The sequence below is a fragment of the Oncorhynchus gorbuscha genome, linkage group LG16 (genome assembly GCF_021184085.1).
Source record: "Oncorhynchus gorbuscha isolate QuinsamMale2020 ecotype Even-year linkage group LG16, OgorEven_v1.0, whole genome shotgun sequence".
NCBI classification, from domain to species: domain Eukaryota; kingdom Metazoa; phylum Chordata; class Actinopteri; order Salmoniformes; family Salmonidae; genus Oncorhynchus; species Oncorhynchus gorbuscha.
The window spans coordinates 59,007,201-59,151,379 of NC_060188.1; the positions used below are offsets into that span (position 1 = coordinate 59,007,201).

The following is a 144,179-nucleotide window of genomic DNA, read 5'->3' on the forward strand; positions in this document are numbered from 1 at the left end:
ATTTTGTGCATAAAGGCTTTCCAACCCTGTTTGTTTGATTCATTAACACTTTCCTAACCCTAAATAGTCTAAAAGATATGAGTATTTTTAGATCTACCAATTATAGCTGAAAAGGAGACTGTAATTAGATGGCTTTCTTTAATTGATCCCTATTCTGAGCTCTTTCTCAACGTATATTCTAGTGAATCTGTCGCGAAAATTCAAATTAAAGGTACATTGTATTTTAATGGATGGCTTTAGATAAATGTCCTGAAAACCCCTTTTGAATGGAAACTTAACAAAGAAATCTGTGGGCTAGCAAGTGGGAGAGTTTTCAGCGGTTGAATAAAATTTTAATCAGTGGGGTCCACTCCTGCAAAGCCTATTGCGCACCTGCATAAGGTAAGTCTGAATACCGACTACTGAAGCGCTTAAATCAAAACAAATAGGGCAAAGCCCAAATAGCCCTGCAAAGCCCATTGCACCTCAAGGAATGGATGTGCTTATAATTAAGAATTAGAACTCTGGAATAGGCATAGGTGCGATTGGGGGGGGTGTTGTTATTTCATTAAAATCTGCAGTGAAGATCAATGGTTTTATTAATTCAGGCAGAGTCCAACTGAGAAATAATCTTACTCTGCAGGAGAGGGAATGACGAGAAATCTATCAAAGCAAGTCAAACTTTTGTCCCCACCAGACAGCTTCCATTTCTCATTAGGAGGAGGATCTACCTAAACTTCCAAAAATGGACAGTTATTTGTATTTAAATGTTATCTCTTTCATACCTTGTGAATCTGTTTTGTGTTACGTGCCTATTGAACTCAACCCCGATTATTTTTTTTCCCCCATTCCATTTTGACAAAACATTTGATTGATCCCAAGTCCTGAAACCCTATCAGGACTCAGTTGGTAGAGCATGGCGCTTGTAACGCCAGGGTAGCGGGTTCGATCCCCGGGACCACCCATACGTAGAATGTATGCACACATGACTGTAAGTCGCTTTGGATAAAAGCGTCTGCTAAATGGCATTTATTATTATTCTCTGCTGTCCACTTTGAGTAGTGAAATGTTGCTTTTAGGGTTTCAGTGTTTTGGTTAAAGCCTCACAGAAGGCACTATGAGTCTCAACTATTTCATCATGCACCTTTCGGGAGGCAACAGTTTTGTGGCTGAAGTCTTCGACAGATGTGATTGATTATTTCACTCATTTTGTTTACCATATCATATGGAGACAGAAACAGAAAAATATTTTACCTAAACATAAGTAGACATAGATGCAAATTGTTAAATCCTTCCAATAGAAATAAAAAAGCTATTTCGTTATGAATTGAACTTTAATTAAATGGGTTGACTCTTCACATGGGATGATTTCACTGAACAACAAAATAAAGGGAATATTGAATGATCCCCAATGATCCATCGCATCTCCCACAACATTTTCAACATACATTGGGACAAAAAAGTATTTAGTCAGCCACCAATTGTGCAAGTTCTCCCACTTAAAAAGATGAGAGGCCTGTTATTTTCATCATAGGTACACTTCAACTATGACAGACAAAATGAGAAGAAAAAAATCCAGAAAATCACATTGTAGGATTTGTAATGAATTTATTTGCTAATTATGGTGGAAAATAAGTATTTGGTCACCTACAAACAAACAAGCAAGGTTTCTGGCTCTCACAGACCTGTAACTTCTTCTTTAAGAGGCTCCTCTGTCCTTCACTTGTTACCTGTATTAATGGCACCTGTTTGAACTTGTTATCAGTATAAAAGACACCTGTCCACAACCTCAAACAGTCAAACTCCACTATGGCCAAGACCAAAGAGCTGTCAAAGGAAACCAGAAACAAAATTGTAGACCTGCACCAGGCTGGGAAGACTGAATCTGCAATAGGTAAGCAGCTTGGTTTGAAGAAATCAACTGTGGGAGCAATTATTAGGAAATGGAAGACATACAAGACTACTAATCTCCCTCGATCTGGGGCTCCACGTAAGATCTCACCCCGTGGGGTCAAAATGATCACAAGAACGGTGAGCAAAAATCCCAGAAGCACACGGGGGTACCTAGTGAATCACCTGCAGAGAGCTGGGACCAAAGTAACAAAGCCTACTATCAGGAACACTCTATGCCTCCAGGGACTCAAATCCTGCAGTGCCAGACGTGTCCCCCTGCGTAAGCCAGTACATGTCCAGGCCCGTCTGAAGTTTGCTAGAGAGCATTTGGATGATCCAGAAGAAGATTGGGAGAATGTTATATGGTCAGATGAAACCAAAATATTACTTTTTGGTAAAAACTCAAATTGTCGTGTTTGGAGGACAAAGAATACTGAGTTGCATCCAAAGAACACCATGGCTTTTGGCCCAAAAATATTATGAAAAGCCGATTTTTAAATAAAAATTACCGGGAGAAAGGAAAATGCATTGCGAAATAATGCTTTTTAATTGATGGAAATACCAATCGATGGAAATGGATTTGACTGTCATGCTTTTAGGTTCAATTGCATAATTTTGTGTCATTTAAATTGGCCTGTGTGTGTATCTGTTAGTCATCGTTTATCTTATTTATCCTACGCGCACAGCATACAGAGCCTATTTTGAGCGGGATTTCTCCTGCTGCTCCACAGGTTGTTGCTGGAGTAAAACATGCTTTATAAACACACAAGTCCCTTTTCACCCTTCAATGACCCCAACATATAAACTCAGCAAAAAAAGAAATGTCCTCTCACAGTTACGACACTTTGCAACCATAGTTCATAGTATTGACAGATCTGCACATGCAATGATTTTCCGTGTGTAATAATGATTGTGTCAGGCTTGTAGTACACTAAACCAACTGTCCTTTCAGTTCCAGAAGGCAGAGGCTGACATGGAGTACATGGAGAAGCGGCTACGGCTGGATTTCCTGACTAATGTTCCAGAGAACAGTGCAGCAGAGGTGAATACACCACAGTACTGAGTTACAAACATGTCCTCAGAACAGACCAACAGACAAGTCACCCAACCCCTTTCCACTCTATCCACAAAAGGCAATGCTACAGTGTATATAATATATCTACATTTACATTTAAGTCATTTAGCAGACGCTCTTATCCAGAGCGACTTACAAATTGGTGCATTCACCTTATGACATCCAGTGGAACAGTCACTTTACAATAGTGCATCTAAATCTTAAAGGGGGGGGGGTGAGAGGGATTACTTATCCTATCCTAGGTATTCCTTAAAGAGGTGGGGTTTCAGGTGTCTCCGGAAGGTGGTGATTGACTCCGCTGTCCTGGCGTCGTGAGGGAGTTTGTTCCACCATTCTGCCATGCAGAGAGTGTAGCCAACATTCTGTTAAATCAATATGACGCACGTTCTCGTGACCACAGGAAAATCCTGTGAAGCTGCTGGAGAACCTGTCAGCCATCAAGACGAGGCATGCTGCCCTGTGCACACAAGTGCAGGAGATCGCAGCTGAGCAGAAGCAATCAATGGACTCTATACGAGTGCACCTCGACACCACTGTGCAGCTGGTGCAACAGTTACAGCAGGCTGCTGACGTTGAGGTAGACTATTCCCTCTACGTCCATCCGACAATGTCAACCAACTCTTTTCAATGTTAAAGGGTGGTTTAAATCATGTGCAATTCAGAATTAATATTTGCACTTGTACTTTTTTGTAGCTTCCAACACTGACTGAGACGGAGCAGGTGTCTGCAGAGTTCCTTGGTTTATCAGTCAATCAAAACACAGCAGAGGTAAGTCCATTTGCTGGAGCTTAGGTGTCATTGCGTACAGGAGCAGAGTGTGTGGAGGAACGATATTTCACAGACGTCATTCTGTGTAACACTGACTTTGTATGGGCACTACTTTTGATTGTCCAATTTTACAGCCCATGCTATTCAGAGAAATATATAGCTTTTCTGCTCAGGATTTCTCAACTCTTTCCTTCAGTGAAATGTTATGGTCGTCTTGTAATATCCCAGTATTACAATATATTGTAATATAACTGTAATATGCCAATGTTTGTCTGTTAACAGGTACCGATGTCTATGGAGCTTCAAGCCCAAGAGCTGCCTCGGTGTAAGTAATGGTTAACCCCAAGTCTCCCTTCTGCATATGTCTTAGACACAAACCCCTATTGAAGTCATTTGTAACCAACATATTATGTACATAGCTAAATAGGAAATGTTCAATTTGGAGAATTTATATTGATACTATAACAGCCAAAAATGACACAACATCCCTCCTCAAGGAATCCAAGTGAAACCCAAAAAAAGGGCTCCGTACTCTACAGACAGGAATATGGCGACTGAAGCGAACGTGAGTGTGTTCTGTCCACAGCCTCGAGGGAGGGCGAGTTTGAGGAGCTGAGTGAAGCCACACTGGAGGCAGTGCCGTGCAGCATGCGTGCCAACGTCAAGCTGGTCAACCTCAATGCCTTCTATAAGCAGCTGCACGAGTACTTCTCCTTCAGAAAAAACAGGTCAGACGAGTCATGTTCGTGCTGAGATGCATATACCTTTACACAGAAACCCCCAGTTGTCAAGGCAATGTCCGAATTGTTTTAAATCTGAACAGTTAACTGCTGGACCAGAGTCATATGAATTTTTAGTAAGTTGTATGCATTTTGTGGATGTTCTTCCAACTTTGCCACTCTTTCTCCAGTGGTGCCCTCAGTTTGCAGAAGATGAAGCAGATGAACATGAAGGTTAGCGACGCCAAGCTGAAGACGTTGCAGCACCTCTCTCTCATTGAGCTAGACAAGAAAGGGCATGTTCGTCTGCTAATGTGAGACTGAGGAACCTGCATAGCCGAGAGGCTAAAATATAAGACCCCACCACACTATGTGATGAAAAGTGACTGATTCTGCCCATCTCTCCTTGTCCATTTGCTAGGCATATAGCCTAATTGAAGGGTTTTCAGTTGAATCCTCATGCCTACATATGCTGTGGTTCGATTTTAATTTGCTAGATATTTTTCTTAAATGACACCCCAGAATCTTCTTTCAAAAGGAATTGACATCAGAAGCAAGAATTCCAGATGGGATCAAGTCATCACATGTTTCTAGGGTGCTGTAAGTAGAAGGCTGTAGGGCCATATTGTAAATTAAGGTGCACTATTTTTGTAAAGAGTTTAATGTTGGATAAGTATGTAGTGTTTTCTGGCTAATGTATCAGCCAAATACATTTCACCTGTAAATATGTGATGAACGATTTAATGCCACTGACTTTCCAACTGGACTGTACGTCTTGTGTCGAGTGTCAATGAATTTTATGAGCATTCATTAAATTGAAATATTCCCTCTGCCCAGGTATACACCCAATCAAAAATTAATTTAACAAGGCGTGCAAACATGTATTAGCATCTCAATGTACAGTTTAAAGTCTTTTTCTCCCAAGTATGTAAAACAATTACTTAAAATTAACAGGAACTTTAAATAAATCCATAAAAGTTTAAAAATGCAGATGCAAACAAACCATTACATTGGTTGATTTAAGTTTGCTTTTGTGTTGATAAAATCTGATCAATTGGTAATGCACTAGGGCAGAGTGAAATTACAATAGGTAACACATAAATTTATTAACAGTAGTGATGGTAAATTAATTAAAAACAGTTGTGATGAGTTATCAGAATTGCAGAATAATAATAATAATAATAATATATGCCATTTAGCAGACGCTTTTATCCAAAGCGACTTACAGTCATGTGTGCATACATTCTACATGTATTGTCATGCCACATGTTTGTGCTTAAAAAAGGCAATAGTTTTTACCACCAAAAGGATCCATTTTCAAACAGATGAGTGAATTGTAGTGGAGAATGTTCGAACATAATCAACAGAATGGTCGAATTGTAGTACAGTGCATTTGGAAAATATCCTTAGATATTGTGCACCAGATGTTATTTACAAAAATACATAGTCAGCCACCCCTTGTCTTACCAGGCGCCTCTGTTCTATCCTGCCGGTGCAGCGTATAACCAGCCAGCTGTATGTTGATAGTGTCGTTCAGCAACATCTCCATGAAGCATAAGATATTACTGTTTGGAATGTCCCGTTGGTAGTTTAATCTTCCGTGTACGTCATCAATTATTTTGTCCAAAGATTGTACGTTTGCTAGCAGAATGGAAGGAAGTGGGGGTTTATTCGATTGCCTATGAATTCTCAGAAGGCAGCCCGCCCTCCGGCCCCTTTTTCTCTGCCTCCTCTTCTTGCATATCATGGGAATATGGGCCTGTTCCCAAGAAAGCATTATATCGTTCGCGTCGGACTCATTAAAGGAAAAAAAGGATTCTGCCACTCCGTGGTGAGTAATCGCAATCCCGATGTCAAGAAGTTATTTTCAGTCATAAGAGACGGTAGAGGCAACATTATGTACAAAATAAGTTACAAAACAACTTAAATAAACTAACAAAAAACAATTGGTTGGGGGCATGTAAAATGTCTTCCTTCTTCGGCGCCATCTTACTAGTTGACTGGTACTGTATGTTCTGGAACATTTCACCAAGTGACTACTCCTAAGCCTAATTTCACAGTGCAACTGGGGGTTTTTTACAATTAAAGCTCCAGTAAAGCCCTGGTAGCTAGGTGTTGTTGGTTGGTACCTCGGCTGTGTGGGGGGCTTTTGAAGGGCTGGGGTGCATGGGGCTGGGGTGCAGTCTCTCCTGGCAACCCACTCCTGGTGCAGGCGGGTCACCATGTGATGCTGAAGACATCAGTCATGTTAGGTACACCGGTGTATAAACACACGTAGGCGTGCACACACACATAAATTGATGATGACCATGACACATTGTACGATGGGATGTCTAAAAGTCTACAGCCTGTGTAGATCTTTGTCTCAGAGAGTGCAAAGATATGTGCCTGAAACACTCTGGAAATTATATTGTTGGTGGACGTACTCCCAAAGGAAAAGTTGTTGCTAGATGATTACATCAAACCGCAGAATACCTCAATCTACTCTTGACAGCCTCACCTTTCCCAGAGCTCCTAAACAACATTCCCATCAGGTCTCAACATGGGGGGGGGTTACAAAGCTTAAGCATTCATCTGCACTGAAACTTCTATTTGCAACACACATAATACATTACATAATCATATATTGTACAGTTGATTTTACCATAGAACCTTGTGTTGGTCCTGCTCCTAACCTTTATTTAACTAAAGGGGGTGTGCTACTCCTATGTTATACCATATAACTATTACGTGAACTAAGAACTACTAGACCTGGCTGTCTCTGGATGGGGCTGTGAGGCAGGGACGGGGGAGGGGGGAGGGGGCTGGAGAGGACCTGTAGCCATTATCACTATGCCCCAGGGGGTCCAACTGCTGACCGCTGTCCCAATCTGTCCTCCTCCTCCTTACTGTCACTGCTGCCAGGGGGCCAAACAGCCACCCCTGGTTCACCCTGGCCAACAACTCTGACACCTCACCTAAGGGAGGTCGATGTGTTATGTGAACTGTAACTTACTTTGGTTTAATGTATGTATAATATGTCCAGTATAGTGAGTTCTCGGTAACACTACTTGACACCCAAGATATGTCATAACAGCTGACATAACTTGTCATAATATAGTCATAACACTGTCATGACCCATATATTTATATCTGTAGTGGCATACACTACCAGTCAAACGGTTTGGAACACTGCAATTTGTCCAGTTTTTATTGAAATTTAAGCAGTTCATGTCCAGTGAATAACGTGAAACCGTACAAAGGTAAGCGGTAAACTGCCAGAGGTGTCACGCCTTGGTCTTAGTATTTTGTGTTTTCTTTCTTTATTTGGTCAGGCCAGGGTGTGACATGGGTTATTGTGGTGTGTTTTTTGTCTTGGGGTTTTGTGGGGTGATTAATTAGTCTATGGCTGCCTGAGGCGGTTCTCAATCAGAGTCAGGTGATTTATCGTTGTCTCTGATTGGGAAACATATTTAGGCAGCCATATTCTGTGAGTGTTTTCGTGGGTGATTGTTCCTGTCTGTGTAGTTGTTAACCAGACAGGCTGTATAGGTTTTCTCGTTCCGTTTGTTGTTTTGTATTTATATAGTTATTTAATGTATCGTCTATTCTTTATTAAAGAACATGAGTAACCACCACGCTGCATTTTGGTCCGCTTCTCCTTCAACAGACGAACGCCGTTATAAGAGGTACATTTTTGTTTTTACGTTTAGGTTACCTGCTTGGCCGGTGGCCAGCTCTAGGAAGAGTCTTGGTTGTTCCACACTTCTTCTAATTAAGAATGATAGAGGCTGTGTTCTTGGGGACCTTCAATGCTGCAGAAATGTTTTTGTATCCTTCCCCAGATCTGTGCCTCGACACAATCCTGTCTCGGAGCTCTACGGACAATTCCTTCAACCTCGTGGATCGTTTTTCTCTTTTCTCTGACATGCACTTTTAACTATGGAACCTTATAGACAGGTGTGTGCCTTTCCAAATCATATCCAATCAATTTACTTTACCACAGGTGGACTCTTATGTCAGTAAGGTATTTGTTTTTTAATTTTTAATAAATGTGCAGTAATTTCTAAACCTATTTTTGCTTTGTTATTATGTGGCATTGTGTGTACATTGCTGAGGAGTATTATTGTTTTAAATCCATTTAAGGCTGTAACGTAACAAAATGTGGAAGTCAAGGGGTTTGAATACTTTCCAAAGGCACTGTATGTAGGTGTCATAACCAGACATAAAATAACACATGTCACAATGAGTCTAAATGTGTCATGACAGTGTTATTATCATATTAGAGGTTATGACATGTTATGTCATCAATTATGACATGGTTATGATGCTGGGTGTCAAGTAAAGGGTTTCCGAGTTCTCACCGGTCCATTTGGCCTTGGCTGGGGGCTGAGGCAGTCTGGGCTGTGGTGGCTACAGACAACAAACAACATGGAAAGCGACAAAACACAGCTAGGGATTATGTTCACAAATCTGATTGACCTTTAGCCATGTCTTGTTTTTTTGTGAAAGTGTGATAGGTGGTGCAGTTGTGTGTCTTCTGGTAGTGCATTCCAGACATGGGATGCTCTCACAGAGAAAGCGGAGATCCTAAAGGTGCTTTTCCTTAAGGGAACTATACAGTCACCTCTCATGGCAGACCTTGTGGATCTGCTGCCATATGTTTGGGTTTTCTGTTTAACGAAAATACTGAGTGGAGAGGGAGCCAGGCCTTTTAGGATCTTGAATACAAGACCTGCGTCGGTGTATTGCAAAAGATTTTCCCAACTCAGGAGCTCATGCTTTCTGAGGATGTAACCATGATGGTGGCTATTGTGCTTTGTCGTAGCTGAATCAGAATTAGTTAGGTAACATTCATAAATAAGATGTTTTATTTACTTTCATAATATGCTTATGTGAGATACTTGTCATTAGGATGTCATTTTTTGGACTATACTGTCGGCAGTTGCATTTTCCTTTCTTCTCTAGGGAAAAGTCCCTTGGGGCCCAGAGAGGGGAGAGGTCAGGCTTGTCTTTTACATGTCTGGTAATATGCAGAACATCAGAAAGGGAGAAGTCAGAATTGAACATTGTCTTCATATGTGAATGTATCTGTTATACCATGTGATGGGGTGATGTGGAAAATTGCAAGATTATGTTATAATCTTTGTATTGCATTAGAATGGTTGTTTTATTCGACAGAATATAATCTGTCGAATATTGTGTGTGTTGTTCCACTGAGGATGGGCCTCTATGAGATCACACTGACAGAGGAGTTTTACGATGTCTTTTGTCAAGAAAGCCTAAAGAGCATTCCAGATAGGCAAGTCAGTATTGGTACTATGAAGTACCAGGAACGAGATTAGAATCTCGTTTTAGAGACTAAACTAAACGATAATTTATAGCTAATGTTATCTGGCTATGGGATACTGCTCTCTCAAGTTGATTTATTTTACCTTTATTTTACTAGGCAAGTCAGTTAAGAACAAATTCTTATTTTCAATGACAGCCTAGGAACAGTGGGTTAACTGCCTGTTCAGGGGCAGAACGACAGATTTGTACCTTGTCAGCTCGGGATTCGAACTTGCAACCTTTTGGTTACTAGTCCAACGCTCTAACCACTAGGCTACCCTGCCACCCCAGTAAAAGGCCCTTTGTGAAGTTTCTGAGATCTGTGGTTCGTCATGTGAGTTGAGAGGGGTGTATATTGGCTATAAAAGTTAAGCACTCTCAGAATTCATTTATAGACTCTGAATTGATCTGAGAGTCAAATGGCTATGGTGAAGCTCATATAATTAAAGATGAAGTTTAAGACGGGGACAAAATGGCGCCGTCAGCGAGCTCCCGTGGCATTCGTTAATTTATATTTTACATTAATCTCCTAGCTTGAAAAAGTGGTAGAATTGGCTAAATAAGTTATCCTACAATGAGTATTGACAGCTATTTCTCAAAAATCTCTGATAACAGGAGGGGCTATCTAACGTTAGCGAAGCTAACACCATTGCTGATCCAGGCACACCTGGTGATTCAAAAGATGATTGATGACATTACTAAAGTAGTCAATGTTAAGATAAGAACGGTCTTGGAAGCAATAGCAGGCCATTCAGCTGAACTACAGAGGGTTGTCAAACCTGTTGATGAGGCGGAAGGAAGAATTGCCACAGTGGAAACTACATCTATGGACACTAAGATAAAAGCACTTGAGAAACAGGTGCGCGAAATGGTGGAGCACATTGACGACTTGGATAATCGACGCAGATGAAATGTTCGTGTTGTGGGACTCCCGGAAAATTCTGAAGGGACACGTTCAGTAAAATTTTGAGGAATGGATCCCTGGCTACCTACAAATGGACACTAAGGCTGGTCGTGTGAAGCTTGGACAGAGCCCATCGCTATGGTTATAAAGTTCCACAACTTCACTGACAAGCAGCGCGTCATGGACGCGGCTAGAAACATCGGCTCTGATGGTAGTCAACGTAAAGGTCCAAAGGTCTCATTCTTCAATAATTATTCCACAGCGGTTGTACGAAGACTCAAAGCGTTTGATGAGGCGAAGGCTCGACTCAAGAGAATGAAGATGGACTACGCACTGCTGTACCCGGCCACATTGAAGATTATGATCAACTGATCGCCTAAAAAACTACACACCTGAAGAGGCTGCTGCGTTTATTGATTCTCTCGGGTAAATAACTTTAAGCTGCACCTCCGCAGCATTGGATAACTTTTAAAAATTTTAATCTGATCATGAGACAGTGGTGTGAGTTCTCACGTGCTCCGGTTCAGTAATATTCGTATCTTTATTATTTTTCTTGCTAAAGTAACTGCCGCTATATCTCAGGCTTAGGTATGTGTGAATCTATATTGGTGCCCAGGCTTGGTTTTAGTTGGAAGAGCCTCAATATTCTTCTATTGATTTTCATTTCCATATACAGTGGGGCAAAAAAGTGTCAGCCACCAATTGTGCAAGTTCTCCCACTTAAAAAGAGGAGAGGCCGGTAATTTTCATCATAGGTACACTTCAACTATGACAGACAAAATGAAGGGAAGAAAATCCAGAAAATCACATTGTGGGATTTTTAATGAATTTATTTGCTAATTATGGTGGAAAATAAGTATTTGGTCACCTACAAACAAGCAAGATTTCTGGCTCTCACAGACCTGTAACTTCTTCTTTAAGAGGCTCCTCTGTCCTCCATTCGTTACCTATATTAATGGCACCTGTTTGAACTTGTTATCAGTGTAAAAGACACCTGTCCACAACCTCAAACAGTCAAACTCCACTATGGCCAAGACCAAAGAGCTGTCAAAGGACACCAGAAACAAAATTGTAGACCTGCACCAGGCTGGGAAGACTGAATCTGCAATAGGTAAGCAGCTTGGTTTGAAGAAATCAACTGTGGGAGCAATTATTAGGAAATGGAAGATATACAAGACCACTGATAATCTCCCTCGATCTGGGGCTCCACGCAAGATCTCACCGCGTGGGGTCAAAATGATTACAAGAACGGTGACCAAAAATCCCAGAACCACACGGGGGGACCTAGTGAATGACCTGCAGAGAGCTGGGACCAAAGTAACAAAGCCTACCATCAGTAACACACTACGCCGCCAGGGACTCAAATCCTGCAGTGCCAGACGTGTCCCCCTGCTTAAGCCAGTACATGTCCAGGCCCATCTGAAGTTTGCTAGAGAGCATTTGGATGATCCAGAAGAAAATTGAGAGAATGTCATATGGTCAGATGAAACCAAAATATAACTTTTTGGTAAAAAGGTCATACGCAGACTAAATGACTTATTTGCTGAGAAGATTTGATTGTCATTTGAGCAGATGGTCGAGAAATATTGACTCCCAAAGCAGGACTTTTTCCGCTTCCTACAAGTAAGACATTATATTCTGAAGAGCACCACCTTAATTGGTAACCCTGAAATGTTTTGTTTTTTTTACCACAAAGGAAAATGTCTAAGTCTGTTTTATGATGCTTTAAGGTCCTTTTCCGCTGTCAACACACAGCTGGTGAAACAAGTGTGGGAGAAAGAATGGTATGTTACTATTGACGAAGAGATGTGGGAGGACATTTGGAATATGCAAAAACAATATATGTAATCGTACTAGAACAATCCAATTAAGAATAATACACAGATTGCATATATCCCCAAATCGCAAACATGCTTTTAGCCCATCTTCCTCTTCTCCTCAGTGTCTTAAATGCAAAACTGATACAGGCACCCTAACACATTGCTTATGGTCATGTACCAAAATACAAAGATACTGGTCTGATGTTCTGCAAGAAATTGAAAAGATCCTAGGGGTTTATGTAGAATTGGACCCAGTTTCTTTACCGCTGGGTCTCCCTAGTAGGCATGTTACTTCTGTGGGTAAGAGGAGGCTTTACAACATCCTTACCTTCGCAGCGAGGAAAACATCCTTTTACAGTGGATTATTGATAAGGTTCCTTCTATTAAAGATTGGCATATGATACTATTTGAATGGGTGTCTCTGGAATATCTGACATGTACGTTGCATTCTAAAACAGATCAGTTCTACAAAGTATGGGAACCTTATCTAAATTACCTAGAACCTGAGGTATCAGCTATTATGCTGTAAGGATTCTCTTAGAATGGTGGTGATCTATGTATTTCAGAATTACACTGTACGTTCCATGTGTGGAACCTAACTTCTTTGTTAAAACTGAGCTTTTTTGTTTAATTTCTGTTTGTAAGTTCGTTTAAAATGTATGTATTGAGAGACGCAATGATGGGGATGGGATGGGGTGAGAGAAGCGCCGACCGGGGAGAGGAAAATTGTGTGTGTGTGTGTGTGTGTGTGTGTGTGTGTGTGTGTGTGTGTAATGTACCCAGGTATGTGTAAGTGAGGGCTGTTTTTTTCTGCTTTGTCTCTGTTGTTGTATCTCTTAATACGGGTGAAAATTGTGAAATTCCAATTAAAAAACTATAACTGAATTGTGTGTGGTTTGTAAACTCTCATTTAGTAATACAGGAAATGACCACAACAGCTTCCTATCAAGCACTTTGAGAGCCTGTTTTTAAACAGACTGAATAGGTTTTAATGTTTTATTTAGTTTATTTTGCCAGGCAAGTCAGTTAAGAACAAATTCTTATTTTCAATGACTGCCTAGGAACAGTGGGTTAACTGCCTGTTCAGAGGCAGAACGACAGATTTTGTACCTTGTCAGCTCGGGGATTTGAACTTGCAACCTTTTGGTTACTAGTCCAATGCTCTAACCACTAGGCTACCCTGCCACCCCACAGAAAGCTTGGGCCCAACTATTCAAGCAGTATGTTAAGTGGGGGAGTATCATAGATTTGAAGTACAGTTTTGCTACCTCAAATCAAATTTATTTATATAGCCCTTCTTACATCAGCTAATATCTCAAAGTGCTGTACAGAAACCAGCCCAAAACCCCAAGCCGCAAGCAATGCAGGTGTAGAAGCACGGTGGCTAGGAAAAACTCCCTAGAAAGGCCAAAACCTAGGAAGAAACCGAGAGAGGAACCAGGCTATGAGGGGTGGCCAGTCCTCTTCTGGCTGTGCCGGGTGGAGATTATAACAGAACATGGCCAAGATGTTCAAATGTTCATAAATGACCAGCATGGCCAAATAATAATAATCACAGTAGTTGTCGAGGGTGCAGCAAGTCAGCACCTCAGCACCTCAGGAGTAAATGTCAGTTGGCTTTTCATAGCCGATCATTAAGAGTATCTCTACCGCTCCTGCTGTCTCTAGAGAGTTGAAAACAGCAGGTCTGGGACAGATATCACGTCCGGTGAACAGGTAAGGGTTCCATAGCTGCAGGCAGAACAGTTGAAACTGGAGCAGCAGCACGGCCAGTTGGACTGGGGACAGCAAGGAGTCATCATGCCAGGTAGTCCTGAGGTATGGTCCTAGGGCTCAGTTCCTCCGAGAGAGAGAAAAAAAGAGAGAAAGAGAGAATTAGAGCATACTTAAATTCACACAGGACACCGGATAATACAGGAGAAGTACTCCAGATATAACAAAAGGACCCTAGCCCCCCGACACGTAAACTACGGCATCATAAATACTGGAGGCTGAGACAGGAGGGGTCAGGAGACAATGTGGCCCCATCCGATGATACTCCCGGACAGGGCCAAACAGGAAGGATATAACCCCACCCACTTTGCCAAAGCACAGCCCCCACACCACTAGAGGGATATCTTCAACCACCAACTTACCATCCTGAGAAGGCTGAGTATAGCCCACAAAGATCTCTTCCATGGCACAACCCAAGGGGGGGGGGGGGGCGCCAACCCAGACAGGAAGATCATGTCAGTGACTCAACCCACTCAGGTGACGCACCCCTCCTAGGGACGGCATGAAAAAGCACAAGTAAGCCAGTGACTCAGCCCCTGTAATATGGTTAGAGGCAGAGAATCCCAGTCGAGAGAGGAGAACCGGACAGGAAGCAGCTCTGTACCTCTGTAGACAAACAATTTCATATACATCGGAAATTAGCTAGGTTGAATTTGGTTGAATGACCTTTTCACCTGCTTTTTAAAAGAGAGGTTGGAATCAAGTATGATGTAAAGGTACTTAAAATAAGATACCACCTGGAGCTTCTCCCCTGACACATAGACATCTGGCTCAGTAGCATCTGTTGCCCTCTTTGTGAAGAACATGCAGACAGTTTTTTTCACATTGAATGCAAACACGGGTCACTGAGCCACGTTGTAAACTGGACCAATACAGTAGTGAGTTATTGTGCAGCTTGTTGTTTGCTCTTTGCATGCACATATATCACTGTATCATCTGCATACATTTGAACTTCAAACCCAGTACAGACAGAGGGCAGATCATTAATGTACAGGCTGAACAGGAAGGGCCCCAGTATTTACCCTTGGGGCACACCCACACCATAGATAAGAGTGGGCGACAGCTCATTGCTCACTCTGACACACTGAGTTCTGCCATCAAGGTATTATTTCATCCATCTTAAGGCATTGGGGGAAAGTTGAACTTGGACAATTTTGTGATGATAATATCATGGTTAACAGTATCAAAAGTCTTCCTTAGGTCCAGAAACACAGCCCCAACTACGCCCCCTTTGTCCATCTTGAACTTCACATTTTCCAGAAGAAAGCAGATGGCCGTTTCTGTGGAGTGTTTCGCTCTGAAGCCAAACTGCAAGGAGTGTAATGGGAAGGGGCTGTTGTTGAGGTGGGCAATCAGAATGTGAAATGTCAGAATAATAGTAGAGAGGGAGTTATTTCAGCTTTTATTTCGTTCATCACATTCCCAGTGGGTCAGAAGTTTACATATACTCAATTAGAATTTGGTAGCATTGTCTTTAAATTGTTTAACTTGGGTCAAATGTTTTGGGTGGCCTTCCACAAGCTTCCAACAATAAGTTGGGTGAATTTTGGCCCATTCTTTCATGACAGAGCTGGTGTAACTGAGTCAGGTTTGTAGGCCTCCTTGCTTTGCACACACTTTTTTAGTTCTGCCCACAAATCCTCTATAATATTGAGGTCAGGGCTTTATGATGGCCACTCCAATACCTTGACTTTGTTGTCCTTAAGCCATTTTGCCACAACTTTGGAAGTATGCTTGGGGTCATTGTCCATTTGGAAGACCCATTTGCGACCAAGCTTTATCTTCTTGACTGATGTCTTGAGATGTTGCTTCAATATATCCACATAATTTTCCTGCCTTATGATGCCATGATGCCACCCCCTTGCTTCACGGTTGGGATGGTGTTCTTCGGCGTGCAAGCCTCCCCCTTTTTCCTCCAAACATAATGATGGTCATTATGGCCAAACAGTTCTATTTTTGTTTCATCAGACCAAAGGACTTTTCTCTAAAAAGTATGATCTTTGTCCACATGTGCAGTTGCAAACCGTAGTCTGGCTTTTTTATGGTGGGTATGGAGCAGTGGCTTCTTCCTTGCTGAGCGGCCTTACAGGTTATGTTGATATAGGACTTGTTTTTACTGTGGATATAGATACTTTTGTACCCGTTTCCTCCAGCATCTTCACAGGGTCCTTTGCTGTTGTTCTGGGATTGATTTGCACTTTTCACACCAAAGTACGTTAATCTCTAGGATACCGCTCCTTCCTGATGGGTATGACGGCTGCGTGGTCCCATGGTGTTTATACTTGCGTAATATTGTTTGTACAAATGAACGTGGTACCTTCAGGCATTTGGAAATTGCTCCCAAGGATGAACCAGACTTGTGGAGGTCTACAATTTTTTTTCTGAGGTCTTGGCTGATTAATTTTGATTTTCCCATGATGTCAAGCAAAGAGGCACTGAGTTTGAAGTTGGGCCTTGAAATACATCCACAGGTACACCTCCAATTGACTCAAATGATGTCAATTGGAGGTTTTCTGGAATTCTTTTCTGGAATTTTCCAAGCTTTTTAAAGGCACAGTCAACTTAGTGTATGTACACTTCTGACCCACTGGAATTGTGTTACAGTGAAATATAAGTGAAATAATCTGTCTGTATACAATTGTTGGAAAAATGACTTATGTCATGCAAAAAGTAGATGTCCTAACCGACTTGCCAAAACAATCATTTGTTAGCAAGAAATTTGTGGAGTTTAAAAACAAGTTTTAATGACTCCAACCTAAGTGTATTGTAAACCTCCAACTTCAGCTGTATATTGGCATGTTTTCCAGCCTTCAACTTTATCTCCGGCTGAACAACACCTGTGCCAATATATCCTCCAAACACCGGCTTCTCGGGCATTGTCACTTAATTGTACCATAGCATTGTTGAATACTAATTTCTGATGGTCTTGACGGGGAATTCTAGAGCATGCATTATTTCCCTATACACCATGTCGATATTCATGTAAAAAAAAAAAATTCCCTTCGACCACGCCCACAAATTGGGGAAAACAAACATTCTTTCCCGTTCGCCCCCATTGTAAAGGCGCCAACTTCGTTGTTGATTTTTTGTTCTACAGAAATAACAACAATTGCAGAAAGATATACCGAAACTTCTGTACTTTTTCAATACTAGAGCATGAAAAACGGTTCAGTACTAGATTCTTTGTTACTTTTAGTACTTGTGTCTCACACCGTATACTGATTGAGAGGATGGAGTCTGTCTGGATTTTGTCTGACTATTCTTGTCATGCAGGTGAAAGAGGACCCAAAAGCGACTTAACAGAAACAGAGTTTATTTAAGTCCAAACAGGGAATAACAGAAATCCTCTAGACTTGTAGAGGGGAAATAACTGGAGAAGCGGCCACAGACTGCAGGTCGCTTCGGGTAGGCGCAGGCCGTAGTCGACAGAGACACCTGCTCACACGCAGCATCTGATGAAGGCAAAAAAACACGACAGGACAGGGCGATACACAATCACAGCAAAAACACGACAGGACAGGGCGAAACGCAATCACAGCATGGTGAATACAATACAAGGAACCGACGGGACAGGAACGGATCACAAAGGAATAAATAGGGACTCTAATCAGGGGAAAGGATCGGGAACAGGTGTGGGAAGACTAAATGATGATTAGGGGAATAGGAACAGCTGGGAGCAGGAACGGAACGATAGAGAGAAGAGAGAGCGAGAGAGTGAGAGAGGGAGGGGGAGAGAGAGGGATAGAAGGAGGGAAAGAACCAAATAAGACCAGCAGAGGGAAACGAATAGCATGGGAAAGCAAAATGACAAGATGATATAAGACAAAACATGACAGTACCCCCCCACTCACCGAGCGCCTCCTGGCGCTCTCGAGGAGGAACACTGGCGGCAACGGAGGAAATCATAGATCAAACGGTCCAGCACGTCCCGAGAAAGAACCCAACTCCTCTCCTCAGGACCGTAACGAAAAACGATAAAAAGGGAAACTAGGGTACTACTCTAAAAAAAAAATGAGAACTAGGGACAGACTGAGACACAGCAAGGGCAGGGACAAGAACAGGAGAGATGCGATGGCAGGGAACAGACTGAGACCCAGCAAGACCAGGAGCAGAAGCAGAAAAAAATTACCAGACTTCTTCTGCGCGCAGTCTGAACACGCAGCCACGAAACGGCGCGTGTCACGCTCCTGAGTCGGCCACCAAAAGCGCTGGCGAATAGACGCAAGAGTGCCTCGAACACCGGGATGACCAGCTAACTTGGCAGAGTGAGCCCACTGAAGAACAGCCAGACGAGTGGAAACAGGAACGAAAAGGAGGTTACTAGGACAAGCACGCGCGGCGACGCAGTGTGCGTGAGTGCTTGCTTAACCTGTCTTTCAATTCCCCAGACTGTCAACCCGACAACACGCCCATAAGGAAGAATCCCCTCGAGATCAGTAGAAGCCACAGAAGAACTAAACAGACGGGATAAGGCATCAGGCTTGGTGTTCTTGCTACCCGGACGGTAAGAAATCACAAACTCGAAACGAGCGAAAAACAACGCCCAACGAGCTTGACGGGCATTAAGTCGTTTGGCAGAACGGATGTACTCAAGGTTCTTATGGTCTGTCCAAACGACAAAAGGAACGGTCGCCCTCCAACCACTGTCGCCATTCGCCTAGGGCTAAGCGGATGGCGAGCAGTTCACGGTTACCCACATCATAGTTGCGCTCAGATGGCGACAGGCGATGAGAAAATAAGCGCAAGGATGAACCTTATCGTCAGACTGGAAGCGCTGGGATAGAATGGCTCCCACGCCTACCTCTGAAGCGTCAACCTCGACAATGAATTGTCTAGTGACGTCAGGAGTAACGAGGATAGGAGCGGACGTAAAACGTTCTTTTAGAAGATCAAAAGCTCCCTGGGCGGAACCGGACCACTTAAAACACGTCTTGACAGAAGTAAGAGCTGTGAGAGGGGCAGCAACTTGACCGAAATTACGAATGAAACGCCGATAGAAATTAGCGAAACCTAAAAAGCGCTGCAACTCGACACGTGACCTTGGAACGGGCCAATCACTGACAGCTTGGACCTTAGCGGAATCCATCTGAATGCCTTCAGTGGAAATAACGGAACCGAGAAAAGTAACGGAGGAGACATGAAAAGAGCACTTCTCAGCCTTTACGTAGAGACAATTCTCTAAAAGGCGCTGTAGAACACGTCGAACGTGCTGAACATGAATCTCGAGTGACGGAGAAAAAATCAGGATATCGTCAAGATAGACAAAAACAAAAATGTTCAGCATGTCTCTCAGAACATCATTAACTAATGCCTGAAAAACAGCTGGCGCATTGGCGAGACCGAACGGCAGAACCCGGTACTCAAAATGCCCTAACGGAGTGTTAAACGCCGTTTTCCACTCGTCCCCCTCTCTGATGCGCACGAGATGGTAAGCGTTACGAAGGTCCAACTTAGTAAAGCACCTGGCTCCCTGCAGAATCTCGAAGGCTGATGACATAAGGGGAAGCGGATAACGATTCTTAACCGTTATGTCATTCAGCCCTCGATAATCCACGCAGGGGCGCAGAGTACCGTCCTTCTTCTTAACAAAAAGAACCCCGCCCCGGCCGGAGAAGAAGAAGGCACTATGGTACCGGCGTCAAGAGACACAGACAAATAATCCTCGAGAGCCTTACGTTCGGGAGCCGACAGAGAGTATAGTCTACCTCGAGGAGGAGTGGTCCCCGGAAGGAGATCAATACTACAATCATACGACCGGTGAGGAGGAAGGGAGTTGGCTCGGGACCGACTGAAGACCGTGCGCAGATCATGATATTCCTCCGGCACTCCTGTCAAATCGCCAGGTTCCTCCTGAGAAGTAGGGACAGAAGAAACGGGAGGGATGGCAGACATTAAACACTTCACATGACAAGAAACGTTCCAGGATAGGATAGAATTACTAGACCAATTAATAGAAGGATTATGACATACTAGCCAGGGATGACCCAAAACAACAGGTGTAAACGGTGAACGGAAAATCAAAAAAGAAATAGTCTCACTGTGGTTACCAGATACTGTGAGGGTTAAAGGTAGTGTCTCAAATTTGATACTGGGAAGATGACTACCATCTAAGGCAAACATGGGCGTAGGCTTGTCTAACGGTCTGAAAGGAATGTTATGTTTCCGAACCCATGCTTCGTCCATGAAACAACCCTCAGCCCCAGAGTCAATCAAGGCACTGCATGTAGCACCCGAACCGGTCCAGCGTAGATGGACCGACATAGTAGTACAAGATCTAGATGAAGAGACCTGAGTAGTAGCGCTCACCAGTAGCCCTCCGCTTACAGATGGGCTCTGGCCTCTTACTGGACATGAATTAACAAAATGTCCAGCAACTCCGCAATAGAGGCACAGGCGGTTGGTGATCCTCCGTTCCCTCTCCTTAGTCGAGATGCGAATCCTCCCAGCTGCATGGGCTCAGTCTCAAAGCCAGAGGAGGGAGATGGTTGTGATGCGGAGCAGGGAAACACCGTTGATGCGAGCTCTCTTCCACGAGCCCGGTGACGAAGATCTACCCGTCGTTCTATGCGGATGGCGAGAGCAATCAAAGAGTCCACATCTGAAGGAACCTCCCGGGAGAGAATCTCATCCTTAACCACTGCGTGGAGTCCCTCCAGAAAACGAGCGAGCAGCGCCGGCTCGTTCCACTCACTAGAGGCAGCAAGAGTGCGAAACTCAATAGAATAATCCGTTATGGACCGTTCACCTTGGCATAATGAAGCCAGGGCCCTAGAAGCCTCCCTACCAAAAACTGAACGGTCAAAAACCCGAATCATCTCCTCTTTAAAGTTCTGGAACTTGTTAGAGCAATCAGCCCTTGCCTCCCAGATAGCTGTGCCCCATTCTCGAGCCCGGCCAGTAAGGAGTGAAATGACGTAAGCAACCCGAGCTCTCTCTCTAGAGTATGTGTTGGGTTGGAGAGAGAACACAATCTCACACTGCGTGAGAAAGGAGCGGCACTCAGTGGGCTGCCCGGAGTAGCAAGGTGGGTTATTAACCCTAGGTTCTGGAGACTCGGCAGGCCAGGAAGTAACAGGTGGCACGAGACGTAGACTCTGGAACTGTCCAGAGAGGTCGGAAACCTGAGCGGCCAGGTTCTCCACGGCATGGCGAGCAGCAGACAATTCCTGCTCGTGTCTGCCGAGCATAGCTCCTTGGATCTTGACGGCAGTGTAACGAGCGTCTGAAGTCGCTGGGTCCATTCCTTGGTCGGTTCCTTCTGTCATGCAGGTGAAAGAGGACCCAAAAGCGACTTAACAGAAACAGAGTTTATTTAAGTCCAAACAGGGAATAACAGAAATCCTCTAGACTTGTAGAGGGGAAATAACTGGAGAAGCGGCCACAGACTGCAGGTCGCTTTAGGCGCAGGCCGTAGTCGACAGAGACACCTGCTCACACGCAGCATCTGATGAAGGCAAAAAAACACGACAGGACAGGGCGATACACAATCACAGCAAAAACACGACAGGACAGGGCGAAACGCAATCACAGCATGGTGAATACAATACAAGGAACCGACGGGACAGGAACGGATCACAAAGGAATAAATAGGGACTCTAATCAGGGGAAAGGATCGGGAACAGGTGTGGGAAGACTAAATGATGATTAGGGGAATAGGAACAGCTGGGAGCAGGAACGGAACGATAGAGAGAAGAGAGAGCGAGAGAGTGAGAGAGGGAGGGGGAGAGAGAGGGATAGAAGGAGGGAAAGAACCAAATAAGACCAGCAGAGGGAAACGAATAGCATGGGAAAGCAAAATGACAAGATGATATAAGACAAAACATGACAATTCTCAAGGGAGCAGTAGTAATCTGGCCAACCTACTTGCTTATAGAACGGAGAGTCAGCTGACATAGCGCAAGACACTTTTGAGAAGCAAGAGGATAGCCAGAGAATGCCAACAGCATGGCTTCTTCTTCTATTGATAACATCATACTGTATGACCGCAGCTTGTTGACAAAACTGACTCCAGAAGCGGACTATGGAAATACTTTGCTTATAGATCAGATGATGAGTGCCAGACCACTGAAACAACTAAGCAAAAGGTGTAACAAAGCAGTGCAGTGCAAGGGAGGTTTCATTCCGAAACGATATCTTAAACTGTTTTACACATTTGCATTGTAATGCAAATAAACTGGCAACTAAATTCAAATTATTTTTGAGTGACAATTACGTTAACATATATTTAGCATTACATTAATGTCAGCATTATAATATGATTACAACCAAAAAAAAATGACATGCACTCAGAATTTAACTATGACAGCAATATATTTAGACTACTTGTCTGGGTTTGCTAGCCAGCCAGTCAGCAGCCCTGGGCGGAGCATTGCACATTATAACCAGTAGATAGTGACAGCGCTGATGTCATCCACGATACCTATGGAAAACCCCCGATGGCGTATGAACCCGGAAGTACTTGAATTTAAATGTAAATGTAGCTGTTTTCATCCTGCCTGAGAGAGTCAACCGGGAGCCTCTTTGTAGCTTGCCGACCTTTGATTGGTCTGTGTCAGCATGTGGTCCTGTGTGATGACTAATGATGTAATAAGAATGGAACACAATTTAATAAAATATCTCAATTTGTAGCGAACTTTAAAATAATTCACGGTCGGGATTGAACTTGATTATACAAAAAAAAAAATAAGTAGGTTTTCTAGGGCAGACCAGGGCTTTAGGCTCCACTAGCTTGCTATGCAATAGCCGACCAGCAGAGCTCGTGACTTTATGCTCCAGACCGAACACTGGGTGCTTCATTGCACCCTGGGAGGTGAAATGTACTCTGGGAATAGTAGTATTTTGTGTAGACCATCAGGCTTGGGCAGTATGCCTTATATACTGTATACTGGGGTATTAGGAAAAAGCCACAGGATGGTTTCTCAATACCATCAATACCTTCAAAACTATTTATTTAATTTTTTTTCAATACATTTTAATATTTCTAGCTACTTTAAGTTAATACTTGCAGTCAACTTTTGCAATATGTTAGGATATAAAGCAGATTGCTTTCTTTATTTCACTTGTCACATTATTTTACATTATGAAGCTTACCCTAGTCCCCTAGAACAGTTGAGTCAGTCACGTGTTCATTTGTAAAAGAGCACACAAGAGAAAGCGGGAACTGGTGAGTCCATAGCATTCTATTGGCGAGTCTCTGTTGTGAAGCGCACATTAGGTGTTGAAGTTACACTTGTATGCAATTCACTACCAAAGGTTTGCCATGTTTTAGAATTCAAAGAACTCTGTTACCTGAGTTATATATACAGCTGTCATTTGAGTTTTTACCTCCTCCGTTTTTCTCCCCTCTGCTCAGTGTTCAGAAAAGCATGAATCACAACTTTGTTCATTTTGCACAAATTCTCTTGTTCACTTTCGCTTGGAAATGTCCACATTCACCCAAAATGACATTCGGTAGCTAATAGCTATGCTTGTATAACTTTATGAGCTGGATTTGCCTTTCTTTGCAATTAGTTTGTTTGTTTTTGCTTGTTAGTCTTTAGCTAACAGCGTCTGTGTGATTTCACTATGACTTGTGCTAATTGTGTTAATATTTTGGTAATGGAGGCCCAATGGGCTTTTTTTGTGGCATTTTTAGCACTCTTGTGTGCTATTCCGAAACTCTGGATACCGCCCAAGCCTATAGATAGATAGACTATTCTATTTCTATGGTGTTTAGACTAGGACAATATTGAAGCTTAAAAAAATTAGCTTCAAAGTGTTTTCAATTGTTTTGTAAATTAGCAATACATTTTTAATAAATACAATTATTTAGCTGTAATGAATAAATAATCATAGATCTAATGAATGTATTTGACCCAATATTATGGCCATAGATTAGCAGATTTACCCTTATGTGTATCCATCTATATTTTAAAACAGTTTAGATTTAATACAATTATTTTGTATGCTCTTATTTTGTATGAGTCTTAGATGTGGTTTTGCACTCATGGAAATTGGCCTATATGGGCCAAATTGAAATGTTTAGAACAGAAGAACTATAAAAAGCATATGCATGACCATGGTAGAAATTGAAAAAGAACACTTTGGAGATTATGGGAAATTATCAGACCAAAGATGAGGACACAACAGTTCACCTGACACAAGACTGAATCTAAACATTCCACTGTTGATTTTATGTGCATTTTACATTTACTGTACTTTTCACAGCATTTGTCGATAATGAAATCTGAAAATACTCTGGATACATTCATTACCATAATATGAATAGAATATTAATGTAACTTCTTGAGTAAGTGCAAGATCAGAAAAAACAATTACAAGGGTTTGAGTGAGAGGTCTAACTGGCATATCCAAGTCACCACACACCTCCAAACTAACTGTCCACAGTTCCTAAGTCATTTCAAACTCAAAGAGTCTTCAGCTATAAGGTGTTTTTTGAGCTCTCCCAGCTTTGCTTTTGAGGAACTGAAGCAAGCGCGCTTGTAGTTTTTTTGTTTGTTTGTAACACAGCCCTGCACCCTCACATCACATCACACTTACTGTTGCTTATACAATCCAGAAACCTTCCATTATTAATCCCAATCTAGGTCAGGTGGGAATCATTTGAAAGCTTATTATATTGCCAAATGGCCAACTAAGTTATAAAATAATATCTAACAGTATTAGGCTTTCAAGGCACTTCATACAAACATATTGCAATTTTGGTGTGAATAGAATGAAGTCATGAGTGCATTCAATTGCGTGTTCCACGGTAAAAGAAATCACAATAAGACAAACAGGCTCATTCTGTTCAGGACAACATGGGATATCACACATGTCTGGATCGAACATTGCAATCATAAATGTTGATACTGTAAATTACATAAGTTTTCAAATATGGAAATGTGAAGGGCATATTTGGACTCACGGGTATGTGGTTTGCTTATATGACATCAAAACGGTATTTGTTATAATCCTCAAGTCCAACAGTTCTTTTTCAATTTCAACTTATTTTAGACGAAATAGTGAATTGTGCAAAAGGGTGCCAATATATTTGACCCCAACTGTACGTTTATGTTATGTTTTAGTATTTCATTGCAGGTGCAAGGACTACAACTGAAAAACTAAATAGAGGGGAAAAAGAGGAGGGGAAAGCAAGTTTTGGGCAGCATGTGTTTTGTTTGTTCCTTCTCCCTACCTTGGCACCATGAAGTTGAGGCCGGAAGGTTTGGCCATGCCGGGGTGTGTGAGGAGGACGTTGTATCGGGAGAGAGCTCACAGCACCAGGGCCCGGCCATGCAGGTAGAGCAGAGCCTCACACACTTGCAGCACCACCAATAGCATGGTCTCAGCACTCACCACTGGGAACTCAGCATGCTGGTGTGGAGGAGCACAATTAAGGATGCATTTCATTTATCCAAATATTTAAGTAGAAAACACAGATAAATGTTGAAAGTGTGTGTGTGTGTGTGTGTGTGTGTGTGTGTGTGTGTGTGTGTGTGTGTGTGTGTGTGTGTGTGTGTGTGTGTGTGTGTGTGTGTGTGTGTGTGTGTGTGTGTGTGTGTGTGTGTGTGTGTGTGCGCCTGTGTGTGCGCCTGTGTGTGCGCCTGTGTGTGCGCCTGTGTGACTGGTGGGGATTACCCTCTGGTGCAGCAAGTTGTGCAGGGAGCTGACGTAGATCCTCTCAAACAACAGGCGGACCCTTCACTGGACATGCCCACTGTCATCAGCTGAAGCAGGTGGCGATGTAACATACAGTCACACTGTAGTTACAGGGTTAGGCCCTATATCCCTAGACGACAGCGTCAATACCACTGAAATGACAGATGTGATTTAGGTAAAAGACTATCATTTGGAGGAACACTAGTGGAAACTCAACGCAGCAGTTCTTTCATATTTTCTTTAAGGGTTTAAAAAAGTTCAAACAGATTTTGTTGATGTCTTCTCACCTGGAGAACTCTAGCTCGATGAGCAGCAGATCCAGGTAGTAAAGCCCTGCGCAGGCATGCATTTTAAGCCTGAGCCCTACCCAGGCCCATGACGTTCAGACACTACCCTACCCAGGCCCATGACGTTCAGACACTACCCTACCCAGGTCCATTTGCTTTTGCCAAATTTAAGGCCCGGCCCTGCCAAAAACCCGAAATCATAAATAACTTCCTCCATTAGTAAATCCATTAGCTGCTCCTTGATGTCTGTCACTCGCTCTGCGTGTGCTTTGCTCTTAGCGGCTCTGAGTCTGTGAGTCTCCATAGCTCCGCTTGTACTTAGCCGTTTACTACTTTTCGGGCACTCTAAACTCTGACAAAACTCATGGAACATTATTTTCTATAAAATAATCGCTCCTATCTTATATTTAACAAGGTTGAAGCACTTCTGACACCATGTTATGATCTTAGTCAGATATGACTATACTGAGAAGCAGAACACGAACAAATGGCTCAGCTCCAAATTGTTAGTGATCAATTTAGTGACTGCGGAGAGGGACTGCAGCTCCTTTAAAGTGACCATGCAGCGCTTCCAGCTGTAACATCTAGCTTAGTGGACAAAATCAAAGACTTTAGCTTCTTAATTGATGCAATCCCAAAGGAGTTATATAAGATGTTGTTCCAGGCCCCAGTGGTGTTACTTGGTCATGGTAATGAAGGAGCCACAGGTGAAGGAGAGGAGGGGCCCTAACTCACTGTCAACAATCACAGGCAAGGAGGCCAGAAGACCCAATGCATGCCCCGGCTTATCTATAGACAACTGGGTTCAGCAAGAAAACACGGGGTCACTGAGTCTCATCCAGATACACAATACTGCCATTCCAAAATATTACCACACTATATGTCATTTAGCAGACGCGTTTATCCAAATAAACTCCAACACTATCCAATATATGACAGTCTCATGATGATGATATAGAGACAAATCCTAATATGACATGTGGGCACATGATGAAACTTTTTTTTTTGTCTTAAATCAACATCACTGATTTAGGCAAAAGTTTGATCTTGAGCCAGAGTGAATACATGTTTGAACCATTACCCCCCCCCCCCCCAGCGTCCAGCAGGCCAGGTCTTACAGGAGAACATGGCAGTGTGCTCCTGTTTTCACAGCGACTACACGGAAAAATAAATGTGCTGTGCTAAAACGCTTATTAGCATATCATAATTTCTATTACACAACTTTGAAGTATTTACTTTACGTCTAAAAGAGAGGAGACTTGAGAGAGTATTCATGTGCAGTGTGTGAATGACTTGTCAGTCTTACTGGTTGGGGTCAGCTCCATATTGCAGTAGCAGCTCCGTAACACCTGCCTGGCCCAGGAGAGAGGTACAAGAACAGAGGTGTCTTTCCCAAGTGACTGACACAGTCCACATCCACGCCTATAGCACGGCATCAGAACAATTGATGAATGATAAACTTCATTAGGAAACCATTTATTCATAACTGCAAAGCTCGCTGGGTAGGTACTAGTAGGTAGGGATGACAAATGCTTACTCATCATCATCATGCATTACTTATTACTTATTACTTATTGTTATTGTTTTGTTTTACCTTTCTTGAGCAGCTTCTCCATCTTGTGCAGATTCTTCTCTGTAGTGTACTAGTGCAGCTGAGCAGGTAAACCTCCATTCTTCACAATGCCTAATCGCACTGGGCAGGGCACCGTCAAAGCAGTTATCCTGCTCCATTCAGGTCCAACTAAAGATACCACCAGGTGGGTCGCTGAGGTTAACTAAGATGTGCTGAATGTCAGTTTGCTGGCTAGCTAAAAACAGCTATTTTTTCTTCTATCCAGACAATACATTATATAAAGACCTTGTAAAAAGTACATACATTCAGTGTTTTGATAGCTTTTTTTGTTTTCAAATGTCACGACTTCCGCCGAAGTCGGTCCTTGTTCGGGCGGTGATCGGCGGTCGACGTCACCGATCTTCTAGCCATCACGGATGCATTTTTCAATTTCCATTGGTTTTGTCTTCCTTCACACCTGGTTCCAATCAAATCAATTACATGTTGTGTATTTAACCCTCTGTTTCCCATCATGTCCTTGTCGGAGATTGTTTGTTTGTATGTTCGTGTGTTATGTATTGGTGCACGATGGGTTCTTGTACCCACTTTGATTTATTTTGTCATTTTGGTTTTGGAGTTTTGTTAAGTCTATTAAACGACTCCATTTATACCAAGTTGGATTCTCCTGCGCCTGACTTCCCTGCCACCTACAAACACATTATTACATCAGAAGAAGAAATTGTGTTCATATATTGTTCAATTTAATTCTCAAAAATAATAGAGATTTTCGACTCATAAAACAGCTGTCTAGCTAGTTGTCTCGACCTCTGATGCTCAGCTATGAAAACCAAACTGACATTTACTCCTGAGGTGCTGACCTGTTGCATCCTATTTAACCTCTGTGATTATTATTTGACCCTGCAGGTCATCTATGAACCTTTTGAACACCTTGAAGAACGATCTGGCGTTAAAGGCCATGTACTCTTATAATCTCCACCGGGCACAGCCAGAAAAGGACTGGCGAGCCCTCAAAGCCTGGTTCTTCTTTAGGTTTCTTCCTAAATTCCTGCCTTTCTAGGGAGTTTTTCCTAGCCACTGGGCTTCTACATCTGCAAATTGCTTGCTTGCTCTTTGGGGTTTTAGGCTGGATTTCTGTATAAGCACTGTGACATACAGTTGAAGTCGGAAGTTTACATACACTTAGGTTGGAGTCATTAAAACTAGTTTTTCAACAACTCCACAAATTTCTTGTTAACAACCTATAGTTTTGGTATGTTGGTTAGGACATCTACTTTGTGCATGACACAAGTAATTTTTCCAACAATTGTTTACAGTCAGATTATTTCACTTATAATTCACTGTATCACAAATCAAGTGGGTCAGAAGTTTACATACACTAAGTTGACTGTGCCTTTAAACAGCTTGGAAAATTCCAGAAAATGATGTCATGGCTTGAGAAGCTTCTGATAGGCTAATTGACATCATTTGAGTCAATTGGAGATATACCTGTGGATGTATTTCAAGGCCTACCTTCAAACTCAGTGCCTCTTTGCTTGACATCATGGGAAAATCAAAGGCCTCATCCAAGGCCTTAGGATCTTTGTTTTTAGACCTCCACAAGTCTGGTTCATCCTTGGGAGCAATTTCCAAATCCCTGAAGGTGCCACGTTCATCTGTACAAACAACAGTACGCAAGTATGAACACCATGGGACCACGCAGCCATCATGCCGCTCAGGAAGAAGACTCGTTCTGTCTCCTAGAGATGAATGTACTTTGGTGCGAAAAGTGCAAATCAATCCCAGAACAACAGCAAAGGACCTTGTGAAGATGCTGGAGGAAACAGGTACAAAAGTATCAATATCCACAGTAAAACAAGTCCTATATCGATATAACCTGAAAGAGCGCTCAGCAAGGAAGAAGCCGCTGCTTCAAAACCCCCATAAAAAAGACAGATTACGGTTTTTAACTGCACATGTGGACAAAGATTGTACTTTTTGCAAAAATGTATTTTGGTCTGATGAAACAAAAATAGAACTGTTTGGCCATAATGACAATCGTTATGTTTGGAGGAAAAAGGGGGAGGCTTGTAAGCCGATGAACACCATCCCAACCGTGAAGCACAGGGGTGGCAGCATCATGTTTTGGGGGTGCTTTGCTGCAGGAGGGACTGGTGCACTTCACAAAATAGATGCATCATGAGGCAGGAAAATTATGTGGATATATTCAAGTAATATCTCAAGACATCAGGAAGTTAAAGCTTGGTCACAAATGGGTCTTCCAAATGGACAATGACCACAAGCATACTTCCAAAGTTGTGACAAAATGGCTTAAGGACAACAATGTCAAGGTATTGGAGTGGCCAACATGAAGCCCTGACTTCAATCCTATAGAGGATTTGTGGGCAGAACTGAAAAAGTGTGTGTGAGCAGAGAGGCCTACAAACCTGACTCAGTTACACCAGCTCTGTCAGGAGGAATGGGCCACAATTCACCCAACTTATTGTAGGAAGCTTGTGGAAGACTACCAAAAATGTTTGACCCAAGTTAAACAATTTAAAGACAATGCTACCAAATACTAATTGAGTGTATGTAAACTTCTGACTCACTGGGAATGTGATGAAAGAAATACAAGCTGAAATAAATCGATCTCTCTACTATTATTCTGAACTTTCACATTCTTAAAATAAAGTGGTGATCCTAACTGACCTAACATTTTTACTAGGATTGAATGTCAAGAATTGTGAATAACTGAGTTTAAATGTATTTGGCTAAGGTGTATGTAAATGTCTGACTTCAACTGTATATGCTGATGTAAAAATGACTTTAAAAATACATTTGATTGATTGATATTTGAGTGATTGATTGATACTGTTCATTTACTTCTCCTTGTATGGGTTTACATTCATTGACCACACGGGGGCGACATAATGTAACGTAGGTCGGTGGAGCTGGTGAACACAATTTAGGAGGGATCGTTGAAAACAGCTAGCTACTTACTTGCAAGTTGCTTTTCTCATAGCTAGCTAGCAGGTGTCTAGTTAACTCCAGCTTCTGTAGAAGTAAAACGTGTCTTACTGAGGAGGTAGCTAAGCAAAAAACTGGAGTTTTATAAAAGTTATATTTTCTGAGCTAGGCATTTTCACTGAGGTGTTTGTTATGGGATGTTTATGAATAATGACTAAATGATGTATACATTTAACTTAGAACTATAACTAAACAGAATACTACTATGTTGCTGTATGAATGTATGAATCTTATTATAATCATAATACTGAATATAACGTGTGTAGTTTTAGTCAAGAATTATAACAAGGACTTTCTGTTCCTTGTTAGAAATGAATGGAGACATAGTCAGACCTACTGGAATACTGTATTCCTTACAGGACATTCTGTCCCTACCCAGAGAGGGGAGAGACCTTGGGCTTGTAGTAGATTGTTTAACAGGTGGCAGACAATGTTGGAACTATATTGCCATTTTATCTGAGAGGAGGAGAGACATTTATGACGAAATGTGAGGTATATAAATCAATGTACATGATATTATGACCAGAGCTCTCGGGAAATAAACGCTACTGATTAATTTTGAGACTGGTCTCTGTCCATTTTATGCAAATAAGTATCTTACAAATTCTTAGAAATGGACAGAGTGTTTTAATTGAATTGGTTAATGAACATGTAGGAGTTCATTCCTCTAACAGTGTTAGAAACTGGTTCAATGTATCAAGCAAATTATCATTACTGGCAAGTGGCATGCTAGCTTTTTAATTTGTCTGCCCGTATCCATCTCATTCAGGTCGCTGAAATGGGTAAGAAAGAGAAGGTTGCAGAGGGCTGTGTTAAGCTACGCCGCCTGCCAAAGTGAAACTGCTCAAATCTGGGTTTCATTCCACTGCAGACGTGTTTGACTTGCTACCTCCAACTAAGCAAAGTTAGCCAACCAGTCACAGTTGTTGTAGTTGTTGATGAAACATTATCACAGTAGTAGATTATAATGCAGTTACAGGACATGTTCTGGGTGAAACGAATTACACCTAAATATCCCAAATATGTTGTTTTTGTCAATGTGTGGTGCCAACTTTTTCCCCCAATGTGTCTTACAGTGCATTAACATTTGTATCTCTCCCCTTCAAGATTGTCTATCTTGTCCTCTTCAGCTCCATCCCTGTGTTTGTATTTGTAGAGGCTCCCAGAAGGAGGCGGTAGAGGTGCTGCAGCCTGTGAGGTGTGAGTCTGGCCAGGAGAGAGCAGCAGCAGGCAGGCTAATGGCACAGGAGCTTCTGGAGAAAGATCAGGAGCTGGGCACCATCTTTACCTTCTGCTCAGCGCTGGACACAGCCCTGGGAGGGGGCCTGCCGGTGGCGAAGAGCACTGAGACCTGCGAGGCGCCTGGAGTGGGAAATACTCAGCTCTGGTAAGCTCTGGTACTTCTGTGTGGAAGAGTTACTCACCTGTTCCGTATAATGTAATAATAACATAGTAAAATAACTGCACCATACATTCACACCTAAACCCCTCCTTCTGTGTCCCTAAGTATCCAGTTGGCAGTAGATGCGCAGATCCCTATGTGTTTTGGGGGGCTGGGAGACAAGGCTCTGTACATAGACACAGAGGGCAGCTTCTTGGTCCAGAAGGCTGTGGACCTAGACCAGGCAGCTGTGGACCATTATGGGCTGCTAGCAGAGGATGCACGTAACTAAGTAGTACAGGACAGAACAAAAACAATGAGACTGAACGTTTATATCATCCATCATGTAGGATGACTTATAACTGATTTCTTAAGCATCTATTTAGTGCTTATGAGTCAAATCTAATCTAATTTGATTTGTCACATGCGCCGAATTCACCTTACAGTGAAATGCTTACTTACAAGCCCTTAACAAACAATGCAGTTTTAAGAAAGACTTTCAAATGTTACACATATTCGTCACATCGGTAGTTGTCACTACATTGTCATACATACTAGGCTATGAAGAGAATGGTTTACTGATGAAAAACTGTAGTATTGTTCTGTTATTTGGTAAATGCTGACATAAGGGGATCAACAGTACTGTTGCATGCATTCAATCACTGCTTGCTCGTTTCGTCACACCTTTTAATCGATACACTATGTGTGAGCCATGACAAAATGTACAACAATAGAGACGGTTTAGAGAAGGGTTCCGTCTTAGATTCAAGCTTAATTGGAGAAATGTTTCACTTCACTGTCTCTGATTTTTTTTGTCTTAATTTTTTCCTTCTCCAGAGCAGCAGGAGGCCTTGAAGGAGCTGACTGTGGAAACAATCTTTTCCACCCTCGTCCTCGTCCGTTACCATGACTACGTGGAGCTGTTGGCGGAGATGTATCTCCTGGCTGACTTCCTGGCTCAGCACCCTGAGGTACTAATCCCTACCAATACTGTCACTGATCCCAAAATATCCAACCAATCCAAAGGGGTTATTTCTACAACCTCCATTTTGGGTTGGGCTCCGTTCCATTTCAATTCCAGTCAATTTCAAGGAACGAGTCGAAATGGAATTCCTTAACTGAAATGCTCATAGAACATTATGGCTAAATTTCGGGATTGACTGGAGCAAAATAGAATAGTAGAAAAACTGGAACAGCAAAGACAGCATCAATAAAATGCTTTTCTTGTGGCTTTTGTATATTAACTTGGGCCCCTGTATTGGTCAAATCCAGGTCCAGCTGGTAGTGATTGACAGCATTGCCTTCCTGTTTCACCATTGCTTTGTTAACCTCTCCCAGAGGACCCGCCTCCGGAACAGCCTCGCCCAGCAACTCATCCAGATGGCCACCAATCGCAATGTCACAGTATGACCTGACATTGTCCACCTTGTATTCTTAACCTGTCTTCCTTTTAGCTGGTGATAACTATTTTCTAGGCCTGGTAAAAACACATTTAAAGGAGCAATAACAACCAAGAAGAGTCCAGTTTACAACCACATCCTCCCATAATTTATAGAGCCTATCTACCTACTCCCTATTGCAAACTACTATAATGTATAGTAAATAGCCATAACTGAGCCATCCTTTCAAGCCCAACCAAAACTATGCTCACCAGACTTGCTTTATGTCTCTCTGTCCCTACTCAGTATTTACTACCTCCCATCTCCGGCCCCAATCCAACCACGCATCTAGACTAAGCACTCTCATTCCAAGAGATAAAAAGGCTCTTATTAGTGCAATGCTGATTTAAGCAGCCAGGTAGATCGGGATCTAAATGGAATGGCCGCTCCATGCCAGGATGGCGCTGCACAGTTTTTAATCAGCAAAAGAGTTATCTTATGAGCCCTGGAGCAAATTCACTTTGTTATAGTAATTTGTTGGTTGGCGGCACTCAGGGACCCCTTGGAGGACACACAGGAAAAACAACAAAGGCAGTGGACAGGACAACCTGTTCCAATGTGAGCGGGGGGACCCTAGGGGTCCATGGAGGTACTGCTAGCGGTCAGCGATGTTAGTTTAGTTTTCCTTTTCCAATTATAATGTGGGGTGGTCAAAAAAATGAAATACTGTCTACCAAATCTTTTCATTAAAAAAAATGGTCATTACCTCTTCTTGCCATTTATCACTCACCTGATGATAAGACAAGGAATGTGATTTTTTGGTGGGCTAAGGTAATATGGGGGTCCCTGGGTCACCGGTTTCCCTGGGAGGGGGTCCCTGGACTAGAAAAGGTTGAAGGCCCCTGCCGTACAGTCATACCAGTAATGATCCTCTGATTGTGGAGAGCTGGAGTTATTTTCTGCTGCTCTGCTGTAGAGAGGGAGAGTATGACTCATCCTGATGCCAGCCCACAGGACCTGTCTCTATGTTTGCTGAGTACATTCCTGCTGTATGTCTACCAATACCTAAGACCACAAAACCTATTATTGTGTTACTCGGGTGCCCAAGTCCACATAATAACCTAGTCTAAATGCCATCTCCAATGTCGTCTCTCAGTCTGAAATGACAATACCACATGCCGGCTGTATTGCTGATGGATGGAGCATCAACACATAGGCAGGAAATGATAAACACTACACAATAATTTTGGGTCCCCCAGCCTCACAGCTGTAAAGGACAGCAATTGAAGTGGAAAAAAGAAGGTGCCACTAATAATGTGTTGTTAAGGAGGGATGTGTTTTATTCATTGACAAACTCTTCTTTTCTCAGAACATACCACTGCATCAATGAGACTGAAGAGGACTTTTTACCTTTAATTTTCTATCAGGGTGAAATTATTAACTCAATACATTTTTCCTGTTCTCTTGTTTTTGCCTCTGTCATGTTTCTGCGGAAGCCAGTTTCCTTTTGATGAACTTTAATTTCCTTCATGTTTAGGTTATTCGTGCCAATCAGACTTCAAAGGTTTGAATCAGCCAATCGAAGCTCATTCCTGCCTTAGATGAAAAGGACGGCTCACGAGTGGTGCAGCGGTCAAAGGCACTGCATCTCAGTGCTAGAGGCGTCACTTCAGACTAGAGGTCGACCAATTATGATTTTTCAACACTGATACCGATACCGATATTTGGAGGACCAAAAACCCCGATACCGATTAATCAGCCGATTAAAAAATAATAAAAATGACAATTAAAACAATACTGAATTAATTTTAACTTAATATAATACATAAATAAAATCAATTTAGCCTCAAGTAAATAATGAAGCATGTTCAATTTGGTTTAAATAATGCAAAAACAAAGTGTCGGAGAAGAAAGAAAAAGTGCAATATGTGCTATGTAAGAAAGCTAACTTTCAGTTCCTTGCTCAGAACATGAGAACATATGAAAGCAGGGGGTTCCTTTTAACATAAGTCTTCAATATTCCCAGGTAAGAAGTTTTAGGTTGTACTTATTATAGGCATTATTGGACTATTTCCCTCTATACCATTTGTATTTCATTAACCTTTGACTATTGGATGTTCTTATAGGCACTTTAGTATTGCCAGTGTAACAGTATAGCTTCCGGCACTCTCCTCGCTCCTCCCTGGGCTCGACCCAGCAACACAACAACAGCCACCATGGAAGCAGCGTTACAACTACTGGAAGGCTCAGAGCGAGTGATGTTTGTAACGCTATTGCGCTAACTAGCTAGCCATTTCACTTCGGTTATACCAGCCTCATCTCGGGAGTTGATAGGCTTGAAGTCATAAACAGCGCAATGCTTGACGCACAACGAAGAGCTGCTGGCAAAACGCACAAAAGTGCTGTTTGAATGAATGTTTACACTCCTGCTTCTGCCTACCACCGTTCAGTCAGATACTTAGATACTTGTATACTTGTATGCTCAGTCAGATTATATGCAACGCAGGACATGCTAGATAATATATAGTAATATCATCAACCAAGGTTGCCGCGCTGTGTTAATTAAGAAGCAGTGCGGCTTGGTTGGGTTGTGTATCGAAGGACGCATGACTTTCAACCTTCGTCTCTCCCGAGCCCGTACGGGAGTTGTAGTGATGAACAATTGGATACCACGAAATTGGGGAGAAAAATATATTTAAAAAAAAAATATATATATATATATATATATATATAAATATACAAATCGGCACCCAAAAATACCGATTTCTGATTGTTATGAAAACTTGAAATCGGCCCTAATTAATCTTCAGATTAATCTTAATCGGTCGACCTCTACTACACACAATTTGCCCAGCGACGCCCCCCACCCCCAGCAGGCAAATTGAATGATCTGCACCTTATTGTGATGTTTTATTGAAAACGGCCTAACTATTAACTAATTTACTGCCTGGTGATGTCATACCACCAAAACAAGCTGACATTATAGTATTATTCCAACCTCAATTGTCACGCCCTGATTTCACGTGTCTTTGTGCTTGTCTCCACCAGGTGTTGCCCATCTGCCCCATTATTCCCTGTGTATTTATACCTGTGGTCTTTGTTTGTCTGTTGCCAGTTCGTCCTGTATATGCCCCGTACTTCTGTTTGCTCTCTAGTCCCTCTTTTCTAGTTTTGACCATTCTGCCTGCCCTGACCCTGAGCCTGCCTGCCGTTCTGTACCTTTCGGACTCTGCTCTGGATTACTGCCCTCTGCCTGCCCTTGACCTGTTGTTTACCTGTCGCGTTTTTGTAATAAACTTTTGTTACTTCGATCTGTCTGCATCTGGGTCTTATCCTGAGGTCTGATAGAAATGCACTGGCCCTTTAATGGTCTTCTGATAGACCTCCTTTTCACAATGGATTGGCAGACTAGATAAACTCGGACACCCAAACATAATCCTTGCTCTGTGCACCCACACCATCAGGTGATTTGGACTGTCAGTTTTGGGCGGTTCCTCAACAACCAAATTATAATGAGATGCCTGAGTGCATCTCTCCTGCTCCGCCACAGATATTACATCCAGCACCAGTCAAGTGGTTTTGAGAGAGGCCTGGTAATGCATCTCTGTAATGAAATTATACACTTTAGAGCTGGCCTCTGTAGCAGTGGGAAGGCAGGTGAAATATGAACACCTTTGCTCACATTGACATTGCTTGTTCTGATATCCGGGCTGTATCACAACCAGCCGTGATTGAGAGCCCCACAGGGCGGCGCACAATTGGCCCAATGTCGTCTGGGTAGGCCGTCATTGTAAATAAGAATTTGTTCTTAACTGACTTGCCTAGTTAAATAAAGGTTAAATATATTTTTTTTTTTTAAATGTCTTAATTTCTTCTTTTTTTCACTTTTGGATTATGTGTGTATTATTGTATTGCTAGATATTGCTGCATTGTTGGAGCTAGATACTTAAGCATTTTACTGCACCTGCGATAACATCTTCAAATCTGTGTACGCGACCAATAAACTTTGATTTGATTTGGACCTCATTTCACGTGGACAAATCCTCAGGATGAACGATGTTCAGCTCACAGTTATATGTCAAATACTGCATACATGGTGACATTGGAAGTAAGGTGAAATATAGAACTCTGTTGGATGGTATGCTGTTCTTGTGGCGCGCGCGCACACACACACACACACACACACACACACACACACACACAAATTGTCTCGGTCGTGTTTTGTGTCAAGACAAAATTTGTCCAAGAGCTTTTTGGCAATTAATTAGAGCGTGATTGTTCTTTAGAAATATTGACAGCAGCTGCTTCCAAGACCCACACACACACACACTCAGAGCCAGCTCTAGCCTTTTGGGGCCCCTCTGCAAGATTGCTTATGCATGGACCTGGCCCTGCACACATTGTGCACAAACGTACACTGTCCACACACATGACTAGAGAGCAAATCAATGAATAGTTTTCTGAACCCAATAAGTAGCCTAAGAAGTTTACCATTACTTCATGAAAACCTCTCATGACCTCCAAGTAAACTTAACCTATGGGGGTATTGATTCCTTGGGTCAATGTTACATTTGATCATTTGCAACAAGCCAAAGTAGGTAGTAGGTACAAAATCAGAACAAGAACTTCCTACAAAATAATGCTAAATGCTTTGAACCTAACTCTGCTTAATGTACCCAGATATGTCTTTAAACCTTTAACTGGCACACCAGGAAAATATCTATTTCATAGCAAAATATGTGTATTTAGCCTCAGTATAGACAATAATTAAATAATGTTTCTTTGATTGATAATGCATTGCAAAATGCATCGCAAACAATTAGCGTAAAGTCATTTTGTATTGGAATTTTCAAATACTTTTTAATTGATACATGAAGTAGTATTGTTTGCTCCATTTACTTATAATGGAAGATAAGCCTAGTTAAATTAGGACTGATATCAAATATGAATAAAATACTTTACATTTGTGTCAAAATATGAATATCAGAATGCATGTAAATGAATGTGTTTATAATTTATATGCTTAGAATAGCAGTAAAATGACATGTACTGAATGATATTGTGAAACATATTGAAGATAACAGACAAACAGTAAATAATTATATGGATATGAAAGGATTTTTGAATTTGAAAAAAATGATCCTTTGACAATATTTCTCCGTTGTCCATGTTCACAAATTGAGTTAATAGCATTCCTTTAATGGGCAACTCAACTGCCTGATAGAGCATATTCCTACATTTGTAAAACAACATATTAGTAATTTAATCATTCTTAAATGATGTTTTACAACAACATTTTACAACATTGCAATTTCCCATTGTATACACAATTACACTGAACATAAATATAAATGCAACATGTAAAGTGTTGGTCCCATGTTTTAAGAGCTGAAATAAAATATCCTCGAAATGTTCCAAATGCACAAAAAGCTTATTTTGCTCAAATGTTTTGCCCAAATTTGTTTAAACACCTTGTTAGTGAGTATTTCTCTTTTTCCAAGATTATCCATCCACCTGACTGGTGTGGCATATCAAGAAGCTGTTTAAACAGCATAATCATTACACAGGTGCACCTTGTGCTGGGGACAAAAGGCCACAAAATGTGCAGTTTTGTCACACAACACAATGCCACAGATGTCTCAACCTTTGAGGGAGCATGCAATTGGCATGCTGACTGCAGGAATGTCCAGCAGGGCTGTTGCCAGATAATTGAATATTAATTTCTCTACCATAAGCTGGAATCAACATAGTTTTAGAGAATTTGGCAGTACGTCCAACCGGCTTCACAATCACAGACCGCGTGTATGGTATTGTGTGGGCGAGCGGTTTGATGATGTCAACATTGTGAACAGAGTGCCCCATGGTGGCGGTGGGGTTATGGTATGTGCAGGCATAAACTACAGACAACGAACACAATTACATTATATTGATGGCAATTTGAATGCACAGAGACACCGTGACCAGATCCTGAGGCCCATTGTTGTGCCGTTCATCCACTGCCAACACCTCATGTTTCAGCATGATAATGCACAGCCAGCCCCATGTCGCAAGGATCTGTATACAATTTCTGAAAGCTGAAAATGTCCCAGTTCTTCCATGGCTTGCAGACTCATCAGACATGTAACCCATTGAGCATGTTTGGGATTTTCTGGATCGACATGTACGACAGTGTGTTCCAGGTCAATAGTGTGTTCCGCCAATATCCAGCAACTTCGCACAGCCATTGAAGAGGAGTGGGACAACATTCCACAGGCCAAAATCAACATTGATCAACTCTATGCGAAGGACATGTGTCACTCTGAAAGAGGCAAATGGTGGTCACACCAGATACTGAGTGGTTTTCTGATCCACGCTCCTACTTTTTTTTAAAGGTATCTATGACCAACAGACATATCTGTATTCCCAGTCATGTGAAATACATAAATCAGGGCCTAATTAATTTTTTTATATTGACAGATTTTCTTATATGAACTGTAACTCAGTAAAATCTTTGAAATTGTTCCATGTTGCGTTTTATATTTTTGTTCAGTATAGTAAAAAAGAAAATGTGGTAAATGAGGTTCAGTTCTGCTCTTGTTCACTTCCTGGTTTTCATCTTTGAATGCATGTTTCAATGTAAAAAAATATGGGTGTTTCGATAATGAAAACCACATGATAATTTCATAAATGACATTGGTTGAGATTATAAATATGCCAAACAAAATGTAATTTATTTTAAAATTGGTTGTCAAAGTTAGCTTAACCGCCTCGTTGAGCTGCCTGTTAAAGGGTTAAAACCACTGATTATTGCACTTGTAGCTTAACTGAACAGCTCTGCAGGTATTGAAATGGTTAATTCTCATTCTGAGTGAAATCCACTACAGTGGATATTTTTAGCATGGGTGCTTGGTGTCCTATATACACATTTAAGCCATAGAATCTCACTATTGATGCCAAGCTGTTGATGAATGCTAAGAGTGCTGTTTTATCATGGATAAATGCCCTATCCATATATACTGAACAAAAATATGAACGCAACATGTAAAGTTTTGGTCACATGTTTCATAAGCTGAAATAAAAGATCCCAGACATTTTCTATGCGTACATAAATCTTATTTCACTCACATGTTTTGCCCAAATTTGTTTAAACCCCTGTTTGTTAGCATTTATCTTTTGCCAAGATAATCCATCCACCTGACAGGTGTGGCATATCAAGAAGCTGATTAAACAGCATTATCAATACACAGGTGTACCTTGTGCTAGGGATAATAAAAGGCCACTCTAAAATGTGCAGTTTTGTCACACAACACAATGCCACAGATGTCTCAAGTTTTGAGGGAGCGTGCAATTGGCATGCTGACTGCAGGAATGTCCACCAGAGCTGTTGCCAGATAATTCTATGTTAATTTCTCTACCATAAGCTGCATCCATTGTCATTTTAGAGAATTTGGCAGTACGTCCAAATGGCCTCACAACCACAGACCATGTGAAACCACACCAGCCCAGGACCTCCACATCTGGCGTCTTCACCTGCTGGATCGTCTGAGACCAGCCACCCAGACAGCTGATGAAACGGAGGAGTATGTCTGTCTGTATTAAAGCCCTTTTGTGGGTAAAAACTCATTCTGATTGGCTGCGCCCTTGCCCAGTCTTGTGAAATCCATAGATGATGGCCTAATTAATTTATTTGAATTGACTGATTTCTTTATATGAACTATAAATCAGGACAGTCTTTGAAATTGTTGCATGTTGTGTTTATATTTTTGTTCAGTATAATTTTTTGTAACCAGGGTTGAGTTTCAGATTACATGTATTCTGATAAAAAAAATAAAAAAACATGCAATCTAATTATATTAAAAAACTAACGTAATCAATTAAATTACCAGCAGAGATATTATAATCCGATTACATTATACTTTTTTTGGATTACATTACAATTTGATAAGAATGTTTGCGAAAGATTACATTATGAAACCTTTCTGTTTTCTAAATGACATTCAATTCCGCATTTAAAAAAGGCCTAAATGTAATGTTGTTCCACCTGAACACTATGATGACATACCAAATGGGTTTGATGGATCCCTTTTGTCAGTAATCAGATAACTTTCGGATTAACCAAACTCAGTAAAGTAATGTTAGTAATGACTATTTTGGGCAGATAACTAGCAAATGTAACGGATTACATTCAGAAATGAACCTACCCAACCTTGATTTTTATTTGATTTGGCAAGTCAGTTAAGAAAAAATACGTATTTACAACGCCGGCCTGCACTGGCCAAACCCTCCCCTAACCCGGACGACACTGGGCCAATTATGCGCCCGAAGACGGCCGCTTGTGATACAGCCTGGAATCGAACCAGGGTCGGTAGTGATGCCTCTAGCACTGAGATGCAGTGCCTTAGACCCATGCGCCACCTATCATAGGTGTTTTATATTGTTTAAATACTGTATATTTTTGGATAAGTCATTACATGTCCTATGCACTTAAAAAAAACGCTATTGCCGTTAGTTGTTACAGTTCCTCCACAGTGAAGGCAATTTGCGTAATTTTAGTGCTTCTTTCAAAGCAGTGGGTTCATTTAATCATCCATCGGCGTTCAAAACGCACGTATCGCATGTGAGGGTGCATTGTGCGTACGCGTTCCCGAACCTAACACAAACCTGATGCTTCTCCCGCTTTCTCAAAATTCCCTCCCCTCTCTTGTCATCATCCACCCACCCTCTCCTGTGATTGAGCGAAAACCTTGTTCACGCGCGCGTGTTCCCAACCGGCGCGAGTGGGGAGCTGTCCAGCAAGCGATTTGAAGTAGTCTTCTTGCCCGGCAAGTGCGGTCTCTTGTCTGTCCAGGAATGAGAAGTGATGGCCGGCTCTGCAACTGAGGAGAAAACCTTCCGAAGGTTCTTGGAGCTCTTCCTCCGAGAGATGAGACCACCACTCCAGGAGAATGACCCTGTCCCAATGCGCCCTTTGTCTGACCTCACCTCGGAGGACGAAGTTGAAGGGGAATGCCTCGATATGTGTCTTCAGCACTTGTGCAAATAGTAAGTACGCTACCGATTTGATGTTACAAATGGTTTTGTATGCAGCTTAAACTAATGGTTTATGTTTGTCTTTGCAAGACAATCTCAGACGAGAATAGGACTAGAATAGAATAGGAATTTGGAGTCTAATAGAATAGAATAGGAATTTGGAGTCATCAAAAGTGAAAGCTAATTTTGCCGGCTAAATATATTTTACACGAATTGGCAGGACTGTTGCGCAAACACAGTTAATATAAATTATAGAATTATATTTAAAAAATAAGTAGCCTTCTGGGTGCAGTGAGCAATTCGGAATTAGTTTCTACAGAATTGCTCTCCAGTCAGTTTTGCCGGGTATCATATGAAGCCACTCACAATGTCTTGACATCCTCATCTATCATGTTGCCGCCGACGTCATTGGGCATGTTGCAAAAAATTCTGTAACAAAGGGAAGACAAACTTCAAATACATTTCAGGATGGTTGCAAATACACTGAAATGGGGAACAGAGGGGAAAATCAGGACATACTGAACAAAGTGTGCCCGTAGTGTTGTCATATAAAATAGCCTACATCGACAAAGCTGTATGAATTGGAAAGCACCTCTTATGAGACAAGCCTGCCATGGTAACTATGAGGAATGCAATCGTTTCTTCCTACGAATGAAATGACGTCGTGCGACGCAAAAAGGAAGGGAAATTCACATTAACGGACATCGGATAAATGGGATGGAGGATCATGAACGAATGGAAACACAGAGGAACCGGAGTACAACTGAAATGAAGCGCACTTGCAGTTCGCCGGCGCAGGCTCCCTAGTAAATTCAAAGCAAAATGTGTTTGGGAAGGGTTGAGCATTTTCAGATATATTACGTCACACTCACATCCATAAATAGCACATGTAACCACTGAAGAGACCTAAAAGACAATGGTGAATTTCTGAAGCCTGTCGAGGACGATTGCAATTTGACACGTCAGGTGTAATTGTGAGATCACCACCACCAATAAACGACCCAACAAGAAGCAAACACAGTCTAAAATATAGCCATTTAAGGCACCCAGGCGCACAAGTGCTTGGAAATAATTCATTCTTGACCTTGAAAATTTGAGCTTACAATTTACTATGTTTGCTACAGTGCATTCGGAAAATATTCAGACCCCTTCCCTTTTTCCACATTTTGTTATGTTACAGCCTTATTCTAAAATGGATTTTTTTAATCATCCTCATCAGTCTACACACAATATCCCACAATGACAAAGTGAAAACAGGTATATAGAATAGTTTCCAAATGTATTAAAAATAAAAAACAGAAATACATTATTTACATAAGTGTTCAGACCCTTTGCCACGAGATTTGAAATTGAGCTCCGGTGCATCCTGTTTCCATTCTGTTTTTCATCCTTGAGATGTTTCTACAACTTGATTGGAGTCCATCTGTGGTAAATTCATTTGATTGAGCATGATTTGGAAAGGCACACATCTGTCTATATAAGGTCCCACAGAGGACAGTGTATGTCAGAGCAAAAACCAAGTCATGAGTTTGAAGGAATTGTCTGTAGAGCTCCGAGACAGGATTATGTTGAGGCACTCTTCCTAGAGCTGGCCGCCCAGCCAAACTGAGCAATCAGGGGAGAAGGCCTTGGTCAGGGAGGTGACCAAGAACCCGATGGTCACTCTGACAGAGCTCCAGAGGTCCTCTGTGGGGATGGGAGAACCTTCCAGAAGGACAACCATTTCTTCAGCACTCCACAATCAGGCCTTTATGGTAGAGTGGCCAGACGGAAGCCGCTCCTCAGTAAAGGCACATGACAGACTGTTTGGAGATTATCTGGTCTGATGAAACCAAGATTGAACACTTTGGCCTAAATGCCAAGCGTCACGTCTGGAGGAAACCTGGCATCCCTACGGGGAAGCATGGTGGTGGCCATACTGTAAGGATGTTTTTCAGCGGCAGGGATTGGGAGGCTAGTCAGGATCGAGGGAAAGATGAATGGCACAAAGTACAGAGAGAACCTTGATGAAAACCTGCTCCAGAGCGCTTAGGACCTCAGACTGTGGCGAAGGTTCACCTTCCAACAGGACAACGACCTTAAGCACACAGCCAAGACAATGCAGGAGTGGCTTCGGGAAAAGTCTCTGAATGTCCTTTAGTGGCTCAGCCAGAGCCCAGACTTGATCCCGATCGAACATCTCAGGAGAGATCTGAAAATAGCTGTGCATCGAGGCTCCCAATCCAACCTGACAGAGCCTGAGAGGATTTGCAAAGAAGAATGGGAGAAACTCCCCAAATACATGTGTGTCAAGCTTGTAGCGTCATACCTAAGAAGACTCAAGGCTGTAATCACTGCCAAAGGTGCTTTGCAAACATTTCAAAAACCTGATTTGGCTTTGTCATTATGAGGTATTGTGTGTAAATTGATGAAAACAATTTAATCCATTTTAGAATAAGGCTCTAACGTAACAACATGTGGAAAAAGTCAAGGGGTCTGAATACTTTCCAAATGCACTGTATGTGTTTACTCTACTGAGAGCTAGTTAATCAATACTGAACCCAATGTGTTATGTTGGGTTTCGTCATGTCCCACATAGCCTACAGGGCTTATCATACAACAAACACTATTTTGATGTTCACCCCTGCTCCATTTCAAAGACCTACACTTGTTGTGTCGATGTCACCAATTCCCCGTCTTTGAGAAAAGGGTTGTAGCAGTATCAGTCTGCTAGATCTGCTCTGCACAAAGAGCTTATTGTCTGTGACTTTGCGCTCAGCTCTGGATGCTGCCCATACTACCAGAACAGATCCATACCTACAGTAGTGTTCATGTATTGACAGTTATCAAATGTAATTGACCCCATGGATAGTCCTAAGTCTATCTAATTAGAAGGAAACACCCACATATTATGTATTTATTACACAATAACAATTTTCATTCATGGATATTTGCAGTGGTTCCTGGTTCCCTCTCTAAAGCGATCACAGTTTGATTGATTATTTGTTTTCCATGGGATCATTCCTGCAGTGCTAATGATAGTATTTTTGAAGGAGAGCAATGTTGTAATTCGGCACGAAGTGAGACTCATTCTCACACTTTGTGCTGCGAGGATCAGGTCCTTCCGTTGTGTTTCAGCTGAACGTGTGATTATTTTGTCTCTGGGTTGAAGATCTAATAATATACCTGGGAGAGAGGTGGAGGTCTCCTTTTCTGCTCTTCCTGTGTGGAGGTCCCTGTGTGTGTGTGTGTGTGTGTGTGTGTGTGTGTGTGTGTGTGTGTGTGTGTGTGTGTGTGTGTGTGTGTGTGTGTGTGTGTGTGTGTGTGTGTGTGTGTGTGTGTGTGTGTGTGTGTGTGTGTGTTTTGCAACAGTGCTGTATTGATGGGTAGGAGAGGCTCACAGTGTGGGAATGTATGTATTTGAAAAGGTGGAGATGAACACAGATTGTGCAGATCTGGACTTGTGTGTATATGTGCAATGATGACAGTGTGAATAATGTTTTGTCACACTCCCATCCCTGCCTGAGGTATCAGAGGCACACATTTGTGTGTGTGTGGGGGGGTGGGGGGGTGACATGGTACGCCCCGCCCAGTGTCAGCTGGCTCATTGTGTGGGTGAGACACAGCCCTCCTCTCAAATTGTCATGGCTGACGTGTAATGATATTCTGGAGGATAAGGGAAGCACGACACAGGGATGGGGCTGTCACATTTAATGACAACTTACTTTTGAATTGAACCCAAAATAGTAGGGTATGAAAAAAAGAAAAGAGTCACGATTTAAGTGACAGGAATGCTTTGAGTTTGCAACTAGGAAGCCTGTGATTATTGTCCGTTTGGATGTCTGAGGGACTATACACAAAGATAATGTACTCGTACATCCATCAAATATGAAAAATGATCATTATCCAACCATCTAAAAACACAGAAGGACCATTGACCTGGTCTTCATTTGAATTCTGTAGTTCTAACACATTTGCACCATACTCTGTAATTGCCAGAATATGCTGGAAGCAGTACTGTCATGTGCAATGTGAATAGAACACAGACCTCACTCAGTTATCGCTAGCGAGTGGCCACCTCTCTCCCCATACAGTAGTACATTTCCTTGAAAGTGTGTGTGGCGTGTGTGTCGGATATGGTTCAAATATTTTAGTATCTAGTATTTAAAATACTTAAAATACTTTTTTCTGTGTATTTGAGTATACACCCCAAAACAAGTACTTTTATTTGGTTTGTAAAATCCAAACAGTCTACCAAATTGTATTTGAGAGTATTATTCAAATATTTATTTCAAAAACCATTTTTAAATACCACTTCCAAATGCATGGAAGTGTATTTGAGTCAGTGTATTTGAGTATTGTCAAATACTTTCCAAGTGTATTTCCAAATACATTAAAATATCCATCTACCATGTCTTTTCAATTAAAATATATCTGAATAATTACTTTGAATGTACATGAAAGTAATTGAGATATTTTAAATAGTATTTTGTGTGTGTGTGTGTGCGTACGTGTGTGTGTTCAGAGCAGCTGATTAATAATCCAATAACAATTCTAATACTGAAAGCAGCTCGGCGTTGCAATCCCAGTCGGCTTGTGTGTGAAGCCTTCACCTGAGGCATGCGTTCGTGGCCTCCATTTCTCTTCATCGCTTCATCATCTGACAAGGCAGGTAGAAAAGCTGCTCTGTTTGTCCAGCTTCAAAGTGTCAAGCTTTCCTCACACTCCTTAATGATGGCTGTTAACTAGGGAGTGAGAGAGAGAGGAGCATAATGGATGCAGGCATACGTGTCAGCAGGCTCATTGGTCCTCGCTCACAATTCCACCACGTCATTATGATGAAAAATAACCATAGGAGGAGCCTATGAAATATACAGTATGCAATACATAATTCAACACATATGCTGTGATGGCTAAAGATAGACATTGCTTACTGCCTGACTTCACTCTTTGAGTGTTTTGAGAGCTAGTTCTGTTGGGAACGGCTGTAGAGGCCATCTTGAGGGTGGGTAACAATAGAGGGAGGGATGGAGGAGAACCATGGCTAAGCCTCCTTCCTCCTTCACTCCTTCCTACCCCCATTCCCTCCATCCCCTCGTTTCCCACTGCCCCCGGTACCTCTACTGGGAGCGCCGATAATTGAGAGAGGGGAGATCTCCTAAACCTAATTAAACTGGCACGTCTCCCACAGCTGTAAACAACCACGCGCACATCCGGATTCCTCCAAGACACACAAATGCGCCCGCGCGCACACACTCTCGCACACACTCTCGCACACACTCTCACACACACACACACACACACACACACACACACACACACACACACACACACACACACACACACACACACACACACACACACACACACACACACACACACACACACACACACACACACACACACACACAGTCTGCTTCCGCACACTGCTGCAGGAACAGTGTGTGGTGTCGGAAGCGCTGCAGCTGACGGCTGCGTTAATGAGCACTGCTGTGCGACCGGATTGGACATCAGAGGAGCAGGGGACTCACTCATCTCCCCACAACTTCTCATTCATAACACAACAGGAAGAGAGGGGGTCATCTGTGCCCTCACCCGAAAGTGCCTCAGTCCTAATGGACTACGACAGTGTCGCAGAGTTTTACCGGATCAAGCATTGCTGTCCATTCACATCTTAATAACTACAATGTAATTACAATGTTAATGCAATCTTGCACTTGTTCAGGGTTAATGATATAAAATGTAACCCGGCCTACAATTTGTCCATCTCATTTTGACACAGACCCACAAAAGACAAATGAGATATGCGCTGTTTCAAATGATCAATTCCATACATTTTTCAGCTCTCACACCAAAGACTGTTGGTTTACATGAAAACAAATTGATTTATGCACAAGAGAGCCTTTATGACATTTTCCTGTTTGTCTTTTGTGTGAAGACAAAATTCAGCTAAGAGCTTTTGGGCATTGAATTAAGAGCGTGATTGTTCTTCAGCAACATTGACAGCTGCTGCTTCCAAGACACACACACACACGCACGCACGCGCACGCACGCACACGCACACGCACACACACACACACACACACACACACACACACACACACACACACACACACACACACACACACACACACACACACACACACACACACACACACATAATCAGATAGAGGTTTCAAAGTAGACACAGAGCAGGCCTCTGATTCAGAGAGAAAGAGGGCATCTCTCAGCCTCCCTCGTTTGTCATAAATCTGGAGATGAGATACAGGATAAAAGGCAAAGATAACCTTTCCTTGTTTGAGTCTGACATTGCTATTTGTGTCTAGAAGTTAAGGTGGTGTTACGTAAATGTACCAGGGTTCTGCGAGCTAGATTTACTGTCCATAATGCGGTAGCAAATTTACTACACCACCTGCAACTCCCAATAGACTTTTTTGGCTGTAATTTGGGATTTTTGCTAATCGAGTCATTGAATTGATTTAGACCCCTAAATGACCCTCAAGTTTTACTTATAACTTACAGACTGGGTCGCTATAGAAGTCCAGATGAGTTGTTGACACTTGAGCCCAGTGAGAATTGATGGATAAGAGCGAACAAAACATTTGATCTCAACAAATCACAAATTAAAATGGTGAGATCAAGTCACATTACCTCAGCAGAGGGAGGTCATCAGTACCAAAGATTTACAACCAGGGTTGATCTCCACTACACTCTTTTCCAATGAAGGTGCATTGCTTAACGGGATGCATTGCTTAATGGGATTGATACATCAAAGCAACGAAGCACTAATGGCCATGCTAGGCTATGTCGTACCTTGACCCACAGCATGAGTTTTTTTTTATATCCTTCTTCAAAAAAAGGCCCAGCAGTTCAGGCTGAATCCTTGCCATGACTTGCCCAGGACACAGGCGGTAGGAGTGAGCACGTCTCCTCAATGCCTGTTTTTATTCTAGCCAAAGGCACAATTAACTGCCTTTCACACTTGCAATCGATACTACTCAGTTTAGAATGCCCGGCTTGGCTAAACAATGGCAACAGAGAGACAGAGAAAAGGGATCCGCAAGGATTCACAAGTCATTACTTCCAAATCAATGAAAGCGTCCTCTGCTTATATGTACTGCCATGAATGATCCTGTTCCGCCGAGAAACAAGTCTGGGGTCAGAGGTTTATGTCTGCTGTGTCGTAGCTCCCAGAGAACAGTGTCCATCTGCCTAAAGATTTTTCAGATCCCTGGGGCTCTCTGACTCTGGGCCTCTCACGACACTAGTGATGTCTCTGAACTTTGCTTTAGTCTTGAGGGCCTCTTCCCAGAACCTCTAGTGGCACAACTGATTTCTGGTGATCATTCTGATGAAGCATATACCACTATATTTGTTGCCTTGTCTTTAATTTACTTTGTGTCAGACCTTTTGTTGGCCTCTTCTTTTCACTTGTATGTATATTTTGGCCTCTTGAGCTGAAGAAGCAGGGGAGCGTTAAAGACAGTTGCACATGCTGTTAAATTGAGCGGCAGGTTCGCTGCATGCCTCAAACATGACCCTAGATGGACAATTGTTTGGCAATTAGCCCTCACTTAGAGTAATTGCCATAGTAATCGTCATCCAGCACTTAAATTTGTTTAATTAACAGGAAAAGATCATTACAGACTGTTATGGTTGTTGAACATACCCAGCAACCTGCTATCATTCAGAGCAGAACTGGGTACTGTCATAGACATACAGCAGCTTAAACAGAGAGTTGGTAAGGGCTCTGAATTCACAGGTAAGTCAACCATTTTCCACAGAGAAAGGTGAGTTTGGGTGATGACTGTATCTGTCAGTAGGTCTATTAAAGGCACTGGTGTTTGCAGATGAGAAAAAGCGATGATGTAATCGGCATCAAGGTTGGCATAAACAAGGTTTGTCTATTTAAACAACCGAAAAACACCTAGCACCTGGATGGGCCTTACGTAAGAGCCGCAGACCACAAAAAGCACTCTGCTTCAAAGTGTTGTGCAATGCACTCTGTTTTATAATAACTGGCAACTCTACAGACATACGGACACCCCTCAGGGTCCTCCCAGGTTGTCTCCCCCCCAAGCTTTTCATTTGTGCAAAAGGAGTCTGGCACCTCCTCTGCGATGACCGGCTTGCTAATTGGATGAAAATATGATTGATTTGGTCTCCTCCTGCCCGCCACACAGCAATTACTCTGAGTGTATTTGACGCCAGTCTCCATCTATACATCTTCCGCAGGTCAAACATGGTCTCGACGCTCAAGATTTTGCATTTCAATTAGAATGTGGAAGGTCACTCCCAGGCCCGTAGTGCAGCATACATTTGAAATATCAAATTTGATTTAAAAGCAGAAACCAGATATTAGGGCAGAACCAGTGGTCTATCTTTTGTGATGCCTAGAGGGGGCTTGCCTTACTTTTACTAAACATGATCTTCATAAACATAAACTAAATGCCTTTCAATACGTAGTGCATATCAAGAACAATTCATGTACTGCAGTTGATTATCGTTAGAATATTTTGTCATTTTATAGCAGACTAATCAGAACATTCACTTGAGTCCCAAATGTACTGTTTCAGGATGATCTGACCTCTTTTTGCATTGAACTAGTTTCAGAATCTAAAACAATGGATGTACCCTCCTCACATTTGTGAAAGTTTAAAGGGGAAATCAGCATTAGAAACAATAACAAAACGTTCTCCCTGTCCTGTTTGGGTAAAAAGCTGAGGGATGAGGCTTGAGAAATGGAACCACTCTAAAATTCATAGACAGAGCTATGGATGCAAGGACTGACCATCCATGGTATAAACATTATAGTTGTAACCATGTTTTGAGGCCATATAGTGTTTATTTATATTTACTTTGTTTACAAACATTAGTTAAACAAGCTTATATTTTTGGTTCTGATGGGGTAGGACAGTTGAACTAAGCTCTTGAGGCATTTTGTCACATATCCTTCCGGAACTTTCATCACGCACACCTGTCCCCTATTCCCACTGATTAGTCTTGGTCTTGTCGATTATTGTTACAATGTCCGTTGGTGCGTGTGAGTACCTGTCTTGTGTGTTTTGGGCTTTCGTGCCCTTGTGGATTGCGTAGATGATTACTGTTCTCGTCCCATGTGTTAGTCATTGTGTGGGTGTGTTATTTATTCTAGGTACTCCTCGCTCTTTTGTTTTGAGTTTCAACCCTGTGTTTTTGTTACGTGTTTGTTTGGTCTTCGTCCCCGTGCCTTTACACGGCACGCCGTAATTTGGGCTGAATAAAAACCCATATTACACATTCCTGCGCCTGTCTCCCGAATCTCTTCATGCCAAAGTGTCACATTTATAAATTATATTCTTCAAGAATCAATGGGTATATATAATTAATAAGTCCAAACAATGGATGTAGCAACTGCTGAGTTCCCCTTTAAGAGACCAATTTATATCATAATGTTGCTGTCAAAGCTAAGATCATTTTGGTCTCCCACAGTAGCACAATTGTACATTCTTGATGAAAATTCACACCCAATGTGTTGACATTAACATCAGTTCTGCAGGAAACACAAGACCTGAAGGTTAAACAATGGGATAATGAAAAATTCACGCATGGTGAGCAATGTAGCAGTTGTGGCTCTTCCACCATGGCTGCTTGCAGTTCAATGTCCAAAGGAATCACATGAAACATCTGAGGCCTCGTTGTGCACACAGCGATCACATTCAAACATCCCGTTGGAGGCTGTGACCAGGGTATTTCAGCACACCCGGTATTACTTGGTCTGCTGTGAAGAAGTTGGCACAGAGAAGTTCTAGAACACGCCACTGCAAATTGAAGCCGCACAGGTCCCATCGGCACCTGCCTCTCCTTAGAGCTCTCCTATCTTAGTGCTATTTAGGCCTGGCCGCTATGTCTGACACAATTACTATTATTTAAAGGGCCACTAACCAGACAGTGACAGCAAAGGCTGCTTGGCGATCCTGGATAAGCTGTCCACCAGGTTTCAGCTTATCTTTACCCCAGATGTAGGTACAGGGGTGTCCAAGCTACCCCTCTCCTGGTCTCCCTTCACCCCTTGCCCTTTCACATCCTCCTCTGGCTCCTGGTGGTTGGGCTACCCCAGGTACAGAAATGACTTGCAGGAGCAAATCCCTTAATCAGTGTCTCTCCCTGCGATTAACAAGCCCAGACAGTGCCCTGTCCTCACTGGTCACTTAACCCCTCAGCGGATCCAGGGCAGAAGCACAGCACAGTGCCTTTACCTGGCAGCAGGGACAGGGCCCTCCACCATGACCTCAGAGCTCTGGAAAACCCCAAGGAGCTTCTGCCCTTCAGGGAATAGCATTCATGTTCATACATGGGTATACTGAGTCTAAAGACCATGTGTCACTGAAACATTTGACTCTTCTCTGCCTCTGCTGATGGATATCTTTACTTGGGCACAGTGTTGTTGAGTTAGTTATGAGTTAATAATGCCTTGGCAGTCTGGGTTATTATATTTGCTTGAAGATTACATTTAGGTCCAGTTTGGTCTCAGTAGCAGTCTGGTAAGATATTTCTAGTGCTTGGGAACACCAAATCTCTGTTTATCCTGGCTATTCCAAATGTCAGTCTTATGAAGAGGAATGCCAAAGGCAGTAAGCACAGTTAATCTCCGTTAAGCCCAACATTTGACGTTACCAATCTGTCCTGACAAAATCATTCGTATTTCTTCCTTTCTAAACAGGTTGCACTATGTTAAAAGTTTGACGAAAAAAGACTAAATGCCCTTACATAAAAATATAAAAAAATTCACCTTTATTAACTAGGCAGGTCAGTTAAGAACAAATTCTTATTTACAATGACGGCCTACCCCAGCCAAACCTTAACCTGGACGACGCTGGGCCAATTGTGTGCCACCCTATGGGACTCCCAATCACGGCCGGTTGTGATACAGCCTGGAATCAAACCATGGTCTGTAGTGACACCTCTAGCACTGATATGCAGTGCCTTAGACTGCTGCGCCACTCTGGAGCCCGTTGATGACTTATTGCAAATCCAATCAGTTTCCCACGTTGATTCAATGTTATCACATAGATTGTTGGGGTTGAAATGATTTGGAAACAACATTGATTGAACCAGTTTTTGCCCAGTGGGAAATCACAACCGCTGAGTCACAGTGATTCACAGCCAAGCCTTGCTTTTGCACTGACTTGATTGAAGAATTCAACACTGTGCCGCTGCCTTAAAGCTTATTGGGTCATTGTGGGCACATTTAACACCAAATCTACATGGATGACAGCCATACATTGATGAGTTGTACGCAACACTTTCCAAACACTTGACATTGTGTTTCTATCTGAGGTTGCTGTGTCTCAGTATGTAGGGCTGGGTATGTGAAGCACAAGCCTCCCTCTGTAAAATGGTCCAGTCAAGGGCATACAAAGTGGACCAAACTTGAGTGATGCACATGACCTGCTCGTCTGCGAGTTCTCTTCCTCGCCGGCTGTTCTCTACCACCGCTCCTCAGGCAGTGGAAAGAGGACTGCGTGGAGGCGGGAGATGGTTGCCCTACATTCATAAGCAGCAAATGCTTCCTGGGAGCTGTACCTTCACGGCCATGCCTACTTTCCCTAGCCTCTCCGGGGTTTTGAAAACATTCTTTTTTTAGCGCCTCTCTGCCAGCGTCTGGCTTGGAGCTTCTAGTTCTCCTCTTCAACCTCCATCAGACTTACTAGTGGTTTCCTCATAGATGCTTGAGTGTCTCGTGTCCCCGGAGAGACCTAAAAGCAAAGGGCTGGTTGGACAGCCAGCATGTGGTTTCTTAACTATTATTAATCTCTTACCCAAGGTTAACAAGTTCCCAGCGTCACTAATGGGCACTTACCTCAGCTCTACTGGCGTGACAGTAAAGCTAACCTGAATGGTGGATTCAGGGGGCAGGGATAATCAATGTTATTCTGGGGGCAATGATGGTAGATTTATGAATGGGATTATTTTCTATGGTCCCATTAATCAGACACATGCTGGTTGCCCAAAGCTGCTCCTGTAGAGGGGGAATGTAATGATGCCATCACATTTGAAACAGTAGTTCTATCTCAGTAGGTATTTTCCTTATTTATTGTGCTAAAATCCGAGCAATCTTTGAAATAATAATTTAAATGTTGAGTCCAGGTTATTTATTTTGTAAAATGTCAGCTCTGCAGGTGGCCCAATTGTGGAAGTAAAATGACCTTCAAAACGTCCTGAACTGTTCTACTGTATGTCTTCTTTCTCCTCTTGTCTCTCTCCCTGAAACAATATTATAGATACATGTGCAGATGTTTTTCCTGTCTGCTCTTGGCCAGTATATCCAGCCGCTTTGTTTATGAGCAGCCCATAGTCAAATGTTGAGTCATATGTTTGCAGCAGAAGAAGCAAATGCAAAGCAGTTGCTCCGACTGACAGACTGGAATCCCTACTTGCCCACCTAGTGCTCTGTCTATCCTGGCAGAATGCAAATGACTGCCATTGAATAGAATGCAAAAAGAGGGAGTCTGCCTCCAGCAGGTAATATGCCAGTCCATGTACGAATCCAATCATGCGAAAAAGGCAACTTATTGCTCTTAAGAGAAATGCATAAAAACAAGCCATACCTGAGGCGAGATCAGGTAAGCAAGTTTCTTTAAGAAATACCAACATTGAATAGCACCTGTGTCTTAATGCCGCGTTCAAAACAACTGGGAACTCGAAAAATACGAGGTCAAATCATGACGTCAGTGATTTTCAGGTCGGAAAGTCAGAGCTCTAGAAAGAGGCCCGAAAGTTGGAATTCCGAGTTGGATGACAGTTTAAAATAGTTTTTTCCCAGTCAAGAGATCTTTTTTTTAAAAACAATTTCCCAGTTATTTTGAACGCACTGAAGTCAGAAGTGGGATACTTCTGACTTCCCAATCCCGAGTTCCCAGTTGTTTTGAACGCGACATAAGCAGTCATGCATAATAAGTCAATAAATCTGTCTATACGGGTTATTAGCGCTTCCATTTTAGATGTGCTTATGTGCCCAATTAACTACAGTGCATGACTGCTTCAACAATATGTATTGTGTAGTTTCTGTAGAAAAACATTCAACAAAACACAAATTTCAACCGACCTTATGACCTTATGACAACAAAATGAGCGATGCAGCAGAAGACAATCCGCAGAAAGATGTGTGGAATGTGCGTCTGTTGATTCATTGATAGTCTCTTCACTGAAAGTACAGTCGGCTGCATCTAATAAAGTGAATGTATAAAGAACACATTAAACCAGGGGAGATTTCAGATTCCTCTCAACATGAACCCCACCCACACCCCCACCAGAGCACATTGCCCAGTCTGGCCTATTGTGTTAGATAGCAGCGGCCTCTCTTATCCAGTCTCGGCCTCTAAACAGCTCTACCCTCTATCATTTGCTGTGGGGCAGATAGACATGGCTGAGGCCTTGTTTGGTATCCTGGCTATGACACCACAAAACAGGATAGAGAAAGTAAGTCTGCATTATTGAGACAGCTTCCACCGAGGCCTACATATTTAATAGAGATGCTGTGCTATTAACTTACAGTGCTCCCTCTCCCCCCCATGACAAAAAGCTCAGCCCCATCTCATTTAGTTCTCTATGCTGCATGGTTATCAGAAAGTGTGTTTTTCCTTTGGGCTCTCATTATAATTGCCTTGTTTGTTCTTAGATCCAGTTCATTGGATCTGCAGGATTGATTTAATTCGTGAACAAAGGCGTTTTAGTGATAATGTTATGAAGCCTAGTTAACTGGTCTGCAACCTGATTTCAGATGTGCATCTATGTGAGAAATCGTTTCAGGACCATGTTGGATGCACATTGTAATGGTTTTGACTTGAGGTTATTGTTTCTTAGTGGTGCCAGGTCGGTTGTGCCTACCAGAGACATTTTTGATTTCTCCATTAGGTTTGTGAGTCGGTCTCATCTCTCCGTCATAGTCTAGAGACCAATACAAAGGACTCGTGAAAAAGTAATAAACCCTTAAAAACATTAGAAATCATTTCAAAACAATGATTGTTTTGAATTGTTTGTATTATATCAAATATAATAATCATACAAACAATTGTCACAAAATAATAATAGAAGTTACTCAGGGAAAGTCCCGTAGCTAGGACATACAAAATGGTCCGGCTCTGTAAATGATCCAAGTGAACCCAAGTGACCTCAGTCACGCAATGTTCGTTCATAATGTGAGGCAGAAAACCGGTCTCATTATACATTCAGATCACAAATCTCCCGTTCCACACAACAAATAAAGATCAGCAGGACTCACATTACTCTTCTCCAACAATTGAACATATTAATCAACCCAAACCGGAGTAGATCACAAGAAAATACATGAAACACTGCTTAGGAAAAGTTGTTAGTCAGTCAGTCAGTCAGTCAGTCAGTCAGTCAGTCAGTCAGTCAGTCAGTCAGTCAGTCAGTCAGTCAGTCAGTCAGTCAGTCAGTCAGTCAGTCCGCCAACAGATCTCTGGCGGAGAAAGGCCACGGAGAACAGCGGAGACCACTGGAGATGTGTAGTCCAACAATAAAATGAGTGGATCCGATCCTTGTTGATCTTGCGACACATCTACAATGCACACTTTTAAGTAGAACAAAAACAAAACGGAGTAAAGGAGCTTCGGAACAGAAGGTTGGAACTACGTCTCTCACGCCACGTCACCCCCGTTGCGCATCCGATGCTGGCTATTTAATGGGAAATTAAAGGGGAAGTGCAGCATCGGGAGAAGAAGCTCTTGGTCGGCCAGTCCAAGCGGTTCGTTGTGTTGTTCAGATGGTGACGAAAATAAATGTATACAAAAAGAAACTACAAACAGGCATGCCCAAGCTAACATGTGAAATAATCCCTGTTGATTTGGACAACCTCTGAAAATTGCACGGTTAGGGTAACACAGGTGTGTGGCAAGTTGCAGTGTGGCACACAGACAGACCTGTGAGGACCCCTCCGGTCTTTTGCTGGACTGCATACGCTGAACATGAGTTCACATTATTACCCCACCTCTGTGGTGGCCTTCACATTGTCAGCACCCAGAGAGAGAGCGAAAGAGAGGTAAACAAGCTTGCTGTGTGAGGGCTGAGTCACAATAGGCAGTGTGCTGACAGGCTGACGCGCTCCAAAGCCCAGCGATTAGCTGCTTCACTTTAGTCAAGTGAGCTTCTCATCCACAGAAGCCATGAGTCACCGTTGAATAACGGGAGGCATGTCCCCCCAGGTATTGGCAGTGATTCAGTGTGACCTTCGCTGGCTTTCTCCGCAGCAGGGCCAACAGTGCCTATAGTTTTAGGGGCTAACTAACACCCTAGCCTCGTCTCTGTCCACCATCCACCCTGTCTTTCCGTATCCCCATGGTAACTATAGGCCTACGAGCACCATTGGATCCTTTTCTTATGCTTTGATGATATTAGGTCAAGTGGTAGTGTGGGGCTGATAAGATATTATCATGATACTTTGGTGACAATGCGATATGTATTGCGATTCTCACGATTCTATATACATTGCGATTTTTTTGCGATTCAGTGTCCCAAACATATTGCTCACCATATGTCTGCTGCAGAGGCACAAGAGAGCCATGAGAATACAAGTTTTGATCAGTCGTGGAAATAAAAGTGCTGAAAAAATGACTGCCTATTTAAAAAGAAGATGGAAAACAAGCTATGAAGGAGTTTTGGTGCAGGTACAGCCAAACTAGCGCAAAAATAATATTGTCAAAACAATACGATATATCATCAAAAATAATATGTAACTATCAATTTTTCCCACATCACTAGTGTGGGGTCAGGACCCAGGAGCCTTGGCTAGTCAAGAGTCCCTGCGATTAGGCAGGCCTTGGACACGTTTTAGCTACCCCTTAGGCTATTATGAAACAACTGATCTGCCAGCTGGTGGATTACATAATACTATCTTGAGGCTCTGTGTAGAGCTGCACAGAGCTCGCCCAAATGCCTCCAAGCGAAGTACATTTAAATTCCCAATCTTGCCTAGTATGGGAATGAGTTTTGCTGGATCATTGATAGTGGAAACTATGCACTCTCGTACCAGGTCTAAAGCTACAATTTTCACTGAACAAAAATGTTGGTCTCATGTTTCATGAGCTGAAATAAAATATCCTAGAAATGTTCCATATGCACAAAAAGCTTATTTCGCTCACATTTTGTACACCTGGTTGTTTACATCCCTGTTAGTGAGCATTTCTCCTTTGCTAAGATAATTCATCGACCAAATAAGGTGTGGCATATTAAGACGATGATTAAACAGCATGGTCATTACACAGGTGCACCTTGTGCTGGGGACAATAAAAGGCCACTCTAAAATGAGCAGTTTTGTCACACAACCCAATGCCACAGAGGTCTCAAGTTTTGAGGGAGTATGCATTTTGGCATGATGACTGCAGGAATGTCCACTGGAGCTGTTGCCAGAGAATTGAATGTTCATTTCTCTACCATAAGTCGCCTCCAACGTTGTTGTAGAGAATTTGGCAGTACGTCCAACCGGCCTCAAATCAAATCAAATTTTATTGGTCACATACACATATTTAGAAGATGTTATTGCGGGTGTAGCAAAGTGCTTGTGTTATTGGCTCCAACAGTGCAGTAGTATCTAACAGGTCACAACAATACAGACAAATCTAAAAGTAAAAGAATGGAATTAAGAAATATATAAATATTGGGACGGGCAATGTCGGAGTGGCATTGACTAAGATACAGTAGAATACAGTATATACATATGAAATTAGTAAAACAGTATGTAAACATTATTAAAGTGACTAGTGTTCCATTATTAATGTGACCAGTGATTCAATATCTATGTACATAGGGCAGCACCCTCTAAGGTACAGGATCGAGTAACCGGCTAGTGATGGCTATTTAACAGGCTGATGGCCTTGAGAACAGAAGCTGTTTTTTCAGTCTCTCGGTCCCAGCTTTGATGCACCTGTACTGACCTCGCCTTCTGGATGGTAGCGGGGTGAACAGGCCGTGGCTCTGGTGGTTGATGTCCTTGATGATCCTTTTGGCCTTCCTGTGACATCGGATGCTGTATGTGTCCTGGAGGGCAGGCAGTGTGCACCCGGTGATGTGTTGGACAGACCACACCACCTTCTGGATAGCCCTGCAGTTGTGGGCGGTGCAGTTGCCGTACCAGGCGGGGATACAGCCCGACATGATGCTCTCAATTGCACATCTGTAAAAGTTTGTGAGAGTCTTAGAGCTGAATTTCTTCAGCCTCCTGAGGCGCTGTTGCGCCTTCTTCACCACACTGTCTGTGTGGGTGGACCATTTCTGATTGTCAGTAATGTGTATGCCGAGGAACTTGATGCTTTTCACCTTCTCCACAGTGGTCTTGTCGAAGTGGATAGGGGTGTGCTCTCCTGTCTCCTGAAGTCCACTATCAGCTCCTTTGTTTTGTTGATGTTGAGGGAGAGGTTATTTTCCTGGCACCACTCTGCCAGGGCCCTCAGCTCCTCCCTGTAGGCTGTCTCGTCATTGTTGGTAATCAGGCCTACTACTGTTGTGTCATCTGCAATCTTGGTGTTTGAGTTGGAGGCATGCGTGGCCACACAGTCATGGGTGAACAGGGAGTACAGGAGGGGGCTGAGCACGCACCCTTGTGGGGCCCCTGTTTTAAGGATCAGTGTAGTGGTGCTGTTGTGGCCTACCTTCACCACCTGTGGGGCAGCCCATCAGGAAGTCCAGGACCCAGTTGCACAGGGCTGGGTTCAAACCCAGGGCCCCAAGCTTTATAATGAGCTTGCAGGATACTATGGTGTTGAAGGCTGAGCTATATTCAATGAACAGCATTCTTACATAAGTATTCCTCTTGTCCAGATGGGATAGGGCAGTGTGTCGCGCGATGGCGATTGCATCGTCTGTGGATCTATTTGGGCGGTTTGCAAATTGAAGTGGGTCTAGGGTGTCAGGTAAGGTGGGGGGTGATATGATCCTTAACTAGTCTCTCAAAGTACTTCATGATGACAGAATGAGTGCTACAGGGCGATAGTCATTTAGTTAGTCAGTTACCTTTGCTTTCTTGGAGACAGGAACAATGGTGGACATCTTGAAGCAAGTGGGGATAGCAGACTACGATAGGGAGAGATTGAATATGTCCGTAAACACTCCAGCCAGCTGGTCTGTGCATGCTCTGAGGATGCGGTTAGGGCAGCCATCTGGGCTGGCGGCCTTGCGAGGGTTAACACGCTTAAATGTCTTTCTCATTTAAGCGTGTTACTGCAGCCACGGAGAATGAGAGCCCACAGTTATTGGGAGTGGGCCGCGTCAGTGGCACTGTGTTATCCTCAAAGCAGGCGAAAAGTGAGTTTAGCTTGTCCGGAAGCAAGACGTCGGTGTCCACAATGTGACTGGTTTTCCCTTTGTAATCCGTGATTGTCTGTACATTTACATTTACATTTAAGTCATTTAGCAGACGCTCTTATCCAGAGCGACTTACAAATTGGTGCAATCACCTTATGACATCCAGTGGGACAGTCACTTAACAATAGTGCATCTAAAACTTAGGGGGGGTGGGGTGAGAGGGATTACTTAACCTATCCTAGGTATTCCTTAAAGAGGTGGGGTTTCAGGTGTCTCCGGAAGGTGGTGATTGACTCCGCTGTCCTGGCGTCGTGAGGGAGTTTGTTCCACCATTGGGGGGCCAGGGCAGCGAACAGTTTTGACTGGGCTGAGCGGGAGCTGTACTTCCTCAGTGGTAGGGAGGCGAGCAGGCCAGAGGTGGATGAACGCAGTGCCCTTGTTTGGGTGTAGGGCCTGATCAGAGCCTGGAGGTACTGAGGTGCCGTTCCCCTCACAGCTCCGTAGGCAAGCACCATGGTCTTGTAGCGGATGCGAGCTTCAACTGGAAGCCAGTGGAGAGAACGGAGGAGCGGGGTGACGTGAGAGAACTTGGGAAGGTTGAACACCAGACGGGCTGCGGCGTTCTGGATGAGTTGAAGGGGTTTAATGGCACAGGCAGGGAGCCCAGCCAACAGCGAGTTGCAGTAATCCAGACGGGAGATGACAAGTGCCTGGATTAGGACCTGCGCCGCTTCCTGTGTGAGGCAGGGTCGTACTCTGCGGATGTTGTAGAGCATGAACCTACAGGAACGGGCCACCGCCTTGATGTTAGTTGAGAACGACAGGGTGTTGTCCAGGATCACGCCAAGGTTCTTGGCGCTCTGGGAGGAGGACACAATGGAGTTGTCAACCGTGATGGCGAGATCATGGAACGGGCAGTCCTTCCCCGGGAGGAAGAGCAGCTCCGTCTTGCCGAGGTTCAGCTTGAGGTGGTGATCCGTCATCCACACTGATATGTCTGCCAGACATGCAGAGATGCGATTCGCCACCTGGTCATCAGAAGGGGGAAAGGAGAAGATCAATTGTGTGTCGTCTGCATAGCAATGATAAGAGAGACCATGTGAGGTTATGACAGAGCCAAGTGACTTGGTGTATAGCGAGAATAGGAGAGGGCCAAGAACAGAGCCCTGGGGGACACCAGTGGTGAGAGCGCGTGGTGAGGAGACAGATTCTCGCCACGCCACCTGGTAGGAGCGACCTGTCAGGTAGGACGCAATCCAAGCGTGGGCCGCGCCGGAGATGCCCAACTCGGAGAGGGTGGAGAGGAGGATCTGATGGTTCACAGTATCGAAGGCAGCCGATAGATCTAGAAGGATGAGAGCAGAGGAGAGAGAGTTAGCTTTAGCAGTGCGGAGCGCCTCCGTGATACAGAGGAGAGCAGTCTCAGTTGAATGACTAGTCTTGAAACCTGACTGACTGCCACATATGTATCGTGTCTTAGCCATTGAATTGTGACTCCATTTTGTTTCTGAACTAACGTTTTGCCTGTTTGATTGCCTTACGGAGGGAATAACTACACTGTTTCTATTCAACCATATTCTCAGTCACCTTGCCATGGTTAAATGCGGTGGTTGGCGCTTTCATTTTTGTGTGAATGTAGCCATCTATCCACGGTTTTTGGTTTGAGTAGGATTTAATAGTCCCAGTGGGAGCAACATCCCCTATACACTCCCCGATGAACTCAGTCACCGTGTCCGTGTATACGTCAATGTTATTCTCAGAGGCAACCTGGAACATATCCCAGTCCACGTGATCAAAACAATCTTGAAGCATAGATTCTGATTGGTCAGATTAGCGTTAAATAGATTTAGCACAGGTACTTCCTGCTTGAGTTTCTGCCTATAGAAAGGGAGGAGCAGAATGGAGATGTGATCTGATTTTCTGAAGGGAGGGCGGGGGAGGACATTGTAGCCATCCTGGAAGGAAGAGTAACATTGGTTGAGAGTTTTTGAAGCACAAGTACCACAGGCAATGTGTTGTTAGAACTTTGGTAGTGTTTTCCTCAAATTTGCTTTGTTAAAATCTCCAGCTACAGTAAATGCAGAATCAGGATATGTGGTTTCCAGTTTGCACAAAGGGTGGTGTAGTTCCTTGAGGGCCGTCGTGGTATCAACTTGAGGGGGAATATACACGGCTGTTACTAGAAACGAGGAGAATTCTCTTGGGTGGTAATACGGCATTTGATTGAGGTATTCTAGGTCGGGTGTGTCATGCTGGTAAAAGAGGACCCAAAAGCGACTTAACAGAAGCAGAGTTTAATAATGTTCAAAACGGAATAACTGACATCCTCTAGATTTGTAGAGGGGAAAACAACTGGAGAAGCGGCCACAGACTGCAGGTCGCTTCGGGTAGGCGCAGGCCGTAGTCGACTGAGACACCTGCTCACACGCAGCGTCTGATGAAGGCACAAAACACGACAGAACAGGGTGATACACAATCACGGCAAAAAACACGACAGGACAGGGCGAAACGCAATCACAGCATGGAATATACAATATAAGGAACCGACGGAACAGGAACGGATTACAAAGGAATAAATAGGGAATCTAATCAGGGGAAAGGATCGGGAACAGGTGTGGGAAGACTAAATGATGATTAGGGGAATAGGAACAGCTGGGAGCAGGAACGGAACGACAGAGAGAAGAGAGAGCGAGAGAGTGAGAGAGGGAGGGGGAGAGAGAGGGATAGAACCAAACAAGACCAGCAGAGGGAAACGAATAGCATGGGGAGCACAGGGACAAGACATGACAATAAATGACAAACATGACAGTACCCCCACTCACCGAGCGCCTCCTGGCGCACTCGAGGAGGAATCCTGGCGGCAACGGAGGAAATCATCGATGAGCGAACGGTCCAGCACGTCCCGAGACGGAACCCAACTCCTCTCCTCAGGACCGTAACCCTCCCAATCCACTAGGTATTGGTGACCCCGTCCCCGAGAACGCATGTCCATAATTTTATGTACCTTGTAAATAGGTGCGCTCTCGACAAGGACGGGAGGGGGGAGGGAAGACGAACGGGGGTGCGAAGAAAGGGCTTAACACAGGAGACATGGAAGACAGGATGGACGCGACGAAGATGTCGCGGAAGAAGCAGTCGCACAGCGACAGGATTGACGACCTGGGAGACACGGAACGGACCAATGAACCGCGGAGTCAACTTACGAGAAGCTGTCGTAAGAGGAAGGTTGCGAGTGGAAAGCCACACTCTCTGGCCGCAACAATACCTTGGACTCTTAATCCTGCGTTTATTGGCGGCTCTCACCGTCTGTGCCCTGTAACGGCAAAGTGCAGACCTCACCCTCCTCCAGGTGCGCTCACAACGTTGGACAAACGCTTGAGCGGAGGGAACGCTGGACTCGGCAAGCTGGGATGAGAACAGAGGAGGCTGGTAACCCAGACTACTCTGAAACGGAGATAACCCGGTAGCAGACGAAGGAAGCGAATTGTGAGCGTATTCTGCCCAGGGGAGCTGTTCTGCCCAAGACGCAGGGTTTCTGAAAGAAAGGCTGCGTAGTATGCGACCAATCGTCTGATTGGCCCTCTCTGCTTGACCGTTAGACTGGGGATGAAACCCGGAAGAGAGACTGACGGACGCACCAATCAAACGACAGAACTCCCTCCAAAACTGTGACGTGAATTGCGGACCTCTGTCTGAAACGGCGTCTAACGGGAGGCCATGAATTCTGAATACATTCTCAATAATGATTTGTGCCGTCTCCTTAGCGGAAGGAAGTTTAGCGAGGGGAATGAAATGTGCCGCCTTAGAGAACCTATCGACAACCGTCAGAATCACAGTCTTCCCCGCAGACAAAGGCAGACCGGTAATGAAGTCTAAGGCAATGTGAGACCATGGTCGAGAAGGAATGGGGAGCGGTCTGAGACGACCGGCAGGAGGAGAGTTACCCGACTTAGTCTGCGCGCAGTCCGAACAGGCAGCCACGAAACGGCGCGTGTCACGCTCCTGAGTCGGCCACCAAAAGCGCTGGCGAATAGACGCAAGAGTGCCTCGAACACCGGGATGACCCGCTAACTTGGCAGAGTGAGCCCACTGAAGAACAGCCAGACGAGTGGAAACAGGAACGAAAAGGAGGTTACTAGGACAAGCGCGCGCGACGCAGTGTGCGTGAGTGCTTGCTTAACCTGTCTTTCAATTCCCCAGACTGTTAACCCGACAACACGCCCATAAGGAAGAATCCCCTCGGGATCAGTAGAAGCCACAGAAGAACTAAACAGACGGGATAAGGCATCAGGCTTGGTGTTCTTGCTACCCGGACGGTAAGAAATCACAAACTCGAAACGAGCGAAAAACAACGCCCAACGGGCTTGACGGGCATTAAGTCGTTTGGCAGAACGGATGTACTCAAGGTTCTTATGGTCTGTCCAAACGACAAAAGGAACGGTCGCCCCCTCCAACCACTGTCGCCATTCGCCTAGGGCTAAGCGGATGGCGAGCAGTTCACGGTTACCCACATCATAGTTGCGCTCAGATGGCGACAGGCGATGAGAAAAATAAGCGCAAGGATGAACCTTATCGTCAGACTGGAAGCGCTGGGATAGAATGGCTCCCACGCCTACCTCTGAAGCGTCAACCTCGACAATGAATTGTCTAGTGACGTCAGGAGTAACGAGGATAGGAGCGGACGTAAAACGTTCTTTTAGAAGATCAAAAGCTCCTGGGCGGAACCGGACCACTTAAAACACGTCTTGACAGAAGTAAGAGCTGTGAGAGGGGCAGCAACTTGACCGAAATTACGAATGAAACGCCGATAGAAATTAGCGAAACCTAAAAAGCGCTGCAACTCGACACGTGACCTTGGAACGGGCCAATCACTGACAGCTTGGACCTTAGCGGAATCCATCTGAATGCCTTCAGCGGAAATAACAGAACCGAGAAAAGTAACGGAGGAGACATGAAAAGAGCACTTCTCAGCCTTTACGTAGAGACAATTCTCTAAAAGGCGCTGTAGAACACGTCGAACGTGCTGAACATGAATCTCGAGTGACGGAGAAAAAATCAGGATATCGTCAAGATAGACAAAAACAAAAATGTTCAGCATGTCTCTCAGAACATCATTAACTAATGCCTGAAAAACAGCTGGCGCATTGGCGAGACCGAACGGCAGAACCCGGTACTCAAAATGCCCTAACGGAGTATTAAACGCCGTTTTCCACTCGTCCCCCTCTCTGATGCGCACGAGATGGTAAGCGTTACGAAGGTCCAACTTAGTAAAGCACCTGGCTCCCTGCAGAATCTCGAAGGCTGATGACATAAGGGAAGCGGATAACGATTCTTAACCGTTATGTCATTCAGCCCTCGATAATCACGCAGGGGCGCAGAGTACCGTCCTTCTTCTTAACAAAAAGAACCCCGCCCCGGCCGGAGAGGAAGAAGGCACTATGGTGCCGGCGTCAAGAGACACAGACAAATAATCCTCGAGAGCCTTACGTTCGGGAGCCGACAGAGAGTATAGTCTACCTCGAGGAGGAGTGGTCCCCGGAAGGAGATCAATACTACAATCATACGACCGGTGAGGAGGAAGGGAGTTGGCTCGGGACCGACTGAAGACCGTGCGCAGATCATGATATTCCTCCGGCACTCCTGTCAAATCGCCAGGTTCCTCCTGAGAAGTAGGGACAGAAGAAATGGGAGGGATGGCAGACATTAAACACTTCACATGACAAGAAACGTTCCAGGATAGGATAGAATTACTAGACCAATTAATAGAAGGATTATGACATACAAGCCAGGGGTGACCCAAAACAACAGGTGTAAACGGTGAACGGAAAATCAAAAAAGACATAGTCTCACTGTGGTTACCAGATACTGTGAGAGTTAAAGGTAGTGTCTCAAACTTGATACTGGGAAGATGACTACCATCTAAGGCAAACATGGGCGTAGGCCTGTCTAACGGTCTGAAAGGAATGTTATGTTTCCGAGCCCATGCTTCGTCCATGAAACAACCCTCAGCCCCAGAGTCAATCAAAGCACTGCATGTAGCACCCGAACCGGTCCAGCGTAGATGGACCGACATAGTAGTACAAGATCTAGATGAAGGGACCTGAGTAGTAGCGCTCACCAGTAGCCCTCCGCTTACTGATGGGCTCTGGCCTCTTACTGGACATGAAATAACAAAATGTCCAGCAACTCCGCAATAGAGGCACAGGCGGTTGGTGATCCTCTGTTCCCTCTCCTTATTCGAGATGCGAATCCCTCCCAGCTGCATGGGCTCAGTCTCAAAGCCAGAGGAGGGAGATGGTTGCGATGCGGAGCAGGGAAACACCGTTGATGCGAGCTCTCTTCCACGAGCCCGGTGACGAAGATCTACCCGTCGTTCTATGCGGATGGCGAGAGCAATCAAAGAGTCCACATCTGAAGGAACCTCCCGGGAAAGAATCTCATCCTTAACCGCTGCGTGGAGTCCCTCCAGAAAACGAGCGAGCAGCGCCGGCTCGTTCCACTCACTAGAGGCAGCAAGAGTGCGAAACTCAATGGAATAATCCGTTATGGACCGTTCACCTTGGCATAAGGAAGCCAGGGCCCTAGAAGCCTCCTCACCAAAAACTGAACGGTCAAAAACCCGAATCATCTCCTCTTTAAAGTTCTGGAATCTGTTAGAGCAATCAGCCCTTGCCTCCCAGATAGCTGTGCCCCATTCTCGAGCCCGGCCAGTAAGGAGTGAAATGACGTAAGCAACCCGAGCTCTCTCTCTAGAGTATGTGTGGGGTTGGAGAGAGAACACAATCTCACACTGCGTGAGAAAGGAGCGGCACTCAGTGGGCTGCCCGGAGTAGCAAGGTGGGTTATTAACCCTGGGTTCTGGAGGCTCGGCAGGCCAGGGAGTAACAGGTGGCACGAGACGTAGACTCTGGAACTGTCCAGAGAGGTCGGAAACCTGAGCGGCCAGGTTCTCCACGGCATGGCGAGCAGCAGATAATTCCTGCTCGTGTCTGCCGAGCATGGCTCCTTGGAACTCGACGGCAGTGTAACGAGCGTCTGAAGTCGCTGGGTCCATTCCTTGGTCGGTTCCTTCTGTCATGCTGGTAAAAGAGGACCCAAAAGCGACTTAACAGAAGCAGAGTTTAATAATGTTCAAAACGGAATAACTGACATCCTCTAGATTTGTAGAGGGAAAACAACTGGAGAAGCGGCCACAGACTGCAGGTCGCCGGGTAGGCGCAGGCCGTAGTCGACTGAGACACCTGCTCACACGCAGCGTCTGATGAAGGCACAAAACACGACAGAACAGGGTGATACACAATCACGGCAAAAAACACGACAGGACAGGGCGAAACGCAATCACAGCATGGAATATACAATATAAGGAACCGACGGAACAGGAACGGATTACAAAGGAATAAATAGGGAATCTAATCAGGGGAAAGGATCGGGAACAGGTGTGGGAAGACTAAATGATGATTAGGGGAATAGGAACAGCTGGGAGCAGGAACGGAACGACAGAGAGAAGAGAGAGCGAGAGAGTGAGAGAGGGAGGGGGAGAGAGAGGGATAGAACCAAACAAGACCAGCAGAGGGAAACGAATAGCATGGGGAGCACAGGGACAAGACATGACAATAAATGACAAACATGACAGGGTGAACAAAAGGACTTGAGTTCCGGTACGTTATCACTATCAAACCATGAGTAGTTAATCATGAATCACACACCACCACCTTTCTTCTTTCTGGAGAGTTCTTTATTCCTGTCTGCACAATGTACTGAGAACCCAGCAGGCTGTATATCCGGAGAGAGCCATGATTCCGTGAAACAGAGTATTTTACAGTCCTTGATGTCTCTCTGGAAGGAGATCCTCACACTGAGCTTGTCTACTTTATTGTTCAAGGATTGAACATTAGCGAGTAATGTTCTCGGAAGCTGTGGATGGTGTGCATGCCTCCCGACTTGGACTACATTTCCACTCCGAATAACTCTTCTCCATCGAGGGCGTCTTGGAGCAGCCTCTGGAATAAGTTCAGTTGCCCTGGGGGGTACGAACAAAGGATCCAATTCAAGAAAGTTGTATGTGTGACCGACCGGCTCAATTATGTAGCAAAATTTGAAATGGTGGTTTTTACTTTGGATAAAAGTAGAGACTCAGAGCTAGAAAATGGTATATTATACGCTACAGTTGAGGAACAATGGGAAAGTAATTCTGCTTTGAAAGTTGATAAACTTGCAACCTCACTTTTGAGGAAATGGCCCTTGAATGTTTTGGTAAACCTTTTGGTAAACCTACTGGAGAGCTCTTCTTTGTCTACACCCATTTAGCAACTGTCTATCGACAGTTGTCGCAATGACATCATGAACAATCTATTGTCATCTGACATCACACTTGTCGTTGTCGTTATGAAAAGTATAAATACAAAAACTACAGGCTGCATGACATCAGCAGCCCGGTGGTCCAAAATATCATAACTAGTGTATTTTAACACCAATAAATCCACCCATTTTAAAAATGAATTTAGTATATGTCAATCTAGCAAACCAGGCAACTAAATGCAACTTTATAAACAATGGTTTGGTTAGTTTTTAGCTTGTTAGCTCACTAGCTAATGTTAAATTATCTGGCTAGCCAGTTCAAATAGTGACCATATTATATAGCTGACAACGTCTTCATTTTAGCTAACCAACCAAGTTCATTGTTACAGGAAAATAAACTCACAACAAGATCATTATTTACAAGTTAATGGTGAACAAATGACAGAAAATTGGTTGCGAGTGTGACAAAATAAAATCAGGGCATTCTACTGAAGGATTTTAGAACTTGGACACTGTCTCGTTGACCAAACGTTTCATCCTAATTTGACTTTGGTGCAGGTCATGTTCTTCACATTACCGTCTCTGGTAAAACACATAATATATCAAATAAAATCAATGTTGATTTGTAACATGACAGGATACAGAAGGTGTAGTGAAATGGTTACTTGCATAGTAGAGTATTTTGTTTAGACATACAGTGAGGGAAAAAAGTATTTGATCCCCTGCTGATTTTGTACTTTTGCCCACTGACAAAGAAATGGTCAGTCTATAATTTTAATGGTAGGTTTCTTTGAACAGTGAGATACAGAATAACAACAACAAAATCCAGAAAAACACATGTCAAAAACGTTATAAATGGATTTGCATTTTAATGAGTGAAATAAGTATTTGAGCCCCTCTCAATCAGAAAGATTTCTGGCTCCCAGGTGTCTTTTATACAGGTAACGAGCTGAGATTAGGAGCACACTCTTAAAGGGAGTCCTCCTAATCTCAGTTTGTTACCTGTATAAAAGACACCTGTCCACAGAAGCAATCAATCAGATTCCAAACTCTCCACCATGGCCATAACCAAAGAGCTCTTCGAGGATGTCAGGGACAAGATTGTAGACCTACACAAGGCTGGAATGGGCTACAAGACCATCGCCAAGCAGCTTGGTGAGAAGGTGACAACAGTTGGTGCGATTATTCGCAAGTGGAAGAAACACAAAAGAACTGTCAATCTCACTCGGCCTGGGGCTCCAGGCAAGATCTCACCTCGTGGAGTTGCAATGATCATGAGAACGGTGAGGAATCAGCCCAGAACTACACGGGAGGATCTTGTCAATGATCTCAAGACAGCTGGGACCATAGTCACCAAGAAAACAATTGGTAACACACTACGCCGTGAAGGACTGAAATCCTGCAGAGACCGCAAGGTTCCCCTGCTCAAGAAAGCATATACAGTGGGGCAAAAACGTATTTAGTCAGCCACCAATTGTGCATGTTCTCCTACTTAAAAAGATGAGAGAGGCCTGTAATTTTCATCATAGGTACACTTCAACTATGACAGACAAAATGAGAAGAAAAATCCAGAAAATCACATTGTAGGATTTTTATTTATTTGCAAATTATGGTGGAAAATAAGTATTTGGTCACTAACTAAAGTTTAGTGGGGGCACAAGCGGGGAGCCCAGCCAACAGCAAGTTGCAGTAGTCCAGACAGGAGAGGACTAGTGCCTGCACCGCTTCCTGTGTGAGGTAGGGTCATACTCTACGGATTTGCAGAGCTGTGGTCAGCAGCCTTTTCTGAGTTAAGATTACATTTACATTTACATTTAAGTCATTTAGCAGACGCTCTTATCCAGAGCGACTTACAAATTGGATCACTTTTGCAGTCAAAAAGCAAGCCGAGATCTACCGCTCAGATTTTTTTAAACATTACCTAAATGTAACATTAAGCTAATATAAGTAATTTTGTATAAATTAAGTTTGTGCAGTAGGTCTAACACATTATCACAGCATATTGGCATACATGCTTGGCCTGACAATAGTGTTCTTCTCAGACCATTTTATATTTCAAAGCTCAAGCTTTGAAAACAAAATAGATCATTTGGTGTAGCACTTGCGAGGCACAGTTGAGCATACATTTAAATCATTTGCTTTTTATTTTACTAGACTGGTACCTGCATCTGTCATGATGCTTTCAATACAACTGAGAACTATGTCAAATCATGACATCAGTGATCTTCAGGTCGGAAAGTCGAAGCTCTAGAAAGATGGCAGAGTTTCCGTCTTGGAATTACGAGTTGGGTGACTGTTCAAAAATAGTTGGATATCTTTTTTTTCAGTCGGAAGTCTGAGATTTCCGAGTTCCCATTTGTTTTGAACAAGTCATTAGTCTCAGCGGAGGGAGGAAGAGAGCAGCAGAGGATCCATCTCTCATGGTTGCTGCTCTTTCCTTCCTTTCCTTCGGTGAGACTGACCAGAGAGTGGGGGCACTGTTTTTCAACTGATTACGAAACTGGAGTCGCATCGCATCTGCATCAAGCACAAATTCATGTTTTTCCTGTGGGCAGAGAAAGTGAAATATTTCTAGATATCATTGCAGCTGCAGCGCAAGTGTATGTAGGAAAAAGCATGTTTAATGTTTTGTAATAGTATTGAATAAAAACAGTGTTGACAGTGCTTCAATACTTAAACATGAACTCACTCATAAAAACAGCAGCTGTTTGCTATATTCTTTGACAGTCTCTCGCTGGTCATGGTTTAAAAGTTATGAAATCTCACGTAGACTATCAAACGTTGCTGTGGCCGGGTCATGGAAGCTGTAGGCACGGTGATTTGAGCTAACCGATTGGCCAGCGCAACTCAATTTAGCCATAGAACTCCTGGTCCACTGGGTAGGCGGGGTTTGTATTTTCAGACAAAGGAAATAATTCAAAATGGGAATATTTTGCCTATCCGGTACGCAGCGCTTATGAATCACGAACAGCTACAGCCAACAGCACAACAAGAAAAAAAGAAAAGGAGCACAAGCCTTTATCATTGGCTGTTCTACAGAAATGTTTGGCGATCGACTAGGAATGCTTTGAGTGTTCAACTAGGAATGCTTTGAGTGTTCAACTAGGAATGCTTTGAGTGTTCAACTAGGAATGCTTTGAGTGTTCGACTAGGAATGCTTTGAGTGTTCGACTAGGAATGCTTTGAGTGTTCAACTAGGAATGCTTTGAGTGTTCAACTAGGAATGCTTTGAGTGTTCGACTAGGAATGCCTTGATTATCGACAAGTCAATTGTGATCGACCGGTTGGTGACCACTGTTGTAGAGCATGAACCTGCAGGAGTGAGTTACTGCTTTGATGTTTGCAGAGAATGACAGGGTGTTGTCCAGGGTCAGGCCAAGGTTCTTTGCACTCTGGGATGGGGACACCGTGGAGTTGAAAAGGTCTTGGAGTGGGCAGGCCTTCCCCGGCAGGAAGAGCAGCTCTGTCTTGTCGAGTTTGAACTTGAGGTGGTGGGCCGACATCCAAGCTGAGACATCTGCCAGACACGCAGAGATGCGTCTCGCCACCTGGGTGTCAGAATGGGGAAGCTGAAAATTGTAGCAATGATAGGCGATATGACGGAGCCGAGTGACTTGGTGTATAGAGAGAAGAGGAAAGAGCCTATAACTGAGCCCTAGAGGACACCAGTAGTGAGAGCGCGTGGTGCAGACACAGATCCTCTCCACGTCACCTGGTAGGAGAGTATCTACCCTCTCATTTGCTAGAATGGTCCCACCTGATCTCGCCTCCTTCCACTTGCCTTCCATCTTTGAGGACATGTATTTTCATTGTTAGAGTAGTCCCTTGAATATCTTGTCAATATAATAGACAATCTTTGATACGGCTGATTACGAAGTGGTCAGAAGGGAAAGAGGTGAACCAGCAGCAGGGTCTTGGGAGGACAAGTGACTTCCTAGCTCTGAGCAATGGTCCTCCTGACGATGCTCCAGTGAACAACAATTAAACTAGCCTGCTGCCTAATGACAGTCTCTGTAGTGTAATTAAGAAAACACAAGTGGGTGCTCCAGAGGAAACAATAACTGGTGAAGGAAGGAATTAGACGCACCCGAACCAGTCAGGGGACTGAAGCTAGTGGAATGAAATCATGTCCGTGCACGTCCTCCCTGACAGTTAAAGGGACAGCCATGGGTGTGTTTTTGTGTGTCTGCGTGGCGGGTGATGGTTCATTTGTATTTCAGCCTTAGTTACTATACACTGAGTGTACAAAACATTGTGAACACCTGCTCTTTCCGTGACATAGACTGTCCAGGTGAATCCAGGTGAAAGCTAAGATCCCTTATTGATGTCACTTATTGAATCCACTTCAATCAGTGTAGGTGAAGGGGAGGAGACAGGTTAAATAATTATTTTTAAGCCTTGAGACAATTGAGACATAGATTGTGTGTGTGCCATTCAGAGGGTGAATGGATAAGACAAAGATTAAAGTGCCTTTGAACAGAGTATGGTAGGTAGTAGGTGCCAGGTGCACTGGTTTGTGTCAAGAACTGCAACACTGCTGGGTTTTTCACGCTTAACAGTTTCCCGTGTGTATCAAGAAGGGTCCACCTTCCAAAGTACATCCAGCCAACTTTCGAGACCTTGTAGAGTCTATGCCACGAGTATTATTTTTGACGATATATGATATAGTTTTGACAATATCACAATGTTATTTTTGCTCTAGTTGGTTAACTGCACCGAAACTCCAGTATTTTTCCTTCATTTTCATGTCTGTTCAAAACTTCTTATCTCATGGCTCTCTCTCTTGTCCCCCTGCAGAAGACTAATGAGGAGCAATATGTTTGGAACATCAAATCGCAATAAAATCACAGTATTGAATTGCAATACATATAGAATTATGAGAATTGTGACACTTTCAAAGAGCGGGGCACTAATCCGGGCGTTTATAAGAAATCCCGCTATGCCCTCGGACGAACCATCGTACAGGAAAAGTGTCAATACAGGACTAAGATTGAATCCTACTACATCGGCTCTGACACTTGTCGGATGTGGCAGGGCTTGCAAACTATTACGGACTACAAAGGGAAATCCAGCCGCAAGCTGCCCAGCGACGCGAGCCTACCAGACAAGCTAAATGCCTTTTATGCTCGCTTCGAGGCAAGAAACACTGAAGCATGCATGAGAGCACCAGCTGTTACGGACGACTGTGTGATCATAGTCTCTGTAGTCGATGTGAGCAAGACCTTTCAACAGGTCAACATTCACAAAGCCGCGTGGCCAGACGGATTACCAGGATGTGTACTCAGAGCGTACACGGCCCAGCTGGCAAGTGTCTTCGCTGACATTTTAAACCTCTCCCTGACCGAGTCTATAATACATACATGTTTCAAGCAGACCACCATAGTGCCTGTGCCCAAGAAAGCAAAGGTAACCTGCCTAAATGACTACCGCCCCGTAGCACTCACGTCGGTAGCCATGAAGTGCTTTGAAAGGCTGGTCATGACTCACATCAACACCATCATCCCGGAAATCCTAAACCTACTCCAATTTGCATACCGCCCCAACAGATCCACAGATGACGCAATCTCAGTCGCACTCCACACTGTCCTTTCCCACCCCGAGAAAAGGTAAACCTTTGTGAGAATGCTGTTCATTGAGTACAGCTCAGCATTCAGCACCATGGTGCCCACAAAGCTCATCACTAAGCTATGGACCCTGGGACTAAACACCTCCTTCTGCAACTGGATCCTGGACTTCCTGATGGCCCGCACCCAGGTGGTAAGGATAGGCAACAACACATTTGCCATGCTGATCCTCAACTCTGGGGCCCCTCAGGGGTGCATGCTTAGTCACCTCCTGTACTCCCTGTTCACCCACGACTGAGTGGCCAAGTACAACTCCAACACCATCATTAAGTTTGCTGACGACACAACAGTGGTAGGCCTGATCACCGATAACAATGAGACAGCCTAAGGGGAGGAGGTCAGAGACTTGGCAGTGTGGTGCCAGGACAACAACCTCTCCCTCAATGTGAGCGAGACAAAGGAGCTGATCGTGGACTACAGGAAAAGGAGGTTCAAACAGGCCCCCATTAACATTGACGGGGCTGTAGTGGAGCGAGTCAAGAGTTTCAAGTTCCTTGGTGTCCACATCACCATCAAACTATCACGGTCCTAACACACCAACTCAGTCGTGAAGAGGGCACGACAACACCTTTTCCCCCTCAGGAGACTGAAAAGATTTGGCATGGGTCCCCAGATCCTCATAAAGTTCTACAGCTGCACCATTGACAGATTCCCGACTGGTTGCATCACCGCCTGGTATGGCAACTGCTCTGCATCTGACCATAAGGCTACAGAGAGTAGTGCGTACGGCCCAGTACATCACTGGGGCCAAGCTTCCTGCTGTCCAGGACCTATATACTAGGCGGTGTCAGAGGAAGGCCCAAAAACGTTTCAAAACGTCATAGACTGTTCTCTCTGCTACCGCACGGCAAGCAGTACCGGAGCACCAAGTCTAGGTCCAAAAGGCTCCTTAACAGCTTCTACCCCCAAGAAATTGAACCCCCCTTTGTTTTTACACTGTTGCTACTCGCTATTTATTATCTATGCATAGTCACTTTACCCCTACCTACATGTACAAATTACATCGACTGACCTTATACATTTTTTTACTTTAGTTTATTTAGTAAATATTTTCATAACTATTTCTTGAACTGCATTGTTGGTTAAGGACTTGTAAGTAAGCATTTCACGGTAAGGTTGTTGTATTGTATTCGGTGCATGTGATAAACACATTTTGATTCAATTTGGAATTGTCACGCCCTGGCCTGAGATATCTCTGTTTTCTTTATATTTTGGTTAAGTCAGGGTGTGACTAGGGTGGGTATGCTAGTTTTTGTATTGTCTAGGGTTTTTGTTTGTCTAGAGTTTTTGTAAGTCTATGTGAATTTGTATGTCTATGGTGGCCTGATATGGTTCCCAATCAGAGGCAGCTTTTTATCGTTGTCTCTGATTGGGGATCATATTTAGGTAGCCATTTCCTTTTTGTGTTTGTGGGATCTTGTCTACAGTAAGTTGTCTTTGTGCACTCCAGTAGCGTCACGTTTCGCTTGTTCTTTATTGTTTTTGTTCGGCGTTCATTTAATAAATAGAGAATGTACGGATACCACGCTGCACCTTGGTCTCCTTCATATGACCAACGTGACAGGAATATTGAAAACTCAATGATCCCTTTGCTAAAACTATTTTCAGAATACAAAATAAATGTCAGGATATAACATTTCTGTGAGAAGAAAAATGGCAATAGGAAAAATAAATAAATAACTCAGCAATCCTTTAAGTGGACCACAACATGCTTTAACAACTTAGGATGCTTGATACGTGACAACAAGAAACAAATATATAAAGTTAACTTTATTCCATTACTCAACAATATGAAAGCAGATCTAATTAAATGGAATAATCTTTCTACACATTTTACAGGTACTGTAGAATAAACCTCTTTAGAATGGCTTGGCTACCAAAGTTTTTGTATTTATTTTCGGTAATACCAATTACCACAGTGAAGACGTTCTTTAAAAAAGTATACTCGGTTATAACAGACAAATACAATTCATAGAATAAAAAGGAACATTTCACATCTTTAGTCCGAGGGTGGTTTTAACCTCCCAGACTTGGAATTGTATCAACTCGCTACCCAAGTCTTTTACTTGCGACATATAGTTAAATGCACTAAAGAAGAACCATGGGTACATATTGAAGATGTTTATGCGCATCCCCAGAATATTTTTTACGTGTCTGTTGTTACATTACAACTTCATAGTTAAGCTCACTGTAACAATTCGGAAGAAAATTTAACGTATTCTACAAGAACCAATATCACGTCCTAAAAACACAACCTTATGGAACAATCGTTGGATAGCTTTTCCAAATTCACAGATAAATTGGTCCACAATGAAAAACTGAAGCCATAGAAACTTTGTAACAAGAAATACATTTATTTCCATGACAGAATTAAAAAGTAATTTTGGACTGACCAATGTAACCAAAGTTACATATCACAAAATGTCTGTTTGAAATCTTTTGGACATCAGAGCAACCTTGAGGGAATATTATTTGAGTCAGAAAGGATGTTCATATGATAAGGAAGATACTGCATGAAAACACCTTGAGGGGAGCATATCCAACTGACAATTAGCTATTGGAACCAAGGCTTAAAAATAACTGATGTTGGCACAAGGTGAAGGGAAAGTATAACTAACAAAATTACAGTTCACGAAAATATATGCTTAATCCATTATAAGATCATGTAAATGATTTATTATACAAGAGACGGAATTCACAAATTCTACAGTACATCGGCAGTCATGTCTTAAGTGTAAAACTAACAATGACACAATATTCCATGCTTTCTGGGAATGTTATAAAGTCCAAAAGTTGTGGGCCAAGCTGACAGAAATATTACAATGTAAACATGCTTTTAATCAGTCAGTCTGCATATTTCAAGACATGGTATATGGGGGTGTAGTGAGATGTCTGATGGGTACTCATCACCCATCTTGAAAAAATGTAGACCAAAAACGTGAAAATCAATCACTTCGCCATCATTAACACAATGGAAATATCAAATGATTTATTAGTGAAATTTTGAAAGGGCGTCGCCTACGGAGAGCAACTGTGATTGTGATGTTCCAGGCCATGTGGTGGAGAGTGATGCAGGTTTTGGAGATGGGGGTGTGTGCTAGTGAGTCTGGGCAGGTGTGATGTAGTTTATGTTTGTATGATGTTGTCGATTGTATGTGTATGTTTTGTATTGTTTATAAAAGATAAAATACAGTCTTACAAAAAACCTAAAATCATTGTGAGAATCGCAATACATATCGTATTGCCGTCTAAGTATAGTGAAAATATATTGTGAGGTCTGTGGCAATTCCCAGCCCTAGTTGTTTGTGCCTGTTTGTGTGGTGGAGTGTTTATGAGTGTGCATCATGCATGTGGCCCGTGACAGCTGGTTGACAATTTAACCCTTTGAGAAATTCCACAATGCCTAACGTCTGATAAGGCAGACTGTCAGTGGGAGAAAAGTACACACTATTATATTCTACAATATACATCAATGTGACATAGCTCATGAAGAGTAGATTTATTACTCTTTTCATCCAACAAATGTGTCATCTGTGTCATTATGAAACAAAGGCTATTGGAGTCAACCTTCAAAATGCCTTTTCTCAAAATGACTCAATGCACACATACTAGGGTTGGGCAGGTATACGATAATAAACGCAGGAATGATTCCTATATTTTTTAGGGATGTTTTGTTGAAAAGATGAAATGGACGTCAATTTATTAGGTGAATGTCTAGGGTTGTGCTAGTGGGAGTGCTAAGGCGAATTCTGGATTACACAGAAGTACAAAAATAAATGCATACCAGATCTACAACCAAGATACAATCTACATTGACTCTGTGTCTCTATCATGTTCACTTCCCAGCGCACTTCCGTTACATAACTTCTGTCTCTGAGGAGGCAGGCAGGGCATAATCTCCATGTCACTGTTTCAGAAATGGATTACTTCCCAGGACAGCAAAAGTCTGAATTTGCCATTGGAATGGAAAGCGGTTTGGAAAGCGGGCTCTCATTGGCGATACAGTGGTGGAAAACAGTGCGCACCATAATCCCAGAGATTTAACATTTAATCCCAGGCCGCGACACAGAGGAAGATATTGCCCCATTGTGTGGCTGATTTGTTTCCTTGAAACCCGGCAGGCTACTCAGCACCTGAGCACTGTCTAAAGAGTCACCTCTGTCATTATGTTTTAGTGACTCATAATCACATTTTCCAATACATTTCCACATGCACACGACTACCATGTCAATTGTCCATGTTAATGGATCATTCTTTGCATGGTATTATCTATCTGTAGCACTAGAAATATGATTCACTCCTTAACTATGTGTAGATATAGCCTCTCCAGAGAGTTCTTTGATAGACAGAATAAAATGATAGAAATGGACTGATAGTTTGGTATCATTCCATTCTAACAAGTCCTCCATCTATGGCATTGCTCTCAATGCTCAGAGCTGCTTCACATGGGATTTTCCAGAGCCACTTGGCTCAGTGTTCCCCGCTGTGCAAACACACTCTGGAGAGGCTTTTAGTGGCGAATAGAGCAGAGGGAAATGAGTCTAACCCACACTAACAACACAAACAACCCCATGAGGAGCCACTGAACAATGGCTTATGCAGGTGAGAGGAAAAACCTCCCTGCTTTCACATGCTGTTGTTGCTGGGCAATGTCCATTAGGGATCAAAATGACCCAAAATGGCTCTGAATAGATTTGATTGTTGAGTGTTTGTGTTGTGCGGTTCCAGCTGGTTTCTCCGATTCAAGCCCCTGTTAACATCCGACAGCACAGGGCACACTCTTATCAGGCTTATAACCCTGCAGCTCTTCATACATTGTTATTATATATGAAGGTAAAATGTCATGCCTGGAGTCAAAGATAAAGAACATCAATCTTGCCAAAGGCCTCAAGGATCTTCATTTTCATTCTGAGAACATTCCCTAGCTGTCTTTCATCATCAACCTCCATTCTTCATCACTACACGCCATCGACTGACAAGATTATCTGCCCACCCAGGTGAAAAGGGGAATTGTGTGTGTCAGATCAGCAGTGATGGAGTTTTCCAATGTGTACTTCATACAAAAGAGCAGATCGACTGATTGAATTAATGTGATCTGTTGAAAATGGTTTGTTTACGCTGAAAATATCCAAATATTAAAGAATAATTTGGTCCCGAGCGTCAATTCTTGTCAATTTCAGTTCAAAATGACAAATCTGAGTTACCATGACAACCTTATATTTGACCTGTGATGGCTAGTTCTTCAGAAGGAACAAGTGCTTTGGCACAACAATAAAGCAAACCCTGGATCAATGCATGACTCACGTACCAAGTACTGCACAAGAGTACTTGGTAAATGTATTCCTCTCCAAAACACCTCATAGCATTCAAGCAATTTATCTCCATTTTATCAGTACAGCCTGTCAACGCTCCCTGCAATATTGTGCCCAAATATAGCAGTCGATGAAAGTAATTGATGAAGGACTGAAACAATTAACAGTGAGTGTAAAACAATTACATTAACTGTCACTATGCATTTTTAAACTAAATAATTAGGGCATTTCTTCCCAGTGCAGTTTTTCTTCCAGAAAGCTAGGCATCCTATTTGACTATAGAATGAAAGGTGGACTGAAACTATCAGCTTCCCCGACCCTGGCATACAGCATCACTAAATTAAATCAAATTCTTCAAATGTTATTGGTCACATACACATATCTGGCAGATGCTATTGCAGGTGTACCGAAATGCTTGTGTTCCAGCGTCACTTGTACGAGCCCAGAGTTTTTGTGACCTTACAAATATTGCTTTCTCTCTTTCATATGACAGTATGTAAATATTTGTTTTAGTCTTTGTGTGAGTTTGACAGGAAATTGATAGAGACAGCTACTGTATTTCAGGCTTTTATAGCTGCAGGAGAAATATCCTAAAAAAAAGTTAGCGAGCTTGGAATGTCTCTCAAGATCTCAAGATTATGTAACTGCTTCTCCCAAACCAAAGTTGATCGCAGATTCTACTTGAACGAAGACGCAAATATCCAATTAGGGCACTATCTTAGACCAACTGTGTGTGAAGAGAGATTTGAGATGAATAAATGAGAACAGGCTACATGGTACTGGAATGGTTTTAGGATTGCTGATTTTCTTCATGTTGTGTCAACATGATTGTGTATAAATAATATGATTTAGATTCATATCATGTTCATTCATGAATCATGACTGACATGATAAACAAGTAAAGTTGAGTGAACTTGCTTTGAGGTGTAGTCAATACAGAATCAATACATTCAACCCCAAGTTCATCTGTTCTCCATACTATAATCTCTGTTCAGAGTATGTCAAAATCAGGCCCACTCTATATGGTATGTCACTGCTGTATAAGATGCAGTTCTGATTGTGATGCATGGGGATTTTCGACCAGCCTCTTTCTTTAAGTGCCGAAATACCGGGATGTAGAGCTCCTCATCCTTCAATGTCACAACAGCCCAAATAACTGTCCTCTTTGGCCCAGCTAAGTCACCCTCTCGTAAAAAGAGCCAGTCTCACTGCTCGGTTAATCTCAGATCTGACACGTCTCACCTTGTTTACACCTTCACTACACTAGAAAAACTACTCAACACATATAATGTGAAGTATTTAATTAATCGGGGTGTTTATTTGCTTTAATCACTGAACACAACAGGCGCTTATTAGAGTCAGGCTTCTATTTGAGCCAGGTATCTAATTCCTTAATGCACACAGCTTTTTCTCATTTGCATAGTTAATTGTTTCATTCCAGCATTCACTTCCAGCATTTTAATCAATTTCTTAATTTCCTTCACTAATGTGTTATCGTTTACACACTGTGTCACATTTCTTTTCTCACAGTGTGCCTGTATAAAGAAATTCCAAAAACCATTCCTTGACAGAATAATTATTCTCCTCGTTGACTGCATTTTTGGGAGTTCCTACTTTCGCCACTGGAGGGCGATCAGACAATTTCTAGGGGTCTGTACTCCCGAAGTTGTTGACTGCTTTAGTTAGCCATTCTCAACTCTTAGCAGCCAATGGCAAGCAGTTTCTTACTGCCAATAAAAACGGATGATTGCCTTCATTTTTTTATGTAACAAATCAAATATTAAACCTCGTACACTATTCACGGTAACCTCATAAACAATTCATTTAGACCCACAGCTTATTTGAAATAAACATTTATTTACTGAAATGTGTGTCGTTGCCCGGCTATTAAAAGATACAGGCGGCTATTTGAGACTCTGCATTTAATTGAAGTTTTACAGTATTCACAATTGGCTCCAAAGCTAACCTTACATCTTTGTTTGCCCATAATGACATGTCGGTGTGTCCTCTTCCTGGCTTTAATTTCAGCCTAAATGCTCCTTTTACTAATTGGAACCAGAGTTTGGTAACAAATTTGCTGTGGGCTCAAGCAAATACTTTCGAAGCGAGTGAGATTTGTCCCATTAGTTACCATTGTTTTTGTCACACTTGAACCAGACATGCATCCCCACCACAACACCAATGCAAAATCGGTGTGTTCTTGTACGGCTCATGGTTCTTTGTTGTCTGATCTTCTGAAGTGCAGTGTAGAAATAAGCACCCTGTCCCGGTTTGCACCCATAACCTTGGCTAATACTCAACTCAACCTTTCACCCGTAGTAGGCAACGTTTACCCTTGATTGTCTTACTGCCACAGGGTATCAATGTATTGTTCCAAAGATAATAGCAATGTGACCTATCCTATATAGTTGTAGGATCTTAATTTGAGCCGGTTTGCCACAGCAGGAAAATAATCCTGCAGCAACAGGAAATGTGAATTATTATGTGGATTATAATTAATGGACATTTTTCACAAGGGAAAATAGAGTCTGACATTTCAAAGTGGAAACTACAAACTTCAGAAGGCTTTTTAAATCTCAAATACACTACAAGTTTTACATTTCCTGAATTGAGAGGGTGATCAAATTAAGATCCTACATCTGTAACCCTTGATGAAGGAACATTTCCATTTCTAATCCATGAGTATCTTGAGCAAAGATAATTGCTCTGGTATCTGCACAGAGTATTACATTCAGTATTACGGCCCCTCGTGATCTGCTCCCAAGCTTTCGGCAAAGCTAGCTCTGGGCCTGTGATGGCTCTATCATACAATCTACTGCTTAATGAACAAGACGAACTTGACTTTATGTTTGCTACTATTCAAGTGGCCCTTATAAATGATGAAATTTCCAGGTCATATATTGACAAGATGTTCATAAAGATGTTGAAGACGGGGATTAAATAGGCCTAAAAATATATATATATATATTTTTTTTCTCAGAGACATTTTCCTTTTCCACGATCAATCTAATTCACACTTTATGCTGTTTCCCTGCATTCCAGGAACAAACATCAACTCCCTAGATTAGAATATCAATGCTGATCTTATGGCTAGTGACGTGTTTCCAGTGTTCTGACCTTTTGATAAGAAAGAAAGAGGGGAATAAAAGGACAGCTGTAGAGAAAGAGAGAATGGCTTGCCATTACGAGTAAAAATAGCCATTTGCCCTCAAGAGTTGCTAGTTGTGGCATCTGTACATTTCTATATGATATAAGAGTGAACCTCCTGTATTCGGAAGCGTTTGCAGATAATGCCGTCACTACCGCCACAGCTGAAAACCCTTAATATGTGTATCCACATGGGTGGTCACAGGACCAAACACGATATATAAGATAACAAATTGAGTTAAGCCAGCCCATATCACCAACATTCAGCTCACATTTCTTTCCCAAGCCACAATGCCAGGCAATGAGCTTACTTGTCCTTGTTTTATTACCAAAGACTGTGTTATACAAGATGCACAAACAAACCCCTGCAAAGTGATCAGCACTTTCTCTTTGGTCTGGCTTTGGTTTGACTATGTTGTAGGGTTCAGTTGAGCCATGTTTTACATTCTCTATCACTCCGTCAAGAAAAGAGGAGTATTCTTTCTAACAAAGATATGTACATATGTTTCAGGATGTTGTGTATCCATGGAAATAATCAGAATTCATCGAATCATTTGACAACATAGCTTATGGGCTGCAGGACAGGGTAAATTAAGCTGCCTACACATTTATGTTCTGAATGAAATATTACCACTTCCTTTAAAAACAATGTCTATCTTTATTTCCCAAACACAATTCAACATAATCACATTTTAAGCATATTTTAACACAAGCTTAACACCTAACAAACACTTTGTACCTTGTTTACAATTTTCATATAGGCCAGGCCCTGTTGTTGCCTTGCATTACACCTGGGAAGAAAACACTTCAATTTGCTCAACTTGTCATTAACTGATACAACTGACACAATCTTAAAATTATATAATTTGGTTTAGATACATCACGAAACACAATACATTCCTTTCAATGATGAAAATCAGTTTTTTGGACCGAACTTGCTAACTACTTTTTCCATGTGGTTTCTTCCTTCACAGACTCCATAACATTATGACATATTCCTAAATATTTGGTCAAATGATACATTTTGTGTCTGGTTTCCTAGAAACAACTTGCTCCACTCTCCCCTATTGATGAATGCTACATTTGAAATATTCTCCACTAATGGGAATTAAATCCTTACATTCAGTGAATTATTACAATGTCTATCGCTTTGAATAAGAGCTCACGTAAATCTATGAAACCATCAACAGTAAAGACATTTAGGGAGTGGCAGGGAGTGATGCTGAAATCATTCACCCCAAATGTTTGGACCAACATCACTGAGAGACTGAGAGTCCATCCTCAGCCAGACTATTAGAGCTGTCTATTCCAAGTGCCAGGAACACGATGACTTCCATTTCGGTTGTGCCTGAGTCAAAGCACAGCTCAGTCTAGTTTTCATTTACTTTCAACACATAGTCAGTTGCCAGAGCCTTGCTAGAGTCCCCCAGCCATGTCACAGGTTCGTGCTACACTGAAAAGTAGCCAATAAGAAGCTCACTTCACAACCGGATCTGTTCAAACAAAGCTACTGTCACTGATTAATAGTCTGACGTACTGCGTAGCTATAGATATCGAATACCAATAGTGCCCAGGAGGAATTGTAGCACAGTCCGGTTAATGTGGATCATAGCAGTTTGATTCTCCACAGGAATGTCCTCTTTGAGGCTGAGGCCACAGTCATGCGACGATGGAGGTGCTTTCGTTCCGCCAACTTTAACAAAAAACCCTAGGGGCTCCTCCTTGACACGAGGCATCCATAACAATGTCTACTCAATGTGCTTACCAGCTCCTTCCACATGGATGGATTCATGACTTTACTTAATTACTTGGCACTGAGCTCAGAGCTCAATGGCATTTTTAGTCTGATAAAACCACAACACACATACAGTCCATAAAACAAACCAAATCTAACCATGTCTACATTTAGTGGTTCCCCGTGATGTTGACAGAAAATGTTACGGCCCAAAGTTGACTACTTGTTGTCCACTTCTCCTATGTTGCCCCAATACAATACGTCAAGAAATACAAGAAGTCTGATCAATCTATTCCCACCCACCTTGCCCCCAGCCGAGTCATAGCTGTTTCTCACTCTCTCACACACACACACACACACACACACACACACACACACACACACACACACACACACACACACACACACACACACACACACACACACACACACACACACACACACACACACACACACACACACACACACACACAGCTGTATATTAACCTGCTCAGCTAAGGGAACACAGAGCCCCCCAAACCCCCTGTGACTCGGGAGGTGAATTCATATATAAAAGAGAGCAAAGAGAAAAACTCAGGTTAGCAAGAAAGAGAGAGAGAACGCACTGATGCGAGAGAGGGATAAGGAGAGAGAACGCACTGACGCAAGAGAGGGATAAGGAGAGAGAAAACGCGCTGACGCCAGAGAGGGATAAGGAGAGAGAAAACGCGCTGACGCCAGAGAGGGGTAAAGAGAGAGAGAATGCACTGACGACAGAGAGGGGTAAAGAGAGAGAGAACGCACTGACGCCAGATAGGGATAAAGAGAGAGTGAGTGATGGAGAGAGTGTGTATGTGAAGGAGAGGTGGGCGTTGTGACGTTAGCTGTGGTCTGCACTGTGAACAGCATCACAGCCACGCACCAGTGACGTCCAGTGGACACGACTGTGTCATTCACAGTTCTGGCAAGCAAGAGGGGAGGAGGACAGCCCTAAGTCAAGACAGCCCAGTACATTTATCCCTACAAGTTCTGTATGTATGGGAATTTGTATTGTCATAAGATGAGTCAAGGTTTGGATGAAGCTCTCTATACAGGTATGTCATAGAAGGAACACTCTATGTAACCACAAACTTTCAGGCTGCAGTGTGTGGGTGTGTAGAGATCTTGCCAAGTCTCTGTCAAGGACAGTTGAAAGTTAATGTAGGAACAGGAGCCCCCTGAGAGACGGTTGTGACGCACTGTTGCAGGGATGGGTCTGAGCTCAGGCACTGTATTCTCACACACTGTTGCAGGGATGGGTCTGAGCTCAGGCACTGTATTCTCACACACTGTTGCAGGGATGGGTCTGAGCTCAGGCACTGCCTTCTCACACACAGTTGCAGGGATGGGTCTGAGCTCAGGCACTGCCCTCTCACACACAGTTGCAGGGATGGGTCTGAGCTCAGGCACTGCCCTCTCACACACAGTTGCCTGTGACGCTGTTGTTGGGATCACTCTAAACTGATACACGATGCCTCAAAATCAGCACCAATGCAACTGACACATACTCAATCGCACAGCTGCCCTCTCTTCAATACACACGCAACTCTCTGACATGCAGCTATGCCTATGACTTCAAGAGATCCTCATAGCATTAACCTTGACAACGTAACCTGCTACAGGGTTCACTGGGATCCTAGTTATGTGATGTTCATTTTCCAATGAGAGATGTCTCTGGGAGGCTAAAACCCTAAACAATGGAGCTGCCAGCAGTCTTCTCCATTAGTTTGAGAAATACGCTGCAGAGAGAACTACTCGTTTATCAATCCGAGGGTATGCTCTCTCTCTTTATCTCTCTCCCACTGTCTCTCCCGCTTCCTGTCTCTCTTGTTCTGTCTTTTCCTCCCTCTATGCAGTAGTGAAACCGGGCTTAGCCTCCTCTCTCTCAGTGTGACGTCAAAGCGAGGCTTCCTGACCCAGATCTCTCACTTCCACAGACAGCAGCTGCAGTAAGCTGCAGTAAAGCCCTCAGCGCTATGCTCTGTCTCTCCCAGCCTCACTGCTACACTATGCATGTCAATATAGGCATACACCATGCAAACGCTAACATCACCCATGATGATAACGAAAGGGTGAAAAACTGCTCGCTATAGGCTAGCTGGCAGGGGGAGGGGAAGAGAAAATACACAATACATGTGTGTATGTATTTTCTGTAATGTCTGTAATCCGGGGCTCATCTGTAAAAGAGACCTTGGTCTAAGTTTGACTTCCTGGTAAAATAAAGGTTAAATTGTCTCAAGGATTAAAAATCATTAAAAAAAAAAACTTTCTCATCCCCTTCATCTACACTGATTGAAGTAGATTTAACAAGTGACATCAATAATGGATCATAGCTTTCACCTTGTCAGTCTATTTAATGGAAATGTTTTGTACACTCAGTGTATATGGAATATACTGTATATATAGAAATAACCCAGTAAAGGAGTCAGCCAATAGATTAAAAATACTGCAAGCTGTGAAGCTCGAACGCGTTGTATCTGTTGTTGTCACTATAAAAGCAATGTGCGTTGTTAGGTTTGTGAAATAGAATTCACAAAGATAGCTGTGTGAAAAAAAGCTTTTCTCTCCTCCTAATCCCAATTCCTCACACTGATCTGACTTCACTGTGTCGCACAAGTAGATGAGGGACCTTATTGGCTACCGACGGATGTGCTGGAGTCCCTCAGCCAATGAGGGCCCCACACCTCGGCACCCACCCATCTTGGGCAAGCAGTGACGGAGTATGTGAGCTAGTGAGCGTGAAAAGAGGACAGAGAGAAAAAGAGCGGAAGAGAGAGAATTTCTATGAATGGAAATGTGGAGGAGGAACAGCGCAGAGTGCAGCCCAGCCATTGGCATGGCAGCTGGAGACCGATGAGACTGTTAGCATCTCTCTCTCTCTCTCTCTCTCTCTCTCTCTCTCTCTCTCTCTCTCTCTCTCTCTCTCTCTCTCTCTCTCTCTCTCTCTCTCTCTCTCTCTCTCTCTCTCTCTCTCTCTCTCTCTCTCTCTCTCTCTCTCTCTCTCTCTCTCTCTCTCTCTCTCTCTCTCTCTCTCTCTCTCTCTCTCTCCCTCTCTCAATCCCATATAAGGAGACCATGCCTTACCTTTGTCACATATTTTTTTCACATGAATAAAAACACACACACACATGAATGCCCACGCACACCACTAACCACAGACCCACCCCCCAACCCCATATTATCTTCCTACACACACATGCACATACACTACCCTCATACCCACCCACGCACACACCCTCAGGGCATTTACACACTCACTCCCTGTCCTCTCCACATCCCCTCCTCTCTACTGATTCAATAAAGAAGTTATCAATTAGTAGAGACCCAATGGTCCAGGTACATTGCATTTTAGTCAGATTAGAAATTGAGCTTGAAGAGAACTGCAGTGGGCACTGTTACTTATTGTGTATAGTGTACCCTCATTAACAACCTATGAACTGTTGAAATGGAGTCGGTTAATAGGGGCATAACATTTACATTTTACATTTAAGTCATTTAGCAGACGCTCTTATCCAGAGCGACTTACAAATTGGATACATTCAAGTAGAATAGTATTTTTTATAAGCAAGTGGGTCCAACTGGAAAGTGGGTTGTTTAGGAGTTAGATAGTTGCTGAATAAAATGCTACATTTACATTTGAGTCATCTAGCAGATGCTTTTATCCAGAGCGACTTACAGGAGTGTGTCTGTCAGAGAAGTTCTCTTGTCCAGCTCTCTACACGTACACACCACCAACTTTAAACCTCAGAGAATATCCTGCTTACTGCTCTCTAGTAACACAGGAGTTACGTAAGCACTGATAGTAGCGTTGTACTGAGTAAACTCTTCTTAATAGGCTGTGCCATCTGCTTTCCACCAAACTAGGCTACTTCGCTCAGACCATGAGAGTCTATTACACAAGACATCTGCAACGAGGACAAATCTTTATTTACAATACAACCAGGATTCTGTCAAACAATCTGTGCCTGACTTAATTTAATTGGCTGTAGTATCTGGAGTACAAATAATCACATTTTAGGCTTGAGATCAACTTTAACTCATTTTGAACGTCTCTATCTAACTTAGATTCGTATGCAGTTCAAAATAACCTGTGACCTTGATATCAAATGTATTTAATGTAGCTGCACTTTCAAAATAACCTGTGACCTTGCTATCAAAGGTATTTAATGTAGCTGCACTTTCAAAATAACCTGTGACCTTGATATCAAATGTATTTAATGTAGCTGCACTTTCAAAATAACCTGTGACCTTGATATCAAATGTATTTAATGTAGCTGCACTTTCAAAATAACCTGTGACCTTGCTATCAAATGTATTTAATGTAGCTGCACTTTCAAAATTACCTACATTTCAGAGGAATGCTGCAAAATGTTTAACTTTCTATTCTCTGCTGAAAGATAAGATTACTTGTATCATCAACTTCCCTGATGATGATTGTTACAATTGACCAAATACATTAAACAGGTATTGTAACTAGACTGGTTATCGCTGGTTACCCGCAATAAGATGGAATGGTGACCGTGGTTGGCAATTTAGCCTGTTATCTGAGATAATTTATCTTCTCATGTTAATTTGAGTGTTCTTCTTATAGAGTAACTAGGCCGAGTTACCTTGGTTACCTCAATATACCTAGGTGCCTATCATGAGTATTCACCCACGTAGATATCTTCAAATTGTATTGTGTTACAAAGTGGGATTAAAATGGATTGAATTGTATTTCATTTCCTTTCGTCAACAATCTACACAAAATACACTGTAATTTCAAAGTGTATGAACAATTCTAGCATTTTATTTTAATTAAATAAAAATTTATGAAAAACAAATATACCTTAATTAAATAAGAATTCACTCCCCTGAGTCAATCAATACATGTTAGAAACACCTTTGGCAGCGATTGGAGCTGTGAGTCTTTTGGGGTAAGACTAAGAGCTTTGCACACCTGGATTGTGCAATATTTACCCATTATTCTTTAAAAAATGTTCAAGCGCTATCAAGTTGGTTGTTGATCATTGCTAGACAGCCATTTCCAAGTCTTGCCATAGATTTTCAAGTGGATTTAATCAAAACTGTAACTAGGCCAGTCAAGAACATTCACTGTTTTCTTGGTAAAGCAGTGTAGATTTGCCCTTGGGTTTTTAGGTTATTGTCCTGTTGAAAGGTGAATTTGTCTCTCAGTGTCTGGTGAAAAGCAGACTAAATCAGGGTTTCCACTACAATTCGCATGTGTTTAACTTTATTCTGTTTATTTTTATCCCAAAAAACTCTGCAGTCCGACTCCTTGCTGATGGCAAGCATACCTATAACATGAGGCAGCCATCACCATGCTTGAAAATATGGAAAGTGGTACTTGGGGATGTGTTGGTTGGATTTGCCCCAAACATAATGCTTTGTATTCAGGACATTTTTTCAGTATTACTTGTAGGTGCAGGGTGGATATTTTGGAATATGTTTATTCTGTACAGGCTTCCTTCTTTTCATGCTATCATTTAGGATAGTTTTGTGTAGTAACTACAATGTTGTTGAGCCAACCTCAGTTTTCTCCTATCACAGCCATTAAACTCATTAACTGTTTTAAAATCACCATTGGCCTCATGGTGAAATCCTTGAGCGGTTTCCTTCTTCTCGGGCAACTCAGTTAGGAAGGACGCCTGTATCTCTGTAGTGACTCACCATCCAAAGCTTAATTAATAGTGTCAACGAGCTTAAAGGTATATTCAGTGTCTGCTTTAAAAAATTGAACAATTGAAATTAAGCACCAATCGGCGCCCTTCTTTGCAAGGCATTGTAAACCTCCCTGCTCTTTGTTGTAAAATCTGTGCTTGAAATTCACTATTCGACTGAGGGATCTTACAGGTAACTGTATATACTGTATGGTGTGCAGAGATGGGGTAGTCATTCAAAAATCATGTTTACCGCTATCATTGCACACAGAGTAAGTTCATGCAACTTATTATGTGATTTGTTAAGCACATTTTTACACCTCAACTTATTGAGGTTGCCATAACAAAGGAGGTGAATACTTTAATAACCAAGACATTTTAGTTATTTATCTTTTATTAATTCGTACATTCACTTTGACATTATGGAGTATTTTTTTTGTAGATCAGTGACAGAAAAAATTCACAATTAAATACATTTCCATCCCACTTTGCAACACAACAAAATGTGAAAAATCCAAGAGGGGTGAATACTTATGATACCCACTATAGAGGTGACCCGGATCACCTTAATGTAGAGCAGCAGCCTGTCATTGTGGACTGTCCTTGTTTGAGAATGTTCCACTTTCCCCTCGCTCGCTGCCTGTTGAGCTGCTTGCTTCTCTACTTCCTTAGACAAGGGAAGGGCTTATCCCTCCCTCCTTTCTCTCCTCCTCTATCCCTTCATCCTCACCCCCTGTGTTGTCTCTGGGGCTATAGTGGCTGTGTAAGGTCACCCCCTGCTGCATACGCACACACGCACAAACACACACACACAATACCTGTAGCCTTCTGAGGTAGACTGTGGGCATGCCGCCTGCCCAATGAAACTCCTGCACCTGCTGTCACTGCCAGGCAGTGCAGATGTAATGGGGACCCCATCATTGGCTGTCAACACACTGGGTGTCTCAGGTTACCATGGGTACAGGAGCTCAGTGCCACAATGGCGTATAACCTGCCCAGATGAAGGCAGCACCTGGACCAAGATCATGTGACCCAAACCCTCTCTTCCCCCTCCAAGCTGCCTGAGGCTCCCAGGGTGCACCTGAACACATAGTTCCGCTACACCTCGTCAGCGCTGAGTAGTTCTATTTGCAGGCGGGGCAAGTATTGGCATCAGTGCACTGGAATGTTTAAGCTTAGGATGAGTAGGAATCAGGGCTAGGGGTCAGATTCAATCCGATCCCGTTTTAAAGGAAATGTTAACCTCTATGCATGTTTTAAAGGCAATGTATTGGCATCAGTGCACTGGAATGTTTCAGCTTAGGGTAAGTAGGAATCATGGCTAGGGGCCAGATTAATTCCTATCGCGTTTTAAAGGCAATGTTAAATGCTATGCACGTTTTAAAGACAATGTTTGCGGAGACCACATTCACGGTAAATGATGCATATGTTGTCACAATCTGAAAATGACCTTTAAATGTAAATCCTGCTAAATACTGAATCTAGGCCAAGGCCTATTTGAAGGGAGCACATTGATGTACAGTACATAACCTAGAGAGTACCCAGATGTAGACATTTGAATGGTTCACTCCTGACTTTCCTCTAATTGCGGCCATTGCATGGTTTTGAAGGACAATTTAAAAATGAACTGGTCACCATAACCACAGTTCCGCGGGGAGGTCTGATAGCTCAATAGTAGCTACTGACAGATGCAGAATCACTCAATGAATTTCCCCTCCAACAGGGACATGGATTGAGTTTAGACAAACAGATCTATACTGGCACATCTCTGGAGAGGGAGAGGATTTGTCTCTTCTCATCTGACTTGTCGTTTTTCTTTTCTATTGGAACAACATAAAGAGGACATATCTCTCAGTCTAGTTTGCCATGAAAGGGCTACTGTACGGATCTGTATCTCCCATGGCAGCTACAGTTGATAGAATTTGAACAACAACACAAAAGCTCGGCCAGGCTCATGTGCGAGCACTAGATTTCGTAATATGACAGCGCCCAGCGCTCGGTAGAGTGCCTATAGAGCTCGCCAGCTTGTAATCCTAAAAAATGGAAATGAGTTTACCTCTAGTTTGTTCAGCCATTCCTATTGGGAAAGAATAAGGTTTTGGGATAAATGCCGAAAATACATTCTGAGGTTAACACAGGCTAAGGAGATCTAATACATCTTGTTCTGTATAATAATGTCAGACAGTTAATATGTTGGCTGCTGTCTTACGGGCTCCTGACCAATTCTGCTATTTTGTGTGTTTTCTTTTTACGCTGATCTTAACATTTTTGTACATAATATTTCCACTATCAATTTCTATGACCGAAAACAGCCTCTGGACATCAGAACAGCGATCACTAACCTCGATTTGGATGAAGATTTCTACATCAACGAGTCAGCAGCTGTGGATGTACTGCTCATTTCGAACCAGGCCCTAATCCCCAGGACTATAAAGAGGAAAAGACGGCGCAAGTGAGACAAACAAGCCGGTTACCTGAATGTACAATCACTCGAGAACAAACTGGATGAGCTCTGTTTGAGACTATATGTTTCTCTGAGTCGTGGTTGAACAATGAAATGGATACTTTACATCACTGGTTTTTCTATGCATTGTCAGGACCAAACAGCAGCCTCGGGTAAGGTTAAGGGGGTAGGTGTGTGTCTCTTTGTTACTGACATCTCTAATGTTAAGGACGTCTCAAGGTTTTGCTCACCTGAGTTAGAATACCTCATGATAAACTACAGACCCCACTATTTACCAAAAGAGAGTTTTCATCTATATTTCTCGTAGCTGTCTATATATCACTACAAACCGATGCTGGCACTAAAACCGCACTCAACGAGCTGCATAGGGCCATAAGCAATCAAGAAAATGCACATACAGAGGCGGAACTTTTACACACACAAAAATGCATTCAAAGCTCTCCCTCGCCCTCCATTTGGCAAATCTGGCCATAACTCTATTCTCCTGATTCCTACTTACAAGCAAAAACTCAAACAGGAAGTACCAGCGGACTGTTCTGGACTGTTCTGCTAGCACAGACTGGAATATGTTCCGGTATTAATCTGATAACATTGAGGAGTTTACCGCATCAGTCAACCACTTCATTAATAAATGCATCAACAACGATGTCCCTGCAGTGACGGCACGTACATAACCCAACAAGAAGCGATGGATTACATGCAAAATAATTCACACTGAGCTAAAAGATAGAGGCCGCGGGAGCGGGACACTAATCCGGACGCTTAGAAGAAATCCTGCTACGACCTCTGACGAGCCATCAAACAGTCAAAACATCAATACAGAACTAAAATCGAATCCTACTACGCCGGCTCTGAAGCTTGTCGGATGTGGCAGGGCTCGCAAACTATCACAGATTATAAAGAGAAACCCAGCCACGAGCTGCCCAGTGACGTGAGATTTCCAGTTGGGCTAAATTCCTTATACGCTCGCTTCGAGGCAAGCAACACTGAACCATGTATGAGAGCACCAGGAGTTCCGGATGACTATGTGATCTTGCTCTCCGTAGCCAATGTGAGTAAGACCTTTAAACAAGTTAACATTCACAAGGAGACAAATTACCAGGACGCATAGTCAAAGCATGTGCTGGCCAGCTGGCAAGTTTCTTCACTGACATTTTCAACTTCTCCCTGACCTACATGTTTCAAGCAGACCACCATAGTCTGTGTGCCCTGGTGTGCTCAAGAACGCCAAGGTAACCTGTCCAAATGACTATCGCCTCGTAGCACTCACATCTGTAGCCATGAAATGCTTTAAAAGGCTGGTCATGGCTCACATCAACACCATCATCCCACACACTCTGGACCCACTCTAATTCGCATACCGCCTCCAACAGATCCACAGATGACGCAATCTCTATTGCACTCCACACTGCCCTCTCCAACCTGGACAAGAGGAACACCTACGTTAGAATGCTGGTCTTTGACTATAGCTCAGCGTTCAACACCATAGTACCATGGTAGAGTTAGTGCCTGCAAAAAGACTCCAATACAATTGCCATTATTATTCACATTACGGTGCCAGGGAACAAGGGCGTGTCCATTTACTGTGAATGTTTTCCTACTTCCGGCAGCGTTCCTCAGAACTTGCATGCCAATTGATCTAGCGGCGCCATCTCTAACTCGATGCTAGATAGTTAGCTATCCGGTGCCGAGAATCTAAAATGTAAGGAGGGAAACAACTGTGTTCGATCAGGAAGTAGGTCAAGTGGGCAGGGCATCATAGGTGAATACGCAACTAAAAGATCCTAAATAGAGTGGTGGCAGAACAATGCTCAGGATCCCCCGCCAGTGTAAGGAAACTCCTCCATTGGATGCCAAAGGTTGGTCGTGTCACTCATCCCGTTGGGGAGTTGCAGCAATGAGACAAGATCGTAATCACGAAATTGGGGAGAAAAAGGGGGTAAAAAATTACAACCCAGAAGCGATTGGAACGTAGAAAATTAACAGGCCTGTCTCATGCCAAAGGACAGACAGACAGACTTCTACTCTGGGATTGGTTAAAGCTGCTCGATTGAGGGAATTACTTCAGTGGAATGAATTGATGGTAGGCCTAATGGTTGAAGTGAGAGCTGGTCATTGAGGACTGTAAATCTATAGGCTGGTCTCTTTGGAGTATGATAACTCAAGTAAGGTTGATGGGGATGTTACAGCTACAACCTAGCACACACTCTCTCTCCATCATTCTCTCTCAATCTCTACGCTATATGATTGTTAGATCTGGTTGCTACAGTATAATCGTCCTATACCTCCTTCCATCTATTCCTCCTAGGCTTTTATCTTACTTCCTCCCTGGTGTTGAATGGATGTTTTAACCCCTCTCATTTTATTTTTTCTCTCTCTCTACTACAGTAACTGCCCCTTCTCCCTGGCGGCTGCCCTGGCGCGGGCTACGGCAGACTGTGTTCTGCAGAGTGACCTCTCCATCTACCACATCCAGAAGACCGTCGAGGATGGAGTAGACCCTTTCCCCCGTGAGTCCCCTGTCAGCCTGCGCATTACATGCAAAATCAGGTCATGTACTGACCTAGCTAGGCTACTGAAAGGACAGAGGTATTTCTTATTCAATATATTGACTTAAAGCCTTAATAATTTCAGGTGTTGTTTTATTCAACACCGTGGACAAATGAGAAAATCACCAACGTTAACACAAACACATTGTATTTGTGGCACAGCTGCTACAATCTCTTAGCGAATAATTAGCATTAAAACAGTTACGCTTCCTGGCTCACTTGTTTTATACCACAGCTTGATGTCAACCGCTGTCACTTAGAATTCCCTTTACTTTGTTAGTTACAAAACAAAGCACTCTGTGGAGCGGGCGAGAGCAGAGGTCTCTTAGAATAGAAGGGAACAGCAATGAATATCCCTGCGACAGTCCTCTAAGATCTCTGTGTTCTTATCAGAGAGAGAGAGGGGGAGGAGGAGAGAGTGAGGCAAAAAGAGAACGCAGGGGAAAGATCATTTTGGCTATGGTGATTTGCGTGACGGGGTTGCTGTCTTGGGACGGAGGGTGGGTTGGTGAATGTCAGGTGGGCGGTAAGAGTGGGTAAGAACAGAGGATAGCAGACAGCCTGGCCATCTAGGCCCAGGGCAGAGGAGACACACGAACACACCCACACACCCACACACACAGAGCTCCCACTGCTCACTGACAGGGCTCTGAGATGGAATGGGAGGTTAAATTTAACTACAGAGCCTGGGGAGTTAGGGAGAGGAGGAGGAGGAGAGGAATGGAGAGGAATAGAGAGAAGGGGAAGAAAGGAGAGTGAGGAGGATTGGAGAGTGGAAAGACCAAGTCCTTAGTTCCACTAGGTGGAGCAGAGAATTCATTCAAAATGACCTCGTCCAGATATTCATTACAGAAGCTATGGAGTCTTTAAAAGATACTGCGAGATCTATCGTAAAACATAGGACTCTATAGTAAAACATAGGACTCTATCGTAAAACATAGGACTCTATCGTAAAACATAGGACTCTATCGTAAAACATAGGACTCTATCGTAAAACATAGGACTCTATCGTAAAACATAGGACTCTATCGTAAAACATAGGACTCTATCGTAAAACATAGGACTCTATAGTAAAACATAGGACTCTATAGTAAAACATAGGACTCTATCATAAAACATAGGACTCTATCGTAAAACATAGGACTCTATCGTAAAACATAGGACTCTATCATAAGCATCAGAGCTTCTTAAGACGAGTTACAACCGCTACTATTCTGTATATTACGAATGAACAATTGGTGAGCCCTTTGCAACAAACAGTAAGCCCACAAGTTTTCTTACGCATGTCAGTCACCCAGTTAATCCCCCCTAACAACAACCAAGGTAACTAGGAAACAGAGTACTTAGAGAGATTTAACTATATTTCAGGTTCATCAAAATAAAAACAAACACTTTAACATTGTCTCCTGAGTCCCTCTCTGTTGCTCGACCCGCTGTGACAGAGAAGAAAAAGGCTAAGGGCTTGATTCAATCCGTAGTCCCGAAGAGCTGCGCTACAGCACAATATAAGTTTAAAGGAAATGTTCCCACATTAACGGACACTCCATTCACGGTAAACGCTGCCTATGTCGGCTCATTTGGAAATGACCTTTAACTTTCGATACGGATTGAATCGAGCCCTAAATTAGTTAACTTCCTCGAAATTCCGTCAGTGAGCTCACACCGATGCTGTTTAAAACCCCAAAGCCATTTCTATTCACCTATGAACACATTTTTGAAACATACAGAAATAACAAACATCCAAATTGAAGCTCAAATGATTGATGCGTTCTGTTCTAATGGGAGTACTGTAGGTACACAGACTATGATAACCAACCAAAACATGTTTATGTCACTTATGACAGGAGAGATTATACAGTTGCATTTAAACAATTCAATGTCAATAAATATGCAATATGCAATATCAATGCAAAATGTCAATATCAATGCAAAATGTCAATATCAATGCAAAATGTCAATATCAATGCAAAATGTCAATATCAATGCAAAATGTCAATATCAATGCAAAATGTCAATATCAATGCAAAATGTCAATATCAATGCAAGCATATTTATTGCAACCAAAAATGTATCATCAGAAACGTTGACAGTAATCCAATAAACCCTGTTGTTGACTTACCTGAGTGCCTTTGGGTTCAAGTGTGACAGAGCTCTAGTATGGAATACAGGTGTTCCAGACTACCAGGTTAATTGGGACTGATTGCAAACAAATGTGTGTGTGTGTGCCTGCGTATGTGTGATTACGTGTGTATGGTGTCATGTGAGTCTACATGTGTGTATTTTAATGTGAACAAACGTGAATATACATCTGGAGGCTGTAAATGATGTGCAATATTTTCACATGTGCACTTATGCATGGATACATGCGTGTATAATATATATGTGTGCTAGCCTGAGATCTAATCACATGCCATTTATGTGCGTGCATGTGCGGTTTGTGTGTGTTCTCTTTTAGAGATTGAGTCGGTGGCCTTTGCCCGGCTCATCTTCAATAAGTTGTGTGAAACATGCTGCCTGTGGCTGAAAGACTTCCCTTACCGCCGCCGCCCTCAGCCCTACTACGAGACCTCCATCCACGCCATCAAAAACATGCGCCGCAAGATGGAGGACAAACACATCGTCATTCCCGACTTCAACACCCTCTTCAACATACAGGTAAGCATGAACAGAGTAATCCTTAACCACAGGTCTAGGATCAGTTCAACATACAGGTAAGCATGAACAGAGTAATCCTTAACCACAGGTCTAGGATCAGTTCAACATAAAGGTACGGGTGACTCCAGCATGTCGCTAGGTTGATGAAGAGAGCAGCCTTCAACCACAGATCTAGGATCAGATTACCCTCCAGTTCTTACCGTAACCATTAAAGGGATATGGACTCTTTACATTCAATTACAATTGATTGCCGTTTCTGGTAAAGCATAGGAGGAAAGGGTGGGAAAAGAGGGCTCGAACACTACTGTAGCCCTGCCCTATGGCTTCTCCCTAGTGGGCTAGGCTTGGGTGATATACCTTATACCGGGGTATTTAGACATAACGACGCTATGATTTTCAATATCATTACAAAAAAGATATATAGATAGAAGAAATGTGGGCTGCGGGGAGTGCGTGCTACGCCACTGCTTATAATATCACTTTTTTTAAAGAAATAGCGCCCCTGGTGTTTTACATTCGGCGCCCCCCTGGTGTTTTACATTCGGCGCCCCCCTGGTGTTTTACATTCGGTCGCCCCTGTGGTATTTTACATTCGGCGCCCCCCTGGTGTTTTACATTCGGTCGCCCCTGTGGTGTTTTACATTCGGCGCCCCCCTGGTGTTTTACATTCGGCGCCCCCCTGGTGTTTTACATTCGGCGCCCCCCTGGTGTTTTACATTCGGTCGCCCCCCTGGTGTTTTACATTCGGCGCCCCCTGGTGTTTTACATTCGGCGCCCCCTGGTGTTTTACATTCGGTCGCCCCCTGGTGTTTTACATTCGGTCGCCCCCTGGTGTTTTACATTCGGGCCCCCTGGTGTTTTACATTCGGTCGCCCCCCTGGTGTTTTACATTCGGCGCCCCCCTGGTGTTTTACATTCGGCGCCCCCCTGGTGTTTTACATTCGGTCGCCCCTGTGGTATTTTACATTCGGCGCCCCCCTGGTGTTTTACATTCGGTCGCCCCCCTGGTGTTTTACATTCGGCGCCCCCCTGGTGTTTTACATTCGGTCGCCCCTGTGGTGTTTTACATTCGGCGCCCCCCTGGTGTTTTACATTCGGTCGCCCCCCTGGTGTTTTACATTCGGTCGCCCCCCTGGTGTTTTACATTCGGTAATACCATATATCCCAGTGTGGTACAGAAACGGTATGAAATATGGATACTGCTCAACCCTATAGTGGCCTTTAAAGTGCTTACTCTAAAAGGGCTCTCTAGAAACCCCAAGACACATGGCGGATGGCATCCTGATGACCACAAAATCAATACCTTGTTCTTGACCACACTCAAAATATATCCTCCTATCAAAGACTCCAGGATGTCTGTCATTGTTTGAATGTTTCTTAGCAACATTTGGCCTAACACTTGATGCAAGAACAGTAAAACACAGTATCACCATCAATTCAGGAAGTAAACTGAAATTCCAATTCTAAATTGAGGAGTTTCAGTTTACATCCTGAATTGCCTGAATTGAAATGGAATTGACCCCAACCCTGTAGAGGCACTCTTCAAAATCGCTGTCGACTGGCTAAAAAGAGCATTTGATTATTCTGTGTATATAAGCTAATGAAGAGACCCCCCTCACTGAGTAGGCTAACCCAGCTGGGAAGCTATCGACTCACTTCAGTTTGGGGAGAGATCAATAAAACTCCCCTATACGAGTTATTCCCATTACAACCCCAATAAGAACAGTAAATGATAGCACAGTAGGTAGCCGCTGGTGAATGAAATGCTTCTAATAGCATTATTGGCTACAGCACTCTAACGTGCTCCCTCGGGCATGAAGGAAATGATTTCAATGAAGCTGAACAACACACCCTCACACACACACACATAAACACACATAAACACACACACACATACACAGAGAGAGAGGCAAACAGACAGATAGAACTGGAGCTAGAAACATTTCGCTGCACCTGTGATAACTGCAAAATATGTATACGCGACCAATCAAATGTGATTTGATTTGACAGACACACCAGCCAGATAATAGCATGTTATCTGAGCCACACTGAGTCAATCAGTCATTGAAGTCCTATCCTTATTAGTTTTCCAGTCATACCCAACGATTATGGCCCCTCCCCTTACGTCCACTCTGAGCCAACTGGCCAGTGAGACATCATGGAAAACACACAACGTCACGAGAGTGACAAGCAACGAACTATGCTGTAGAAGCAACTGTAATTTAGAAAACATTACTATGATGAGTTCAATTTCTTTATGGAAGCTTGTTGTAAAAATGATTGAGACAGATGAATGCTTTGCATTGCTTCATACTCTTGATGAGAGTCTATACATTAATTAATATCATGTTAGAACAGGTGATGACTCCAATGAAGTGCAGAAATAAGAGTGCTTCCTGAAAGTATTGAAGCTCTAAGACATTGCAGGCTCATCCTCTTGTCATACTGTTTTGACCTTTGACCTGTGTGTGTGTTTTCAGGACCAGGAGGAGCAGGCCTTCTTCGCCGTGTTCGATGGCCATGGGGGCGTGGACGCCGCCATCTACGCCGCCAACCACCTTCACGTCAATATGGTGCACCAGGAGTGCTTCAGCCAAGATCCGGGGGAGGCCCTGTGTCGCGCCTTCAGAGTCACCGATGAACGCTTCATCCGTAAAGCTAAGATGGAGGTAAGGGCTGAAATTGGTATAGTATGGACATTTTCATTCAAATCAAATGGGGTGTGGTCAAAAACAGATTGAAATCAAATGGAAAGACCCAGTAGACACGTTATCGGACATTCATATATGTTTATGTCTAAATGTGTGTGTGTGCTTCCACCCGTATGTATGTATATGTGTGTGTGTCTGTCTGTGCGTGTCTGTGTGTTACAGAACCTGCGCTGCGGCACCACGGGGGTGGTGACCTTTCTAAGGGGACGGACCCTGTATGTGGCCTGGCTAGGGGACTCTCAGGTCATGCTGGTCAAGAAAGGCCAGGCCGTGGAACTGATGAAACCTCACAAGCCTGACAGAGAGGTCACATGCACGCACACACACACACAAAACACACTCACTTAATCACTGTTCACTTCACACACAGTGGTTAACATCACTTGAGCATAGATGTCTGTCTCATATACAACCACATATCATTGTACATAATACTATCTTTCTTTCTCCCTCTGCAGGATGAGAAGCAGCGTATTGAGGCTCTGGGAGGCTGTGTCATCTGGTTCGGAACGTGGAGGGTTAATGGCAGCCTGTCCGTATCCAGAGCCATAGGTGCAAACAATCACTCTATGCCTTGTATTTATACAATTACCGTATGAAGTACAAGAGGTCGGAGTGTGTCGAGCAGAGAGTGTGTGTGTGTCGTGTGTGTGTGTGCAACTCACCACTCAGCAGGAGGCCCATAATCAGTCTAAACTATCTTGGTGATTGAGTGCCACAGCCAAGGATCAGCTGCCACTGTGCTGAGTGGGAGACAAATAGCAACCCAGAGGTGGGGGTTGAGGGTTTCCTGTAACTTTATGCATACACAAGTGTATGTAACTTTAGGTTAGGTGACCAGTCTGATTTCCCAGCAGCTATTTAAAATCCTAATGGGATTAGATGGAACAATCTCACAGCTCCAATAATACATCATCACAATCCCAACAATACTGTTGTTCTCTTGAAAACAAATGGCCTTTACATTGGAATCCACTGTAAAGACTTCCTTAGAATCCAACTGTACTCATTTACATACACAATAGGGTTGGGGTCAATTTGAATTGAAGTCTATTCAAGAAGTGATTCGATTTTATTTCCCCCCAAAAATGGAAATAACTGACCTCAATTCTAATTGACCCCCAGCCTTGATGCACAAGGTAACTTGAGGCTAGCTTCTAGTCTTATTTCCTGATAGTTATTTTAGTGGTGGCTAGCGAGAAAGCCCTACTGTGACCTGCTGCTCCCTAATCCTAAAGCTCCACTAATCTGATATCAAAACAACCACTTCCTCGACAGCAAATGGCTGCTACATAACAACTGTTTAATACCTGCTGCATGAAGGAGGAGAGAAGACAGATATTGCAACACTGATATTCATACGTATATATAAATACATTAGTCACAAAGGACCGAGAATTACGCTTTTCTTACGCACGCCTTTCATATGCACTTCTCAGCAGTTTCAAACGTACTTTATGAAGGTGCGTAACGGGCTTTGCAGGTGTTGTTCCCTTGCGCGCTGAATAAATGTAATTCAACAGCGGAACTTTTCTCGTGGAGTTTTCATTCAATAGGGTTTTCGGTACATTTATCTGAAGCCATCCCTTTAAATACGATGTACCTTTTATTTTGTCGACAGACTAGAATACATCAAGAGAACGGAAGTAAGGATCAATCAAATAAATCCATCTAAATATATGCAGATTCGTCTCCGTTTTAGCACCAACTGGTGTTAGGGTAGCCTATAATTAAGCCATTCAAGAGTTCCTATCCCTGCAAGTTAAAGGCTGTACAATTAAAATTCGACATAATGGCACAGTATTTCATAAACTTTACTGTGGGAATGTTGATATGCTTCAGTTTGCTGCCATATGACTGGTTTCACATTTGTCTCCAGTTGAAATAAAACAAGTATCATTTATACTTACAATTCCCTTCTCCAAACGGATTACTCATTTACCTAGCTCTTATCAATAGCACGTATCAAGTTGTAAATTACAGTGCATTGAGAATTATGTTATTTCTATCATAAAAAATTAAGTGGATGCTTTTTCCACTTGGAAACTGCAGATTCACTCAACTTTATTCATGGTTTCCTCTCACATAAAGGTGGTGGAATTATGAAGGGTTTAAGTCAAGGTCAGAATAAGGCGTATCTGTAGACACACCTCTGCCACACGTTCATTTCTTAGATTTCCATCCCGAACGAATAGCAGGTGAATAGCGGAGTACTGAACAACACATTTGGGCGCTCTTAACTCGGTTTAGGCGCTCTTAACTCGGTTTGGAGTACTGAACAACACGTTTAGGCGCTCTTAACTCGGTTTGGAGTACTGAACAACACGTTTAGGCGCTCTTAACTCGGTTTGGAGTACTGAACAACACCTTTAGGTGATAAGGTGGCAAGCAGAAGATGTATCATTTATTATTACATTTTAAATGAACATTTATTCTTTGTTTTTCTCAACCATGATTTCAAAACAGATGCATAGCCTTGTGGACTTGACAGATAAAGCAGCACTGAATATCACATGAAGTTGTTGTCAGCTCTTTGAGGGTTTAACAGGTTACTGTTTTAATAAAAAGTGCTTCAATGAGAAACATTTGACAATATATAGAATACATGATTTGTTTTCTTTGTTTCTTATCTCTCTTTATCTTGGTGATTGACAGGTGACAATGAGCACAAGCCCTACATCTCTGGCGTTGCTGACCAACACATCGTCCCATTGGATGGCACGGAGGACTACCTGATCCTGGCCTGCGACGGCTTCTACGACACAGTCAGCCCCGAAGAGGCGGTGCGTGTGGTCAGCGACCACCTGACGGAGAACAGCGGCGACAGCACCATGGTGGCCCACAAGCTGGTGGCCTCGGCCCGTGACGCCGGCTCTAGCGACAACATCTCAGTCATTGTGGTCTTCCTCAGAGACCTCCGCGCGCCCCCGCCGGGAGAGGAGGACGAAGAGGGGGAGGAGGGAAAGGATGAGGAAGTGGCGGAGGTGGAGGAAGAAGGTCAAGGGGAGATGGGCTGCCAGGACGGGAGCACCACGGACGTTGGGGGGAAGGGTCATTGTTTCCTGCAGCAGTGCTCGGCTCCAGCCGACCTGGGCTATGAAGACCGCACAGACTCGTTGACAGACAGAACCAGCCTAGGCCTGCTGGGGCCCATGCTGGGAGAGGATGGTCGAATCAGGCTCCCCCCTGCCTGCTCACACCCTACCCCCTCCTTAGCCCTCACCCAGAATCTCATGCCTACCGAGGGCCATGGGGCGGCCTGGTTGCCCTGCCTAGAGGAGGGGCTCCAGGGCTCCAGGCACAAGTCCCAGCCTAAACCCTGTGTCCCCGCCTGCCAGGAACCCAGCTCAGACGGACAATGGACCCTGGCGGCCTCCCTGTTTGGCCACGCGGGGAGGCGCACCCGGAGGATGGAGTGCGTGAGCCCCAGGTGGGGGTGGGTGTCCCGGCGTTGGGGCCGTGCCCCCAGGGAGCTCCCTGGCCTGCTGCACTCCACCTGTAGTGTGCCCTACCCCCAGCGCTGCCCCGAGAGGAGGCCCGGGGTGGCCCTTCCCCACCTGCCCCACGGCAGCAGAATCTGATGATGTGACCTAATCTTCACTAGCTCCTCGATCTCCTGCCCCTTCCTCTATCTGACTACAGTCATTATTTCATTCATCCATCCATCATGAGTTCCCCATCCAGGACACTGGCTCCACACCCATACCCTCACAGCCCCTTTCAGGAGGCAATCTACCTACCCCTCCCCATACCCACACAGCCCCATTCAGGAGGCAATTTACCTACCCCTCCCCATACCCACACAGCCCCATTCAGGAGGCAATCTACCTACCCCTCCCGATACCCTCACAGCCCCATTCAGGAGACAATCTACCTACCCCTCCCCATACTCACACAGCCCCATTCAGGAGGCAATAACAATTCCTGCTCCTGGCCCGTATTGCAAACACACACTGTACTGTACTTTCCGATTCATAATGGCAAAACACATTATCCGCCCACTCTACCTTCATAGATGGGAGTACTTAATACAGGATTATAAGTAGTGGTCACTTACCTGAATAAACCCAACATATATAGACTGATATGTATTCCAGATGGGAGTACAATAGAGGATAATGGCATGTAGAAGGGATATTATTAAGAAATTATATTCTATTTATAATTTTGGGGATGACGTCATCCAAGAGCAGACAGTCAGTCCTTGCCATGCCTGTCAAATTGAGGTAACGTTTACATAAAACTAAACACGAGATGTGTTCTCATTGACAATAAATAATTCCCAACAGACTGGGTGTGAATAAGTTGCCAGACTTACTTGGCCAAGATAGTTCAGACGACTCAGCAGAACATGTGCCTTTCCTAAACAAGAACAAAGTTTATGGGAATTTTGAGCCTCAGTCAACAAAACCCTTTCTAAGCTTCCCAATACAATATGGACCCATGTGTTTCATATCACTTACAGGGGCTACTTAACCAACGACTATCCTGCTTAAAGTTCACTAACAACCTTAGAGCATAAGAATGATGAATGTCAAAGACTTCATCTCTGGTTTGACAAATATAGTAAATGAATCTTAATCTCACCATCCTTTCAAATGTGAATGTTTATTTTATATTGAAACTCCATAGAAGATGCTATATACTGTAGCAATGACTAGGTTCTGTAAAATGTGCCTCCATTCTCCTGGCCCAGGCAACCGTTGTTTAATATATATCAAAGACAGTTCAGTCTTGCTGTTGGAAAAACTCCCAATCTTTTCACCTTTAAGAAAACAGGAATTGTTTGTGCCATTCCTGACATTTTTAACTCTTACTAAACACATTGTGCCATTTCCATACTTACCCCCCCCCTTCCCTCCCCAATCCCACTGAGTTCCCAGGAGCAGGAGACAAGGACACAGGGTATGAGAGGCCAAATCCCCTCACTGACCCACAGTCACACAGCGAAATACCCCCAGCCAGTCAGTCAGTTCCCAGTCACTGTCATTGCTTACTGCTACCCTGAAACACCTAGCCGTTGGTCGCCCGGTGGCCTCCCCACTGAAGAACATGGTGGTCATTTACAGAAGGCCATTTGGACAGTGTCATCGTGAAAGATCCCCAGAAAGTAGAATGTATTCCAGTTGTCGAATGTACATGGAGCTCTCCCGGGACCTTCATAGATGGGCCAGTAGGACTTAGACAGTAATGGGGTTTTTGGACTGTGGATGTAAGACAACCGTGTCTTGATGCGGTACACCTGGAGGACACACTATTCTGGAGGCGTTTGTTCATCATGAGATACTTTATCAGCTATCCACCGTATCCTCGCAAATCTGAGTATTCTATCCTGGTGTTCCACTCTGAGAGAGCAGGATGTGGATAAGCACACTGACTCTCAGGCAGAAAGATGCCCATGCTTCTGTATCTTTCCCTTTGCGTAAGCAACACCTGCATTTTGACTCTTGGAACAGTGGACCACACAAATTGACATTTTCTGACCAGTTATGAAAGACAACGAGAAAGTCGAATATGTAAGGGTATTTATCAAATGCCCCGAGTCCCCCCAACTTCCTCCCCAGTCCCACCACCACCCACATCAACTGCTTTTTCAAAGCTTTCTGCTTCTTTTTGAGAGCAAAAAAAACGCACATCTTTCACATCTTAAATGTTCCTCGGATGGGGCACCAATTGCTTATTGGAATTTATCGTAATTTCACATATTATGTACATGTAGGTATGAATGTGTGAAGGCGTACGTGTGGGTGTGTATACGTGTTGAGGGTATTCATGTGGTCTGTCTTGTAAGTCTACTATTTAAAATCAACACTGTAAAGTCAGCAGGATGGTGGAACAATATTCTGTGTTGATATCAAGCTTCACAGCCCCCAGCCCCCAGTACTTTTCATGTGACACCTTTGGAAGTAGAGTTGTGTACTTTAGCAGTGCTTGAGTGACAAGGGAACATGGGAATTCAAATGCTGGGCCACATTTCCACTAAAATGTCAAAATGGTCCCCCACCTCACAGTCCTCTAACTCTGCAGTCTTTCATAAGACGCTGAATCTTCAAGCCATAAACAGAAAAGTGTATGCTATAATTCCCCAGCTAAACCTGCTTGATCACATATCCCATAGTTCCTCTCTCTCTCATCCACTTCTGCGGTATGAGTCTTCCCTTCTACCCCCCCATGTCTATATGACCCTTCCCTTTTACCCCCCATGTCTATATGACCCTTCCCTTTTACCCCCATGTCTATATGACCCTTCCCTTTTACCCCCATGTCTATATGACCCTTCTCTTTTACCCCCCATGCCTATATGACCCTTTCCTTTTACCCCCAGGTCTGTATGACCCTTCTCTTTTACCCCCCCATGCCTATATGCCCCTTCCCTTTACCCCCCCATGTCTATATGACCCTTCTCTTTTACCCCCATGCCTATATGCCCCTTCCCTTTTACCCCCCATGTCTATATGACCCTTCCCTTTTACCCCCCATGTCTATATGACCCTTCCCTAAAACCCCCATGTCTATATGACTCTTCCCTAAACCCCCCCCATGTCTATATGACCCTTCCCTTTTACCCCCCATGTCTATATGACCCTTCCCTTTTACCCCCATGCCTATGACCCTTCCCTTTTACCCCCATGCCTATATGACCCTTCCCTTTTACCCCCCCATGCCTATATGACCCTTCCATTTTACCCCCCATGCCTATGACCCTTCCCTTTTACCCCCCATGCCTATATGACCCTTCCCTTTTACCCCCCATGCCTATATGACCCTTCCCTTTCACCCCCCCATGCCTATATGACCCTTCCCTTTTACCCCCCCATGCCTATATGACCCTTCCCTTTTACCCCCCATGCCAGTATGACCCTTTCCTTTTACCCCCCATGCCGGTATGACCCTTCCCTTTAACCCCCATGCCAGTATGACCCTTGCCTTTTACCCCCCATGCCAGTATGACCCTTCCCTTAAAACCCCATGCCAGTATGACCCTTCCCATGCTGATAGAAACAGACCACGCTGTTCAGGTCTGTTCCCCCCTCTCCCCTTCTTTTTCCTATGCCACTCCATTGCTCTCCATGACTCTGCACTGTGTGTCCATGTACACAAAATGCTTTGTTCCTGTAAGCAATAATGAATCTTTACAAGTCGTGCATGGAAAGGCTTTTGTTCAGAGGGTTTGTCTTCACTGAGCAAGGCGGAGGGAGCTAGAGCCAGATCAAACTAACCACAGACACCCTCCTAAACTCTTACCAGTGCTCACATTCACATTGATGGGCACACACCACTTTACTTCTGCTCGATGGTAGAATGGGACACAACCTATGATGTACCCCTTAGAAAGTTGTCGGTGTATATAAAATACTACCACGTTTGGCGGCCACATTGAATTAGTCTCAAAGAGAAACACTAGAAAGGGTTTCTAAGCTTGGCCAGCCCCCATGTCACAGGGTGGTTCAAACTCTGTATGCCAGGCTTCCCTGAAGACAAACCCATGACCAGCTCTTCCCCAACCTGCAGGTTAGGTAAACCAGTAAAAAGTTTCAGTATCTCTATCTTCTGTGTTGTTCTCGTAGTATACAAATGTGTATCTTAACGGTGACTATTATCATGTATAAAGATTAGACCAAGTCTTTTGTCTAAATGGTTTTATTTGACCTCTTCTGCAACCGGATGGATTTTAATTAGACCTTCTGAATTTTCCCAAACATTTTTGGGAGTGTTACTCTCACCATTGGTGTGTGTGTAGGCACTCAGGTGTGTGTGCTGTGGCTCCAGTTGCTCCACCTACAGCTCCAGGGGACTTAATTAGAGTGTCTTCAGCCTCCACCTGTCAAGCTGTGGCAATAGAACAGCCATATTTAATTAACTACCCAAGATGCTTTTTAATCAAGCCCTCCAACTGTCCTGTGGTGATATGCACATATGCCCATGTATGTACATGATGGCCAGTATTTACAGGGAAAACTCTACCCAAAATCTCTTTTGGTATTTGTTTCATTAGTCCATTATTGATATATTCCCACAATATTTTGCATGTCAGTAATCAAGTTTTCAAGATATGTAACTTTCAAAATAGAGAAATCTGGCCCATATGATGCATTTCTCAATTGCTGACATGCAACAAATACTAAAAGATAGTTTGTGGGTGTAGTTTTCCATTAAAGGAATGCCAACACCCTGTAAAGTGCATCAAGCATTCTTCAGATAGAAAATACAGAGGGCAAGCTACAGCGTTTTAATCAAATATACTAGAAAAGGAAGAGGGCATTCCCTTGTTAACATTCAAGCAGAGAAACAGAAACATTGCTGTTTCTATTTCACCGTCCAGGTGGAATGAATGGTGTGCAGTCAGATGTCCATTTATCCGTTCTCTGGCATCATAAAACATGAATCATCATTACTTATTAATGTATACCTTTTTAAAACGCATTATAGGTCAAGAACACTTCACAAATCCCACCTGAATTTCGGAAACAGCTTTTCAGACTTAATACGTTAAAAGTTTGTGCTCCACATAGCACATATAGTATGGTATGTGCAGAAGCTGCTTAAACCTTGACCAAACCGGTCCCACACATATCTCCGATGCACATGTTCATTTGTCTCCACCAGATGCGTTCATGCAGGTTAAAATACCAAAACCAACTGTGAACCAACTATATGAATTTGACGACAGGTCGAAACACATGAAACACTCATGGACATTTAACTAGCTTGCAGTTGCTAGCTCATGTGTCCAGGGGATGAACATTGGGGTTGTTATTTTACCTGAAATTCATATGGTCCTTTTTGTGCTGGATCTTTGTAGAATTTTGACCCATTTTGAGTCGTACAAAATCGTGTGTTCTCTACTCGGACAATTAATACCCAGATAAAAGGCTAAACCTAGTTCGTTTTTAGTTCGTTTTCTTTGAATAATCTCTCCATCTTTCAATCACCCATGTGGGTTAGTATGTAAAAACCGATGACACGCGCAAGCAGTTTGGATGAAATGATTGAATAACATGTGCACATTTATTTTGCAACGCTCGCGCACGCAACATCTGTGGTCTATATTTTTACATCATGTAGCAGCACCACAGCTGAGTTTTTGTACTTTTTGTTGTTGCTGCAGGCCACGTCATGTCAGGCAAAAGCTGGATTCTGAAGGATTCAAATTTAGACCAATGTGCAGGTTCTTGTATGTATGTGAAGGTTTAAGACACACTCAAGTAATGAGTAATGTTGGTCATCAGCTTGAGGACATTCACACACTACTTAATTACTATGCGGTTTACTAGCTGACATGACAGATGAGTGTGCATTAATATCCACCAGGGTTCACAGAGAATTGTGTGTTCCAAATGTAATCAAGAGGCAACCCCACAGGAAAAGCCATGGCTTTAATCGAGGAGTCACATTAGTGATCAATTAAAGGACATTTCGGGCATCAGAGACCAAATAGCCCCATTTTCTCATTTAGGCGAGTGCTTATGAATAAGGGTGGGAGATGCACAGTGTTGCGAGAGGGTCATTAACCGAAGGCTGTAATAGGGACCACTTCAATGGAGTCTGGCGTGACAGTCAGAGCTGCTCGGTTTGGCAGTCGTCAGACTCCTGTCGCTATAAAAAGAATAATCAGCTTCAACACATAATCTGGATTTATTCAATCCGTCGTTGTAGTTGGGTGAAAGCAATGGGTGATGAAATTCGGGGAGGGGGGGGGGGATTACAAGAAAGATATTTTGAGTGGAGCAGCTTCCTGAACATAACCTTAACAGGTTACAGGTTAAAACTGTCATAACATGATAGTAAGAGACCTCACAGTGTACAATATGACCGGTCCATTATGTGGCCTTAACTGTGACAAAGATTGAAAAGACTTCACACTAACCAAACTATACACTGGTTTAATCGGCCTAGAAAGCTGTTAAAATCTATCAGCAGTTCGAAACAACTTATTCATGAGGAATTGAGAATCAATTAAAACTAATGTCAGTTTTTAACCAAGAAAAAGTGTGGAGGTGGAGCATTAGTGATGGAACTTAATGCCATGACATTAAATTAATCATAAAGCTTAAAGTAGTGTCTTCACACGTTACATCTTAGTTGGTAATGTGAATAAATATACTTGAGTCATGCTAATTCCTATGGGGCTTTCTGGGCTGCAGACTAATGTGCAACATGTCCTCCTCTCCAACCCTCCTAAATGAAGCCCTGCTTCCTGGCATGGTGGCCCTCTGAAAGAGGGGAGAGTTGGTGGGGACCGGATGGAAGCAGGACATGGCCAGTGCCAACGTTCACTCACCCAAGTAATCTCTGCTGAGCTCTTCCCGCGCCAACCTGGCAGACTGAGCTCCCACTCCCCACCGCCCTCCAGACACGTTTATTTGTATAGTGCTTTTCAGTACAAGTAACAAAGTGTTTCACATCATAGAATAATAAAATAAAAGTATTAACAAACAAACAAAAACAAGATAGTTATTTAAAGTCATACATTGAAATATACATTAAAAGGTATGGTATTTATTGGTATTTTATTAGGATCCCCATTAGCTGTTGCAAAAGCAGCAGCTACTCTTCCTAGGGTATACACAAAACATGATATAATACAGAACATTAATATACAAGAACAGCTCAAGGACAGAACTACATAAGCACACATAGCCTTCATATCAATACATACACACAACATATATAGGTCAATAAGGGAGAGGCATTGTACTATGTGGTGTTGCTTTATCTGTTTTTTTAAACCAGGTTTTCTGTTCATTTTAGCAACATGAGATGGAAGGGAGTGCCATGCAATACTGGCTCTATATACAGTTGAAGTAGGAAGTTTACATACACTTAGGTTGGAGTCATTAAAACTCATTTTTCAACCACACCACAAATTTCCTGTTTAAAAAACTATAGTTTTGGCAAGTCGGTTAGGACATCTATTTTGTACATTTTTCTAACAATTGTTTACAGACAGATTATTTAACTTATAATTCATTCCAGTGGGTCACAAGTTTACATACACTAAGTTGACTGTGCCTTTAAACAGCTTGGAAAATTCTTATAAATTCTTATAAAAAACAAATGTCTTAAGAAGCTTCTGATAAGTTAATTGACATAATTTGAGTCAATTGAAGGTGTACCTGTGGTTGTATTTCATGGACTACCTTCAAACTCAGTGCCTCTTTGCTTGACATCATGGGAAAATCAAAATAAATCACCCAAGACCTCAATTTTTTTTGTAGACCTCCACAAGTCTAGTTCATCCTTGGGAACAATTTCCAAATGCCTGAAGGTACCACGTTCATCTGTACAAACAATAGTATGCAAGTATAAACACCATGGAACCACGCATCTGTCATACCGCTCAGGAATGAGACACGTTCTGTCTCCTAGAGATTAATGTACTTGTGCAAAAAGTGCAAATCAATCCCAGAACAACAAAAGAACCTTGTGAAGACGCTGGAGGAAACAGGTACAAAAGTATCTATATCCACAGTAAAAACGAATCCTATATCGACATAACGTGAAAGGCCGCTGAGCAAGAAAGAAGCCACTGCTCCAAAACCTCCATAAAAAAAGCCAGACTATGGTTTGCAACTGCACATGGGGACAAAGATCATACTTTTTGGAGAAATGTCCTCTGGTCTGATGAAAAAAATAGAACTGTTTGGCCATAATGACCATCGTTATGTTTGGAGGAGAAAGGGGGAGGCTTACAAGCTGAAGAACACCATCCCAACCGTGAAGCACGGGGGTGGCAGTATCATGTTGTGGGGGTGCTTTGCTGCAGGAGGGACTGGTGCACATCACAAAATAGATGCCATCATGAGGCAGGAAAATAATTTTGATATATTGAAGCAACATCAAAACATCAGTCAGGAAGTTAAAGCTTGGTCGCAAATGGGACTTCCAAATGGACAGGCATACTTCCAAAGTTGTGGCAAAATGACTTGAGGACAACAAAGTCAAGGTATTGGAATGGCCATCACAAAGCCCTGACCTCAACCCTATAGAAAATTTGTGGGCAGAACTGAAAAAGCATGTGTGAGAGCAAGGAGGCCTACAAACCTGGCTCAGTTACACCAGGTTATGTCAGCAGGAATGGGCCAAAATTCACCCAACTTATTGTGGGAAGCTTATGGAAGGGTACCCAAAACATGACACAAGTTAAACAATTTAAAAGGCAATGCTACCAAATACTAATTGAGGGTATGTAAACTTCTAACCCACTGGGAATGTGATGAAATAAATAAAAAGCTGAAATAAATCTCTACTATTATTCTGACATTTCACATTCTTAAAATAAAGTGGTGATCCTAACTGACCTAAGCCAGGGAATGTTTCTAGGATTAAATATCAGGAATTGTGAAAAACTGAGTTTAAATGGATTTGGCTAAGGTGTATTTAAACTTCTGACTTCAACTGTAATACTGTACGCTTTCTTGAATTTGTTCTGGATTTGGAGACTGTGAAAAGACCCCTGGTGGCATGTCTGCTTGGGTAAGTGTGTGTGCCAGAGTTGTGTGTAAGATGACTGCAAACAATGTCATTTTCAACACAATATTTCTTATAAAAAGAAGAAGTGATGCCATGGAAGACATGCATGGTATTTATATTAGCCCTCTGATTACAATGAAGAGCAAGACATGCCGCTCTGTTCTGGGACAGCTGCAGCTTAACTAGATCTTTCTTTGCAGCACTTGACCACAACTAGACAATAATCAGGATAAAAGAAAACTAGAGCCTCCAGGACTTGCTTTTTGTAGTGTGGTGTCAAAAAAAGCAGAGAATCTCGGATAGACCTAACGAACGATTACGGATAGACCTAACGAATCCAGTTGTTTGTGTTGTCCGTTTCAGTAAAGTACCTGCGTAATTGCGCACCCAGCTAACTCAGGTGCTTCGCTATATCACATTTGACATTGTCCGTAAGCTTGAGTTAATTTTCACCCAAAAAAATCATAGAATGATGGAAAGACCTGTGTGTTGTCCTTGTTAATGCAGACAGAGAAGAGAAAAGAGCTCCAACTTCTTAATCATAGCCTTCATTTTGTCCCGCACATTGGATATAGTTGTGGAGAGTCCCTGTAATCCTAGATTCAGATCATTCAGGTGAGAAAAAACATCACCCAGATAGGCCAGTTGTGTGAGAAACTCATCATCATGCAAGCGGACAAGTGAAAATTATGGTCAGCGAAGAAAACTTTAAGCCTGTTTCTCAATTAAAACATGCGTAATATTTTGACCCTTGATAACCAGTGCACTTCTGTATGTTGTAAAAGAGTTACATGGTCGCTGCCCATATCATTGCATAATGCAGAAAATACACTAGAGTTCAGGGGTCTTGCTTTAACGAAGTGAACCATATTCACTAGTGTCCAAAATGTCTTTGAAGCTGTCAGGCATTCTCTTGGCCGCAAGAGCCTCTCGGTGAATGCGGCAGTGTATCCATGTGGCGTCGGGAGCAACTGCTTCCACGCGTGGCCCTCTTTGGGTATAGCGAGTACCATCACCCTCTCTCTCACCACCTTCACCCAGGTTCTGGTATCTCAGGTCATAAATTCCTGGAGGAGACTCTCTCCTCATGGCCATGCAGGGGAGAGAGAGAGAGAGAGATTCATAGTAGAACAAAGGAACTTCTGCTACATCACAGAACTTGAGAACCGAACAATATCCATGTTTTGGAGAATGTGTAAACGGTCGGTGGAGTAGCCAGCAATGACCCGGTCCGTTTTGTTTCATGTTGTGACCTCATGAAAGACAATACAGCTACATTACCATGACTCTGTTTATACAGGAGCCTCCATTATGAGGTTTGCGTCTAATTATTGTATAAAATGAATGAGTAAAGATGAAACTATTTGTGAAATTATGTAAGGTGATGTTGAACCGTTAATGTGAGATAATTTTATTCCCTTCAAAGTTTAACTAAGTCATTGGCCCGCCCCCATGAGCACAGACATGATCTGGCTCATGGGACAGCCCTTTTCTACTGTTACGAATAAAAGCCCCACCTGAAGAAACCCACTTCAGACCATGCGTACCTCGGTCACCGAGAGGGCAAAGGTTTGAGTAGAGACCACAAAAACTTCAGTATAAGCTAAAGGTTGTAATGGTTGTTGAATTCCTAACCAAACCACGTGGAACATTGGTGGAAATGGTTTAACTCTAAGACCATCGATCCCGACAGAATAAGAGCAAATTTTGATACCAATTACTAGTCTGCAGCTAGAAATGATGTACATTGAATGTGAGGACCGACAACCGCCAAAATTATATTCTGTAAGAACATCTCTGAATGGGACTCTGAAGTAACCATTCTAACCACGAAAGAAGTTTTGGAAGCAGATGGACGGATGAAAGACGGATGATTCCAGAGATCTCTGACGACACACCGAGCGTAAATATACAGTGCCTTGCGAAAGTATTCGGCCCCCTTGAACTTTGCGACCTTTTGCCACATTTCAGGCTTCAAACAAAGATATAAAACTGTATTTTTTTTTGTGAAGAATCAACAACAAGTGGGACACAATCATGAAGTGGAACAACATTTATTGGATATTTCAAACATTTTTAACAAATCAAAAACTGAAAAATTGGGCGTGCAAAATTATTATCCCGAATGAGTGAGCATTCATGTGCAAAGGATTAGCATTTCAATTAATAATTATCAACTGTGTAGTGACTCTTGTAATTCTCGCCCCTCAGTCCACACCCACTTCCCTTCGTTCACCAAGCTGCCATATCAGTTTAGCCCACTAGGGAACCTCCCCTATCATTTCCTTGTAACCATATCTAATATTTGTTTGTTTGAGAATGAGACTAATGTGGGGTGGCAACGTAGCCTAGTGGTTAGAGCGTTAGACTAGTAACCGAAAGGTTGCAAGATCAAATCCCTGAGCTGACGAGGTACAAATCTGTCTTTCTGCCCCTGAAGAAGGCAGTTAACCCACTGTTCCAAGGCCATCATTGAAAATAAGAATTTGTTCTTAACTGACATGCCAAGTTAAATAAAGGTTAAAAAAAGTGAGGTGCAGATTAATTAATTAGAAGACTAATTGATCAGATATTAACATATCTGAAGAGTTATATTAGGAAAATTATAACTTTGTAATCTGAAGATTTTCCTTGGTGCCCCAACTTCTTAGTTAATTACATTTACATGGTTAGTTTAATCAATGTAATAATAATTACAGAGAATTGATTTGAAAAATAACAGTCTTCAATTTAATGATGCCAAAGACATGACACAGCTGTAACGCATATAATTCACTAGCGTGTATGCAAAGCAGTAATGGTTTCAAAACATCTCCTGCCATGTCACTGAGGCATTGTGAAACAGTGTTTGATGAAGGCATTGTCTGTATAGTTTTAAAAAACTTTTTCCCGAGCAGTCACATCCATATCTGCGGTAGCAGGAAGAATGAAGTCCTCCACAATAGTATGGGTCTTGCCTGTCCTTGCCACTCGGTAGTTCACCATATAATACGTCTCTAGCCCCTTCTTATTAATGGTATCTGTTGATTTTATACATCTTACTACTTGAAAGTTGTTTTTATTCCCACCCAAAAAACTCCTGTGGCTTATTTTTTTAAATTGTCATGTTTATTTTCTAAATGTCTGCGCAAGCTTGAAGGTTTCCCATGAGAGTGTAACGGTTAATGTGATTGGATTTTAATTATTTGACTAGGCTACCTGTATTTGACATTGTGTTGTTATTTCGCTAAACACTAGATGGTTTAATTTTTATTTTTGGCAGTGAAACGAGGCTACTCAGGTGATAAAAAACCTCCTCGGTGGAAAATATAAATGTACTGTTTGAAAATGTGAAGGTTGCTGACACGTATATGGCAGGTCATTGGTAAAAATTGAAAAGAGTAGAGGGCCTAAAGAGCTGCTCTGTGGTACACCACACCCTGCATGTTTGACAGAGAGGCTTCCAATAAAGAAAACCCTCTGAGTTCTATTAGATAGATAGCTCAGAATCAACAATATGGCAGAGGTTGAAAAGCAATAAAACCTCACTTTTCAGGTTATATCAATAATATCAAAGGCTGCACTGAAATCTAACAGTACAGCTCCCACAATCTTATTATCATTCATCTAATCAGTCATTTGTGTCAGTGCGGTACTGGACCTTTCTGGTCAGGTCGTCCATTCTTTTATTAGTTGGTATTTGGACACAACACTTGAAGCTATTTTCATGTTGTTGTAACAACTGCTTGTTGAACTATTTTTGTTTTAGTTTAAAAGACCCTTCACCTGTGATAGAGAGACACCACTGTCCTCAATGGTACTCCCACCAGCTTTGGTCTTTGTCATGGTAGCAACGTGGGTTACACTGTTACTCCTGGCAGTTCAGGTCACAAGGAAGATGGAAACAGCAACAAACAGCAGAGATCTAGCCGTCACAAGCCCGGGACAATCCACTGTCCCAGCCACAATGACTAACCCCGTCGAGGGCGGCGTTCAAGCCCTCAAGGAAACCCCACTAGCTTGATAGGCAGCTAACAGTGGCATCCAGTGGCCAAGCAGCTCATCAAACCCCTTGGTCAGCAGGATCCATGGACCGATAGCAGCGGTCTCAGAAACTGATGCCAACTGCAACGCCAAACTCAAAAAGGTAGCGAGCTAGTAAGAGCTGTAGCGTTTTGAACTAACTGTGAATTGACTGATTTCTGACTGAAATAGGTAGGTATAGAAAGAGTTAGTGATCCAGGCATGACAACGTAAAAGCATGAATATGTTTCTCCAGATCAGTGACTGAGATAAGACTTGACTTTAGCATTATTTCTTAGATTATAAAAGCAGGGCTGAACAACCTTTTTTTACATGCAGCTCAAGATTTAGGTCAGAGTCAAAGCCGACAGCAAGGTTTCTGCCTGTAGGCTTTACATTTGTGGACAAATGAACAAGTTTATCTATCATCTGAGTTCAAGGTGGTGGTCAAATAAAACAACTTCAGATTTATCATTAAGGTAGAGAAAATTGTCAGACATCCAACATTTGATGTCAGCAAGACACATTTGGAGAGAACTGTTCAGAATAAGGGGTCAATGAAAGAAAGCCATGTATTGTAAATACATCCATATTAGTCTCATTTTCAGCACCAATTGGTAGATTGACTGGTACTCCGATCTTTACCTTATTTAGGGTTAGGAAAGTATTCATGAAAAATAATTTTAAAAAACAGGTTTGGATAAAGATTGGTGAATCAAAAATAGTGGTTTGATTCATCCAGAAAGTTACCATATCCATTGGTTCAATCCATGAAATATTGGAAGGCGAGAAAAGCGTACAATATGGGTTGAACACTAGTCCTATGAACCTACACTAATAACGAACGAAGTCAGCTATCCCCACATGCTTCAAGGTGACCATTGTTCCTGTACCCAAGAAGGCAAAGGTAACTGAACTAAACGACTATCACCGCCTGGGCAACAAAGGAGTGGCTTCGTAAGAAGCATTTCAAGGTCCTGGAGTGGCCTAGCCAGTCTCCAGATCTCAACCCCAAAGAAAATCTTTGGAGGGAGTTGAAAGTCAGTGTTGCCCAGCAACAGCCCCAAAACATCACTGCTCTAGAGAAGATCTGCATGGAGGAATGGGCCCAAATACCAGCAACAGTGTGTGAAAACCTTGTGAAGACTTACAGAAAATGTTTGACCTCTGTCATTGCCAACAAAGGGTATATAACAAAGTATTGAGATAAACTTTTGTTATTGACCAAATACTTATTTTCCACCATAATTAGCAAATAAATTCATTAAAAATCCTACAATGTGATTTTCTGGATTTTTTTTCTAATTTTTTCTGTCATAGTTGAAGTGTACCTATGATGAAAATTACAGACCTCTCATCTTTTTAAGTGGGAGAACTTGCACAATTGGTGGCTGACTAAATACTTTATTGCCCCACTGTATATACTCTATTTTATACCATATATTGCATCTTGCCAATGCCGCTCTGTCATTGCTCATCCATATATGTATTCTTATTCCATTTCTTTACTTAGATTTGTGTATTAGGTAGTTGTGTGGAATTGTTAGACCACATGTTAGATACTGCTGCACAGTCGGAACTAGAAGCACAAGCATTTTGCTGCACATGCAATCACATCTGCTAACCATGTGTATGTGGCCAATAAAATTTGATTTGAACCGTGATGACAACTGTCCAGTCATCAGTGAACCATGCAACAGGCTCCAGTCTTAACCTGCTATGTATAGCCTGCGTATCATAATGATTCATATAGGTTACATGTTCCATATTATTGCACAACATGTAATACATTAGCCTAATATAATCCACTACGGCAAGCGATCTTCAGGAAGAACCACGTACGTGACAGAGGAAAGAAAGGTAAACTAACAATGGAATGGAATGATGCATAATGTAAGGAAACTAACACGAAAGTGACAGTTATAAATGTATGTGGGTATAAAAACACAGTGGCTGTCGATAGTGCAGTATTAATTTTTGAACTTCAATTTTTTTGTTGTTGTATAGTCTTAGTTGTTTTGACTAAAATATCATTAAGGCTTAGTCACATTTTTGTCAGTTGAATAATGATAAGCTCAGCAAAAAAAGAAACGTCCTCTCACTGTCAACTGCGTTTATATTCAGCAAACTTAATATGTGTAAATATTTGTAGGAACATAAGATTCAACAACAGACAAAAACTGAACAAATTCCACAGACATGTGACTAACAGAAATGGAATAATGTGTCCCTGAACAAAGGGGGGGGGGTCAAAATCAAAAGTATCAGTCAGTGGGATATCACCCAGACACCCAGACCATTAAGTACTGCAGTGCATCTCCTTCTCATGGACTGCACCAGATTTGCCAGTTCTTGCTGTGAGATGTTACCCCACTATTCCATCAAGGCACCTGCAAGTTCCCAGACATTTCTGTGTGGAAATGGCTCTAGCCCTCACCCTCCAATCCAATAGGTCCCCGACGTGCTCAATGGGATTGAGATCCGGGCTCTTCGCTGGCCATGGCAGAACACTGACATTTCTGTCAGTATGGCTGGTGGCATTGTCATGCTGGAGGGTCATGTCAGGATGAGCCTGCAGGAAGGGTACCACATGAGGGAGGATGTCTTCCCTGTAATGTAGAGCGTTGAGATTGCCTGCAATGACAACAAGCTCAGTCCGATGATGCTGTGACAACGCCCCAGACCATGACGGACCCTTCACCTCCAAAATCGATCCCGCTCCAGAGTACAGGCCTAGGTGTAATGCTCATTCTTGAAAATAAATGTGAATCCGACCATCACCCCTGCTGAGAAAAACTGCGACTCGTCAGTGAAGAGCACTTTTAGTCAGTCCTGTCTGGTCCAGCGACGGTGGGTTTGTGCCCATAGGCGACGTTGTTGCCAGTGATGTCTGGTGAGGACCTGCCTTTACAACAGGCCTACAAGCCCTCAGTCCAGCCTCTCTCAGCCTATTGCGAACAGTCTGAGCACTGATGGACGGATTGTACGTTCCTGGTGTAACTCGGGCAGTTGTTGTTGCCATCCTGTACCTGTCCCACAGGTGTGATGTTCGGATGTACCGATCCTGTGCAGGTGTTGTTACACGTGGTCTGCCACTGCGAGGACGATCAGCTGTCCATCCTGTCTCCCTGTAGCGCGGTCTTAGGCTTCTCACAGTACAGATATTGTGATATATTGCACTGGCCACAGCTGCAGTCCTCATGCAGCATGCCTAATGCACGTTCACGCAGATGAGCAGCGACCCTGGGTATCTTTCTTTTGGTGTTTTTCAGAGTCAGTAGAAAGGCCTCTTTATAGCCTCCAAAGTTTTCATAACTGTGACCTTAATTGCCTACCATCTGTAAGCTGTTAGTGTCTTAATGAACATGCACCTGTGGAACGGACGTTAATTGTTTATGGTTCATTGAGCAAGCATGGAAAACAGTGTTTAAACCCTTTACAATGAAGATTTTTACAAATTATTTTTGAAAGACAGCGTCCTGAAAAAGGGACATTTCCTTTTTTGCTGAGTTTAGTTATTGTCAAAATGCTAAAAACAGTAGGCCATTTTAGTCAACTAAATGCCTTTTAAGTTATGTCACATCACATTTGTATCGTCTCATTAACCTACAGTGCATTCAGACCCGTTCACTTTTTCCACGTTGTTACATTTCAACCTTATTCTAAAATTGATTAAATTGTTTTATTCCCCTCAATCTACACACAATATCCCATAATGACAAAGCAAAAACAGGTTTTTACAAATTTGAGCAAATGTATAAAAACCCTGAAATATCACATTTACATAAGTATTGAGACCCTCTACTCAGTACTTTGTTGAAGCCCCTTTGGCAGTGATTACAGCCTCGAGTCTTCTTGGGTATGACACTACAAGCTTGGCACACCTGCATTTGGGGAGTTTCTCCCATTCTCTGCAGATCCTCTCAAGTTCTGCCAGGTTGAATGGGTAGTGGAATACCTAGGATAGGATAAGTAATCCTTCTAACCCCCCCCCTTTAAGATTTAGATGCACTATTGTAAAGTGACTGTTCTACTGGATGTCATAAGGTGAATGCACCAATTTGTAAGTCGCTCTGGATAAGAGCGTCTGCTAAATGACTTAAATGTAAATGTAGTGGTGCTGCACAGCTATTTTTGGGTCGCTCCAGAGATGTTTGATCGGGTTCGTGTCTGGGCTCTGGCTGGGGCACTCAATGACCTTCAGAGACTTATCCCGAAGCCACTTCTGCATTGTCTTGGCTGTGTGTTTAGGGTCATTGGGATGTTGGAAGGTGAACCTTCACCCCAGTCTGAGGTCCTGTGCTCTCTGGAGCAGGTTTTCATCAAGGATTTCTCTGTACTTTGCTCCTTTCATCTTTCCCTCGATCCTGACTCGTCTCCCAGTCCCTGCCGCTGAAAAACATCCCCACAGCATGATGCTGCTACCACACTTCACCGTAGGGATGGTGCAAGGTTTCCTTCAGATGTGACTCTTGGCATGGTGGTGAGTTTGATCTTGGTTTCTTCAGACCAGATGATCTTGTTTCTCATGGTCTGAGAGTCCTTTAGGTGTATTTTACTGAGGAGCGGCTTCTGTCTTGCCACTACCATAAAGGTCTGATTGGTGGAGTTCTGCAGAGATGGTTGTCCTTCTGGAAGGTTCTCCCATCTCCTCAGAGGAACTCTGGAGCTCTGTCAGAGTGCCCATCGGGTTCTTGGTCACCTTCCTGACCAAGACCCTTCTCCCCCGATTGCTCAGTTTGGACTGGTTGCCACCTCTAGGAAGAGTCTCTGTGGTTCAACACTTCTTCCAGTTAAGAATGATGGAGGCCAGTGTGTTCTTGGGGACCTTCAATGCTGCAGACTTTTTTGGTTACCTTCCCCAGATCTGTGCCTCGATATAATCTTGTCTCGGAGCTCTATGGACAATTCCTTTGACCTCATAGCTTGGATTTTGTTCTGACATGCACTGTCAAATGTGGTATTTGTATATAGACAGCGGTTTGCCTTTCCAAATGATGTCCAATCAATTTAATTTACCACAGGTGGACTCAAATCAAATTGTAGAAAGAGCTCACGGATGATTAATGGAAACAGGACGCACCTGAGTTAAATTTCGAGTCTCATAGCAAAGGGTTTGAATGCTTATGTAACGAAGGAATGTTTTTCATTTTGAATAAATTTGCTAAAATTTCAAAAACCTGTTTGTTTTCGCTTTGTCATTATGGAGTATTGTGTGTAGATTGAGAATTATTTAAATCTATTTTAGAATAAGGCTGTAACGTAACAAAATGTGGGAAAATAGAAGGGGTATGAATACTTTCCGAATGCACTGTATATGAAGTAGTTCTAAAATTCCAGAAGCAAAAATTAATGGTGAAGAAAACAGTTGGAACCATTATCGGGTTTTATAGTGTAGGTGCTATTTGTGCTGGGAATGATACTGAACCACCCATGCTCACTGAGAAACATCTGCCACAAAGATAGGACCTGAACTAGTTGAGGACCAAGCCAGATTCCCACCCACATTTCCAGATGGTCAACAAGGATGTTGTTATCAAGGGTCAAATGCAGCATTGAGATCCAAAAGAACTAGATAGAGCATTCAATGGCAGCCAACAGAGTCATTACTAGCAAGGTTTCCATCCAACTGCTGACAGCAGATTTAAATGCAAATAGCGTATTGTAAAATATGAATATGCTCATTTTCCCACCAGTACTGTTGTTTTTTGTTACGGAATAACTTGTAAATAAACACCTTTGCACAGAAGAACTTTTGCGGCTCCGCCATATTTTTGTTTTGATAGAGGTTAGGTTATCCAGTTTAGCCTTCTTGCCTACTCTACGTGACATATGGTGGCAGTGGTGGGATGGCGTACCGCAAATCAGTGAATTCCAACAAGAGAGGTAAAGGAATGCGTACAGGATTGCGTTCTCAGCAACAGCATCAACTGTCAGAAAAGGTACCTGAAGTTGAACCGGGGTGGAATAACATGGAATCGTCTGGTGAAGAGGAGGTCAAGTATGAGAAACTAGGAGCCCGACCGCGGGGCCAAAGACAACCAGAACTGGTTGAGCTGCTGACTGAAGGAGCAGTTGGGGGACCAGAACCACACCCAACCATGGTAACCCTTTTTCAGCAACTTTTCACCTGCCTTGAGAGGAGGGACGAAGACTTCAAGCAGGAGTTACGTGGCCTACGCCAATCTATCCTCACAGCTCCCCACCAGGCGGAACTCGTCAGTGAGAGCCCAAGATTGGGTCTTCCAACACCAGGACGACAAAGGCTCGATGCAGCAGGGACTTCAACTCCACAGCAGGCACCCCAAGCAGTAATGAGGCCAGCACCAGGAGACCAGTCCAGCAGTGTTAACGTCCATCTTCCAGCATTCCTGAGGAAGGAGCCAAAGATGCCCTCATACCAGCAGGGGGAGGACATTAAACTACCTGCTGAGGTTTGAGCGCATGGCTAAGACGTGGCAGTGGCCTGAGGTAGAGTGGGCCTGCAGGCTTGTCCCATTGCTCACGGGCAAGGCCTTAGAGGCTTACAAAGCAATGGAGGAGGGGCTGTCCAATGTCTACAAGGGCTTGAAGGAAGCGCTGCTGGTGAAGTTTGACATCTCACCGGAAACCTACAGTCAACGCTTCAGAGCTGCATCAACGCCATCAGGTGAGTCGCCGACAGAGACGTACCACCGCCTCAAGGGTCTCTACCGACGATGGGTTCGACCGGGGGAGAATACACAGGACGAAATCGGGGAGGTCATCATCCTCGAGCAACTTCTACAAGTTCTACCACATGACATTCGAACCTGGGTCCGAGAGCACGAGCCCAAGGACGGGCTTATGGCGGCCAAGCTTGCACTGCAGTATCTTAATGCACGTAAAGGGGGCCCACCACAACCTGCAGCACCCGCTCCAAGGAGTCTCAGAGACACAAGGGACATCAGAAACGCCAGAGATGGAGGTAACTCTGGGGGTTATGTGTCTGGGAGGGAGGTAAGGGATCATGCAGTTCGCTCTGATGGGAGGGGTCTGACCTGTTTTTACTGCCGGCAGCAGGGGCACAAAGCTTCAATTTGTCCGCTACGTAAATCCAAGCTCTCAGGTTACTGTTATGTACCCAGAGAGGGGGATGGTGTTCAGAATAGACAGACTCGGGAAGGGTCATGCTTGGTACCTGTAAAAGTGAATGGTAAAAGTCTTACGGCAATGATTGACACCGGCAGTTCCCTGTCATTGATCAGAAAAGGTAATGTACCTGTTAATGACATTGATTATGGTCATCAGACACTGATCCAATGTGTCCATGGTGACCAGTCACAGCAGCCCACAGCTGAGCTCACATTTGAGATTCAGGGTCAGAAATACCTCCTCAAAGTTGGGGTAATGGAGAAGCTACCTTTTGAGATGATTTTGGGGAGGGATGTGCCTGTACTCTCTGATCTGTTGGGAAGTGTGGGGGGTCAGCTATATGAGCAGTCAGTTTGCCAGTCTGATGTTCAGATGGCAGGTTCAGTTGTCACTCGTGCCCAGGCCAAAGCTGGTTTACAACCTCTGCCTGACTTGTGTGATAGTCTGTGCGAGGGGGGAACCAAAGGGCCCAGAAAGTCATGCCGCCAGCGGCGTCTTGAGAAGTATGTGGGAACCCCTGTACCTGTTGCTGATGTGTCTGGGTTAGAGGTGCAATGGGATGTTCCACAAAATTTTGCTACACTGCAGAAGTCTGACGCAACCTTGAAATGTTTGTTTGACAAGGCCTTAGCTGGGGACAGTCAATCTTCATGTGGGGGGATTTACACAGTAGACAACCACATACTCTACCTTGGGTCAGAGGCAGATAGCAGGAAGTTGGTGGTGCCATCTACCTGTAGACCACTTGTTCTCAACCTTGCACATACAGTTCCATGGGCAGGCCATCTAGGGCAACATAAGACCTATCTTAGGCTCCCATTTCTTTTGGCCCTCCATGTATACTGATGTACAAAAATACTGCAAATCATGCCCCTCGTGCCAGAAAACCAGTGCTGTTCGTAGGTCTGAACGGGCTCCTCTATGTTCACTGCCAGTTATCTCTACCCCATTCAAGAGAATTGCAATGGACATTGTTGGACCCTTGGAGAAGAGTAGTGCAGGTTACAAGTATATATTGGTGATCTGTGACTATGCCACCCGGTTCCCAGAAGCCTTCCCACTCCGTTCCATAACCACTCCAAAAATAACCAGTGCTCTTGTTCAGCTCTTCTCTCGTGTAGGAATCCCAGATGAAATCCTGACGGACCAAGGGACAAACTTCACCTCGCGACTGATGGTTCAACTCCACCGACAGCTGGGCATTAAAGGCTTGAGGACTACTCCCTACCATCCCCAAACGGATGGGCTCGTAGAGAGATTCAATCAGACGCTCAAGAACATGCTGAGGAAGTTTGTGGCTGACACTGGTAAAGACTGGGATAAGTGGTTACCCTTTCTGCTTTTTGCTTACAGGGAGGTGCCTCAGGCATCGACAGGTTTCTCGCCATTCGAACTCTTCTATGGATGGCCAGTGCAAGGACCACTGGACCTGCTGAAGAAGTGCTGGGAAGGTTCCCCAGTAGCTACCTCAGGACAGGGGATTGTCCAGTATGTCCTCCAGATGCGAGACAGGTTGGAACGGTACCGAGAGGAAGCTAGAGCAAACCTTCAGCAAGCCCAGAAGAGAGGCTATGACCAGCACGCTCGCCACAGAGAGTTTAAGCCAGGACAGAAAGTCATGCTCCTCCTTCCCTCGTCTACCAGCAAGCTCCTTGCGCAATGGCAAGGACCGTACCTAATCGGGAGGAAGATGGGCCCAGTGACCTACGAGTTGCTGCACCCGGACAAGGGTAAGAAGAAGCAAACCTACCATGTGAACCTTCTCAAGGCCTGGGGGGAGAGAGAGGAACTCTCCAAAGGAAAGTCCTTTCTGGTCCGCAGAGTAGAAGAGGATGAGTCAGATGGGGTCACAGAGGCATAGAAAGAACGAGCAGAAGTCATACTGGCTCACCTGGAAGAAGACAAGCAAGATGAGCTGAAGCAGCTGTTTGGCAAGTATCCGGCCCTCTTCAGTCAGAGACCAGGAAGAACCAAAGTCCTAGAACACGTCATTCGTTTGAAACCTGGCCAGAACCCTGTCCGCCAGCATCCTTACCGTGTGCCTGAGAGGCTGGTGGTAGCCCTCAAGGAAGAGGTCCACACCATGATAGAGATGGATGTTGTCGAGCCATCTTCAAGTGAATGGGGCAGCCCTATTGTCATTGTTCCAAAGAAGGATGGCTCTTTGTGCGTCTGCATGGACTTCCGTAAGGTGAATGCCATCTCCCAGTTTGATGCCTATCCCATGCCCCGCATTGACTACTTACTGGAGAGAATAGGTGGAGCTCATTACATCACCACATTGGATCTCTGCAAAGGGTACTGGCAGGTGCCCCTGGATGAACAATCCAAGGCCTACACTGCATTCCGGACGCCAATGCGCCTGTTCCAGTTCAAGGTCATGCCGTTTGGCCTTCATGGGGCCCCTGCGACTTTCCAGAGGCTGATGGACAAGGTCCTACAGGACTGTGACGATTACTGTGCTGCTTACTTGGACGACGTGGTGATCTACAGCCACTCCTGGGAGGAGCACATACAGCATCTTAGCAGAGTCCTGGGGAAGATCCATGAAGCAGGCCTCACGCTTAACCTCCTAAAGTGTGAGTGGGTGAAACAGGAGACAAAGTACCTGGGTTACCAGCTGGGTAAGGGTGAAGTTCGGCCTCAGGTGGAGAAAGTGGAGTCCATCAGGAATAGCCCTCAACCCAGAACCAAGACACAGGTGAAGTCCTTCCTAGGTCTGGCAGGGTGGTACCGGAGATTCATTCCAGTTTGACCATCGCTGTCCCTCTGACCAACCTCATTTCGAAGGGGGCCAGCAACCCTGTGAAGTGGACTGAGGAGTGTGAGGAAGCCTTCATGACACTGAAAAACCGACTGTGCTCATTCCCTGTTCTCCAGACCCCTGATTTTCAGAAGAGATTTCACTTGCAGGTGGACGCGTCGGCTGTAGGAATTGGCGCTGTACTGGCCCAAGGGGAGCCAGGAGAAGAGCTTCCTGTGCTGTACCTGAGTCAGAAGCTGTTGCCCAGGGAAACCAGGTATTCTACAATCGAAAAGGAATGCCTGGCTATAAAGTGGGCCCTGGATAGCCTCCGTTACTACCTTCTTGGGAGGGAATTTGACCTGCACACGGACCACAGAGCACTGACCTGGATCCAGACCATGAAGGACCGGAATTCTCGTGTGACCAGGTGGTATCTGGAGCTCCAGCCCTTCAGGTTCTGTGTCCGTCACAAGGCAGGAAAAGAGAACGTTACTGCGGACTACCTATCAAGGCTCCCGAACATGGTCGCTTCAGGAGAGGAGGAAGGTAATGTGACGTAGAAGTCCGTCACTGGCCGCGGGCATCATTTGGTTCTTTAACGCACACACATATTCATCACTCCTCCCTGCGCCATTATAAGATAAGTTAACAATGTGGGTCGACACACAAATTAACTTCTCTCTTGGTGCATGCATTTCACCCTTGTCAATGTTCATATTTGAGAGACACAATAATTATTATACTTATCAATGTTGTGGATGAGCGCATTGTTTGTTTGTTCTGTTCCTCTCTCTCCATCTCTGTAGCTTCCGGGTATGCTGGAAAAGGACCCGAGCTAAGGGAATTGGGTTGGCTTTATAGTGCCTGTCCCAAATGGCTCATTAATGCATATGGGCATATTGAAAGATAGTCAGTAGTGATGTAATGTTGTAAATGTTATGTTGTGATATTGTTTAAAACCGTGTTGCAATGTATATCCTTTAGTATGTTTAGTTCATGGAAAATGTAGCTTTGTATTGTTAATTGATTAATTAATTAGGGTTAATTGTTCTGAGGGGAGGGGCTAGCCCTACAAAAGGAGCCTCTTTCAGTCATGGAGAGGAATTTTTGGATTGAGCTGTGGATGGGGCAGCATTGTTTTTAAGCTGTCCCATAAGGTAGACGTTGATGGCAGTACTGTTGTTTTTTGTTCCGGAATCACTTGTAAATAAACACCTTTTGCACAGAAGAACTTTTGCGGCCCCGCCATCTTTTTATTTTGATAGAGGTTAGGTTATCCAGTTTAGCCTTCTGGCCTACTCTACGTGACAGGCGTTTTCACCAAATGGACTTGTAGATCAAAATCAGTGCGTGATGAGGTAGTGCACACAAATTCATTTTTCGCTCAAGTTGAATTGTACCGAATAAAACTGTAAAAGTTAAAAACGTATTTACATCACATTTTCAACTACCAATAGTCAGTCACTGTTAAACAGCAAATGCGCCTACTCCGGTTTTGGCAACTGAGCTCAAGCCAACAACAGCTCACAGATAGTGCGGTTAGGATGTGCAGACAGACTAGTATATGTGATAGGTTAAAGGAAATATTCATAGCCTGTTATACATTAAAAAGTATTAGTAAGTTCATAGTATGTGAGGATCTTAAAACATCTAAGGTTAAAAAGATGCATTCAGTATTAGTTGATAGAGATTGATAACATTCATATAATTGTGTTAAAGCTAAAATCTGTCAAAGGGTACGAATTGTGAGAGTAATGTGTAAACGTTCTATTGATTACTTTATTTTGTGGTGCCTAAAAGTGTTAATCTGTGATCTACGAAATGTTCTTAATCTATGAGCCGGAGATCGATTGCTCTGGTCTCCACCCATATTCCTGGGGAAAATCTCAGTCTTTTCTCATTGAACTCAAAGTTGAATTGAGAATACAACACCGTATCACTCTCGTGATTATTTCTCCCCTGTTTTCAGGGGCGTAACATTTTTGGAGGCTCCGCTGAGATAACTGGACATCTGAGCAGCTTCCACACCCTGGTCGCTGAATTCCGAGCCAGCTAAATCTCCACATAACAACTCTGGCAGGCTGCAGTGAGGAAAGTGTTGCTGTTCGAGGGAAGTTGGAAGTTAGTGGTTAAGTACGTGTCAACTGAGGCCATTGATCGACCATCAGAGACAGTAAGGACCATCTAATTCAGAGTCAACTCCTGCACAGTAAAAGTTCCTCCTGTTCTGTCAACATGACAAGCGCCTTGGAAGAACTACAGGAAGAGGTAGGAGAATTGCACACCCTGACTAAAGATCAAATTACTAGAGATATGTGATTTCCTTGAAATATCAGGCGAACAGAGAAGACAAATCCCGCATATCATTAATGACTCGCATTATGATGTTCCTTGAAAGAGAGGAAGTCGCAGAGTTAGAAGATGGCGGCATGTCGGAATTGTTGCTACTTGGAGACGAAATGACAGATGATCAGTGGCATAGATAACAAAACAGGGCAAATTGACCATGATATTGAACCAGCCGGAACACATCCCAGAATAGAGGAACTGAGAACTGTAACCCCACAACAAAGGGTGGGAACTGAGCAGATTACTGCAGCCAAAGCCAGTGATTCTCTGCATCAGCCCCAACACCATGCCAATCTTCAGGGGAGCGTGCCGCACAGCCCAGCTCATACTGACGCAAAGAGTTTAAAATTTCTGGTCAGATAGGTGAACCGGGCCAGAAAGAAAAACTTTTTTTTTTCCAGCCTTGCCCATCAGATTGAAAATGGACTTAACAGAGGCTATCCTGATGTAGAAATAGTAGACGCAGTAGTCAGGGCTATTTCTCCAGGCTCACAGCTACTTGGAAGGTAAACCCCAGCTAACTCTTCCCACACTTAGATGTATCCTGCTTTCCCACTTCCAATAGAAGAGTGCAACAGAGCTTTTACAAACAGCTAGCTTCAGAAGCACAGCATAGCAAGGAGACCCCTTAAAGCTTCCTGATGCGCATTTTAGATTTGAGGCAAAAAGTACTGTTTGCATCCCAGGAGTCAGAATCAGGGCTTAAGTATGACCCTGCTCTAGTCCAGAGCATGTGTTTTCACACAGTCCTTATGGGTCTCCAGAGTGACAGTATCAGGATAGACATGCAGCCTCTCCTGCTAGAGAGCGAAACATCAGATGAGGTTTTGCTAGAGAAGCTTAACATTGCTTGTGCTAATGAGATAGAAAGACGAAAACAAAAAGCGGTTTAATGCCCCACAGCCTGCTACAACAGTAAGTGTAGTCCAGTTAGAAGATACGCCATCTGCAAAGTGTCCTGTGAAGGAAGCCAAAGCTAAGATACCCGCAGGACTGTTAACAGAGTAAACTGAACTTACGACAGGTGTAGCTTCTCTAAAAGGTCTCAGTGCAGAGATTGCTCAGATTAAGGAGACATTACAGCAGCCTGTTTCAGTCACCGCCTTGTGTCTATGCCCCACCCCCAGTTAGGAGGCCAGATAGGGACCCCCAGCCACCGGTTTCTCAGCAGCAGTATTACAGCAGCTACAGTCGGTCCCAAGCACTTGACCCTGCGCAGCATCAATATGCACCTAACTGGTATACCAACCGCTCTGCTCAAGCTCCAAGGTGTTTTGTCTGCCAGCAGGCCAGAACAGATGCACGCTGCACACACTGCTTCCAATGTGGGAGTGGAGAACATTTTCAAGCTGGATGTAAAATCCGGGGAGCCAGACCATCAAGGGAGGCCCCTTTAAACGGAAACGGGTTACCGCTGAGGGACGAGTGTTAACCGTAGCTACCAAAAAGTCCCAGAAATGTGCAAATTGTGCCAGAGAAGATTAATTTGAGAACCTGAAACAATGTTCATCATGTAAAGAGACACTGTACTGTTCCAAAGTATGTCAAAACCATTATTGGACTAAACATAAGGAAAAATGCACTCACCTGAAAATGTACTCTACCAGTGAAAGGTTTTCCTGCAGAGGAAAATGCCCACTCCTTACCATCCCTAGCTCAAGGTTGCCACCCCCGTAAGGTCACCTCGCTAGTCGGCAGACAGTGCCTTATTGAGTGTCACCTGAATCGCCACCACCTCCAAGCTCTATGGGACACAGGCTCTCAGGTATCGGTCATTGATGAACGATGGAAAGAGGAATCTCTCCCAAATGCAAGGCTGAGAGATGTTTCACAAATCCTGGACTCACCTGATGATCTAAGGTTGACTGCAGCAAATGGGACTGAAATGCCGTACCTGGGATGGATTGAAACAACTTTTCGGCTAGCCTCTGAAACTGACCAAACAAAGGAACTGATCATCCCGGTGCTGGTAATGAAAGGCTGTCACCTATCTCATCCTATCATAGGTTTCAATGTTATCAAGCACATCCTGACAATGACCGAAAAGACTAAACGATACAGTACAGTAAAAACAGCTTTCCCAAGCCTCAAAAGAAACAAGGTGAGAGCTTTTATACAGGATGTTAGCGCAGAACAGACAGATAAACGCAGTGAAAACCAAGAAAGAGAAGGTTGCTGTACCAAAACACAGTAGCATTCAGATTGAGTGCCGTGTAGCTTCCCAGCCTTTCAAAGATGACATGACAATGCTTTTCCAGCCAGACCTGAACCCGCAGTGGCCAGATGACCTTGAGTTCTTTGACACACTAGTCAGAGTCAGGAAAGGTGTTTTTCCAGTTATCCTGCTTGATGTCTAACCCCACTGACCACGACATTGCCCTGCTAGGACGCACAATAATCGGTACAGTATAAACCATTATGACTGTGTTACCTGCCGAAGTCTTTGAAAAAACTCACCTCAGCCACAGTGAATCACACCAGCGTTCGAACCCCATGTACTGCTACTGAACAGTGGGATCCACCAGTAGGTTTAACTCACCTAACCGAAGAGCAGAGAGAAGTTGTTAGGCAAATGCTTATAGAAGAGTGTCACTCCTTCTCCAGATCAGACAATGACATTGGCTGCATTGAACGATTGAAAATGACTATTTCTCTAAAGGACTCTGAACCAGTAAAGCGCACATACATGTCAGTACCCAGGCCACCGTATCAGGAGATGAAGGGTTACATTTATGACCTCATAGTTCAGGGCTGGGTTAGGAAGTCAAACTCTTCATATTCTTCACCTGTCGTGTGCGTTCGTAAGGAGGACGGGACCCTCCGGTTGTGTATAGATTACAGAGACCTGAACAGAAAGACACATCCCAACCGCCAGCCCATCCCTCGGGTCCAAGACATCATGGACAGTTTAGGTGGTAATTCCTGGTTCTCCCTCTTAGATCAGGGGAAAGCGTATCACCAGGGGTTCATCTCTGAAGAAAGCAGACCACTGACAGCATTTGTGACACCGTGGGGACTCTGAGTGGATACGTATGCCATTCGGCCTCATGAACACTCCTGCAGCTTTTCAGCGGTGTATGGAGGAGTGTTTGGAAGGGCTCCGGGATAACATCTGCATTCCTTATCTGGACGACACGCTAGCTTTCAGTAAAACATTCAACAGCCATGTGAATGATGTGCGAAAAGTTTTGCAGCGTCTCAGAGAGTATGGCATTAAACTCAAACCAAGTAAGTGTGATCTTTAAACCCCAGGTCCGTTATTTGGGCAGAATAGTATCTGCAGAGGGCAGCCGAGTTGACCCAGCCGATTTTGAGGCAGTAAGAACATTGAAAGAAATCAGACCAGAGACTGTGGGCCAGCTCAGAAAAATGCTTGGTTTACTAGGAGTGGCAGCTGCCTGTATGACCTCCTGAAAGCAGATTCAGAGAAATTACCTGACCACCCACAGAAAACAAAGTCATGTGGTGCCCTCAAACAAGCCAATCCTGTGGACTGACCAGCATCAACAGGCACTTGAACATATACATGTGATAATTATAAGAGTGAGAATATTTTTATTGTCAAACGGCAGTCAAGCATCGATCATCATGTCACCAGATATACCCTCGATATTTATTGGAAACGATCATCAAGCTCATCATCAATGCCGTGCACTTTTACCACCCTGTGAAATCCACCAATTTATTTCATCTGTAGCCTAATAAACTACGGTTTCCCGAGTGTTAGAGGGAGGCCCACACACACACCATTTCGTCACGATGTTTATTATAGCAACATTTGCGCATATAGGCATTCCCACCAACATTTCTCACGTAACTACATTCTACTAATACAAAAAGATCCCACCATGCCAGACGAACAAATTATCTATGGACAATTTATAAAATTGTAACGAAACTACTGGTTTCCATCACAGCCGTCGTGATTTGTTTATACAGTATGATGACTTAAGGCTACATGCATACAAACTGAGGATGGGAACGTGGTTACTGACTTCCAATAAAGCAGTTTCGGTGCTGTGAAATAAGCGGAAGCCTGACTGAAATGTTTAAGTAGCCCAAACTCAAATTAGTCCCAAATTGCTTGAGAAACGCTGTTTCTAAAATCATTGGGGAAAAAAGTTGCGTAAACCCTCATCTGCAATTGAGCTCTCATGCAGTGTGTGTTCAATAAAACAAAAAACACAAGATTTGTTATTCAGCCATTTGACAAGTATTTCCATATGTAGTTTACAAAAACAAACGTGTTCCAGTTCAAGAAACCAAACAATATTTTAATTTGTTCATGTCATATAAGTACAAAAAATGAATTTAAAAAAAGACATTCAACATAAATTCCCACTGCATTCTTGGACAATACAAAACAAACACTCAGACACAAGGAGAGCATGAACACTCAAAAACATCTAATCACCTTTCTAGTGCCTTTCCTCAGCCAGCCCACACACACACACACACACACACACACACACACACACACACACACACACACACACACCTCAAATCTGGGCAGTAACAGAAATGTGCAGTGTACACACACACACACACATCTCAAACCTGGGCAATAACAGAAATGTGCAGTGTATACACACACACACACACACCTCAAACCTGGGCAATAACAGAAATATGCAGTGTATACACACACACACAACACAGAAATCGATATAGACACAATAAGACCATATCAGGATGAGTCTCGAGCTGTATATACAAACACCCTTTCAAGGGCAAAAGAGGTTTTACGCATATTTTCCACACACTGCCTGTTCAACCCTATTAAAGCCATGTGATTCTAGGCACACGATGGAACATTAGGAAGATGTGCAGCTGTGGGTTTAGCATCAGGCATCCTATAGCTGACATAGGAAGATATTAACAGCATTAACCACTCAGGCATTTGGAAACATATTTCCTTATTAGTCAATGCACATTAGTATACTTTGAGACATCTTACATATCTCCCTTTCAAGGGATAGAAATGTTTACAGATTCGGTTTGGGTCACCACTTTATTCAAATTACGACTGTCAGTGTTCATTGTTCTCCAAAAAGCAACTACAGTTTCTATTATGATGTCCATGTGGACGCTAGTGTGGGACGCTAGTGTGGTCTTTAGATTAATTTTAAGGGTTGAAAGCAATAAAATGGCACTGTGTAAAGAAAAATGGTCCACGGTCACAGAGCAAAGCTAAACTTTAAGGCAGAAATGGCACCCTCTGATGGGCAAAAAGGAAAAACTTCAAAAGGTAATGGGTCCAATTACACACTTTAAAGAAAAATATTCACATCATTGTTGGGGAGTCTTTGTACAAAACAAACACTTATTTACACACGTCTCAGTCAAACAAATTTTTGCTAATAATTAACTCAAATAAAATGTATCTAGACCCAAGAAGATAGTCTTAAATGGATTCAAATGTTAAACTCTATGTTTGAACAGGGAAAGGAATCCACTGAGTTGCATCTCCTTCATAGAAGTCAAAACCAGTGAATTTGTATGGACCCATTTTTCTAAGTCAAGCAGAAAAGCTGAACTGGGAGGCGTTGCTCACACAGCACAGGGAAAGAGTGAAGATGGGAATTACAGTGTGGACACAAATGCTATCAGGGAAGAAAACGCAAAACAACACCTACACATGTGCCTATGTTACAGAGCTCATCTTGACAAGAGCTGCAGAAAACACTTCATGAAAGAAAGAACCCTGTATGTACAAATAATGTATGTCAGCTTTGATGTGCAATGAAGAGACAAGGTCAACGAGCACTTGAAGCCCAGACCGTCAATCAAGAATGGTTAATAATCAATTCAGTCAGAATCCACTCAATACTGTGAGCAAGAGTAATTTCCCTACTAAGACTTCACTCAATACCAATTCAAAATGTAGCCATCTTTTACACAGGCCAGAGGAGGCCGTACCATTGATCCACATTTCAATGTTTGTTTACACAGCAGCAATGTTTGTCTACACAGAAGGTTCTTGTTCTGAATGATTTACTGGGAAGAAAGCAACTCCAATCTAACAGGAGAAGTTGATGAAATACAGTAGTTTACATTGACAAGATTTACGCAGAGGGGACTTTGGGCAATTTGCCCTTGTGTTTCATCCCCGCCTTTCCTTCAGTTAACGTAAAGGGTTCTTAACACGTTTTAAGCCATGTTGATACAGGAATTAAGGTTGTAAATGTGTCCACTTCATTTCAAGGCATTTGTTTAGACTTAACCAGAATTGAGTGTTCATTACAGCACTGTGTGATACCTGCTTGACTGTGCTCCTCCACACAAATACATCAATAGCACCTCATTGAATCAGAAAGGGAGAGAGCTTTTGATGTTCTCTTTCTGTTGTGAAGCAGGTGCCCCATGCTTCTTTCTAAAAATTCACCTTAGCTCATAATGCCCAGACCAAAGCCCAATCTGAGTATGTAGACATTGCAAAAGTCAACCATGACCTCATTAGTTACATATTATAACTTCCTATTTTATTTAACACCGACAGGAATATATTTATCTCGCAAATATATTGTTCATCGCCCCATAAACTCATATTTCATAAAATGTACATTTAAATGAAAAGATGAATGAATGTGACCAAATATATTGTGACACATTTTGCAGTTAGTCATCATCATCAAGGTGCTTATTTAGTGAGTTGTAGCATTCGTAGTATTTGGGTTGTCAGTGACTAGAATGAGTGCATGCACGTGTCGACACAAATGCTCATGTGCATTAAAGTTATATACACTACGATCCAGTTCCCAAATGGCGATTGCCACTGTCTAGACCGGCTGTGGTGTCCAAATTGGAGGGGAATCACCTGTCTGTGGTCTCTACTGTGGTGAAGCTTAGGTCAGAGATCAACTGGTCTCCTGGGAGGAAAGAAGAAAATAATAATTTAATCATAGCAATAATTTCCTTCCAAGGAACTGGCAAGTTGATTTGAGGATAAATGTGTATGGAGAACGTGCAGAAATGAAACCCCACACTAGGGTATGCATGTTTTTGTGTGAGGGGGTTACAGCAGGTAACAATATTGACCTGCGCAGGGCAGTGCCGGGGTGTCGTAGCGACAATCTCCAGCCTCCAGGACCACCACCTCGTCCTCGTTCTCTGTGTCACAGTCGATCTCACTATCACTACTCATACCTGGCAGCAGTACCACCGTCCGCTTCTGGACAACATGACCTGACAGACAGAAAGAGGGACACACAAGATAAGGGAAAACAGAATGACAGGGAGAGACAGGAAAACAGAAAAGGGAGAGCACATAGGTAAACAGAAAGGGGGGGTCAAAAAGGAAAACAGCAGAAAGATGTAAAGGAAGAAAAAGGTCCAGAAACAGGGTGGGGGAGACAGAAATAACCTTATAGCAGAGTCTCACAGGTAAGGGGAACAGGTGTGCTCTTGGCACTGATGGTCTCATCTTGCACACCAGTGCCAAGTAGACACCCACTCGCTCTCTCTACAGACACGGACTCACCCCAGAGTTCATTAGGAGAAATGCTGGAGGAGAAACACATTTTAAAATATCCTTCTCAAAGAAGCTGTTAACTCTACCTGCAGTATGTAATTAGATTACAGTACATTCTATCAACTTAAGATGAAGAGTGGAGCTCAAGCCGTAGTGCCATCACAATCCTCCGTCGAGGAGGGTGGAGCTAGAAGTGGGGGAAGGGAGGAGTGTTAGAGCAGTGAGGGCTCACCTTCGTTGGGGCATGAAGAGGGTTCCTCTGCCAGGAAGAGCAGTGACTGGCGGATCTCAGCCGGCTCCGAGTCACAGTCCAGAGAGCTGTCCGTCAGCAGGCCGGCCCTGAGGGAGGGGAGGAGGAAGAGAGAGAAGGAGGGTGTCAGTTTACACAATTCCCTTCTCACAAAGCCTCCTGCACAATATCACCTCAGATAATCCCCGTGGCCACTGCCAAGACCTTTTCACACTGCTCCTAGAGTGGTCCATCAATTAATAAAAATGACCATCCACACAAATGCGAGACAGGAGGAAAGTAGATTTGCCACTTCTTTTAAGCACAAGCGAAATTGTATGATTTCAATAGACATTTTTCTTAAATTCTTTCTAAGCGATTGTTGAGATTTACGATTTGTATTCGTATCACCATTAGCTCTTAAAGACGCAGCGGCTTTTCTTCCTGGGGTCCACACAAAACTTACAGAACACTGATGGATAGGAACAGCAACATTTTCACCACTCTAGTAGCTGGTTTATTCCAAAGCTAAACAGTTATTTTAGAGAAAGCTGGCTCTCAAGGCCTTTGTGGTCCACTGGGAGGGTCAATTTGCAATACCAAATAGGGTGCCACAGAAATACCACTTAGCTACAACAGCAGCAGCACTTTATTTTCACTTATACAGCATTCTTTTAAAACCCAGCCAAGGTTGGCACAGTGAAGTAATAAAGAAACAGTAGCACAAAACAAATATGACGCCAACAAAAAAACAAATTGTTAAATTGGAGGCTTTGGCAGGGGCTAAACACTTGATAAAAGAATAATAACTAAAGCGTTGGTTTAAAACGATCCATTAAAAGATTGTGGAGCAAACAGAAATGTTGTATGAGGGAGTTTATATTCTCAACTGTCAAGTACACTTTTCAATTATCAAGCTCCATTCTCCAAGCACCTGGACTGTATGAAAAAATATTAGATATGGGAAAAATAAACAATAGAATTTCAATCCAGTCGCTTTGGATCTCCACAAATGCATAGGGGCTAGGGTTGGATTTAGGACAGGGTGTTAGTTTACCCCATGGTTTTGGTCCTGGGTCGTGCCATGGTGGCGGTGGAGATGCAGCTGAGGACCTCCAGAGCATACATGTCAGACCCGTAGAGCTGCTCCTGGTCGTGTTTGGAGCTGCAGGGTTTGTTTTCGGAGCAGGACGACGAGCTGCCCAGATAGGGAGGGGAGCTGTGGGTGCTGCGTGGCTTCAGGGCTCCTACAGTATGACACCGCACAGGGAAACACTGGTCAGTCAGAAGTCATCAGCTGACAATAATTTATTTGGGAACATAGGTAGATCCATGGTGGTCTAAACACTGATAACCCCGACACCTCTGCCTGGCTTTACTACTGACCCTCTGATCCGTTGGAGGTGCCCCTGGGAAAGAGGCTTTGGTCGCTGGACGACTCTCCACCGCTCTGGCCCCTCAGCTCCTTCTCAACTACGTCTGCAGCCCTCCTTAGGCCCAGCCTGCTCCCATCCTGCTTGGGAGATGAGGCCTTCTTCACTCCTGCCACACAAACCACAGCTAGATAAACATCTGATTGAGCAGTTGATAGCTCCCCAGCTGCCCATCTAGTCTTCAAAGAGTTTGACAGTAGAACGTGACGTAAAATGCTATCCGATTCCAAAGATTGTAGTCTGTGTGTATTATGTAGTGTGTGTGTGTGTGTGTGTATTATGTGTGTGGCACCTCTCACCAGAGCGACAATGTCTGGAGACCCCAGGTCCTTTCCCCATCAGATCTAGCTCTATGGGCTTCCTGCTGGGCCCTAGCTCTGAGTGGTAAGAGGGCCCCTGCTCCACCCCTGTGGCCCCGCCGGAGGGCCCTGCCTTGGTCTCCCCCCGTGCCTCCAGCTGACACTTGACATCCGTCATCTTACTGCGCACCTCGGCCATCTGTGCCTTGAGCCGAATCAGGACCCCAGAGTCTGGGGCTCCCCGCCTCACTGTCTGAGGCCTGCGTTCACCCCGCTCCTTCCTTGAGTGGACTTGGACTGGAGCGAGAGAGAGAAAAAAGGGAAGAGTGAAAAAAGGAGATGAAAAGATTAATTGTCTATTAGCGCTTATCCTAATGTCTGCCAGAGAGGGAGTGACTGTGCCTTAGCTTGGCTACCCTGTACAGAGTAGGAGGCTGTGAAAGACAGACCCTACCTGGGCTGTGCAGCAGGGAGGCAGGGGGTCTGGGTTGAAGGCCCCACAGTGACTCCACACTGCTGCGCTCCTTCAGATCCAGTAGCTGGATGAGGATGACGGGGTCAATTTCTAGCAAACTGTTGTTGCTGCCAGCGGAGGAGAGACCACCACTATGCCTCAGAGACCTGGCCCCGGGGTTAGAGCTTCCTGGGAGAGGGTTAGAGTGAGAAAGGTATGTTCAGAGGTACAATGGTGAGGAAACAGTTGCAAACTGAAAGGGGAGACCAAATGTGAGCTACACTGGATATGCTTCTATCTATCGAGTGTTGGAGGAGCAGCAAGGGGAGTCAATTGACACTTTGAATGAGTTTGGAAAAGGGCATATTGAATATTTGTGCAAAAGGAAATCTTTACCTAGGTTTAACACAGAGCGGAGCTCAATGGCTACTAAACAGCCCATGCTGCATCTCCATTTTAAGTTACAGACAAGAGAACTCCTGCACCAAGATTCAGTTCAACTCTCCAGCCATTTCACTGCAGTACTGAATGAGTCAGCCGGCGCACAGCTACGAGAGCAGCATAAAAATCATTAAGGGCTGCATACAATGAGCATTTCAAAAGGCGAGAGATTAGATTGGAAAAAAACGCTACTCTGTCTGAGGCAGTGAGAGTAATGGAGGCGGGGACGATAATCCACTTTGCAGCCAATGTTTAATGAATACATTTGAATTTGAATAACCTCCCTGGCTAACCGACTATTAGGCATTGGGGCATGCAATAATGGATATTTTCCTTTCGGAGGAGAGTCAGATATGAAGTAAAAGGGACTACCAACATGTCCAAGTTTAAGGGTGGCCCGCACTGAGTTGCTAAAGTTTAAATTAATTATCAAAGTACCGAAGAGTAACAGGACAAGGCTTAGATCTGCCAAAGAAAGGTGCATCCTAAACACTATGTAAATTAAAGTAAACTGACACATGGATTGTTATGCAGCCTTTCACACTCCCCTTTGGCTTAACACACACACACACACACACACACAGTTTAAACATTCCACATCAGCACCCATGACATCCTCTTTGAGCCCCATTACACACACACACACACACACACACACACACACACACACACACACACACACACACACACACACACACACACACACACACACACACACACACACGAGTTCTGATGATATAGATCAAAAAGAGGAGAGAAAAAAGGCGACGGAAAGAGAGACGTACAGACAGAAAGTATGAGAGGGAGAACGAGGCTGTGAGAGAACGGGATGGAGAGAAAAGAGGGGAGGGAGATGGAAAAACAGATGAGTAGAGAGAGAAAGAGATGGAGACAAAGGGGAGGAAGAGGTTACCTGCTGCTCCTGCCACAGCGGCAGGCAGTTCTCCCTCCTCCATATCCAGGTTCCTACTGAACTCCACGTCATTCTCCCCAGACCTGAGAACCAGAGACCATCAACTTCAGGACTGGGAACAACATTGCTACAATGTCACGGTCAAACGAACACTAAAACTTTAGCTGACAGCCAACACTAAAGCTGACTGAATGGCGAAACCATGCCAAGACCAGGAAAACAAGTATACCTATCATTTCAAATAGCCTCGATGGCATTTAAATTTGGTCAACTGAGTTTTAGTTGATTCAGTTTATCAATTGGTTTTATTGGCCGACTTATTGTTACAAGACAGCGAGATGTGACCATTTGGGGGACATGGAAATGTCGTTCCCTCCATGGACCTCTTTGGGTATAGAAACTGTGCACGTTCAAATCAACCCCACTTAAGGAAAATTGAGTTCCTTGGCCAATACTATAGGTTGGGAGACGGCATTAATGAGACAAATAATAAATCAGCATCCGCAAGACCTTGGCTGGACCAGCAACTCTTCAATGAGAAAGTGTGGGCATGTCCAGGACTCCCTAAATCACCGAGCAGTGTTCACTTACCAAAAAGCTTTTTAGGGTGATTAGACAGAAAGTGCTCTGTTGTCACAGACCAACTAGTAGCTCTACTGATGAAATTGATGGACACTGCAATGTTCTCTGTCGAATGGTACAGCTTAATGACAAGTCGTGCTGTTCTTTTAGCAGGGGCCAAACGGCCCCATGGGGATGTGCGTGCCCATTTGAGAGTGTGCAAGTAAGTGACTGACTTGTGTGCCTGTACATTGTGTGTTCGTATACATCAGTCTGTAAGCCTTCCCTGTACACATACATGCCTTTAGGTATGCCCCAGAGGACAACGGGAAACACAGCAGCCTTTGCCATTATATCAGCCCATAGCACAACATGAGTCAGAGATATCCAGCAGAGCTTTTCTCACTCGCCGCCACTCAGTGTATTTATAGACGTGGGAACGATGGAGCAACGCATCCCAGAGCATCTTGGAGGAGAAAAAGCCCTACCAGCATTACAGCTTTTGCGAGCGCGAGAGAGAAGTGCCTTGTGGGAGGAGAGGGGGATGGCACTTGACTATAGTTTCCCCCACAGGGCCTGAGAGGATCCTTGTTAAAAGCAAACATGGAGCACGAACATGGATTTAAATGTTTCAGGAGAGGCATGGAGATTGCACAATGTGTGTTCTCTATGTAATGTGTGTATGCATGCGTGTACAGGTCTGTATGAAGACATGGGAAGCCCTTCTGTGAGAGTGTATATGCATACGGTACATGTGTGATAATGTCTATGTAAGTGTGCGCTTGTGTGAGGAAGGAACTGATGAGCCTCGTGTTGGTGTTTTACACTCAGCCAACCAGGCAGTATGAGGAGCAATGATGACTCATGGACGGCTCATCTGGAGAGCTCACAATGAGGGGGTGGATGGGGGAGAGAGAACACTCCACTCTCAGCCTCTCTGGTTGCAGGGGTTTGAAAACACGTCGATGAGGTACGCATACACTAGTCATATAAAACACTTTTTCTAAGTAGCACAACCCGGATGGTGGAGAAGGGCAGAGGGAGTCTAACTTCATTGTACTGATAGGATGCAGAAAATATAATTTCCTTTCTGCATCCATCCCCCAAAAACAAGCAAGTTTCGGTAGGCCACTCACATGGTCTCTTCGTCGATGTCGTTCTCCTCTGTGTTGCTGGTTGCCGTGGAGCTGCCAGATGTGCTGCTGCCGTCCAGAGGGTTCACCTCATCCCCCGTCAGACAGTCCACCTCCAAATCCCCGTCAGACAGCTCCTGACCACACCGTTGGCACAACATTTACATAAGAGCCTCTTTGGACTGCTCTGTCAAGTTTTATCATCTGATACACCAATGAAACAGTCCATGCTCAAGGTCTACGTCAGATTGCTCATGATCACACTTCAACATTAATGCAACATTAGCACAATGTTCAGACAACACGTAGCTTGGAGCTCACCTCCTGACGCACCAAGCGTTTCCCCTCTACTGTGTCACATCTCCATCTTAAGACAACTTATGATACTGTACACTGAGGTCAGTGCTTAGGTATGGCAAGAGAAATTAAGTGTAATAAAAGGTGGAATGATTTATAAGTGTTTTTAAAAATCTAATTTAGTCCAGTAATATAGACTAATGATGCGCCATTTTTAAAATAACATTTTAATCTGAAACAAATATGAACCAAAATTATACATTTTGTGAAGTTCTGTGAAAGGGAGTAGGACACAGCGTTGAAAGAGATCGTCAGTTTCTTGGCAATTTCTCGCATGGAATAGCCTTAATTTCTCAGAACAAGAAAAACTGACGAGTTTCAGAAGTCTTTGTTTTTAGACATTTTGAGCCTGTAATCAAACCCCCAAACGCTGATGCTCCAGATACTCAACTAGTCTAAAGGCCAGTTTTACTGCATCTTTAATCATAAGTTTTCAGCTGTGCTAACATCTATTTGATGTTATTTTAATGGAGGGGAAAAAAGTGCTTTTGTTAAAAAACAAGGACATTTCTAAGTGACTCCAAACTTTTGAACGGTAGAATAGGGCGCTGGGCCACCACGAGCCAAAACAGCTTCAATGTGCCTTGGCATAGATTCTATAAATGGTCTGGAACTCTATTGGAAACATTCGACACCATTCCACAATAAATTAATTTGGTCTCAGGCGCCTCCCCAAACTCCCATTAGGGCTGGACAATATGGCCAAAATATATCACGGAATTTTATGTTTTTAATAATGAAAGCGTTACATTTGCTTCATAAGTAGTGCATAACCCAAGGGTGGCAACACATACAGTTGAAGTCAGAAGTTTACATACACCTTAGCCAAATACATTTAAACTCAGTTTTTCCAAAATTCCTGACATTTAATCCTAGTAAAAATTCAGTCTTAGGTCAGTTAGGAACACCACTTTTAATTTAAAAAAAAAGTGAAATGTCAGAATAATAGTAGAGAGAATGATTTATTTCATCACATTCTCAGTGGGTCAGAAGTTTTCATACACTCAATTAGTACTTGGTAGCATCGCCTTTAAATTGTTTAACTTGGGTCAAACTTTTCGGGTAGCCTTCAAGCTTCCCACAGTAAGTTGGGTGAATTTTGGCCCATTCCTCCTGACAGAGCTGGTGTAACTGAGTCAGGTTTCTAGGCCTCTTTGCTCGCACATGATTTTTCAGTTCTGCCCACAAATTTTCTATGGGATTGAGGTCATTTGTGATGGCCACTCCAATACCGTGACT

General features: G+C 43.4%; 4 protein-coding genes across 6 annotated transcripts in view; 3 read left to right on the plus strand and 1 right to left on the minus strand.

The window, feature by feature from the left end:
- LOC123999878 (spindle and kinetochore-associated protein 2) overlaps positions 1-5,266 on the plus strand; it is a 24,843-nt gene extending 19,577 nt beyond the window's left edge. For both annotated transcript variants that reach the window (XM_046305885.1, XM_046305886.1), the window contains exons 2-7: positions 2,825-2,914; positions 3,348-3,524; positions 3,641-3,715; positions 3,998-4,040; positions 4,302-4,443; positions 4,626-5,266. In XM_046305885.1, the coding sequence (XP_046161841.1) occupies positions 2,825-2,914; positions 3,348-3,524; positions 3,641-3,715; positions 3,998-4,040; positions 4,302-4,443; positions 4,626-4,752 (654 nt within the window). In that variant the 3' untranslated portion in view covers positions 4,753-5,266. The remainder of the gene's footprint in view (positions 1-2,824; positions 2,915-3,347; positions 3,525-3,640; positions 3,716-3,997; positions 4,041-4,301; positions 4,444-4,625) is intronic.
- Positions 5,267-31,522: 26,256 nt separating this feature from the next.
- LOC123999780 (DNA repair protein RAD51 homolog 3-like) lies at positions 31,523-33,535 on the plus strand. The gene is made up of 6 exons (XM_046305806.1): positions 31,523-31,526; positions 31,580-31,630; positions 31,864-32,131; positions 32,252-32,409; positions 32,963-33,096; positions 33,398-33,535. Exons 1-6 carry the CDS (start codon positions 31,523-31,525, stop codon positions 33,533-33,535), a joined length of 753 nt encoding a protein of 250 aa, XP_046161762.1.
- An 8,706-nt stretch (positions 33,536-42,241) lies between these two features.
- LOC124000397 (protein phosphatase 1E-like) lies at positions 42,242-108,588 on the plus strand. The gene is made up of 7 exons (XM_046306719.1): positions 42,242-42,525; positions 95,439-95,560; positions 98,055-98,254; positions 100,735-100,923; positions 101,128-101,271; positions 101,424-101,517; positions 103,621-108,588. Exons 1-7 carry the CDS (start codon positions 42,344-42,346, stop codon positions 104,544-104,546), a joined length of 1,857 nt encoding a protein of 618 aa, XP_046162675.1. The 5' UTR covers positions 42,242-42,343; the 3' UTR covers positions 104,547-108,588.
- A 25,314-nt stretch (positions 108,589-133,902) lies between these two features.
- The window catches only part of LOC123999393 (E3 ubiquitin-protein ligase TRIM37-like), a 34,435-nt gene continuing 24,158 nt past the window's right edge, over positions 133,903-144,179 (minus strand). For both annotated transcript variants that reach the window (XM_046305154.1, XM_046305155.1), the window contains 9 exons: positions 142,587-142,720; positions 140,890-140,972; positions 139,536-139,724; positions 139,082-139,378; positions 138,736-138,891; positions 138,407-138,596; positions 137,353-137,459; positions 136,688-136,834; positions 133,903-136,518 (listed from right to left, as the gene is read on the minus strand). In XM_046305154.1, coding sequence (XP_046161110.1) covers positions 136,463-136,518; positions 136,688-136,834; positions 137,353-137,459; positions 138,407-138,596; positions 138,736-138,891; positions 139,082-139,378; positions 139,536-139,724; positions 140,890-140,972; positions 142,587-142,720 — 1,359 coding nt within the window. In that variant the 3' untranslated portion in view covers positions 133,903-136,462. The remainder of the gene's footprint in view (positions 136,519-136,687; positions 136,835-137,352; positions 137,460-138,406; positions 138,597-138,735; positions 138,892-139,081; positions 139,379-139,535; positions 139,725-140,889; positions 140,973-142,586; positions 142,721-144,179) is intronic.

Bases quoted from the DNA above. Each gene is read 5' to 3' on its own strand.
- LOC123999780 (XM_046305806.1), top strand. The intron at 31,631-31,863 runs TACCTCCAACTA...ATTGTCTATCTT, and splicing joins TGCAGACGTGTTTGACTTGC to GTCCTCTTCAGCTCCATCCC. The intron at 32,132-32,251 runs GTAAGCTCTGGT...TGTGTCCCTAAG, and splicing joins GTGGGAAATACTCAGCTCTG to TATCCAGTTGGCAGTAGATG.
- LOC124000397 (XM_046306719.1), top strand. From the start codon at position 42,344: ATGGCCGGCTCTGCAACTGAGGAGAAAACCTTCCGAAGGTTCTTGGAG. The intron at 98,255-100,734 runs GTAAGCATGAAC...GTGTGTTTTCAG, and splicing joins ACACCCTCTTCAACATACAG to GACCAGGAGGAGCAGGCCTT. The intron at 101,272-101,423 runs GTCACATGCACG...CTCCCTCTGCAG, and splicing joins CTCACAAGCCTGACAGAGAG to GATGAGAAGCAGCGTATTGA.